Below are 115,265 nucleotides of genomic sequence, written 5' to 3' on the forward strand. Positions count from 1 at the left end.
GGTGATTATCCCGGGGATTTTCCTGGGGGATTTTCCCGGGGATTCCGGGGGATTTTCTCGGGGATTCCGGGTTGATTTTCCCGGGGAATTCCGAGGGATTTTCTCGGGGATTCCGGGGGAATCTTCCAGGGGATTCGGGGCGGATTTTCTCGGGGATTCCGGGGAGATTATCCCGGGGATTCCGGGGAGATTTTCTGGGGGATTCCTGGGGGATTTTCTCGGGGATAGCGGACGGATTATCACGGGGATTCCGGGATGAGTTTCTCGGGGAATTCAGGGGGATTTTCCAGGGGATTCCGGGGGGATTTTTCCCGGGGAATTCCGGGGGATTTTCTCGGGGATTCCGGGGGGTTTTTCCCGGGGATTCCCGGGGATTTTCTCTCGATTTTTTCCCCAATTTTTCAAGCATTTTTCCCGCAGTTTTCCTGGATTTTTCCCAAATTTTCCCCATTTCTCACTGATTATTTTCCCCATTTCTCAATGATTTTTGCCCCAATTTATCAAAGATTTTTTTTCCCCATTTCTCACTGATGTTTTTCCCCATTTTCCCCCCATTTCTCACTGATTTTTATCCCCCATTTTTCAATAATTTTTCCCCATTTCTCTCTGATTTTTGCCCCATTTCACCATGATGTTTTCCCATTTCTCACTGATTTTTCCGTTGATTTTTCATGGATTTTTCCACCCATTTTTCGTGGATTTTTTCCCCATTTTTCCCCATTTCTCACTGATTTTTTCCCCCATTTATCACTCCTTTTTCCCCATTTTTCCCCATTTCTCACTGATTTTTTCCGCCATTTTTCATGGATGTTTCCCCCAATTTTCATGGATATTTCCTGATTTTCCCCCCCATTTCTCACTGATATTTGCCCCCAATTTCTCTCTGAATTATTCCCCCCATTTTTCATGCATTTTCCCGCCCATTAATCACTGATTTTTTCCCCATTTCTCACCGACTTTTCCCCCCATTTCTCACTGATTTTATCCCCCACTTCTGACTGATTTTTCCCAATTTTTCGTTGATCTTTTTCCCCATTCCTCACCGATTTTTCCCCCATTTCTCTCTGATTTTTCCATCATTTTTCATGGTTTTTCCCCCCCATTTCTCACTGATTTTACCCCCTTTCTCACTGATTTTATTAATGTTTGTATTTCTATTTCTATTTATATTTATATTTATTATTATTGTTTTGCATGTTTATGTTTATGTTTATGTTTATGTTTATGTTTACGTTTATGTTTATGTTTATGTTTATGTTTATGTTTATGTTTATGTTTATATCTATGCAGGTTAACGTTTGTGCATGTTTATGTCTATGTTTATATTTATGCATATTTATTTTTATGCCGGCGAACGCGGGCAGGCGTTTTATGTAAACGCCTATCCGCCGGGGTCCTAGAGAGGCCGCCATCTTGAGCGTGTCGGGACTCTCAAAATGGCGCCTCGGGCGGCACCCCGGCTGACCTGCCAAAAATGGCGGCAGAAAGGGCGGGAAAAAATCAGGACCCCGGTGTGTAGGCATAAGATGCCTGATTAAATCGCCGACGCCGATCCGCTCGCCGACAATTTTCCCGGATGTTTCAGAGCGTGCCGACAACGGCCGCGCGGTCCCCCGGTGCCGCGGGCGTGAGGGCGCCGGCGGGCGCGGGCAGGCGTTTTATGTAAACGCCTATCCGCCGGGGGTCCTAGAGAGGCCGCCATCTTGAGTGTGTCCGCACTCTCAAAATTGGCGGCTCGGGCGGCACCCCGGCTGACCTGCCAAAAATGGCGGCAGAAAGGGGCGGGAAAAAATCAGGACCCCGGTGTGTAGGCATAAGATGCCTGATTACATCGCCGACGCCGATCCGCTCGCCGACAATTTTCCCGGACGTGTCAGAGCGTGCCGACAACGGCCCGCGCGGTCCCCGGTGCCGCGGGCGTGAGGGCGCGGCGCGGCGGGCGCGAACAGGCGTTTTATGTAAACGCCTATCCGCCGGGGTCCTAGAGAGGCCGCCATCTTGAGTGTGTCCGCACTCTCACAAAGAATATGGCGGCCTCGGGAGGGCACCCCGGCTGACCTGCCAAAAATGGCGGCAGAAAGGGCGGGAAAAAATCAGGACCCCGGTGTGTAGGCATAAGATGCCTGATTAAATCGCCGACGCCGATCCGCTCGCCGACAATTTTCCCGGATGTTTCAGAGCGTGCCGACAACGGCCCGCGCGGTCCGCGGTGCCGCGGGCGTGAGGGCGCCGGCGGGCGCGGGCAGGCGTTTTATGTAAACGCCTATCCGCCGGGGTCCTAGAGAGGCCGCCATCTTGAGCGCTGCCGCACGGCTGGGTCCCGGCCCGCGGGCCCTTCCGCCATCCTGAGAGGGGCACGGTGCAGTACCCGCCCGTGTCCACACGGCGGCAGCACTGCCGCCCAACTCAGCCCCGGCACTGCCGCCCTGTCAGGGACAGACAGAGAAGGGAGAGAGTTCCAAGCACCAGAGTCCCCACCCGTCATAAAATCCTCTCAATGAACGCCCCAAAAAAACCCCGACCCAAACTAAAAATGCCCTGCCTCTGACCAAATGAAAAAAAAACCTTTTATATATAATAAATCATCTATTTTTTAATATTTAATTTCTAGTCATAATCTAGACATATTTCATATATTCAATTTAATTGCTATTCTATTTATCATATATACAATATTATTTTATTATTCATTATATACATAGATTTATATTACTAATGTTATTTCTATTTTATCTATATCCATCTATATTTGGAGGTTCATAGTTTTTAATATTATTTCTTTAAAAGCTCTGCCTCTAACCAAATAGAAACAAAAAACTCGATTATTTTAAATTCTATTTGAATATATTTTTCTATTTAGTTTTCATATTTATATCTGTAGATTTATATGTCTATATTGTGTATTCTATATTTATATACTATTTAATGTAGTTTTACTAGTATATTAATATACTAGATGCTATTTACATTCTATTATAACATACTATTTAATATAACATATTAAAATCGATAAATTATTTCTATTACATACTACATACATGTATTTTATATTTATATTTATTTCTATAGATTTATACTTACATATATATATGCATATATAGTTATAATAATTTTATGTCAGTATCTATTTTTGCATATTTGTATATTTTTGCCTGTATTATTTTCAAAAAACCCTCCTCTAACCAAATAAAAACCAATAAAACATTCCTTTTAAAGTCTGAATATTTATATATTTCTATTTTCATAACATAATATAATGTAATGTAATATATTTATATATTGGTTTCTTATATTTGCTTCTATATTTTTATTCTTTATCTTTTCTATTTACAGTATCTATAAAAAAACCCTACCTCTATCCAAACACAAGCCAATAAAACATTCCTTTTAGACTATATTTAGCTATTTTTTAAGGTTCTGTTTTTCATGCATTCTACACCCACCCCTCCCTCTCAATGTTCTGGCACCCACCATGACCCCCCCCCCCATGCCCGACTCACCTGCTCCTCCAGCGCAGCCCGGCTCCCTCTCCCAGGGATCTGGGGTGCCCCAAACCACGTCGGAGCCCCCCTCAGCCTTTTTTCCTCACCCCAAAGAAGGCACAGAACGACTCCTTTAATGAAGTTGTTTTAACAATTGTAAGGCTAGAGCTTTTGGTATCCACTGCTTGCCATCCCTTGTAAACCAATTTTTTTCTTCTTTCTTCTGCAGCTTAATAAACCTCTTTTTTTCCCCATAGTTTTCCAAATGCATGTATTACCGCATATGCATATTTAGAATCAGTAAATATATTTAATGTCTTGTCCCTGCTATAATTCACAGGCTCTCACAAGCGTGTGCAGCTCTGCTGTCTGAGCTGACCAGGTGGCTGGTAACCTCCCCCCTTCCTTTAATTGCTTTCCATTCACGATAGAGTATCCTGTAAATCATGAGAATGGGGGGGGGGAAGAATCAGTGAGAAATGGGGAAAAAAATCCCTGAAGAATGGGGGGAAAAATCAGTGAGAAATGGGGAAAAGTGGGGGAAAAAATCCGTTAGAAATGGGGTGGGGAAATTCCATGAAAAATGGCGAAAGAAATCAGTGAGAATGGGGAAATTGGGTAATCAGGTGAGAAATGGGGGGGGGGGGGGGGGGGGGGGGGGAAATCAGAGGGGGTGAGAGAATCGGGGGAAAAATAAGTGTTGAAACGTGGGGGAGTGAAATGGGATAAATTGGGGAAAATCAGTGGGAATGGGGAATTGGAAATCTTGAAAGGGGGAAAATATCAGTGAGAAATGGGGGAAAATGGGGGAAAAGTGATTGGGGTTGGGGGGTTTTTGGGTTTTGTGATACGGGGGCAAACTCCATGAAGAATGGGAAAAAAATCAGTGAGAAATGGGAAAAAATCCCTGAAAAATGGGGGGAAAAATATCAGTGAGAAATGGGAAAAAATGGGGAAAAAAATCATTGATAAATCGGGGGAAAAATCAGTGTGTAAAGGGGGGGAAAAATCGGGATCAGGGGACGTGGACCGGGACTGGGTTGGGGACCGGGACGGGGAAATGGGACAGGGGACCGGGATCGGGACGGGGACCTGGGACAGGGACCGGACGGAACCGGGGATCGGGGACGGTGGACTGGAGACAGGGACCGGGACCGGGATTGGGGGACTGGGACCAGGACCGTGATCGGGTTCCGGGACGGGGAACTGGGACTGGTGACCAGGATCGGGGACCGGAACCGGGGACTGGGGACCGGGACCAGGACTGGGGGACGGGGACTGGGGACAGTGACCGGGACTGCAATCGGCACCGCCCCCCGAACCGCTCCCGGAACCGCTCCCCGGGCTACCCCGGCACGGCGACCGGGGAACGCCCCCGGCACCGCCCCGGCACCCGCCCCCCGGTGCCGGCCCCCGGCACTGCCCCCGGCACCGCCCCGGGTAGCGCCCCCGGCACCGCCCCCGGGGCGGGCCGCCGAACGCACGCGATGACGCGCGGGGGGGGGCGGGACGGCGCGGGGCGGTGACGCGCTTCATGCCAGGAGCAGGGCCCGGGTGCGACGAAGACGGGGAGCGGGCCGACCCGATACCGGCGCGGGGGCCGCGGGCCCGGCGGAGCCCGGCCCGCTGGGTAGGGGCCGCCAATGGCACCGGGGCTTCTGCTTCGGCTTCTGTCCGTGTCGGCGGGGGAGGCCCCAGCCAGCGGTGCCCCTCTCCCTCGGCGACACGGGCGTGGAACTCGGCATCGGGCGCCTGCATCGCCGCGGACAGCAGGGGGGGCGCACGGGTACCCGATACTGCCATGGGGGCCCGGCGCTGCTCTCCTGCTCCGCCGCCAGGCGGCGCTGCGCTGCCGTCCTGCCGCGCCTCCGGGCACGCTCGGTTTCCTCGGGGACCCCGGGCCCCGCCTGTCCCGCCGCTGCGGAGGCGGGGGATGCTTTATGGGACTGCCCGAGCTGGCAGTGCCGGGGTCTGGGGCGTTGGGGCGCGCCTTGGGGGGCTGCGGGTGCGCTCGTTTCCTCTTCTGCATGGCCTTCTGTGTGAGCATCTCTCGTTGCGACTGCTCTTGGAGAGTCAAACCCCTCCTCCTAAGTGGTCTCAGGAGCCTGGCAGGGTGAGTTTTGTTTCACAGGGGAAAGGGCCACTGGTCGTGTCCAGAGACCTGTGCACCCAGCCAGGTTTCTGCCTGATAAAATTCCAAATGGATGAGGATTTCTCCCAGCCCCAAGCTGCCCCCACCTGTAACCCTGGCTGCCTTTGGGGTGCCCAAAGCCTCCTCTGTGCAGATCTCAGGAACCTGGGAGGGGTGAGCAATGTTGCACAGGGAAAAACCCCACAGATTTTATCTCCGGGCCTGGGGCCAGGAGCAGGCATTTGCGTGCTATAATTCCAGAAGGAGCACGGTGTCTCCCAGACCCAAGCCGCATCCAGCTGTGACCCAGCTGCTCTTGGAGTGCCAAAAGCCTCCTCGTAGCTGATCTCAGGAACCCTGGAAGGGGTGAGTTTGGTTTCACAGGGAAAAGGCCTCAGTTTGTGTCCAGAGATCAAATAAGGGACTCTGCTTTTCCTCTAGTTCTCCTTCCTGTTTTCACCTGGGCTACAAGGATGGGCATGGCCTGTATTTCTCATATCAAAGTGATGTTACTAAATTTGTCCAGAAGTTCTGATTGTTATTTTTATTAGTAGTAGTAATTTTTCTGATAGAAAACACTCTCATTTTGCCTTTCCCACGTTGTTTCCAGGTGCTGCCCAGGAGGGACATCTGTGGTCTCAGACAGTGATTCCCGAGGAGCAAGGAAAGCCTTTTCCTCACCTGCACAGTTCAGGTGATGGGGACAGAATTGGTGTGGCCTGACAAGGCAGGAAAAGCTGTCTGTGTTCTGGAGTGCCTTGAAAGCTTTCTCCGTCAGGTTTGGAAGGGGTTTCTCTTTGGGATTTCTTGTGATGCAGCACCACGGGTATCCCTTTGTGCCAAGTCCAGTGCTAAAGGATTGAAGAACTGACAAGTGGGGTCTGGGATGAAAATGCCTCTAATAAAATTAAGCAAAGAATACAATAAGAGAAATGAGCATCCTTTTAATAGTTAGGAATAAAAATGCTGGAAAAGGGCACTCTGAATTGGTGTCACTTGTCATGGATAAAACCCCAGAGTGAGGAATCAGAGCAGAAGTTGAGAGCTGGAATCCTTCTGCAGTCGACTTAATTTTCTTTTCCTCCTCTCTTTCAGGACAGGAAGAATCACGACTCTCCTGGCATCTTTGCCAAGAGCTGTGGTGTTTGATCAGCCAAAGCCCAGAGGCTTCAGCACCAGAGGTCTGAGCCTGGAGGGCTCCTGGTGCTGCCCGTGCTGTGGGCTATGTCAGAGGATGCAGGGTTCCTCTTTGCCTCCCTGCTGGGATTAACTGCCATGGGAATGTGGGATCTGGGTGAAACTCCAGCTCTCCTGGTGTTCAGGGGAGCAAGGTCTGAGGGACTCCTCTCTGGGGATGTGCGGTGAAGGACTGAATAGTGTGGAAGGAGAGTATTTATAAACTGTATCACTGTTTCTCCCAAAATTGGGGTGGAGCACTGATGGGGGCGGTTGGGTTTGGTCTGGGCCTGTTATTCTTTGTGCAATTTTTAAATTCTCTTGTATGATTTACTGTCCGGTATCTTTCTAACAAAAGCTGACATAAATTTAGATTAAGGATTAGAACTTGGGTCCATTCATTGCAAACATTTGACAAGGCTGGAGGACTGGGGTGGTGACTGCTCTCAGGAAAGGTTACTTATTAATACTGTGTCAGATTTCCCGCAGTGACTGTCAGGCCTGCATGGCTGTGAGTTCGTGCTCTTCTCACTGGGGAAATAAGTTCAGCAAAATTAGAAATGTTAGAAAAATCCAGCCAAAAATTCCACCTCTGTACCCCCTAAGTTTTCCCAGTTTTTCCCAGCTAGGAGCTGCACAGAAGTCAGGCAGGGGAAGTGACAACAGGGAACAGCTGAAAAATTCAAAGGCACAAAGAGGAAAGGGGAAAGGTTTCAGAAAACAATTCTATGGTCTAAGAATAATTTCTGATTCCCTACTGAGAAGAACACGAACTCACAGCCATTCAGGCCTGACAGTCCCCTGCAGTGAGAGCTCAGCACACATCCACAGAGGCAAGTCCAGCATCTTAAATGAAAAAATAAAAATAAAAACCAGGAGAAAAAGGTGATTTCTTTTGCTTCAGAGTTATTTCAAGTTCTTAAAGCCCAAGCAACATTTGCTCTTGATTTTGGTTGGGTGAATCATGAGCAGTGGGCACGGGTCATGCCATTCATTGAGCAGAAAACCCGGGGTCATTTAGAGGGGACACAAGAACTGTTTGTGTAGCGACCTCGGGCTGCAGAGGGGCAGGAGAAAGGCCAAGGGAGCTCCCTGGGGCCACCAGGGCCTGTGGGGAACAGAATGGACGCTTGGATGACCAGTGGAGGTGAGGAGTGGATCTGAGTTCATCTACAGGGAAATAAGGAGGGGATACTCTGGAGTGAAAAGCTGAGGTGATGAGTTCACCCACCTGGGCACGAGTTGTGTTTGCACAAAGTGGGACCAGAGGTGAAGGTCAATCCAAAGTCGATCCTGCTTGACCTCTGAATTCCAGGATAAGTTTTACAAGCTGCCAAATGAGGGAGTAAAAATACACAAAAATGAAACCGAGAGCATTCATGAGGTTCCTGGGAGTCCATTACACTGTTGTCATAGAATTCTTAATGAGTTTTGAGCTTTTAATGACAACAATTCAGTACTTTCTTTGGATTATTCACTGTGTAGGATTTGGGGTTTATCTGGATTTTAAAGGCGTCGTGGTGGCCCTGACACTGCTCAGGAGCTGGTAGGAAAAGCAGGGTCAGAGCTCCTGGCAGGCACAGGGTGTTTTTCCCAGAGTGGACTGTGGAGGAATTGTTTGGGCCTTGGATTGTCCCTCTGGGTGATGCCAGTTGCTGTGATTTGTGTAATTCCATACATTTAACTCCCAATACTTGCCAGCCCAGGAGCTGAGCTGACAGGGCAGCACACAGATTGTTCTCTGTGCTGTGCCCCGATTTGGGGTTGGCTGTCAGCTTTGCTAGCTCCCGTGAATTATGCCCATAGCCCCGAATTCCCTGCTCAATTCCCACTGCCATAACCTCACAGCGCCGTCATGGAGTGGGGATATACTGTGGCAGGAAGCTCAGCAGCATCGGCACAGGGACAGGTGTATATTCCAAAGAATTTGCTGTTTCAAACCCTCATCCCCCAGCCCCGCCGATGTCCCTGGGGGGCACTTGACAGAGTTACCTGGATTTCAGCTGATTTCACCCCCCCGAGCTCGGGCTCCAGGTGATCTTTTCAAGCAGGAGAAGGCAGGGGCCGGAGGCGCTCGTGGCCCGTGCCGAGGCAGTCCCTGGGGCCACGAGAGGACATCTCTCCCTGCAGAATTTCAGTTCTTTCCAGAGCCTCAGCAGTGACAGAGGACAAAGAGGAAGATGAGGAGGAGGAAGAAGGGGGAGAGGGTTTGAGAGGAGGGGAAGCCCAAATCCGTGCTGTGTGCGGAGCTCCGACAGCACGCTGCAGCCCGCAGCTCAGTGTGAGCACGGGGCAGAGGAGGCGATTTCTGGGCATTCAATCACCCTGAGGCGGGCCCGGCACCGCCCCTGCAGCACCGTCCCCAGCACAGCTCGGTACCGGCTCCGGGATCACCCGGCCCCGCCCCCGGTGCCGCCCGGGACCACTGGGGACCGCCCCTAAAGCACCGCCCCGGCCCCCGGCCCCGGGTCCCGTCCCCCGGGACCTCCGTGCCCCGCCTCGCCAAGCCCCGGGCTCCGCCCCGAGCCTGCCCGGGCTGCGCCGGGACCATCGCTGGCGGCCCCGCCCCTCTCCCCCCGGGCCGAAGCGGGCTGAAGGAGATGTCCGCACGATTGGAAACAGCCGCCGAAAATCGCACCCGTGGGATCTGGTGTCGGCGTCGTGCGCAGGCATCCCACTAGAGCGAGCGGGCTCCTTGCTGTGCCCCCCTCCTTTTGCAGCCAGAGTTAGAAGGTCGGGGAGCGACACCCGAGCCGCCATCTTGGGAGAGGCAGGCGCGCAGTACCGGCGCTCTGCCCACAGGTGGTGGCGCTTGGAGACAGGCAAGGGATGGAATCAAGGAGTGTCCCAATCCTTGAGGAAATCCCCCTGAATGAACGCCCCAAAAAACCCCGACCAGAACTGAGAAACCTCCTGCATCTGTATGAGTGCAAAGGGGTGTGCAAGGAGTGTGCAAATAGTGTGCATTAGCAATCGATCGGCAGGCATTGGAAAGCGATCGCCGATCTAATCGATCGGCAGGCGCGATCAATCGATCGCCGATCTAATCGATCGGCAGGCATTAGCAATCGATCGCCGAGCTAATCGATCGGCAGGCCGCGATCAATCGATCGCCGATCTAATCGATCGGTAGTCGTGATCAATCGATCGCCGATCTAATCGATCGGCAGGCATTAGCAATCGATCGCCGATCTAATCGATCGGCAGTCGCGATCAATCGATCGCCGATCTAATCGATCGGCAGGCATTAGCAATCGATCGCCGATCTAATCGATCGGCAGGCGCGATCAATCGATCGCCGATCTAATCGATCGGCAGGCATTAGCAATCGGATCGCCCGATCTAATCGATCGGCAGGCATTAGCAATCGAGTCGCCGATCTAATCGATCGGCAGGGCATTAGCAATCGATCGCCGATCTAATCGATCGGCAGGCATTAGCAATCGATCGCCGATCTAATCGATCGGCAGGCGCGATCAATCGATCGCCGATCTAATCGATCGGCAGGCATTAGCAATCGATCGCCCGATCTAATCGATCGGCAGGCATTACCAATCGATCGCCGATCTAATCGATCGGCAGGCATTAGCAATCGATCGCCGATATAATCGATCGGCAGGCATTAGCAATCGATCGCCGATATAATCGATCGGCACGCATTAGCTATCGATCGCCGATCTGATTTTTCCCGCCATTTTTCATGGATTTTTTCCCCCATTTCTTACTGATTTTTCCCCCAATTTTTCATGCATTTTTTCCCGCAATTTTCGTGGATTTTTTCCCATATTTTCCCCATTTCTCACTGATTTTTTCCCCCCATTTCTCAATGATTTGTTTCCCCAATTTATCAAAGATTTTTTTTCCCCATTTCTCACTGATTTTTTCCCCCATTTCTCACTGATTTTTTCCCCCCATTTTTCCATGGATATTTCCCGATTTTCCCCCCCATTGCTCACTGATTTTTGCCCCCATTTCTCTCTGAATTTTCCCCCCATTTTCCATGCATTTTTCCCCCCATTAATCACTGATTTTTTTTCCCCATTTATCACTGATATTTGCCCCCATTTCTCTCTGAATTTTTCCTTCCATTTTTCATGCATTTTTCCGCCCATTAATCACTGATTTTCTCCCCATTTATCACTGATTATTGCCCCCATTTTTCACTTATTTTTTCCCCACAGCATCGGCCACCACAGCACGAGCAACAACAGCTCGCTCTGTTCCCGCCATTGCCCATGGATTGTTTGCCTGTTTTCCATGGATTTTTTCCCCATTTCTCACTGATTTCCCGCCCCCCCATTTCTCACTGAATATTCCCCCATTTTTCATCGACTTTTCCCCCATTTACCACTGATTTTTCCCCCATTTCTCGCTGATTTTGTCCCAAATTTTCCCCCCATTTCTCATTGATTTTTTTCCCTGTTTCTCACTGATTTTTCTCCCCCATTTCTTAATGACTTTTCCCGCCATTCGTCACGGATTTTTTCCCCCATTTCTCAATTATTTTTTCCCCCACTTTTCCCCCGTTTCTCACTGATTTATTCCCCCATTTTTCATGGATTTTTTTTCCCCCCATTTCTCACTGATTTTTTTCCCCCATTTTTCAAAGATTCCCCCCCCGTTTTTCACTGATTTTTCTCCATTTCTCACTGATTTTCCCACCATTTTTCATGTGGTTTTTTTCCATTTCTCACTGATGTTTTACCCCATTCTTATTCCCATTCTCATAGCTCTATTTTATATTTATACATATTCTTATATTTGCATTATTTCTGTTATACACTAGATTTTTCATAGATATTTGCTACTTATATTTCATTATATTTTACATGTATACCAATCTATTTCTATTCTTTATATTTTATTTTTATATTAGCTATAAAAACCGTGCCTCTACCCAAATAAAAAGCATTTAAACATTCCTTTTAGACTATATTTAGGTATTTTTTATGGTTCTGTTTTTCATGCATTCTACACCCACCCCTCCCTCTCAATGTTCTGGCACCCAGCATGACCCCCCCCCCCCCATGCCCGACTCACCTGCTCCTCCAGCGCAGCCCGGCTCCCTTTCTCAGGGACCTTGGGGTGCCCCAAACCACGTCGGAGCCCCCAGTCTCCACACCCTCCCCCTCCGTAGGGAACGGGAATGGGATGGGGAGCACACAGGACAAGAAAGGAACACAAAAGACACACTGGACAGAGAGAAGAAAAGGGCTGGAAGCTGGATATGAGGATGAAAGTGGAGCAGCAACAAACCTCAGGACTCTTGACTAGAGAGTGTGGCTGCTGAACGTCTCAAAAAAAACCCCCAGCTCCAACACAACATGCTGTGCTCACGGCTCGGCCTGGGACTCGTCAGTGAACATCTCTCTCTTGCCAGGGCCATAAAGCCCCCGAGAAAACACGAGGTGAGGTTGATGTGCTCCGGCTTTGCTCCTGCTCAGCCCTAACCCCAGCCCCTGCTGCCAGTGAGCACCCTGATCTCTGAACCTCTTCTCAGCTTGTTTGTACGCTTCCAAATTCCTTCCTCTTTCTTCAAGCTTCATCTGTTTCCTGGCATTGGGAGAATGACAAGTGTTTAGCACAGCGCAATGAATACAACAGTCTCATTTTCAGAAGACACAACTGAACGAGAACCGACAGCAGCACTGCTTCGAGACAATCTGGGCACACGTTTCCCTTCCAGCAATCTGAGCGTTCTTTTGTGTCACGCCTGAAATTCTGAAAATGGTTTTTTGAGAAAAATTATCCATAACTAGAAAACAATCAAACCAAATAAATAGAACCCCTATGATATAATAACAGCCCATATACTACAACACTCCAATTCTAATATTAATAAGAAAACAGAAATTAGCTACACAGCATTACCTCAAACAAACACTACATACTGGCAAGAATCAAAGCCACCACAAAATAATTCAAAAACTACCCTATGCCTTATGCTACAGGCTAGAACGCCATCGGCAAACCTTATCAAGGTATCCTTTAAAAACAACGCCCCACCAAAAACAAAAACAACACAAAACGCCATTCAAGAACTCCCTTATCAACACCTGAATGAAAAAACATGGCATTAGATAAATAGACCATAGCCCTTATCATACACCATCTACAAACAAAATAAAGCTATACCATACATCCTCGAAAACCACCTTCAAAGCACGACATTAGAAAAAAAAACTTTCCAGAATTAAAAGCTGTATCTAACAAAAGCCGTCTGATAAAATTAACAACCAAGCCCCCACCATCAGAGCTGCCCCTACTAAACTCCCCATCGTACATATGAAAAATCAGTTTTAAAAACCTACTTCAATTCATTCTGCCTCAAATACAAAGCCATCCAGAAAGTTACCTTCACTCAAAAACAAAAGCGCACGTAGTAAATAACATTAAAAAATAAATCAGCACACTACACACCACAAGCATAAAATATTGAATTAAAACCAAAAATACCCCTATTCATTAAAGAGCCCAGCCGCAAGCTATATTTAACTATAACTTCGTGCAAACGTACACATATCATTAAAATATATTTCTTTCAGAATACAACTGATGATCTAAAATAGTAAAATGTCCGAGAACGATATTATAATAGGATATCCTCGATCATCCTCCCGCAAATTCTCTCCACTGTATTGTCCGACACACACCGGAAAAAAAATCCAGTTTTTACTTTTTTCAGCTAACTTCTCATTTATTAGCTGAGAGGAATGTTGAATTTGTCTTTACAAATGAGCTGTGGATCAGCCTGTAGATAAGGCTAGCACTGAGAGATAAAAGAAACAATGGGATGGATTCCACTGATTGATGAATGGAAAGAGATAGTTGCCTTTACAAACAAACTGCAGGGCTGCTGATAAATGAAATTGGATATCGAAAGATGAAAGAAGCAACGCGGGGAAGCTATGAATTCTATAAGAATTAAAAATTAAAAGGGAGGGTTATACATTAGAGGGGAATTTCAGGTATCAGGCGTTCCGGGAAGTCTGTGCCTCTCAAGTACCTCAGCCAATGGGAAAAGAGAGAGGGAAATGCGGCCGGGAAAATAGGATAAAAAGGAGGCTGCGTCCTCCAAAAATTTGAGAGATCCCAGGGGAATGTCCCATGGCCTCTCCCTTTATTCGAATAAAGCAAAAAGGACTCCTCCGTTTCCTTTTTGGACATAAACCGCTGGTGTTTGTGGATTAATTTTCCTGACATTTAGCAACATATTGTTAAAAAAAAAAAAAAAAAAAAGTGATCCAGAAGAGGGCAACATTGACAGCCATTCCAAGACAGGATGAACAAATGCTTTCACATTGACAGAGGATGCTGCGATGTTCTGAGAACAGAAGATAGAATAAAATATAGGAAGGTGATGTTACAAGACAGAAAAGGGTAAAATAAAAGGAGTACCTGAGACTGGGGGGCGGGGGGGGAAGAAAATGGGGAAATATTAATTGCTACACACTAGGTACAAATGCTTTTTACAAGTAATTTATGAGAAGCAAGCTAAAAGCGTCTTACTGCTGCTAGTGATATCATGCTCCAAGCTTTGCTAATAATTCCTATTTCTAGCAATAGTTAAATTGAACTCACTACATTCCAACTATTTTTCTGCTTGTTTAGATGGCAGATCCGTTTGGAACACACCTTAGTATAGCAAATTCTATGCCCAGGTAGGGACCTCTCAGTTCTTCCATAAAACATTTTCTTCTGCATTATGGCAAGCCTTTGTTTTAGCTTGACAGCTTTCTTGAAACTTAAATTTACGCATGTATCCAAAGACATTTGCAATTCCAGAAATTGGTAGGCACATCATATGGAAAGTAAATAACATTCTCGAGAGGGAGTTGCTTTGTTACTGAGGGGATGAAAAGCAAGGCTAGAGGTAGTAGAACTACCCAAGAAATTGGACTTAACGCAGCTTTTACAAGGCTCAAAGTAGCCATACCGAGATGTTTGAGCTAAAAGCCCCAGTTACCAGACTTACAGGCCTAATAGTTATCACCACACCACATTCCCTGGTTGCAGTATTTTTAACAGCAGTGCAGAACGCTACTGAAAATTATTTTTAGGTTGAATTGTTCTCTCCCCTCACTGCCTGTGTAGCTGTTAGAGGCTTCCAGGAGGCTGGGGAAGCAGACTGCTGGTTTCACTTCCAGACACGTCACTTCCATGGTCTGCTGGAGGGCACTTTGAAGCCCGTGGCCTTTTCTTGCTCTATTGTATCTGACAACTTTCCTCCCCCACGTCTGTTTTTTAGCGGGCAGCATTTTTGGAGGGCCAGTCAAAGACCTCAGGCTCCGAGAGAATTCGTCTGCTTTGCTCTGTTTATGTGTGCAACAGATGGGAGCAGCAACTAAGTCAAGTAGTAACTTCTGAGCTGCCCAGTTATCAGTAAACCAAAATATTCTTTTGTGACTCTCGCCAGACGAACATATCATCCTATCCGAGTCACACACTGCCCCTCTGGCATTTTCCAGTCAGACAAAGAATTCCTGGCCCCTTCCTTGCATGAACCTCAGCTCTCCACCTTGTTCCAGAAAGAGTTCTAGATCCAAGGCCCAGTGAGCCAGCTACCCTTTGCTGCCCTGAGCAGTATGGAAACAGCCAAGCCCCAGCCCTGCAGCCCTGCCTAACTCGCCTTTGCCTCCCAAACCTGAACCTTTTCCTTGGCTGTGGCATCCTCACTCATGCAATCCTGAAGACAAAAATCTGATTTGGCAGGTGAGGCCGTTTCTAACGCAAAAGCTTCACCAAGGTTTCTCTTCCAACTTCAGCCTTAAACAGTCCTGTCCTCCTCAGACAGCCCCCACCTCCAGCCTTTAGCTGTAAATACTTACTGTTTTATAGCTAATGCTTGCCACCCCTCAAAATTAAGTCTTTTGATATGCATTTACATCCCTCCCTAACCATGTCCTCATCACCCTTCCCAAACTCAGCCTCATCTCCAGGCCTAGAACCTCTCCCTAGGTGAGGGACTGTCCTCGGGTAGGAGTGCTGACAGACCTGTGCATGAGCCCAGCTGCATAGCCCGTGCTAATCCCAGCCCAGCTCTAGCCTTTAAACCCACTGGGGCTTTGGTACTGGAGGCCCAGTTACAGTAACCCCTGTGGCCGTTCCGCTTCCAGGCCATCTGTGAGTTGTGATCCCCCACCCTACACCACTTTGGTGAGAAATGCATTCCTTTCTTACAATAAAGTTTTCATTTTATGTCTAAATTCAAGCATTCCGAGAAAACGTGTAGCAATTCTATCAAGACAGACATGACAGGCACCAACATTAGTCTTTCATTACACACTTTTCATGCCTTCTCTCCACAGATTTCTTTGAGGCAACTCTGACTCCTTTTCTCACAGGCAGCTCCACACAGCACCGACTCCTCCTCTCCTCTGTACGACTGGCTAAACCCCGGCCTGTCCCTTCCCCAGCCACCTGAGCCTGTCTGTCCCACACACAGCATCCTCTCACCTTGTCCATCCCTTGCACGGCCACGTGTCCCTTCCTCCTCGCAGCACAGCCAGCAGGCTCCAGCCCACACTGCAGCAGGCTCTGCACCTCCAGCTGGAGCTGTGCTTAGTGAAACTGGCAGCCAGCTGACCCACGCTTTTATAACAACCAGCCTCACTGGGCAGGCAAGGCTGTTTCCACTCCTTGCTAATCAGTACAGCTGTAACTCGTTGGCAACTAGTGCCTTCTGCACTATCCTTACAAACTATTCTCCTACAGAAATGGACCGGAATTCTGCGGGGATTTTCCGGGGATTCCGGGGGGATTTTCTCGCGAATTCCGGGGGGATTTTCTGGGGATTCCGGGAGGATTTTGTCGGGAATTCCGGGGGGAATTTCTGGGGGATTCCGGGGGGATTTTATCGGGGATTCCTGGGGGATATTCCCGGGGATTCCGGGGGGATTTTATCGGGGATTCTGGGCATATTTTCTCGCGGATTCCGGGGGGATTTTCTCAGGGATTCCGGGGAGATTTTATCGGGGATTCCGGGGGGATTTTCTCAGGGATTCCGGGGAGATTTTATCGGGGATTCCGGGGGGATTTTTCCCGGGAAATGCGGGGGGCTTTTTCCCCGCGATTCCAGGGGGATTTTCCAGGGGATTCCAGGGGGATTTTATCGGGGATACCTGGGGGATTTTCCAGGGGATTCCTGGGGGATTTTCCCGGGGATTCCGGGGGGATTTTCACGGGGATTCCGGGGGGATTTTCACTGGGATTCCGGGGCGATTTTCTCAGGGAATTCCGGGGGATTTTCTCGGGAATTCCGGGAGGATTTTCCCGAGTATTCCGGGGGGATTTTCCCGAGTATTCCGGGGGGATTTTTTCGGGGAGTCCGGGGGGATTTTCCCGGGGATTCCGAGGGGATATTCCCGGGGAATTCCGGGGGGATTTTCTCCGGGATTCCGGGGGGATTTTCCAGGGGTTTCAGCGAGGAATTTCCCGGGGAATTCCCGGTGGATTTTCCAGGGGATTCCGGGTGGATTTTCTCGGGGATTCCGGGGGGATTTTCCCGAGTATTCCGGGGGGAATTTTTCGGGGAGTCCGGAGGGATTTTCCCGGGGTATCCGGGGTGATTTTACGAGGAATTCCGGGGGGATTTTCCCGAGTGTTCCGGGGGGATTTCCTCGGGGATTACGGGATGATTTTCTCGGGCAATTCCGGGGGATGTTCTCGGGTATTCCGGGGCCATTATCTCGGTGATTCCGGGGAGATTTTCTCGGGGATTCCGAGATTATTTTCCCGGGGAATTCATGGGGATTTTCCCGGGGATTCCGGGGGGATATTCGCGGAGATTCCGGGGGGATTTTCATGGGGATTCCGGGGTATTTTCTCCTGGATTCCGGGGAATTTTCCGTGGATTCCTGGGGGATTTTGCCGAGTATTTCGGGAGAATTTTCTCGGGGATTCCGGGGTGATTTTCCCGGGAAATTCCGGGGGATTTTCTCGGGGATTCCGGGGGATTTTCCCGAGTATTCCGGGGGATTTTTTCGGGGAGTCCGGAGGGATTTTCCCGGGGATTCCGGGGGGATTTTACGAGGAATTCCGGGGGGGTTTTCTCGGCGATACCGGGGGGATATTCTCGGGGATTCCGGGATGATTTTCCCGGGGAATTCCAGGGGATTATTCCGGCGATTCCGGGGGGATTTTCTCGGGGATTCCGGGGGGATTTTCCCGGGGAATTCCGGGGGGATTTTCTCGGGGAGTCCGGGGAGATTTGCCCGGGGATTCCGAGGGATTTTCAGGGGAATCCGGGGGGATTTTCTCGGGGATTCAGGGGGGTTTTTCTCGGGGATTCAGGGGGGATTTTCCAGGGGATTCCGGGGGGATTTTCTCGCGTATTCCCGGGGCATTTTCCTGGAGATTCCAGGGGGATTTTATCGGGGATTCCGGGGGGATTATCCAGGGGATTCCGGGGGGTTTTTCCAGGGGATTCCGGGCATATTTTCCCGAGTATTACGGGCGAATTTTCTCGGGGATTCCGGGGAGATTTTCTTGGGGATTCCGGGGGGGCTTTCACAGGGATTTCTGGGGGATTTTCGCGTGGATTCCGGGGGGATTTTCTCGCGGATTCCGGGGGCTATTTTCCCGGGGATTCCGGGGGAAATTTCTCGGGGAGTCCGGGGGGATTTTCTAGGGGAATTCCGGGGGATTTTCTCGGGGATTCTGGGGGGATTTTCCCGGCGATTCCGGGTTGATTTTCCCGGGGACTCCGGGGGATTTTCTCGGGGATTTCTGGAGGATTTTCCCGGGGATTCCGGGCGGATTTTCTCGTGGATTCCGGGAGGATTTTCTCTTGGATTCCGGGAGGATTTTCCCGGGGAATTCCGAGGGATTTTCAGGGGAATCCGGGGGGATTTTCTCGGGGATTCCGGGGGGATTTTCTCGGGGATTCAGGGGGGATTTTCCACGGGATTCCGGGGGGATTTTCTCGGGGATTCCGGGGAGATTTTCTCACGTATTCCCGGGGCATTTTCCTGGAGATTCCAGGGGGATTTTATCGGGGATTCCGGGGGGATTATCCAGGGGATTCCGGGGGGATATTGCAGAGTATTCCGGGGGGATTTTCTGGGGGATTCCGGGGGGATTTTCCCGGCGAATTCCGGGGGGATTTTCTCGGGGATTCCTAGGGGATTTTCCAGGGGATTCCGGGGTGATTATCCCGGGGATTTTCCTGGGGGATTTTCCCGGGGATTCCGGGGGATTTTCTCGGGGATTCCGGGTTGATTTTCCCGGGGAATTCCGAGGGATTTTCTCGGGGATTCCGGGGGAATCTTCCAGGGGATTCGGGGCGGATTTTCTCGGGGATTCCGGGGAGATTATCCCGGGGATTCCGGGGAGATTTTCTGGGGGATTCCTGGGGGATTTTCTCGGGGATAGCGGACGGATTATCACGGGGATTCCGGGATGAGTTTCTCGGGGAATTCAGGGGGATTTTCCAGGGGATTCCGGGGGGATTTTCCCGGGGAATTCCGGGGGATTTTCTCGGGGATTCCGGGGGGTTTTTCCCGGGGATTCCCGGGGATTTTCTCTCGGATTTTTTCCCCAATTTTTCAAGCATTTTTCCCGCAGTTTTCCTGGATTTTTCCCAAATTTTCCCCATTTCTCACTGATTATTTTCCCCATTTCTCAATGATTTTTGCCCCAATTTATCAAAGATTTTTTTTCCCCATTTCTCACTGATGTTTTTCCCCATTTTCCCCCCATTTCTCACTGATTTTTATCCCCCATTTTTCAATAATTTTTCCCCATTTCTCTCTGATTTTTGCCCCATTTCACCATGATGTTTTCCCCATTTCTCACTGATTTTTCCGTTGATTTTTCATGGATTTTTCCACCCATTTTTCGTGGATTTTTTCCCCATTTTTCCCCATTTCTCACTGATTTTTTCCCCCATTTATCACTCCTTTTTCCCCATTTTTCCCCATTTCTCACTGATTTTTTCCGCCATTTTTCATGGATGTTTCCCCCAATTTTCATGGATATTTCCTGATTTTCCCCCCCATTTCTCACTGATATTTGCCCCCATTTCTCTCTGAATTATTCCCCCCATTTTTCATGCATTTTCCCGCCCATTAATCACTGATTTTTTCCCCATTTCTCACCGACTTTTCCCCCCATTTCTCACTGATTTTTATCCCCCACTTCTGACTGATTTTTCCCAATTTTTCGTTGATCTTTTTCCCCATTCCTCACCGATTTTTCCCCCATTTCTCTCTGATTTTTCCATCATTTTTCATGGTTTTTCCCCCCCATTTCTCACTGATTTTACCCCCTTTCTCACTGATTTTATTAATGTTTGTATTTCTATTTCTATTTATATTTATATTTATTATTATTGTTTTGCATGTTTATGTTTATGTTTATGTTTATGTTTATGTTTATGTTTATGTTTATGTTTATGTTTATGTTTATATCTATGCAGGTTAACGTTTGTGCATGTTTATGTCTATGTTTATATTTATGCATATTTATTTTTATGCCGGCGAACGCGGGCAGGCGTTTTATGTAAACGCCTATCCGCCGGGGTCCTAGAGAGGCCGCCATCTTGAGCGTGTCGGGACTCTCAAAATGGCGGCTCGGGCGGCACCCCGGCTGACCTGCCAAAAATGGCGGCAGAAAGGGCGGGAAAAAATCAGGACCCCGGTGTGTAGGCATAAGATGCCTGATTAAATCGCCGACGCCGATCCGCTCGCCGACAATTTTCCCGGATGTTTCAGAGCGTGCCGACAACGGCCGCGCGGTCCCCGGTGCCGCGGGCGTGAGGGCGCCGGCGGGCGCGGGCAGGCGTTTTATGTAAACGCCTATCCGCCGGGGTCCTAGAGAGGCCGCCATCTTGAGTGTGTCCGCACTCTCAAAATGGCGGCTCGGGCGGCACCCCGGCTGACCTGCCAAAAATGGCGGCAGAAAGGGCGGGAAAAAATCAGGACCCCGGTGTGTAGGCATAAGATGCCTGATTACATCGCCGACGCCGATCCGCTCGCCGACAATTTTCCCGGACGTGTCAGAGCGTGCCGACAACGGCCGCGCGGTCCCCGGTGCCGCGGGCGTGAGGGCGCCGGCGGGCGCGGACAGGCGTTTTATGTAAACGCCTATCCGCCGGGGTCCTAGAGAGGCCGCCATCTTGAGTGTGTCCGCACTCTCAAAATGGCGGCTCGGGAGGCACCCCGGCTGACCTGCCAAAAATGGCGGCAGAAAGGGCGGGAAAAAATCAGGACCCCGGTGTGTAGGCATAAGATGCCTGATTAAATCGCCGACGCCGATCCGCTCGCCGACAATTTTCCCGGATGTTTCAGAGCGTGCCGACAACGGCCGCGCGGTCCGCGGTGCCGCGGGCGTGAGGGCGCCGGCGGGCGCGGGCAGGCGTTTTATGTAGACGCCTATCCGCCGGGGTCCTAGAGAGGCCGCCATCTTGAGCGCTGCCGCACGGCTGGGTCCCGGCCCGCGGGCCCTTCCGCCATCCTGAGAGGGGCACGGTGCAGTACCCGCCCGTGTCCACACGGCGGCAGCACTGCCGCCCAACTCAGCCCGGCACTGCCGCCCTGTCAGGGACAGACAGAGAAGGGAGAGAGTTCCAAGCACCAGAGTCCCCACCCGTCATAAAATCCTCTCAATGAACGCCCCAAAAAAACCCCGACCCAAACTAAAAATGCCCTGCCTCTGACCAAATGAAAAAAAAACCTTTTATATATATAAATCATCTATTTTTTAATATTTAATTTCTAGTCATAATCTAGACATATTTCATATATTCAATTTAATTGCTATTCTATTTATCATATATACAATATTATTTTATTATTCATTATATACATAGATTTATATTACTAATGTTATTTCTATTTTATCTATATCCATCTATATTTGGAGGTTCATAGTTTTTAATATTATTTCTTTAAAAGCTCTGCCTCTAACCAAATAGAAACAAAAAACTCGATTATTTTAAATTCTATTTGAATATATTTTTCTATTTAGTTTTCATATTTATATCTGTAGATTTATATGTCTATATTGTGTATTCTATATTTATATACTATTTAATGTAGTTTTTACTAGTATATTAATATACTAGATGCTATTTACATTCTATTATAACATACTATTTAATAGAACATATTAAAATCGATAAATTATTTATATTACATACTACATACATGTATTTTATATTTATATTTATTTCTATATATTTATACTTACATATATATATGCATATATAGTTATAATAATTTTATGTCAGTATCTATTTTTGCATATTTGTATATTTTTGCCTGTATTATTTTCAAAAAACCCTCCTCTAACCAAATAAAAACCAATAAAACATTCCTTTTAAAGTCTGAATATTTATATATTTCTATTTTCATAACATAATATAATGTAATGTAATATATTTATATATTGGTTTCTTATATTTGCTTCTATATTTTTATTCTTTATCTTTTCTATTTACAGTATCTATAAAAAAACCCTACCTCTATCCAAACACAAGCCAATAAAACATTCCTTTTAGACTATATTTAGCTATTTTTTAAGGTTCTGTTTTTCATGCATTCTACACCCACCCCTCCCTCTCAATGTTCTGGCACCCACCATGACCCCCCCCCATGCCCGACTCACCTGCTCCTCCAGCGCAGCCCGGCTCCCTCTCCCAGGGACCTTGGGGTGCCCCAAACCACGTCGGAGCCCCCCTCAGCCTTTTTTCCTCACCCCAAAGAAGGCACAGAACGACTCCTTTAATGAAGTTGTTTTAACAATTGTAAGGCTAGAGCTTTTGGCATCCACTGCTTGCCATCCCTTGTAAACCAATTTTTTTCTTCTTTCTTCTGCAGCTTAATAAACCTCTTTTTTTCCCCATAGTTTTCCAAATGCATGTATTACCGCATATGCATATTTAGAATCAGTAAATATATTTAATGTCTTGTCCTGCTATAATTCACAGGCTCTCACAAGCGTGTGCAGCTCTGCTGTCTGAGCTGACCAGGTGGCTGGTAACCTCCCCCCTTCCTTTAATTGCTTTCCATTCACGATAGAGTATCCTGTAAATCATGAAGAATGGGGGGAAAAATCAGTGAGAAATGGGGAAAAAAATCCCTGAAGAATGGGGGGAAAAATCAGTGAGAAATGGGGAAAAGTGGGGAAAAAATCCGTTAGAAATGGGTGGGGAAATTCCATGAAAAATGGCGAAAGAAATCAGTGAGAAATGGGGAAAAATGGGTAAAAAATCAGTGCGAAATGGGGGGGGGGGGGAATCAATGAGAAATCGGGGAAAAACATAAGTAAGAAACGGGGGGGAAAAGTCCATGAAAAATGGGGAAAAATCAGTGGGAAATGGGGATAAAACTGGAAAAAATCCATGAAAAATGGGGGGAAAATATCAGTGAGAAATGGGGGAAAATGGGGAAAAAGTCAGTGAGAAATGGGGGAAAATGGGGAAAAAGTCAGTGAGAAATGGGGAAAAATCAGTGAAAAACGGGGGCAAAACTCCATGAAGAATGGGGAAAAAAATCAGTGAGAAATGGGGAAAAAAATCCCTGAAAAATGGGGGAAAATATCAGTGAGAAATGGGAAAAAATGGGGAAAAAAATCATTGATAAATCGGGGGAAAAATCAGTGTGAAAGGGGGGGAAAAATCGGGATCGGGGACGTGGACCGGGACTGGGATCGGGGACCGGGACGGGGAAATGGGACAGGGACCGGGATCGCGGACGGGGACCTGGGACAGGGACCGGAACCGGGATCGGGGACGGGGACTGGAGACAGGGACCGGGACCGGGATTGGGGACTGGGACCAGGACCGTGATCGGGTTCCGGGACGGGGAACTGGGACTGGGACCAGGATCGGGGACCGGAACCGGGGACTGGGACCGGGACCAGGACTGGGGACGGGGACTGGGGACAGTGACCGGGACTGCAATCGGCACCGCCCCCCGAACCGCTCCCGGAACCGCTCCCCGGGCTACCCCGGCACGGCGACCGGGAACGCCCCCGGCACCGCCCCGGCACCGCCCCCGGTGCCGCCCCCGGCACTGCCCCGGCACCGCCCCGGGTAGCGCCCCCGGCACCGCCCCCGGGGCGGGCCGCCGAACGCACGCGATGACGCGCGGGGGGCGGGACGGCGCGGGGCGGTGACGCGCTTCATGCCAGGAGCAGGGCCCGGGTGCGACGAAGACGGGAGCGGGACGACCCGATACCGCGCGGGGCCGCGGGCCCGGCGGAGCCCGGCCCGCTGGGTAGGGGCCGCCAATGGCACCGGGGCTTCTGCTTCGGCTTCTGTCCGTGTCGGCGGGGAGGCCCCAGCCAGCGGTGCCCCTCTCCCTCGGCGACACGGGCGTGGAACTCGGCATCGGGCGCTGCATCGCCGCGGACAGCAGGGGGCGCACGGGTACCGATACTGCCATGGGGCCCGGCGCTGCTCTCCTGCTCCGCCGCCAGGCGGCGCTGCGCTGCCGTCCTGCCGCGCCTCCGGGCACGCTCGGTTTCCTCGGGACCCCGGGCCCCGCCTGTCCCGCCGCTGCGGAGGCGGGGGATGCTTTATGGGACTGCCCGAGCTGGCAGTGCCGGGTCTGGGGCGTTGGGGCGCGCCTTGGGGGGCTGCGGGTGCGCTCGTTTCCTCTTCTGCATGGCCTTCTGTGTGAGCATCTCTCGTTGCGACTGCTCTTGGAGAGTCAAACCCCTCCTCCTAAGTGGTCTCAGGAGCCTGGCAGGGTGAGTTTTGTTTCACAGGGGAAAGGGCCACTGGTCGTGTCCAGAGACCTGTGCACCCAGCCAGGTTTCTGCCTGATAAAATTCCAAATGGATGAGGATTTCTCCCAGCCCCAAGCTGCCCCCACCTGTAACCCTGGCTGCCTTTGGGGTGCCCAAAGCCTCCTCTGTGCAGATCTCAGGAACCTGGGAGGGGTGAACAATGTTGCACAGGGAAAAACCCCACAGATTTTATCTCCGGGCCTGGGGCCAGGAGCAGGCATTTGCGTGCTATAATTCCAGAAGGAGCACGGTGTCTCCCAGACCCAAGCCGCATCCAGCTGTGACCCAGCTGCTCTTGGAGTGCCAAAAGCCTCCTCGTAGCTGATCTCAGGAACCCTGGAAGGGTGAGTTTGGTTTCACAGGGAAAAGGCCTCAGTTTGTGTCCAGAGATCAAATAAGGGACTCTGCTTTTCCTCTAGTTCTCCTTCCTGTTTTCACCTGGGCTACAAGGATGGGCATGGCCTGTATTTCTCATATCAAAGTGATGTTACTAAATTTGTCCAGAAGTTCTGATTGTTATTTTTATTAGTAGTAGTAATTTTCTGATAGAAAACACTCTCATTTTGCCTTTCCCACGTTGTTTCCAGGTGCTGCCCAGGATGGACATCTGTGGTCTCAGACAGTGATTCCCGAGGAGCAAGGAAAGCCTTTTCCTCACCTGCACAGTTCAGGTGGATGGGACAGAATTGGTGTGGCCTGACAAGGCAGGAAAAGCTGTCTGTGTTCTGGAGTGCCTTGAAAGCTTTCTCCGTCAGGTTTGGAAGGGGTTTCTCTTTGGGATTTCTTGTGATGCAGCACCACGGGTATCCCTTTGTGCCAAGTCCAGTGCTAAAGGATTGAAGAACTGACAAGTGGGGTCTGGGATGAAAATGCCTCTAATAAAATTAAGCAAAGAATACAATAAGAGAAATGAGCATCCTTTTAATGTCTGAAATAGTTAGGAATAAAAATGCTGGAAAAGGGCACTCTGAATTGGTGTCACTTGTCATGGATAAAACCCCAGAGTGAGGAATCAGAGCAGAAGTTGAGAGCTGGAATCCTTCTGCAGTCGACTTAATTTTCTTTTCCTCCTCTCTTTCAGGACAGGAAGAATCACGACTCTCCTGGCATCTTTGCCAAGAGCTGTGGTGTTTGATCAGCCAAAGCCCAGAGGCTTCAGCACCAGAGGTCTGAGCCTGGAGGGCTCCTGGTGCTGCCCGTGCTGTGGGCTATGTCAGAGGATGCAGGGTTCCTCTTTGCCTCCCTGCTGGGATTAACTGCCATGGGAATGTGGGATCTGGGTGAAACTCCAGCTCTCCTGGTGTTCAGGGGAGCAAGGTCTGAGGGACTCCTCTCTGGGGATGTGCGGTGAAGGACTGAATAGTGTGGAAGGAGAGTATTTATAAACTGTATCACTGTTTCTCCCAAAATTGGGGTGGAGCGGTGATGGGGGCGGTTGGGTTTGGTCTGGGCCTGTTATTCTTTGTGCAATTTTTAAATTCTCTTGTATGATTTACTGTCCGGTATCTTTCTAACAAAAGCTGACATAAATTTAGATTAAGGATTAGAACTTGGGTCCATTCATTGCAAACATTTGACAAGGCTGGAGGACTGGGGTGGTGACTGCTCTCAGGAAAGGTTACTTATTAATACTGTGTCAGATTTCCCGCAGTGACTGTCAGGCCTGCATGGCTGTGAGTTCGTGCTCTTCTCACTGGGGAAATAAGTTCAGCAAAATTAGAAATGTTAGAAAAATCCAGCCAAAAATTCCACCTCTGTACCCCCTAAGTTTTCCCAGTTTTTCCCAGCTAGGAGCTGCACAGAAGTCAGGCAGGGGAAGTGACAACAGGGAACAGCTGAAAAATTCAAAGGCACAAAGAGGAAAGGGGAAAGGTTTCAGAAAACAATTCTATGGTCTAAGAATAATTTCTGATTCCCTACTGAGAAGAACACGAACTCACAGCCATTCAGGCCTGACAGTCCCCTGCAGTGAGAGCTCAGCACACATCCACAGAGGCAAGTCCAGCATCTTAAATGAAAAAATAAAAATAAAAACCAGGAGAAAAAGGTGATTTCTTTTGCTTCAGAGTTATTTCAAGTTCTTAAAGCCCAAGCAACATTTGCTCTTGATTTTGGTTGGGTGAATCATGAGCAGTGGGCACGGGTCATGCCATTCATTGAGCAGAAAACCCGGGGTCATTTAGAGGGGACACAAGAACTGTTTGTGTAGCGACCTCGGGCTGCAGAGGGGCAGGAGAAAGGCCAAGGGAGCTCCCTGGGGCCACCAGGGCCTGTGGGGAACAGAATGGACGCTTGGATGACCAGTGGAGGTGAGGAGTGGATCTGAGTTCATCTACAGGGAAATAAGGAGGGGATACTCTGGAGTGAAAAGCTGAGGTGATGAGTTCACCCACCTGGGCACGAGTTGTGTTTGCACAAAGTGGGACCAGAGGTGAAGGTCAATCCAAAGTCGATCCTGCTTGACCTCTGAATTCCAGGATAAGTTTTACAAGCTGCCAAATGAGGGAGTAAAAATACACAAAAATGAAACCGAGAGCATTCATGAGGTTCCTGGGAGTCCATTACACTGTTGTCATAGAATTCTTAATGAGTTTTGAGCTTTTAATGACAACAATTCAGTACTTTCTTTGGATTATTCACTGTGTAGGATTTGGGGTTTATCTGGATTTTAAAGGCGTCGTGGTGGCCCTGACACTGCTCAGGAGCTGGTAGGAAAAGCAGGGTCAGAGCTCCTGGCAGGCACAGGGTGTTTTTCCCAGAGTGGACTGTGGAGGAATTGTTTGGGCCTTGGATTGTCCCTCTGGGTGATGCCAGTTGCTGTGATTTGTGTAATTCCATACATTTAACTCCCAATACTTGCCAGCCCAGGAGCTTGAGCTGACAGGGCAGCACACAGATTGTTCTCTGTGCTGTGCCCCGATTTGGGGTTGGCTGTCAGCTTTGCTAGCTCCCGTGAATTATGCCCATAGCCCCGAATTCCCTGCTCAATTCCCACTGCCATAACCTCACAGCGCCTCATGGAGTGGGGATATACTGTGGCAGGAAGCTCAGCAGCATCGGCACAGGGACAGGTGTATATTCCAAAGAATTTGCTGTTTCAAACCCTCATCCCCCAGCCCCGCCGATGTCCCTGGGGGGCACTTGACAGAGTTACCTGGATTTCAGCTGATTTCACCCCCCCGAGCTCGGGCTCCAGGTGATCTTTTCAAGCAGGAGAAGGCAGGGGCCGGAGGCGCTCGTGGCCCGTGCCGAGGCAGTCCCTGGGGCCACGAGAGGACATCTCTCCCTGCAGAATTTCAGTTCTTTCCAGAGCCTCAGCAGTGACAGAGGACAAAGAGGAAGATGAGGAGGAGGAAGAAGGGGGAGAGGGTTTGAGAGGAGGGGAAGCCCAAATCCGTGCTGTGTGCGGAGCTCCGACAGCACGCTGCAGCCCGCAGCTCAGTGTGAGCACGGGGCAGAGGAGGCGATTTCTGGGCATTCAATCACCCTGAGGCGGGCCCGGCACCGCCCCTGCAGCACCGTCCCCAGCACAGCTCGGTACCGCTCCGGGATCACCCGGCCCCGCCCCCGGTGCCGCCCGGGACCACTGGGGACCGCCCCTAAAGCACCGCCCCGGCCCCGCCCGGTCCCGTCCCCGGGACCTCCGTGCCCCGCCTCGCCAAGCCCCGGCTCCGCCCCGAGCCTGCCCGGGCTGCGCCGGGACCATCGCTGGCGGCCCCGCCCCTCTCCCCCGGGCCGAAGCGGGCTGAAGGAGATGTCCGCACGATTGGAAACGCCGCCGAAAATCGCACCCGTGGGATCGGTGTCGGCGTCGTGCGCAGGCATCCCACTAGAGCGAGCGGGCTCCTTGCTGTGCCACCCTCCTTTTGCAGCCAGAGTTAGAAGGTCGGGGAGCGACACCCGAGCCGCCATCTTGGGAGAGGCAGGCGCGCAGTACCGCGCTCTGCCCACAGGGTGGCGCTTGGGAGACAGGCAAGGGATGGAATCAAGGAGTGTCCCAATCCTTGAGAAAATCCCCCTGAATGAACGCCCCAAGAAACCCCGACCAGAACTGAGAAACCTCCTGCCTCTGTATGAGTGCAAAGGGTGTGCAAGGAGTGTGCAAATAGTGTGCATTAGCAATCGATCGGCAGGCATTGGAAAGCGATCGCCGATCTAATCGATCGGCAGGCGCGATCGATCGATCGCCGATCTAATCGATCGGCAGGCGCGATCAATCGATCGCCGATCTAATCGTTCGGCAGGCATTAGCAATCGATCGCCGATCTAATCGATCGGCAGGCATTAGCAATCGATCGCCGATCTAATCGATCGGCAGGCGCGATCAAGCGATCGCCGATCTAATCGATCGGCAGGCATTAGCAATCGATCGCCGATCTAATCGATCGGCAGGCGCGATCAATCGATCGCCGATCTAATCGATCGGCAGGCATTAGCAATCGATCGCCGATCTAATCGATCGGCAGGCGCGATCAATCGATCGCCGATCTAATCGATCGGCAGGCATTAGCAATCGATCGCCGATCTAATCGATCGGCAGGCATTAGCAATCGATTGCCGATGTAGTCGATCGGCAGGCACGAACAATCGATCGCCGATCTAATCGATCGGCAGGCGCGAACAATCGATCGGTAGTCGTGATCAATCGATCGCCAATCTAATCCATAGGCACGCATTAGCTATCGATCGCCGATCTGATTTTTCCCGCCTTTTTTCATGGATTTTTTTCCCCATTTCTCTCTGATTTTTGCTCCCATTTTTCAAGCATTTTCCCCCATTTCTCACTGATTTTTTCCCCAATTTTTCATGCTTTTTTTCCCTGCAATTTTCGTGGACTTTTTCCCAAATTTTCCCCATTTCTCACTGATTTTTTCCACATTTCTCAATGATTTTTTTCCACATTTCTCAATGATTTTTACGACCCATTTCTCCCTGATTTTTTCCCCATTTCACCATGATTTTTTCCCCATTTTGCACTGATTTATTTCCCATTTTTCTCCCAGTTCTCACCGATTTTTCCCCCATTTCTCACTGAGTTTTTCAACACATTTCTGACTGATTTTTCCCCATTTCTCCCTGATTTTTTCCCCATTTCACCATGATGTTTTCCCCATTTCTCACTGATTTTTTCCACCCATTTCTCATGGATTTTTCCCCATTTTTCCCCCATTACTCACTGATTTTTTCCCCCCATTTCTCACTGAATATTTCCCCATTTCTCATCGACTTTTCCCCCATTTACCACTGATTTTTCACCCATTTCTCGCTGATTTTGTCCCAATTTTCCCCCCATTTCTCATTGATTTTTTTCCCTGTTTCTCACTGATTATTTCCCTCATTTTTCGTTAATTTTTTCCCCATTTTTCCCCATTTCTCACTGATGATTTCCCCCATTTTCCCCCATTTCTCACTGATTTTTCCCCCCCATTTATCACTGATTTTTGCCCCCATTTCTCACTGATTATTCCCCATTTTTCATGCATTTTTCCCCCCAATAATCACTGATTTTTTTCCCCATTTCTCAGTGATTCTGCCCCCATTTCTCTCTGATTTTTCCCCCCATTTTTCATGGATATTTCCCGATTTCCCCCCCATTTCTCACTGATTTTTTCCCCATTTATCACTGATTTTTGCCCCCATTTCTCACTGATTATTCCCCATTTTTCATGCATTTTTCCCCCCAATAATCACTGATTTTTTCCCCATTTCTCAGTGATTTTGCCCCCATTTCTCTCTGAATTTTTCCCCCCATTTTTCATGCATTTTCCCCCCAATTTTCATGGATATTTCCCTATTTTCCCCCCCATTTATCACTGATTGTTGCCCCCATTTCTCACTGATTTTTTCCCACAGCATCGGCCACCACAGCACGAGCGAAAACAGCTCGCTCTGTTCCCGCCATTGCCCATGTATTGTTTGTCTGTTTTCCTTGGATTTTTCCCCATTTCTCACTGATTTTTTCCACCCATTTCTCATGGATTTTTTTCCCCATTTTTCCCCCATTACTCACTGATTTTTTTCCCTCCATTTCTCACTGAATATTTCCCCATTTCTCATCGACTTTTCCCCCATTTACCACTGATTTTTCACCCATTTCGGCAGGCGCGATCAATCGATTGTCGATATAATCGATCGGCAGTCGCGATCAATCGATCAGCGCGCTAATCGATCGGCACGCATTAGCCATCAATCGCCGAACTAATCGATTGCCGATCTAATCGATCAACAGGCATTAGCCATCGATCGCTGATATAGTCGATCGGCAGGCACGATCAATCGATCGCCGAGCTGATCGATCGGTAGGCATTGGCAATTGAGCGCCGAGCTAATCGATCAGCAGGAATTAGGAATCGCGCGCCGAGCAATCAATCAGACTCATTGCACAGATCTTGCACTCATTGTACACGTCTTACACACTTCTTGCACACTCCTTGCCCACTCTTTACACACTTCTTGTGCACTTATTGCACCCTCCTTGAACACAACTTGCACACTCCGTGCATACTTATTCACACTCATTGCACATCCCTTACAAACATCTTGCACACTCCTTTCACGCTCCTTTCACACTCCTTGAACAGTCCTTGCACACTCGCTGCACACTCCTTGCAGTACTGCCATGGCACCGGCTTGCAGGATGGCTGCTTTGTGCACAGTCAAGGGATGGCAAAAAGGAGAATCCCAATCCTTCAAAAAATCCTCCTAAATGAATGCCCCAAAAAACCCGGACCAAAATTTTAAAACTCCTGCCTCTAACCAAATGAAAACAATTAAAAAAACCCTTTAGATATATATATATATATATATAAAAAAGAATATTTAATTTATATTCATATTCATAATCTATACATATTTCATATATTCAATTTAATTTCTATTATAGTATACCACATATACAACATTATTATTCAATATATATATCTTTATATTAGTATTTCTTTTTATTCCATGCATAATTTTTTAGATATATATTTTTGTTTTTATATTTTATTATTATTTAAAAGTCCTATTTCTAACCAAATAAACAAAAACTCCCTTTATTTTTAATTATATTTAAATATATTTTTCTATTTAGTTTTCATATTGATATCTGTACTTTATATTCATATATCTATATTATGTATATTATATATTAAAATGCACTATAATATATAATAATATTTAAATTAAATACTATATATATACCGATATTTATTTACATTATATATATATTTATACTTTCATATATTTAGATATGCATATATATTTATAATATTATGTCTGTATATATTTATTGTATATTTGTATATTTTTGTTTATATTATTTATAAAAAAACCCAGCCTCCAACCAAATAAAAAGCAATAAAACATTTATTTTAAACTATACTATTTTCATATTTCTATTTTCATATTTATAATTTATATTTATATATTATTCTATTTGCATTATTTATATTATATACTATATATTTAATATAGATAAGATTTACCTGTTTAAATTTTATATTTATACAAATATATTTTTATTTTTATTTTTCTATTCTTTATATGTTTTCCCTGAACACAGAATTATTTTCTCCTAATAAGGCAGGAAACCTCCCAGAAACAACTGCCACCACTTAGAAACCTTGCTGCAGTCTGAATGCCAAAAGCCTCCTCCAAACTGATCTCAGGAACCTGGGAGTGTGAGTTTGGTTTTCCCAGGGAAAAGGGCCACAGTTTATGTCGGGAGACCTGTGCACCCATCCGGGCTTCTGCCTGCTGAAAGTCCACATGGACAGGGATTGCTGGCGAACGACAGCTGCAACCACGTGGAATCCAGGCTTCTCCGGAAGTGCCAAACACCTCCTCCTAGCTGGTCGCAGGAGCCAGATGTTATAAATGAGAGACAAAAGTCTCGATATTCAGCAAAATTTAGATTGCTTTATTTGATATAGAAAGAGCAAGCAGCGCACTGGGGAACGCAAGGGGTCACCGCCCACTCCAGGCTCCACCCAACCTCGGTTTGCAGCCTCTTCTTATACTGTGGGTTCTCATTGCAATCAATAATTTTTGGGTTTTTTGTTGTCATAAGCAGTGGTGGTTGAATAAACATCCTTACACAAATTCATAAAGCCTTTGGGTGATAATCAGTCACAGATAGCCATTTGGTCCTTGTAGATAACCACCAGAAAAGTTCCAGGAGTCTCGTCCTTGACATAGGCAGCATTGATCAGACAAAGGCAGGAAGGGCTATTGGGAAGTCTGATTTTGCAAGCTGGTAGCCGATACAACTTATTTGGAAAACATAACATAATATAATGTAACATAATACAACATAATATAACATAACAAGGTGATTTTAAACAGAATGATTTTATCATATAATTTCCTTTATCTAGTGTCCATGCTTCACTTCAGAGCTTAGTATTCTGGTTTATACAAACCCCAATGCTTTTGTGATTAACACAAATCTTTTATCAATTATCACACAGACAAGGTGAGTTTTGGTTCACAGGTAAAAGACGCACTGGTCATGTCAAGGGACCTGTGCCCCGATCCAGGCTTGTGCCTGCTAAAATTCCAAATGGACAGGGATTCCTCCTGTACCACAGCTGCCCCCACCTTGTACCCTGGCTGCCATTGGGGTGTCAAAAGCCTCCTGCTAACTGATCTCAGGAACCTGGCAGGGTGAGTTTTATTTCACAGGGAAAATGGCCAGAGTTGGTGTCCAGGGACCTGTGCCCCCAACCAGGCCGCTGCCTGCTAAAATTCCAAATATGGGATTGCCCCCATACATCAGCTGGAATCACCTGGAATCCTGGCTTCTCTTGGAGTTCCAAAAGCCTCCTCCTAACTGTCTCAGCGAGACCTGGCAGGGTGACTTTTGTTTCTCAGGGGAAAGGGCCTGAGTTTGTGTCCAGAGCCCTGTGCGCCCTTCCAGGCTTGTGCCTGCTAAAATTCCAAATGGACCGGGATTGCTCCTGTACCACTCACCTGCTCCTCTAGCGCAGCTTGGCTCCCACTCCGAGGGACCTTGGGGCGCCCCAAATGACATTGGAGCCCCCAGGTCTCCATCCCCTCCTCCTCAGCCTTTTTTCCTCATCCTAAAGAAGGCACAGAATGACTCCAACTGCCCTGGACAGCAGCAGGGCACTTGATTGGAACCCTTTCTATGTGTACATCCCCACAAAAAGGGACTCTGCTGACATAAGAAAGGGGGACCAGCCCCCAGAAGGGTTGAAGTTCCTCCCCAGCCCTGCACACAGGCAAAAAGGGGCAGAAAGAAGGAGTGGCAGCAGAGAGGACACAAGAAAAAAACCAAGATCAGGGTGTAGGATGAAATGGATAAAAAGTGAAAAAACCAAAAAAACCTGAGATACTGGATGGGCAGCACACAGAGGGAGATTAAAAAAAACAGACATTCATACACACTCGGGCACACTCAGGCCCCCATATAATAAGTGACATATCTCATGCCCCTCATATAATAAGTGACATATCGCAAGCCCTATATCTAATAAGCAACATATCTCATGCCCCTCATGTAAGTGATGTATCACATTATATGTTATATTATATATCATATATGATACATGACACACAAGATACATGACACACAAGATACACGATTCACATTTACAGGCACATACAGTATAGGCCCATGCAATATAGGCCCATGATGATGAAATGTAACTCCTTACAAGAAGCTACTGCCAAAGCTGTTAAAAGGATTCACAAGAAGCTCCATGGGCCTAGAGAAGGAAGCAATGACTACCAGCACTGGCAATAGCTCCAGGCCGGAAGGCGGGCTCACAGGGCAAAAAGATTCAGTCTGACTTCAAGAATGCTGATGACATAAAGTAGGCGAGAACGCGGAGATGGGTCTGCCCGGAGAAGGCTCTAGTGAGGCTGAGGAGAAATCCCCTCCATTACTTCCAAGGGGCCCATCCCACTACAGCCCTCTCCTCTAAGCTAGCTTCAAATTGCCTCCTGTGATTGTAAAGGTTTTCCCCCTTCTCCCAGCCACTGGCCCCAACACTTAGCTTTAGGAAGACAAACAGATAAAATCCATCCTCAATGGAAAAGAATGCGTCGGCACTGTGGACATTGAGGTGTTCTCTGCATCTGCTTTGGTGCTGCTGTTCTTCAGCTCCACTCCTCCTCAGGGTACCAAAGACAACAAAACAGAAAATGTGATTATTGCCCTCCAGAAGAATAATCCCCGGGACTCTTCTGCACTGCTGGCCTAGCTCACCTCAAATTTTCATTCAACTCCAGAGGCTGCCCAGAGGATACCTGCAAAATGAAAAGGTCCGTGCTTAGCATGCTGCGGCACACTGCTCGCCTATGAGTCGCCCTGCCTAAATGACGACTCACCTGCTCACCTCTGTTCCATGGCATGCCTAGGGCAGCGGCAGCACCTGCAAATAAACAAAGCCAGAAAGCATGCTGAGATACTGTCAAATGGCAACCTCTCCCATCACACTGAAGTATGCCACACCTATACCTTAAGCTGGCACCCACCTGGCCTCTGGCATCCTGGACTGGGAAATCTTGCAAGTGGACCACCTAAAATAAAAAAACAACAGTGGATGCTTAGAGTTGCACGAGAAATTGAGAACTGAGCAAAAACAACTGCTTTAGTCCACAGGTCATGGCTCACCTTGCCCACTTCACCTTGACTGCTGATATCCAGCTTTATTTCCTAAAATTAAAGAACAGCGCTGTAACACAGTCACTATTTACACTTCCCCTGCAAAGACAATGACCGACCTTCTCAGGGGAGCCCCCTCACCTGGGATGGGGCGCTCTGCCATGTATTTGATCCATCTGCATCTGAAAGGAAGTTAGGACAAAAGTCAGAGCACTGCAAGAATCTTAACAGCTCCAGACATCTTGGGTCAATCCACAGATATCATCTAGAGTCCCAACGACACCCTGTATTACAAATTTCAAGTCCCCGGGACTTGTCCTATCACACCTACACCCAGACTATGCAGCAGGGCAGAGCAGCTCCCGGCCAAATACGTGCAGGCACCCGTGACACAGGGCATGACAAACAAGGAGGTGACACAGGGAGGAAAAAACTCTAGGCCGGAAGAATGACCACAAGGACTGAGAGAATGCAAAATGAGATGACTGAGCTGAGACTGATGGCGAGCTGACAAGGCTGGAAGAAGATGCTAGTAGAATGATTTATTCTGAGAACCACAAAGATGGATGCCTGAGAATCCTCTGGTCAGAATCCTCTCCCTATCTTCACATCCAAGTCCTAATCCACTGTAATGGAGCCTTGTGGTGTCAATACAGCTCAGAACAAGACCTTAAAAGACATCAGACCGGATGCTTCTAAACAAAGATGAGATTCTGATGCCTGTCTGAGCTCTTGGGTCAAAGGTTCAATGGCGTTGGCACCAGGCGAGGAATGCAGAGATCAGAGATGCTAAGAATGATGCCGGGGTTTCTGATATGCACCATGAAGGGCCAAGGCAAAAGACAAGATGCCCAAAAGACACAGAACGCACGATAGACAAGTGACACTACACCCACTGTGACTGCTCTGCCCTGTGCACCTCAGCATTGTGATCAATTTGAGATTTTCCCTTTATGTGGCCTAAGGGGCCACTTCTTGGACATCCCTGTCTCCAAAGCTCACTCAAAAATCCCTCCTGACAAGTCCAGACCCAGCACCCCACTCTCATCCCCTCTGTGGGTCATAGCCCTCAACTTATCTCTCAGATTCGAATCAATGTTTGGTGTAAAAGAAGGGCACATTGCCGCCTGGGAAATTCCTGCCATCACCAGGCTGCTGTCTCTTAGTCAGCTACAATAAAGAAAATCAAACATCAATGCGGCACATTCTGCAAGAGTCTTGATCATATTGGAGCTGCAGACCACCTGTAAAACACAAAAAAACCAAAGGCTGCTTATAGCTTCATCACTAATACAACAACTGTGATAGCATCCAGCTTTGTGCTGGAATCAATACTCATCTCGATCACCGGTACTCATCCAGTCACTCTGGTGCCAATATCCAGCCATGCCAAATGCGTCACCATCTTCAAAATGAAATGAAAATCTGAACAATGAGGTAAACGTAGAGAAGAAAGTGAGGCCATAGCTCAGACTTTGGGTGTCAACGTGTCTTATCGCCATACTCCTCTGGCCTCCCACGTTCATATTTGGTCTGCAAAAGATTATTTGTCAAAGTCACTCAGACACACAGGGAAAGCTTCACCTTTGCAAAGTTCTCATTTCTCAAAATCATCTCCTAGGATCTGACAACAGTGTGCATTAAGACAAATGATTAGAAAACTGTGAGCTGGCGCTTTACCGCTCCGGCTGTCTCTGCCCAGCTCTGTACAGACCGGCCACAATTGCTCTGAGGTATAGCTCTGATGGCTAAGTAAAGCAAAATGTTACCTGTAAAGTCTTCTTTCTACTCTGCCTACCCTCCAATCTATTCCACAGGGCAGAGCAATTCCACGCTAAACACAAACTACATATTGCACTACAAACAGCATGACACAAAGATGATTTAAAAAGTTCCTGGCAAGAAGAATAATGGCAAGGACTGAAATGACACCAAAAGAGATGACCAATGGTATGGCGATGGTGGACGGAGGACCCTCTAAGGAGCAGAAGAGAAGACTGAAACAGAGTGACCTGTTAAAAGAACTGTTGGTCATGATGATCAAGATGGCTGTGAGACAATGCCACATTTAGAATGCTCCTCATATCCATACGATCTTACAAGCCCCAGAACATTACAACTCACAGCTGGAAAGGATGGAGAGCGATACAGCCAGGAACAAGGCCTCAAAAGATGTCTGATTCGATGCGACTCCGCGGTGCTGCCCAGTCCACCGATAAAAGAAAACTGATATCAGCATTGTGCTGAGAAGCTTGAATGTTCAAGAATCTAGAGATGATGGCTGATGCTTGTGATAAGGCCCTCAAGGAGAAAAGGCAGAAATATCTGATCTCAAGGATCCTAAAGACATGTCAGACAACACAAGACATCAGACAACACAAGACAGACTGGAACTGCTCTGTGCTGCACGCCCTAGAGTTGGAGTCAAAAGTAGAGCTGCTCCCTTTAGCCATCCTAAGAGGCCTCTGAAAGAACATCCCTTTCCCCTCTGCTAATTTTTAAACCTGTCCCAGGAATTTCCAACCTGCTGTTCTCCTGTCATCCCATCCCTAGGCCATGGCCCCCGACTTATCCTTTGGATGACCAGTGACATGAATCCACGCCGGACCTGTCTCAGAAGGCCCCGTGATCACCAGTTAGCCTGAGTTTAGTGTTATGTGGGCCAAATCCCAACAAGTCAGCTACTCACCCTCTCCTTAGTGTGCCTGGGTCCTTGAGTCTCCAGCTTTAGCCTGAGTCTAAAGCTATGGCTGCTATTATGATTGACACCTGGGTTAGGGAGAGGCAAAATTTCACAGCATTTCTGTGAGTGAGGTGGAGGTGCTCATGTGCTGTAAGACATGTGAATGCATCTGCTGCACTTGTGGAAAAGCCTTAGGGGACTCTATGCTGCCTTCAAAATCCCCCCACAGTAACTCCTAATCAGGCTCCCGGCTCACAGTCCTTGACTTACCCATCAGAAGCCTTGATCTCAGACATCATCTTTGACATGTGGAAGGTCCCTTTTGCAGCAATGAATGTGCTGAAAAAATGTGAAGTTTTTTATTTTTAATGCAACCCAGAAATTGCAACGTTCCCAAAAAAAATTAAAAAAAAAATGAAGTCACAAAAGCACCTTATTCAAAACGATGAGCTTAAATACTCCCTGTTTTCAATGCTATCTTCCTCATGGTGTCTGCAAAGCCTCTGTTGCTTTAGATGCCAAAAGCATCTGCTGAAAAAATCTCTGTGATAAGCTGAAAGGTCCCCTCCATTGGAATAAGAGGAGAGCTCTTATCCCAGTGGCTCCCAGGGAGAGAACGAGTTTTTTTTCAGAGGCCTGAGGTTAATATACCCCTGGCCAGGCCCACCTCCCATTTTCCACAGTGCCCAGTAGAAGGTAGGAGGCAAATTCTAGCTCTCAGAGGAGCTGCAGCTGTTTGGCTCCTCTAACTTAAACTCAAGGTGAGTAAAGGGCTTGATACAGAAGAAAATTCTTCAGGGAAATGACAATATTTCCTTTTTTGATCCAACTACTTCAAGCAAAAGGGCGGAAAACTGGTAAGAAATAAAACTGTGTGTTCTGGCAGCATAACTAGATAAGTTGGATAATTTGTTGTTGACTTACATAATTATTCCTTAGTGATTATTAGGTAGTACTCCACATGTGACTAAGTAGGGTGAAGAAGAACAGTAATGATATGAATGGTATAAGTCTCATTGGAACCTCTAATTAGGGCTATCTACATTATAAATAAAAAATAAAAAATGGATAAAAACATAAACTCTCGAGCAGTTACGTACATGCTGGGCTCACTCCCGTCCTAGATATTTGATACCGAGGTAGAAGTGCCCTGACATGCAGTTTTAAACTCTTAAAATGCTGAAAAAGGCAGAGCTTCCTTCAAGTGAACCCCTTAAAATGAGGAAATGGGGCAGTTAACTCCACGTAAATCAATACAGTGACAAATAAATGGCTTCTCCCCCTTGATTTAATCCACTAAAATATTGGGAAAAGAGGGGTTTTCCACACTTTAAATCTCTTCAGTGATGGAAAAAGGGGGGGTTTCCCCTCAATTCAAACCCTTAAAAAAGAGGGACAACTGGGCTTTCCCCTGAATTTAAGCCTCAGGATGATGAGAAGGGGGGAGTTACCCTTAATTCAAACCCATAAAAAAGCATCATCAAGGTTTTCTCCTTCCCTGGAAAATAATGGAAAATGGGGATTCCCTGTCAATTAATATACCCCTAACAGCATGGAAAAGGCAGGGTTTCCTTCGATTAAGACCATTAAAGTCTGCAGGGGAAGCAGATCCTCCCACAATTTGAACACAGACAATTATGGAAAAGGAAGCTTTTCCCCCTCAATTTAAATCCATTTCTCCTAATTAACCCCTTTCCTTTCTGGGGGCACTGTGGAGGGACTGAGGGCTCTGGGGAAGGACTGGCAGGATAAAAGGGGAAAGTTGAAAGCTCCCACCTGGGACCCCACATGCTGCCGAGCCTGCTCAGGTACTGCGCGTTGGCACAAGGGCTTTTCCCTTGGCATTTTCTTGGAGTGAAGCTCCCATGCCCAGGTGCACCCAACTGCTCCCCAGCCCCTGCTGGGATGTTCCAATTGTCCTGCCTGGAGGGACACTCGGGATGCCCCCGCTGGCCCCTCTGGACTAGCAGCTCCCTGCACAGGTGTGTCCAGGTAGCCCTCTGAAGGCAGCTGATCACACCTGGAGCTGCTGCACCTTGGAGTGGGGGGGAGGTGGGGAGAAAGGTCTTGCTGGTAGTTCCCTCCCCTGCACAGCCTTTCATCTGCCCCTGAAACACCCGGATGCCGGGCTTTCCATTCTGTGGAAGAGGAATATCCTTCTTCTCTGGATGCCCATGGCCAAAATTAGCATTCTGCATCCAATATTCTCCATGTCCTAGGTTTGTAATTACCAAGGAAATTCCCCCCAGATCATAAGTGATTAGCAGTAATTTTCCTCTGTAGTCATTACTGAATTGTGTTTCTGTTCAAGTGTTTGACACATCCCTTGAGGAGTCAGGGGTTTGGCTGGGTTGTTTATGGTTAATCCTGACAGGCCCAGACAAAATAGCAGAGGGAAACTCGAGGAGACCCCCTTTTTCTGTCAGGATGCAACTGTGCACTTTTTCTGCCTTTTCTGCTGTGCCACAGAGGGCTTTGTGTTATAGCTGGCACCAGGGCCACTGGAGCAGCCGTGGGTCCTGCAGTGACACTGTCTGCTGCCATGTGTCCCTGAGAAGCTGGCCCCAGCAGGGCAGCAAAAGAGCTTTGTGCAGGAGCTTTGCAGAAGCAGGGCAGAGAAGGAGAGTGTGTGCCAGCAGCCTCTGCCCACTGATGCCCCTTGACAACAGCAGATTCGAGGACCCTGGCTTGACATCTAATCCAAGTTCTCACCATTTTCAAGGACTCTCAGATGCCCAAATCATACCACAGAAAATTGATAGGGAGGAATAAACCCAAACAGGAGCATCCTAATGCAGTGCTTCATCTTGGCTTCTGCTAATCCAAGCTCCTGTCAGAAGCATCAAAAAGAGTTTGAGCTGACTGTGCAGCATCTTCCCTGCTCCAGCCCATCCTCTGCAGCACAGCCAGGTATGGCAGAGTTACAAACAAATGCAATACATCTTGATTCCTCCTAAAACATAAGCCAACCCCACACAGGAATTCTAAGACTGGGAGTTTGTGTGCACAGATTAGTGTAGGGCAGTGGTTGCAACTGCATCTAATTTGGCTGCACTGCTCCTCATCCAGAGGTGATGCTGCTAAGAGCCTCAGCAGCCAGAAACTTGCTGCAGGTGAAAGGCTTGATCTAGCACAGGACGGGGAGATCTCTGTGTAGGTGGCCAAAGTTTATTAGAGAAATTGGTAAATTACAATGACTTGTATACAAAGATAAACTGCAGTGCCTTCTGAAAGGCAAAGGTGTTTCTGACCCATAGAAACTGATACAGGTTACCCAGACACCAGTGACTACACCAGGCTTGATAGTAAAATAATTATCACCTTGCAGTTAATCTTAGTGGAGTCAGTTTCTTCTACCTAGTACATCCAATGGGATGTGTACATTGTGTCAGCACATAACTACTACCTCCTGCCAGATACCTTTCTGTCACTGTCTATCTCAGCAGCATCTCTTTTGTGTCCACTCCATCCCAGGAGCTCTCTCCTCCCTTGTTTGTTGTGTGTAAACATCCAGAGCAATAAATCTCTACGGAGCATTTCTAAATTCAACATGAGGCCGCTCTCATCTTTAACTGGATGGGGAAATAAGAAGGTGCAGAACTCAACTCTGTTATTAGACCTTTAAACTAAAATGAAAAAGAAAGAAAACCCCAAAACAAAATCACTGTTCATTTCTCATGGAGAATTCAAACCCTTCACTGGCATGTTCCTAGGAATGTTGGTTTTTTTTTTTCTGCTTCCAACAGTTAGCAATCATGGACCTGTATGCTGGAGTACCATGGTGTTGTCCTGCCAGCGAGATGAGCTGTCATAGGGCTGCACAGACCGGTGCTGCTGTCCACACAGCCAGCACGAGGCTGGCTGTCAGTCTGGGTATGAGGTGAGGGTGCAGGGATGGGGTGCCCGAGGTGCAGGAGCAGACCTCGTAGCCATTCTTCGAGCGGCTCTCATTGTGCTGCCCCGGCCTGGAGCGTGCCCCAGTCCTGCTGCTCTCGGCTGCCTCTGGGGCGTCGGCCTGCATGTCACTGCACACCAGCCAGTCCCTGGCGATGGACTGTGGATACCCGGGCTGCACCTCCAGCTCACTGTCCAGCACCTTCCAGTACTCCTTGCCCTTGAAGAAGTAGCTTGCACCTGCAAAGAGACCAAAACCCAAGTACAAGGTGAGTGGCGGTAGGTGCTGTCTCAGAGGAAGAACAAAGGAGCGCTTGGAGCAGCAGAGGAGCATTCCCACCACAGCTGAGCCCTGGGGAGTGGAGGCACGTAAGATATCATCGCTTGTTTTCAATATCCCCTCTCGCTGCAGGAGGGATGCTCCAGAGGTTAAGGTCATGCTATGCCTGGCCAGGATTTCTCACATCAGCCAGGAGCCACCAGCAGCTGGAGGCAGATGGTGAGGTGTTGCCTCTTCTGTGCTGAGTCCTACAGCAGATGTACCTCCTGTACCGTGGGTGTGTAGGGTCAAGGCCCTGTGAACCCACTGCTGGACACACCATACACAACTCTCCTTCTTGTAATAAGGTGTGGTAAAGCTGGACACCCTGCTATCCATTAATGACCTGGAGTGCGTGCTGCTGACCCTGGGCTCAGAAAAATAACCTGAGCCTGCCGGGGCCCTCCCTGCGAACCTTCTACTCTCAGGTCCATGTTTTCCACTCTGAACTGGGAAGTTGTAAATTGTCTAAGCAGGCCCCATGCTCAAAAGGATTCCTACCTCTGGGAATGTCACTCTCAATAGCTTAAGAAATCCAGCTTGAAAAGTCTCTGCAAGCCTTCCCCTCTCCCTGGTTTAATGATTGCTATTACGCTCTTAGGTCACCAGTAAATAAACCCCGGAAGTGCCACTTTGTTGTGAGTGAATAGCTGGCTGTAAATATCTCCTGTGACAAATTTCTTGTGGTCTTTTCAGGGGGAAGAAACCATTGAGAAATCTCATCTTCAGAATATAAGCTGTAACTCTGGGAAAATATCTTTAGAAGTATTTTCTGTCAGCATCCTCATATATCCAGCTAAAAATCCAATGACAACAAAACCAGCTAGGCGCAAATCAGCCCATACTAGGATAAAAATCACTGCAAAACGGCATCAACTGTGGTCTTATGCTAAAGTGCAATGATTATCCCCCCACTATATTTTTGTTGCCTGTTTAAAATTACAGTGCCTTCTAGCGAGCAGTGTGGAGAGGTCTGGCTGGAATCACACCTCTCTCTTCAGCTTCCAATCACTAGGAACATCCCATCAGGGGCTCAGTGTTTGTGCTGGCAAGCAGGGTAGAAGCAGCTACAGCTCAACAGAGCACTGATTTTCTTTGCTGTGCTTCTTTAAACTGCCATATGGACTCACCATCTGACCACCTCATGGCATCATCTAAAGGGCTGGGTATTCCCTTCCACAGGATGGCCTCTGAAGGATACCCAGGATCCATCCTCCGCTCATGGTCATCATAGCGCCAGTAGAGATTGTCCTTAAAGAAATAAGTTTTGTCATTGTGAGCCCAGGAGAAAGCAGCGTCGATTCCTCCCAGGGGCAGGCCAAAGTCCAAAATAGGCCGTGGGTACCCTTCCTCCACGTTGTTGTCTTTGAAGACCCAGTATCTGTCTCCTGTGAAAAGGAAATAATTATCTGTCTCCTGTGGAAAGCAGTGAATAAAATCACATTTGTTTCACAGCCTAAACCAGTTTTTTCCCGCAGACGAGCTGAGCTAATGTTTTGTTATCTACTGTGGTGGCAAAGCCTCAGGGCTGAGCTCTGGGCATTTAAGGATGGGAATAGGAAAGGGTCAGCCCATGGGGGAACCTCTGCTTTGAATAGCTGCTTTTTTCTGTCAGATTGTCCATGGACATAGCCCTGCTTTGCTGCTGAAAGCATGACTGTCCCAGAACATGAACACACTGACAGTGTCAGTACAGCTGTCACTTCTATGTATTTGATGGAGGTGTTTGGTTTCCTGCCCCTTGGGTTTCTGCCGGGTAGCCAAAGAAACAAAGTTATGGGCAGATTCTGCGGGCAAACTGGGCACTTTCAGTGGGCTATTTGGCTTCTGAGAAGTCAAGTGTGGTCCACTTTGGAAGAGAAATCACCGCTTTCTAGAGCCTGATGGGCCAAAAGACCTGTGAATTATAAAGATGCACAGGGACTGGATAAACCCCATACAAACAGCTCACTGCTCTTCAAGGGTCTTACACAGCCACCTCCTCAGCCTGACCTGGGGCAGGAGAGAACCACCAATATGGGTTTTTTTCCCAATAAAAATGAAGAAGGCAAGACTGGGCCCTGGTCTGTGTGAGAACAAGCAAATGAACCCAGATGACTCAATTTCTTCATAATTCTCTAACCACTGGGACAGTCTTTCTTCATTTACAATATCTATTTGAGAACCTGCAGTGTCCTTTTAGGTATTGCATAGGCTATTTTAAGGATCAGACTTTTTCCTCCCTTGGTTTTCTAGAATATCTGAAGAAGCATGAATGCATGTATCAGCAGCAGGACCTTAGAGGTCAAGGCAGTTTGTGTTCTTTGGTTTCTGTGCAGAGATTAATGAAACAGTGCTGGAGGGAGAGAATGAGTCATATATTATAGCTGGAAAGAAAATTCTGACTTTACGCAGGGAGCTAGGCAGGACTAAAACACACAGAGAATGAATGCATGTCTTGGAACAAGATGACAGCTGTAGCATATAAGGAATTCCAGTCTCCTGAGCAGCTGGGAGGAGCCCCCTGACCTGAGCTCCTGGTTGGGTGTCTGTTCATCCCCATCAGGGACAGAAAGGAGGAAGGGAAGGAAATGAATGAGGGCTGCTGTGGTCTGCAGACCTGACTGGGAGGGTCTAGAGCCAGGCATAAGGGGTGGCATGCTCCAACTGGCCCCATTCCCTCTGGGAAAGCAGAGCAGGGCAGGCTGACTGAGGCACACATGGCAGAGCCTTCCATATGCTGTTCCATGGGGAGATGCAGGGCTTGGCGTGGCTCTGGGGGGCTCAGTGTGCTGGTGGCCCGGGAGGGCTTTGGCTGCACGTGGAAAGGCCTTCTGCAAGTGTAGGGGCTTGTGTGGGACATGAGCCGTCTCTCTGGCCCGCCTGAGGGATCTGAAACCAAATTATTGCTTCCAGAAGTGCTAGGTTCAGCACTTCTGAAACCCATAATTGCACCATGTTTTAAGCAGAACGGTCAGGAGACAAAAAGCAATTTCCAAAGAGGAAGAATGGAGGGCTGGGATGTGTTTAGCACTTCAAGTGCACAACCTTGGTGAAACAAGAGTCAGTGCTTGCTAGGATCTTGGGTGACATTGAGTGCATGACTGGCATCTAACCACCCCAGAGTGAATGGTCTGCGGGGGACTCGGGCATTCATATAGAAACCAAGAGCTAAACTCCCACTTATTTTAAGAAAAAAGTAACAGAAATATAATTATTAGAACTGAAGTTCTTTATTTCCTCTCTGACTTCTTTTCTCAACAGCAAATACAAAGAGAAAAGTCAAAGGAGGAACACACCACCTGTGAGTATGTCTAGGGATGGTTCCTGCTTGTGTTTCATTCTTGAAAAGCTCAGATTTTAGTTACATTTGGCTGAACTTTTTCTTCAATGATATTTCCTTCATTTTCTGGGGAACATGACCATTACCTTTTGCTTGCTCTTCCTGCCAGCTCATTTCTCCTGGCTTTGCTCATGGATAACAGGTTTCTGATTGGCCCTCGAGATGATTAACATGTGGCACTGGTGTCTCCTGCCTACCACCACATTCTATAACTCCAGCACTATGTTTGCTCTCACCTTTGAAGAAGACAATCTTGTGGTCGCTGGTTCTCTCATAGACTGCATCCAGGCTGTCCAGGTTGAGTGGCAAACCCCGCCAGAAACGGTGAATCTGAGCTGGCTGGAGGGAGACCAAGTGCTTATTGCGAGTCAGTCTCCAGAAGTACTTGCCTGGAGGGACAGACTGGATATTACTGAACCACACTCAACTCACCTTCGCTGGGGGGTGAGTGCTGGGTGGGTGGAGGCAGCAGGAAGCAAAGCATGTGAGATGCGAGCCATGATGTTGGGCCATTCTGCTCTCCAGCAGCAGCTTCAACTGTTTTCTATTTCTGACAGTCATAGAAGAAATCCCTTTTTTGGTTTGGATTAAAATAATCCTCTGGACATTGCAATGGAGTTGTTACCTTACTGGCCACAGTGTGACGCTGTGCCACTGAGCTGGGGCAGGAAAGAGGACCCTTTCATCTCCTCCCTCCCTCTCTGCATGGGACCTCCTGCAAGCTGGTGGGACCAGGCACCAACAGCCTTAAGCAGGAGCATCCAAAAAACCATCCCTGTTCCTCCTCTCCTGGAGCAGCCACAGCTTCCTGCACGCAGGAGGTTCAGCTGCTTTCAAGTTTGGAAATGTCTAAGATGTTACAATGAAACACAGAAATACCAGAGGGGTTGTTTTGTAATGAAGAATAGGAGTGAGAAAATAAAGGAGGAGGAAACCATCTGAGTAGATCTGGAAGGGTTGAGGTGGGGAAGGAGGCACAGTTAAGGACTTTGGCACCATCTAGAGGTGCAGGATACTAAGCAGAGACTGCAGTCTTGTGGAGCTTCCAGGATGATTGTACTCGTGGCGCTAGCTAACACACTTAAACACCTGCAGCAGCACTGGCCCAGCTAGGAAAACATATTTTGGAGATTTCGGAGATATTTTGGATAATGCAAAAGGAAAAAGATTTGTCCTTTGTGGGAAGGATGAAAAACTTTTTCCTGCCAAAACAGACTGATACGGGATTCCTGAGGAATCTGAGGTCTTCAGAGGCAACTCCAAATACAACTCTGTGTTGGCTTTGGGATTCTCAGCCTTTTTGCAGCACATTTCATGCTATGTTTTCTCCAGAGAACTCCACAGAGTGATGTGATCCAGAGCAAGATGTTTCGGAGGCAAGTCTCAACTTTGTCTTGTATTTGCTATTGCCTTTAGAAATTATTTCATGTTTTTTGCATCTGGTCTTGCATGAATTTCTGAGGGAAGATAAACAATGGACACCAAAGATGCATCTTCAGATTTGTATTCCACACACACTCAGCTCTTTCTCCAGACTTGGCAGGTTGTGACACCAGCTTTTATAATTTTATGGAAAGCAGGGATTCCAAAAAGCAGAGAACCCACCGTTGCCTTCAAAACAACAAGCCTGTGAGGTCTGGGGAGCTCCAGTCCAGGTGCCTTCACAGTAGCTTCTTTCCATCTAGGGAACCAGCAGGACCAGCTCAGAACAAAATGCCTATTGAAGGACAAAGCTCAGCCTTAGAGATCATTTAAATCCTGCCCCAAAAGTGACATCCCTGCTCCTTGGTGCACAGGATGGTTTGAGGGCAACAATGTGGGCTGCGAGGAAAGTGATGGGGTCTGGAGGCAGACATGCCACTGGCATCCACTGGCCCGGTGCTCTTAACATCTGCTTTTTGGCCTGCAATAAATATATCCAAAAATAGACACCAGGATGGATTTCTCTTCACTTCATCCATTCTTCCCCTCCGAGAGACAGACAGCCACTTATCCTAACACCAGTTCAAGTCTCTGACTTTCCTTTCTTCACTGTGGCTTTTTGGATCTGACATTTGAACAAATAATGTTGTTGAATAGTCTCCATATTGTGCTTCCCTCAGGGCAGAGGCAACACCAAATTCTCTGGAGCCCTTTTGGTCTTCTTGCCTGTGACCCACACACACTGTGATACCCAGATACCGGGACACTGCTGGTCATCCTTGGGGCAAATGCTTCCACTTCCCTGGAGGATGGCTTTGAGGTGGCCAAATGGTTGCCAGGGATGCAAAGAAATGCCCATGGGCATTTTTGCATCTTGGAAAGATGAGAAAGAAAGCCCAGAGAGTCCAGCCTAGACACGCTTTGCTCAGCTGAGAAGACACCAATAGGATCCTCATCAACAGCTCAGCAGCCCCAGAACATACTGCCAGCAAGTGTTTGCTGGCAAAAAACCAGATGGTCCTCACTTGTGTGCACACTGTCTTTGACAGATACATGGCAAGCAGCATTAGGGAAGGTGAAGCATGGGAGGAAAGGAAGGCTGGAGTTATCCAGGAAAAAAGCAGTGGACTGTTGCTGCTCTGCTCATCCTTGGTTCAACCTCAATTTTGACTTTGGTAGCACAAATATTGGATTTTAGTTCTTCACGTGGGCAGTCCATTGCAATGGATCAGAGTAAAAACTGCTGTGCTGGATTGTTACCAGTCCAGCCACACACTCAGGTATGTGAGATGCCTCCCTAGGTCTGTGGGAGCAGCCCACAAACCCCAGCCAGCTCATCCTCACCACCCACCCCAGCTCATCCCACACTGCACTGCCTCTGGTGCTGCCACACCAAAGCCACCACAGGATGACACAGGCACAGACCCCTAGCGCTCACCTTTGAAGAAGAAAGCCTCTCCCCGGATCTGGGCCACTGCATCGAACTCCGTGTTACACCTGTTGGGCACATCCCGCCTGAACCTGTGGAGAGATGCCCAGGTGAGCAGGACCCAGGCAGGCAGTGAGGGACTGTGTTCCCCTAATGCCTCCTATCCCACGGACTGAATCACTCCTGCTCCTGGAGAAGACTACAGGCTGTGCCCATCTGTCACTCCTCATGCTCAAGCCCAGCCACGAACACGGGGATTTCCAAGGCGAGCTCAGGCAAATATCAGCCTGAAAACAGATTGGGCTGACAACCCTGAGCCACCAGATGCCACTGCTGGGAGTCAAGCGAGGACACTATCTACACATCCACCAGCTCGTGTAGCTGGTGAGGGCGGAGCTGGCTTCCCACTCCCAGTGGCACAGCTACCAGGCCAGCTACCCCAGGGAAGCAGGACACGGAAAGCAGACAAACAGCCTCTCGCTCCAGCTGCTCCAGGGCTAAGCTCCAAAGTGGCAGTGAGAGGTGACAGAGCTGCAAAGCAGAAAGCAGCTGAGCCTAAACAGAGGAACCCAGAGGAGCCAGGTGATATCCAGTGAAAGATACCTGGCAAGTGGTAGCTGGGATACAGAGCTGCTTTAACAAGGTGGGTGATGAAGAAGTATGAAGAGTATGAAGAGTATGAAGCACCGAGAGAGCCACAAAGCTCACATAAGAAATGATGACTGATGGAGGAACAAGGAAAGGATGCTGGGAACCTGCACAGAAAAGCTGCTGTGGGTGACAGGGAAGCATAAATCTATTCTGCTGATAGAAAAATTGTGCTGGGCTGCCAGCAGCAGCTTCACTGCCCTCTTTCGCCACAAAATGACAGATGTGGAGGCAAACCCCATCCACCCTCTCAGCATACAAGGTAGGAACGAGGGTATGGCATTAGCAGGCTTGCTGCTGCTCCTGCTGCTGGGGTGAGATGGTGGCTTCCCACAACAGCAGAGAGAGGGCTCTCATATTCCTAGTTGCAAACATGGCCATAAGGATCATGGTGGGCAAGTGCCTTTAGAAGCTATCCACAGAGAAAGGTAACTAATGGCATTTGGTATGTTGAAACAAAAGGAATGTGAGGTGAAGGTGACCTATTCCATCTCTGCCACTCTCACTTGAGGCACTCTTGGTGTCTGGCAAAAATGTGTGTGACCATCACCTCCTGCCTTTTTGTTCAGTGTCCCTTCTTCTCTTAAGTGTCCTGCTGTCCTGGTCAACATTTATTAATGAGCCCTTAATGAGGCCATACCGGTTCCTTGATGACACTCAGTGTAAGCAGTCCTTTGCCAATGCTAACCTGCGCTGGAGTCAGGCTACCAGTCCACTTGTTCCAAGATTCACTCCCTCAGGTACATTAGGCAGTTGCTCACTATGGAATGATATAGGTAAGTTATGCTTGTGCAATTCAGGAGACTGCTGAGGAAGTTTGATTAAAATTCCAGCAAGGATGAATTTACCTAAGGATGATGGTGACAACTTTACACTAATATGAGTAAAAAATTTGAGTTTTACCAAAATACACAGAGATCCAGAGAGAAATAACTAAGCCAGAGTGAGCAGGCAAGATACTGATGAAGCAGAGCTTCACTACTACACATCCTTTGCAGGAAGGGAAGAAATTTGACTTACGGCACAGTGGAGCGATTCTCTGGCAGCTCTGGCAGGACTGGATGGTCATCTGTTTTGCTCACTTCAGGCTTGGCTGTGAGGGACACAGATTCCCTGACTCCTGTGTAGAAAAGAAGCAGTAGTGGGGAACACAATCCTCCCCGCAGATCACCCCAGAAAACAGCTATTCCAGTGTGCCCTGCCATGGCAGGAACAGACCATAGCCACATGAGGGATGCAAACTTACCATAGAGTTGCCAGATCCGGACTTTGTCCTCATAAGGCAGGTCGTACTTCAGAGGATCTCCCACTGGACCTTGGTAGTAGGGTCTCATGATAGACTCTATGGCAGAGATGTGGGTCAAGCCAATGGCATGGCCAAACTCATGGACAGCTACAGCAAATAGGTCCATCCCATGAGTGTCTGGAGATAAGGGCAAAATTGAAATAAAAGTCACTAAATGCTGATAGTAATTGGGGGATTTCGATGGGCTGCAAGGGCTGTAAAAGAAAGTGTAGGTTTATGTTGGATAAACCAGAAAGAGCTTTGGAATAGGTAAAGTTTGAAAAAACAATTTCTTTTCCAGTTGGAGACTAGAGTGTATTATATGAAAATGGAAAGTAAACCAGTCTTCAGCCTACACCAGCCTGGGTATCACCACCCTTATTTCCAGATCACTGTTGGCACCTGAGAAAAAGCTGGACAAAGGCCTGAGACAGCAACCACATCACAATCATCTGCTGAGTGGCACTGCAGAAGCTGGGCCAGAGCAGTCATTCCCTGCACCTCATCATGCCTGCTGCAGCTGCTGACACAGCCTTTGCATTGCCCAGAATACCAGATTTCTGCAGCCACCAGCCAGAAGCCGGTCACATCCTGTGACAATGAGCCAAGCCATGTGCCCACCTGCCCCTGGTGCTCTGCGGGGCTTTCCCTGCTGGGCCTCGCATGCTGCTGCCCCGGCCAAATCCATCCCTCAGCCTTCCTATATGCACACAAACACATGAATTTTCATCTGTTTATCAGCCACCGACCTGCTCATCTCACTGCTGCCCTGACACAAGTAGGTGACCATATCCAGCTTGTTTGTACAGGATTTACCATCTTCTCCTGTTACACACCTTGTGCTGACAGGGCTGCAGCTCTTCTGTCTACTGCCTTTGGCAAACACTTTGACCCTCACACACCACAATGGGCCTTAGGGAGACATTGTTGAACGTCAATACCTCCTTTGATGACTTTTTTCCTTCAGCCTGGGCTATCCTCTACTATATTCTCTTTCCTCAAATTTCCTTATTTGCAATCCAACCCCCAGTGCCTCACACCACACCCATATACAGACCAATCCTATCCTCTCCAGAGCCTGAGAGACTCATGTAAAGGATTAATGCTCATTTCCAAACATAAGCCAGTGCTACCAAAGCAAAGGAGGAGCTGCTCCCGGGACTTAGCCTGCTTAGTGCATTCCCACTACTCAGCTCCAGACAGGCTGGGCCACATGTCGGTGCAATTTCTGCCCCTCTCTGCATAGGAATGTCCTGCGGCAGTATCAGCAATGATTTTAAATGTGGTTCTTACAAAGATCAGGATGTCAAGTATTGTAATAAAGAAGCAATGAGCTTGGAAAGATCCCTGGAAGGAGCCCTGGGGAGTGTCACATTCCCTGAGAATGATTGGAGACAAAGGAGTTGGCTTCTTTGACATCTGAGATGGCTACTTTTTTGCACAAAAGTAGCCATGCCTGATCCTGCCCAGTCCTTAGTGCTCCTCACCAGGCGTGGGGTTTTGGAGCAGGGAGAGATCCTTTGCTGAATTTTGCCTTTTCCTTCGTGACTATTATTTACAGTGTCTGTAACCAGGCGAGATTTTTATGACCTTTGCTGTTTTCCCTGGCACTAAGAGAGAACAAGACATATGCTCTCTGACATTTTAATGCTAGGCTGACAACCTTGGGGATATTATTACATCGCCTACCAAGATGTTATTTTTTTATCAGTAGAGAGAACAAAATAAATAAAAGATGAAGCTCGGGTAGCTCCAAGATCTTCAAAATAGAGGGCAGCTTTTCGCTGGCAGGCTCATCCCCTCATCCCTCGGTGATGCTTGGAGGAGCACTCCCTGCAGGACTGCTGGCTCTGAGATCACTCCTTCACAGAAGTTTGCTCCAGAAGGAGCACTCCCAACCCCTAGCTGCAAAACTGACTCCATCGCTAAAACATTCATTGTGGCAAGCTGCTGACCACAGCACTTCCCTCTGCCCTGTATGTCTGCTGATCAAAACTGCTGCTTTTTCTTTTTCCTTCCTGATACGAGCCGTCAGTTGGGGCTGCACATCAGCATGAAACAAGGAGCAGGTGTAATTCTCAAGGATCAGTCTGTCCAGAGCTTTAACCTTCGAGTTCACTTTGAGACCTCCTCCAGCACCTCTGGCAACCACTCCTGACCACGAACATTCAGGGGGATGGACGGAGGTCAACCGGTGGGCAGGAAGAAGGCATTAGCTTCTTTCAGAGAAGACAGGCTTAAACAAACTCATTAAGCTGAGGCAGCAGGATCCCACTAGGAGGCTAGTGCAGGAGGTGGCATGACAAGTACATTAGCAGCTGGTGGCTGCAAAAAAGACATTCTGTCAAAATGCCTGATGTGAAGGCTGGGGACCTGATCCCCACATAAGGTTTTGCAGCTGATGAACACTTCTGATACAGCTTCTGATACTTCCTCTCTTATTAAAACTCTGCTTTAGCCAGATGAGATGAAGATAGAAAAGAATAGAAGTGCAGCTTGTAACCATCCTAATGTCTGGTAATAGACAGGAGATGGCAGGAAAAAACTAGACCTTTTTCCCAGAACAACAGAACCCTTTATATGTAGGTCAGCTAATACTGTACTTTAAAAATAGGAAACTGGGACTTGTGGCAGTGAAGGCACCCAAAAGATGTTGAAGTCAGAGAATGCAGTCCCCATCCAAGAGCTCCAGCAGCTTCATACTCAACCTGCAATCTTTCCAGGTCTCAGAAGAGATGGGGACTGCAGTTGGGTGATGGGGAGCTCGGCAATTGCTAGCAGGATAAGGAGAAACATGGAGATGCCATTGAGGCTTCCAGGAACATAAGACTGTCCTCAACACTGCCTGGGTTGATTTTGCTAGCAAGGCTGAGAGAGGAATCAGAAGAAGACGACTTCAGGGATCCTGAAGCCTGGGGTGAAGGTGTGACAGAGGCTAAACCACTCCAGCCACAGAGCAGAAAAGGGAAATTGAGAGTCTTTGTGCTTGGCTGCAGCTCTCCCACCCTGACCTACCTGATGATCGGAAAGTCCAATATTCATCATCGTCAAAATGAGTGTCCCCTGCTGCGTGATGGTCTCCAGGGAAGAAAGCATGAGCCACCGTCCCACCAGGCCCATCAAAGGGATAGCCATCATTGTGATCTGCCTTGGAGAAGTCTATCTGGATGTCAGCATTGTTTCCTGCCACTTCATGGAAATTCAGCGGGGTGATGTCACTCCAGACCTTCAGGGCATAGTACATCAGGGCTCGGACAGTGTCGTGGCCCAGGTGGGACTCTTTTGGGAAGGTGCGAACTCTGAAATAAAGAGGGCAAAAAAGAGGATGGGTCAGTAGCATGAAAGATCTCCAAGAACCATCAGAACTCGCTCTGCAGGTGCCTGGTGCATCAGAGACAGAGTGAGGCCTTCACAGATTTTGGTGTTTTTGGGCTGAGCTGGAATGGAAGAAAAGTCAATGTTTCCTGTATAAACCAACTTTGAAAAAGAATTCCTAATTTTGTTGATTTAATAGAGGAGTTGAAAAGGCAAAGATGCAACAAGGCACCTTGGCTTCTAAAGGAGTATATTTAGATAATCTTTTGTTGACAGTTCTGACAAAAATGTACACGCTTTCCAAGCAAATGTACTGTTGACTGAGTAATTATTGACAAAAGCCTGTTCTGATGGATAATTTCTGGCCAGCTCTACCCCAGTCATAACAGATACTTTATTTTTTGTGCACCAGCACACCAGCCAAAGTGTTGTCATGGTTTGACAGATTTTTAAAGGCTGAAGCTATAATTATGATCACATCACTTACCCTCCTGCCCAATATGTACCAGCATCACTAATGTGACAGCATTACTTGGTACCACACCACTTCCCATCACCAAGGGGCAGTGATGACCTGACTAAACTTCAAGAGGTAATTACAGGCGTCAGAAGGGGATGTCACATCACTCAAGCTCTTCCCAAGTAGCTATTGGAGTGCTGGGAGGCACCATGGGTGTGAAAAGGGGAGTAGGAACAACTTGCTTGCTGAGTTTGGGAACACATCCCACATCCTCAAGAGACAGGCAGCCTAAAGGAGGCACCAGCTTTGGGCCAGGGCAAAACTGGTAAGGGTTAAGTCTCAGATAGAGCAAAAAAGGACTCATGAGAATAAGCAGAAATCTCACTAACAGTTCCTCTGAACCACTTGGAAAGCTCATCCTAGAGACGGTGGGAACGAGTGGATGAATCAGGCAAAATACATCACAGCTAAATGAGCAAAAATCGTTCATATATTCGCCTTTGCTATCCCTTGACTCTTTGGGCAAAGAAAAACCCTATTGTTTAATCTAAATGAGTTACATACATGTAACATACAGATGATTGTAGGACTTCAAAGAAAACATATGTGTAAAGGAGACAGCACAGAGGTACAAACATTATGAGTATGGGGTTAGAAAAGACAATTTGCAGGCAATTTTTAGTTTATAGAAGAGACTATGTCTGGATCTAATTCTCTAGAGTAGAGAAAAAGGCGACCTGAGTTCCAGATATTCATCAGCTAGCTGTCTTCATCTTTCATAACACTCCTCGGGACTTAGGTAAACCCTTTGCTGCTTTAATTTCTACTGAATAAATACATGTAACACACACTATGTTTAGCCCAGGAATTATGACCTTTCTCCAGGATCATGGTGCCTAAGGCACAGAGTCACATTTGGGGGCACTATCTGCTCTTTCCTCCTCAAGCCCTGCTTGTCACATGAGCTGTTTTCCTTTCCTTTTCTTTCCAGCTCTAAAATGAGGATAATAAATCAGATCTCTCATGTACAAGGATGGTGGATGAAGAGCCCTGTCTAGAGAAACAAATATTATTAACATTCGTCCCCAGATCTGACTCCAGAAGCATTAGATTAAGGCAGAAACAGTATCAATATCTATTTTACTTCTAATAAAAAGTACTACACCTCTGAGCTGACCCACAGTTTATTAAATATGCTGCACGTGTAAGTGAAAATCCCTTATCCTTTATTCATTATCACTGTAATTTTTCAAGAGAATCCTATCAGAGTTTTTTCAATTCAGCATCTGATTTGATTGCTGGAGCTCTCCTAATTGTTTTCCATGAGATTAGGAAAGGACTATTATGCTGATAGGATGTTTGTTGGCCTTGCATCACCCAATTCCACTGAAAAGGAGGCACATTTCTAACAGCATGCAGATAAATAAGCTTCTTCCTACCTTAATTCATTATTATTATTATTATTAGTGGTAGTAGTAGTAAATGGTGCTTAGGTTTCAGTGGAGAGAAGCACGCCTTCTTCTTGAATGTAAATCCCTTCTGAGACTCCTCTTACAGAACTGGGATCTTGAGCAAAAGCCTGATGTGATTAATTGGAGAGAAAGCTCTCTGCTCCAGACAGCCTGTGCTAGCCAGAGAGAGCATGATGAGGACTGGGCAGCTCAGTCCCTCCAGCCAGCCCACCAACATTTCCCTAAGCTGTAGGGTCACTCACATCCCTCTGGAAATCACACTCTGGGACATCTTGAGGAGTATCCATCCCTGTGGCGGATGGGGCTATAGGAGAGAGCATCAGCCACAACACTGGAACTTGCAGCTGCTGAACAAGATGTAGTGTTGAGGGGCACAACTAGATGCCAAGGAGAAAAATCTCCCCTCTGCATTTAGAGCTCAGCCAGGCAGCAGCATTGCCATGCAGACAAATCAATGCTGACTCTCACACAGCTCTGCCGGTCCTTAGTGAGGACCCTGAGTCACCTCCTTTGCTTGACCCATCCCAAACAGACTTTGTATCTGGGATGGTTAATAAGTAGAGACTGGAGAGGACTGATCTGCCTCTGTTTGCCATTGAGGGGCACCCACACCTATTTTGATTGCTGGCTTCCTTATTGGTTTTTGTCCTTCCAAAGACAAAAATGGGAGAGTATCAGAGATGGTTGAGAAATCAATAGCTTGTTAATGAAAGCACTCTTTCCTTGTCCTGAAACCACAGACAAATAAAATAAATGCAGAGAACTAGCAAACACAGAAGGCTAAGGACAGCTTGATAAACCCACCCTGATTTTTCTTGGAAGGGGAAGGAAGAGGGGATACTTGAAAGGGTAGACGCTTGCTGCCTTGGCAAAGGTGCTTTTCCAGCTGCCAGAGCCATCTATGGAACAGCAGTTCTGATCCAATGCTATCCTGGCAGTTCTGCAACACTGCCATTGTGTGCAGGAGGAAAGCAGTGGGTGTTTGAACCCTCCATCACCCCTCTCCCAGCACTTAGACTATCACCCAAAAATGTTCAGTTTTTCGTTCTCCTGCACTTTATCACACAGAGAATGCCAGTCACCCTCAAGTCACTGTGTCTCCACACACCTGCCTGCTTTCTGCTTCAGCTGCTGGGGATTTTCCTATGAGGATCCCAGTTGACTGTGACAGGGGCATTACAGCGACCTAAGGCAGCTTGACATCGAGAGGTGACAGTCTGCCACCCTTGGGCACCTACGGGACAAAGCAGCCTAGGCTTTGGATGGGAGGTCTCCATGGCAAGATGCCACTGATTAAAGGGGAAAAGCAGGAGGGCAAGGCCCTTCTGGGGATGTGAATGCAGAACTGGGGGTTGCACACCCTTCTTGACTGCCACACCTCCATGCCTGAGTAAATCCTCACCTGGGCTCAGGCAGTGGCACCTCGGACACTCACAGCAATGGTGGGCACTGACTGGTGTCACTGTTCCCCTGCCAGCGGGGTCTGCTCCCACGCCGGCAGCCCCATGGCCTGAGCATCAGTGTCAAAGGCTGCAGCTCTGATGACTTGGCACAAGGAAGTAGTCCTTAACTACAGACAGATGAAAGCCAGCTCAGTTCAGCACTGAAAGAAGAAAACTGGGAAATTTTAAAAGCTGAACTTCCACGGCTCCCCCTGCCCCAGGGAGCGCAGAGTACAAAGATAGGGCTTGGCCCTGCTGCTGCACTTCCCAGGACTGTGGGGAGACAGCAAACACTGGGAAGAAATGGAGATGCCAGCTATGAACTCCCCTTCTGTGGGGCGTTACCAGAAGCAATAAAGCAAAATCAGCAAGTGAAAAATAAGGCTGCAAACATGAGGGGAAAGTGACTGTGGGCAGCTGCAGCACTGATGCCAACAGAGGGCATCCACAGCACACCACTGTCTCAGCAGCTGCCTTGGCACCTGGGGAGAGCACAGGGAAAACAAAATAATAACAAAAACAATCCTGTGAAAAGAAAATTTATATGCTGTAATAACCTGGAAACTCTACAGAGAGATGAGGCACAGAAAACCATCTTTCTGATGCTGTAATGGGATGCTACAAGGCTGTACCAAGATATTATGAGGCTCTACTGTGAGCTGTGCAGGATGCAGTCTGTATTGTTTTTCTCCCTGAGCCCTTCAGTTCCACAGGTTGGTTGTACTCAAAGGTAAAAACAACAAACCTGAATGACCTGTGTACCTATTAAAATTTTGTTTGCCCAAAACTGCAGTGCATGTGCCAAAACATGAGTGCATGTGCCTGTTCCAAGGCCCTCCTTTCCTACAGCCCTGCTTACCTGTTTATTCAGCCTTGCAATTGTTCATGTTTTTCTTCAACTTTTAAATCCATGTCAGAGTAGCATTTAGTTTTGTTTTCCTCTTTTAAAATCTTCAAGCAGTGTGTAAAAGGTAAGCAAATAAAACTTTTATGTCTCCATTGGTCGATTTTCATGGCAGTTTCTGAAAAGCCAGTTTAAGCTCAAGACCTGGAAGTAAATACTACACTGGAGTTTCTGTAATGCTAGAATGTTCTTCTGGCTGCAACCTGCAGTTGTAAAATACAGCCCTTTCTTGGACAAAAGCCAAGATTTTGTAAATGATCAAAGAATAAAAAGCAGAAATTACTTTGTCAGGAGATGGATTTTTTTTTTATCCCTTACATATAATATTGTCTCAGACTTAAACCCCTTTTTATGGCAATCCTTGCTGCAGCATCACAGTTCCCAAGAGGGTGGGAGGTGGGGGATATCCCAGGGCTGCATCCACCAGAACAACTGGGCTCCATTTCACCTCCACATTCCTTTCCAGCCTGGACTTGAGGATACTGTGTCAGCACATCCAAAGTCCTGATGGCACCTGCAGTGCCAGTCCCCCGCATGTGCTGCCCAGCTGTCACACCTGCCCTGCCTTGGGATATCACTCAGGTTTGTCAGGAGCTTCTGGGCTCAGGCTGTGCACAAGCCATGTCCCTGCACTGGCACTCGCAGCTCCCAGAACACCAGGGCAGGTTTTCTTTTTACCTCCAAAGGATTTTCTCCTTCCTGAAATGTGAAGTTTATTCCTCTTTTCCCATCAAGTCAAGGCTGGGCAACAGGGAGACGGGCTGAGTTTTTATAACACGGGTCACTTCACAACATGAAGCCATCTATGAACCAAAATTCTTTCTTCCTGAAGCTGAATTATGTTTATCTTTTCTCAAAATAAAGTCTCAAAGGAATCTGCTGGAACATAGACCAAATCTCTGCTAAGGCCATAGCTTCAACATGTGTCGAGAGCAACAGCCAAGCTGAGATTTGTTACTGCAGTGGGAAGAGGAACTCTCTCTAAGGGCAACGCCAGGATCAAAGAGAAACTTATTATTAATAAGGAGAATTTTCCATAGGATCCACATGTATTATCAGGACAGTACAAGCACCTCATTCTGCACATTATTCTTAGAGGAAAAATCACTGCAGCACATGGTACTTGAGGGGGGAAAAATGAGTCCCAAAAAGCACAAATCTCGGTGGGACAGAGATCAGTTTGCTTGTCAACCCTGATCTGCAGCATATTTCTGAAAGCTGCACCCAAACTTCTGTGTATCACAGATGCAGAGGGACCTACACGTGTCACTCCCTGACACTGAGGGAAAAATACTCGCCTGTGGCAAGGATTAGGAGAAAAAAGTGACTTTGTTACCCAGAAAATGCTCCTATGCTTGGACTTGGGTGGGGCAAGAGAAGAAGCTCCAGGCTTGGCAGTTGCCTGAAAAAGCACAAGAGTCCTAATAACCTCAAGAAGAAAGATGCTCTAACAACCATTGCAACGTAGCGAAAAGCTCCTAGCTAATTCACCAGCCCAAACTGCACCATTCCCAGGCATTGCCAAGTGGGTCCAAGAAGTCACTGCTGAGACTGTCAGGAGAAGAGTTAAAATAAATAATCTATGGGGTCCTGGGAGCCCAGAGGGACATGTTTTAATCATCACCCTAAAACTCACTCTAAGGCCATATTTAACAAAGGTGACTGTGGAATTGGTCTTTTGCTGCAAGATTTCAGCAGGGATAGATGAATTCCTACCTCCAGGACAAGTTCCTTTTGCTCCACTTGGTGACAGCCTGGGCAAATCGTTTCCTCCTGGTCTCTTCAATGGTGAGGTCAGGCAGAGAGCAGCGAGGGGTCTTCATCAGCTCCAGGGTGGCTTCATCTATGGTTAAATGAAAAACAAGAAATCATAGGAATGGTGAGTTAAGAAATCCCAAGGGGGCAAAGAGAAGGGAAATGAAGTGCTAAGAATGAACCAAAAGAGCAAAAATCGATGCTCAAGACCCCACTGGGGCATGGCACCAGGCCCAGCATGTCATGGTGACACCCACGAACACTGAGCCCCCCACCTTCCACTGCTGCTCCCACCACTGGACAGCAGTTCCTGCTGGAAGCCCACCGGTGGCCAGCTTTGATTATGTTAAAACATATTTCTTTAAGTATTCTGTTTTGTTCTCTCTTGATTAATTTCCCAGTATTCTTCTGTCAAGGAGAAACATTCACATGTAAATAAACTCCATCTCTGTTAAGCTAGGAGCTCATTTGAAGAATGTCCATGGTTCTTCTTATTAATTATTTTTAATGAATGAAAGCTTGAAGTGTCTATTCTCACCAGCTGAAATGTAAAAAAGTTGTTTCATTCACTCATTTCGCTGCTGGCTTGACCTCTTAAGCTCTGCTTTTATGAACAAACCCACAGCTGTGATCTGCCCAGGGCAGCCATCCCTTCCACCCCAGCCCGTTTTGAACACCCCCTCTGAAAATGCAATTTGAATGGCCACTCCTGTTCCAGGGTCTCCTGCAGCTTGTGATGCAGTGGAAGATAAATTATTGCACGTGCTCAATTAAGACCAGAGAAAGGAATGCAGAGTGTTGGGATCCAGCCGCAGCTTCAGGGGACCAGCAGAGGGATGCTGGGGTGTTGAGATGAATAGAGACCCACCTGCTAATTAGTTGCTTCTCCTTAATTGTGTCCCGAGCAGCAGAAGCACACTGACCCCATGATGGGAGGGCCACGGAGGGGAGGAGAGCAGAGAGGCACCCTTCTGCAGGCTGGGATAATGATGGCTTTGTCTTTCCCTCAATGAAGGCACTGAGAGAAATGACCCCGGCCACGCTGGTGAACCCGTGCTGCTTCAGCCTGCCCTTGGACTGCTTCGTCCCAGGCAGATGTGCCTGCCACACACACTCCACTGCCTGCCCCTGTGGCCAATGGAGCTGCTGGAGCAGATGATGGGCTCCCAAGCTGGCTGGGCATTACTGGGGAGTACCTGGAGCTGCTGTGGCTCAGTGAGATCCCAGGAGACCCCTATGCACTGTGGGCAGGAGCAAACACAGTTGGGGTGATGCAATACCATCCTTCTCCCTTCCCTGCCTGTGCCCCAGCAGCAAAGAACCCAAAATATCTATGTATACAAATTGGGAGGCTTAATCAGGATTTCTGGTCAATTCAATTTGATGCTGCAAGTAAGGCTTTGAACAGAACAACTTTCTCCCTTTTTTCCCCCTTGTCTTTTTAAATTCTTTTTTTGTTTTACTTTTTTTTTTGAACACACCAAGAGCTATTTATAAGCACACTAAGAACCCCAAGTGTCTGTGGGTCTGTTGAAATAATTGCTTGCCTCAGGTTCTTGAAAACACAAGGAAACAGAGCACCTGAGCCATGTAATTACTCTTACAGCTGCAAGTTGGGCCACGTGAGCTTTCTGTGGGGCTTTTCCTGATGCTGCTCCAGAACACAATACCAAGTCCCTTCTCCCCCATGGACCTGCAAGAAACCATCCCTGCCTTGCTCTGCACCAAGGAGAGGAGGGGTCATGAGCCACTGACCTAGGACTCCTGTGGCCTCAAGCCCCCCGAACCTCTGCATGGCAGTGATGGCCTTGGTGAGCTCCTCCTGCGTCTGCAGCTGCCCCGTGACAGGGTCCGGAGGAGGCAGATACCCAAATTTTGTCAGCCAGTCCTGTGAAACAAGGCGAAGGGGAAATGAGAAAAGGAAAGGAAGGAAATACAGACACAGGGAGAGATGCTCTGAAGGTCCTCTCTCTTCAATGCATCCTGATCTTGATGATCTCAAGGGTCTTTTCTAACCTAAATGATTTTGTGGGGGTGGCTTATTTTACCTTGACCTTCACAACACTAGGATTTATTTGGCAATAAACTCAGCCATGAAGTCTACGAGCCCACTTTGTGCCACACAGTCATCCAAGACCTGTGGCAGATGACCTCAGCATTGACACAAAACTGAGCCCTCCTCTCCACCGTTTCCACACTCCCTGGTTTAATCTTCCTGCCAGTTGCCCTGAAGTATTTACAGCCAGGTGTGGGTCTCTCTTCCACCAGCAGAAAGCAGCAGGGACCTGTGGAACCCCTGGATGACCCTCTTTCCAAAAGCCTAGGCAACCACGGCCTCGTGCCAGTGATCCCCTTGCCACAGGCATCTCATTAAACCCAAACCCACTGTTAAATCAGAATTTGTCTCTCAAAGGACAATATATCTTTAGGAAGATTTTTCTTTCTCTCTTCAGGCTAAAATTGATGGAAAAAAAACGCTATAAATCTCCTTCTTACAACTGCTTTTTAAATGTCTCATGAATTACCTTTCTAAATCCTTTCTTACCTTCCTTCTCTCTCCCTCGCTTCCCTTGGCAGAAGGATGAGCAAGGAATAATAATAATACTGCATGCAGAGGATGCCATAAACACTTGTCCTCTATTTTCTTTATCTGTATCAAACATTGATCTGGTGAGCCTCTTGAAGACTGATATTGATCCAGACTTCCACTGCAGTCAATACATCACAAATTTATGGCAGCCAGATTAGTGCCAGAAGCCAGTACCTGCTTATTGCTACATTCAGAATGTCTCATAGTTTGGTGTCACCTGCAGCTGCCACCCTGAATGCCACAGAACTCCCAGCTCCTCTCTGCAAAGTCCAATTAAATAGAGTCACACTTACAGGGCTTTATGACATCTCCTCAGGCTTGGTGTGACTCTCCATTGGGGAGCATGGCTTGCTGTGCTGGGTTTGTCACCAGCAATTCACTTCCCTCCCCACCCTCCTTCAGAGTTGTCTTATTTCATTGGGATGGTGTGCTCAGTAAACAGCTTATCTGACCATTTCTTGTTGCTTAATGCAACTCCATTAGCCACCACCTTGCTGGGAATGTGTGAGCATCATCACAGCCCTTCCTTGCCATCGGGCTGATGGCCAAGCCCAGCGCCGTCCCCTCTTCTCCCCTGCTACTAGTCGTCCCTTTGCAAAGCCAAGCAATTTCTGACAGAAATTAGAGATACAATTAATCTTTGATTCTTCGTGAGAGATCAGATGTGACATGGGGGTCAGCAGCTGGCCCATCAGTTACTGAGGATGGTGGAGTTTAATTTGGTTTCTTCCCGGGCTATGGAGACAGTGTCATTTATCCTCTAATGACAGTGGAGACACTACAATATCTGAGACAGACACTAACAAGGCTGTTCTTGGGGGCTCCTGGGGATGGAGGTAAAAGGCTGGATGGGGAAAGCAACAGCAGAGTGATATCAAAAAGTTGTACAAGTCTTCTTTCCTTCCTAAACCCAAAGGACAGAGAAAGCACAAACACAAACAGACCCCCCAAAGCAAATCAGGGGCTCTCTACATACTAGATGGAATGAGTGGTCAGAGATCACAAATCCTTCACCTGATCTACCTTGCAAGCATTGATGTCCCTTCATGTGATTTTCCATCTAGACCATCAAGTTTATCCTGCTTTACTCAGATCCTCTTCAGTTGTATAGACCTTTGTGATACTACTCTCATTCAGTTCTTTCCTGTGTAGGGGTTCTGGATGATTTCCTCTCTCCATGTAAGAAAAGCTGATTCATAACATTGAACTTTAACATTTCACCTTTGCTGTGGCAGAAAATTTCATGAGACCGAAGCTGGCTTGAAGATGAGAAAGAACAGGAGAAATTGTCTGGCTAATTATCTGTGTGCCCCATGAAAGCTTCTTAGATATTTTCTTGTCCTTAACAATGACAAAGGCAAAACTTGCATACTTCCATAAATAAGAATATGAAAACATTTTCCATTGAGACGACTTCAACACATTCCCTTCTTATTTCCACCTTAATAAAAAAGCACTTTTTTGCCAATTCTCATTAGCTTAAAATGTTTAAATGAAATAGTAATTCCAGCTGAATGCTAAAATTCTGTGAACATATTTCTTGCCTGAGTTGGCATGATAAAAACTTTTCCTTAAAAGTGTACTGTGCTAAATGAATTGAACTACTCCCAAGAAAATATTCAGCTTCAACAACTATTTCAAAAGTAAAAACATTGCCTAATCAAAAAAAAATCAGATTAACCCAATGTCTAACCATATTCTGGCTCTAAGAGAAGCTGGGAACAAGCGGGGCTGCACTACATGACTCATTCCATGCCCCAGCGTAGGTACCCTGGTCTGGGGCTCCCATGATCCTGTATCAATTTTTTGGAATCACCACCAGCAAAGATGGGTCTGGGAGCCAAGTCCAGAAGGAATCTTCTGATTCAACTCCACCATTGAACAATACAGAATGAAAGGCTTTGCAGTGGCTCAGGTCCAGGAAAAACGTAAACAAAAAAGCAAAAAGGAAGAACTGCATGCCTGGCAGAAAGGTCCAAAAGCACCCACCCATCTTTCCCTCCTCTCCACCAGCTAAGCACAGCTGCCAGCAAGAGCCCTGGTGTTGCTCAGCCCAGAGCAGCAGCACACACATCGCCTACAAACCACAGCTGGGATGCTTAACACACAAAGCAGTGTCCCTTCCGGGGGCCAGAGGCCCTCTTGCCCCATTCCAGATGGTGGGACTTGCACCATGTCCCCAACAGTGGGAAAGAGCCATTGGAACTGTCTCGGGACAGTGGCATTAGGAAAAGTGGAAAAAAAAAATTTTTTTTTTCATTTCCCCCTGCCTCTACAATCTTCAAATGGTTTCATTTTACCATCCTACCGTGGGTGGTACCCAATAAAAGATTTACAAAGTCTTAAACCGACTGCTCCAAAGCAGAGCTTGCCTTTGCAAAGGGACCGTCGGAGCGGTCACGCGGCCGGGGCAATGCCAGTGTTGCTCCTTCACAGAGCATCTCCACTCGTGTTTGGAGACTGATTACTCATTTGGCTGGCTAAAAAGAAACTGTATTTATTTTTCTCATCCCCCATCCATAATGGGGGAAAGCCTGCTTCTTGCCTTAAAAAAATGTTTAATGGAATCCACAGATCTACAAACCTACAGATACTTTTCACTTCTTTTTTTTTTCCATTTGGAGAAGCACAAAGTTAAGAAAAATGGTAATGCAGTCATCCCCTCTGCAAACAAGCTCTGCTTCAATTTTGGACCTTTTTTTTCTCCTAAAGCCACTTGAATGGAATACCAGGGAGCAGTCAGGGACTTGACCCTGGAGCTTTCCAGGGTCAAGCGATCACCCAGAGCAAAGCATTGGTCCCACAGTAGTGAGGCCTCTGGTATTACTTATGTGGAGACAATTTTCAGATTAAAATGGCAGTTTCATTTCTTTCATCTCTCTACTTCCTTTGTATCAATATCCTTTTGTTCTAGTACCTACTTACCTGCTTCATTTTAAAATAGACATAGATATTGTCCCTATTTTATTGAAGATTTAGGAGCGCTGTAGGTCTGCTTTTACAAATATTAATATTATGTAAGATGATGGGCTTATTCAATTGCCACAGGCAAAGGAAAGACTCGGGCAGCAAGTTTTCTTCCTGTTTTTTTTTTTTTTAAAGAGTGGTGGGTTGGCATTTCCAAGAAGACAAACTAATTCGGGATAACAAGGAGAGGATAAACAGGATAAACAGAAAAACAGAAATCAGGATAAGCAGGAAAATTATACTCAAGCCGGCTCCACAATTCTGCGTGCTCTTGTAGTATTAAAACGGCCATCTATCTAAAGCTTAGGCCCAAACAATCAGGATTTTTTCACTTGGAGAAAAACACCCTTAATATGGTTGTAACATTCCCTTTGCTCGCGGATAGAGACTGTTATCCTCAATGTACCCAGCCTTTTGCCAAACAGAGAGAAGAGCAGAGCTTTACCACAGTCCCTGGCTCCTTGGCAGATTCATGGACCAGACCCCGAGCTTTGCACCACTATCCCAGACTGTGTCCGTACCCATCCCATCAAAACTGAATGAAGAAACTGGGGTTAAATTGAGGACACTGCTGGCAGTGCTCTGCCTGAGGGTGTTGGTGGCGATACCCATGGGCTCTGCTCCCTGGTCCCTGTCATGCCCACCAACATTTCTCCAGGCACCTCTTTGCAGCCAGTGACTAACACACCTCCAGAGATAATCTGGATGTGCAACATGCACTGAGAGGATCCTAGTATGTCTCCATGTCCAAATCTTTGGGGTAATCCAAGGCTTGAACAGAAGCAAGTTGTTTTCCATTGAAAAGATCCCTTTTATTAATAGTCTTTGAAAAGCTTTACTAAATTGCACCTTTTCTCATTAATCAAGTGACAAGTTAGCTTTATTTATTTAAAAAGGATGCTGTCATAGCTGGGAGGTTAAACTGTTGCTCTGACCTGACCCTGGCCCTTGGCTTTCTGGGCAGGAGCATCCCAGTCCCTACCCACTGTGCTCCATACCCTGGGCTGCAGCAGGAGCACAAATCACCCCACCACTCTTCTCCATGGCTCATCTCCTGCCTTCCATGCTGGATAACCACAGTGAAGCAGGCTTTGTTTCAGTGGGGTCGCCCAGGGGTGAGAGGATTTTGAAAGCTTCCTTTCCTGCCAGAAGTCCCTGCAGCCATGCTTCACACATGCAAGGGAAGAAAATCCAAACATACTATTCAACAAAAGTAATGACCTAGATTAGTAAAATAAAGCTACAACTCAAACATCTGGAACTAATTTCCAAACTACACTTTGCTTTCTCTCTGCAGCTACCATTAAATAGAGTGGAAGCTTTTAAAATAATAATAATTTTTTTAAATCCCCAACACCACAAACTAGATTAAAGGAAATTGCTTTGAGCTATTTGAGGTTTTATTCCAAGTTATCGAAGGTTTACAGTATTAAAAATTTTACAGTCATTTTCCTAAGATCAAAAGACCCCAGGAACAACACCCGTTAATTAGACCAACACGTGGTGCTGCAATACTCAGAGGAGCAGATTCCTGCAAGGGAACAACCTCTGGGCCCCACAGAGCCAGCACTTCCCTTCCAAAGGTTGCCACACACCTCTCTAATGAGCTATCGCATGCACGCAATCAGCTGATTAATTCATTAGGAGAAAAAAACTGCAGTTTGGATTACAACCAGGATTTTGGCTGATGCCACTGCTGAACTGCAGGACCAGTTTCATTAGCTGCCATCAGAGGAGTTGCTTGAATTCAAATAGCTCTTTAATTTGAGCAAACGTTGTGCACAGAATCCAGGGTGGAAGCTAATGCAGGTGCTGATGACTTCTGCTTCCTAGCCCTTGCTTTAAATGTTCTGTTAGTGCAAAAGCCAGCAACTGGATGCTAACTTGGCTGCCTGTGGGTGCTGTCAGATGTGGTCAGGTCTAGAATGTAACTTAATGATCATTTGAACAGCTCTGCTCATGTTACCTCTCCTGGGTATTAGGGGGAGGATGTCCTTCACCTGGCAAGGTGGGCACAAAAGAAGGTTCTGGTCATTTGGAGACAAGGTTCATCCACCATGCAAGAAGTGTTACACAAGGTGTAAGCATCTCTTTGGTTGGATGGATACCCAGAGCTTTCCCAGAAACACAGACTTAATCAAGAGATGTTGTAGAAGCAGAAGGAAATTCTCTGCAGACCACAGAAACAGCCTTATCAACCCCTTTGAACTGAAGATCAGAGAACCAATTCCCACCCATTGAAGGCAGAGCACTGCAGCACAGCACAATGTTTACTACAGATGGCTTAGATTTCTTTTCAGAGTATCAAAGTGTTACAAAACATATAAAATAAATATAGTTTATGCTGCATTTTCAACATAAATGTGTATTTTTTTTGGTGGAGATTTAATACACATGGGCTTTAGGGAGTCCTTCAATTACTGGATGTTTCGCAGCACATCCTAAAAATTTTCCCTCAAAGTCAGTGAACAATGCAAAAATAAAACCAAAAATAAAACTGTGTGTAACTGAAATTCCTCATCAAAAATCAGTTTCAACAGTAACAGTTTCCTGTTTCTACATCAGTCCTAGTTTTCCACTATGCTGCCTGTCGTGGTGAAGCATCCTTTGTCAACACTGAGTTATCTAGGAAGGAAGAGAAAAATTGCCTAGTGTATAATGGCCTCTTGAACCGTGATAGGAAATTAGGTAAATGATTGAATTAGCATCCTTTTATCTTGCTATGGAAATAGCTCTAAACCACGTAACTCGTGGCTGTGTTTATGAAAATAGCCCTGCTACACTGTGCAGGTGCAGTTGGAGGCTGCTTGTGTGCACAGAAGGCTCTCACCTGGCAGTGCCATGTCTCAGTGATGGATGCCTGCAGTCAGATCCTGTGCTGAACAGCAACCTTGGGACCTTGGCTCTCCTCAAGTACCCTCAGCACCACTCACTGCCAAGGAAAATGCCAGAACTTGCATGGAAAATAAAAACACAATGAGTTCTAGTCCTCTAGTGGGTACAGAGGCCTGTAACATCCCTGAAGGGGAGCTAAACAAACCCTGTGCTCTATTCCATTGAGAAGCACAATATGTAACTACCATTGCAACATATGGCTCATAAATACTGGCATCAGTTTGAATGTGCTTTCAAACCCACTTTAGAGGATGTGTGCCCTAAAGCAACCTAGGTAACCCAGGCTGTGCCTGGCTTTGCATCCTTCTGTGTGGTAGCTGTTGGATCAGTTCACAGCTCCATTTACACAGGATGAACCAATAGTATGGTCTTGATTGACAAATCCAGGTAGGATGGACAATGTCTAAGCAGAGTAAAGGAAAACTCAATTCCATGTTAAGAGATGGAACAACAGGAATCCACAAGGCGCCACTCTTGAAATGGCTGCAGATGATGTTCCCAGCTCACACAAAACCCCAGGACAGGCAGTTCTGGACGCTGGCTCCCTCTGGGGACCAGCAGCCACCCATGTGCCCAGACCCGGGACATCCTTTCCCCTGGCATCTCCTCCTCTCTACCAGCATCACCCACTGTTGTGCTCTGAGCAGGTATGACAGGATCTAATCTAACCTCAGATCTGCTGTGACAGGGCTGAATTAAATGTTACCAGATCCAGTTCTGACAGCATTTGTAAGCCCAGAACTCCTCTTCCCGTGTGCCCAGCTGCAATCCACATGCAGCCAGGGAAGAGGTTTCCCAGCCTGACACGGCACAATAAATCACAGTGAGTGATTGCTTCATCCATGAGGCAATCCTCTCTGTATGACAAAAAGTGAAAGCCAAGACTTTGTAAATTGGGAGTTTTCTGGGCACAGGACGGGACTACCCGTGGTTTCCTGGAAAATTTTGTCCAAGGGTCATCAGAGTCCAAAGCTGCCTGAGGGCTGCTGTGAGCAGAGCCAGCTGGACAGTGCTCCTCAGGAAACATCTGCTGGAGATGGACTGAGGGAACAGAATGTGCCTTGACCTTCCTCTCCCCATGCTCCTCTACCCTGTCCCCTCCATACAGCAGGGAGGGCAGCTTCTGTGGCCCCTGTCTAAGGGAATTCCAGCTTCAGGAGGCTCCCTGAGTCCTCTCAATCACTGGAGTAAGGACACCTGCCCTGCACGCAGTGGGGAGGCTCTGTCAGCACATAGATGTTTGTGGACTTTCACTTAAAATCTCCAAGCCTCTCAAGTATCTAACATAGGGCTATTGACATCACCCAAAAAGACTGTGCAGAGAACTTGCAAACACTCCTATCTTCCTGCTGGATTGAGACCAAGATGAGCAAGAGAATGATGAATTCTTTTAAAAGAAGTATAAATTGTGCTTTACCAAAATGAGAATGCACATGGTTTTTTTAAGGGGTGACAGGAGAGGTTATGATTTTGCTTAATGAGTTTAATGAGGCCCATCTCACCAGACCTGAACAGCACGTGGCTTATGGTATGTAGGGAAAGTGAGTGTTACAAAGAGAGCACAATTGCAGTTAAATCTATACTCTCACCCAGTCTCACAGAGATGAGCTCCAACTCCTTCCGTTCCAGTCATTAAACAAAGCACATCTGGCAGCAAACAGAACAGGCTGCTATACATCCAAACAAATCCTTGCTAACTCCATTTATCAGATCCCTTTTTAGGACAGTGTCTTCTCCAGGATAGACTCCAGACCCGTCTCCCTGCAGCACGACCAGGAACAGCAGTTTGCCTCGTCCTATTCACATCCTTGTTCAGAGCTCTCAGTCTCCATCCCAGCCCTTAGAGTTGAACCTCCTAACTGATTCTCCATTTACAGCAGTCAAAAACATTTTACCTCGATTAATCAGCTCAGCTGCACATCTTTCTTCCCCTCAGTTCGCAGATCAGTGTCTTCCTTTCTTCCCCTCATAGCATCACACTTCTCTTCAGCCAGCTAGGCTTGGTAGCCCAGCCCAAGATAATATCAGGACACAGGCTGCCTGTTTAAATTTGCTTGCAGCATGGCTCAATATCCCTTTCAAGAGATTTTAGAAATTCTACAGTCCTCTGCAAACTGGGAATTCAAATGCTATTATCACCACGCTCAGTGCTAGGACTGATCCAAGGACTCGTAACAGCAGGAAGTGTCCCTGTGTTTACCTCAGGCTTTTAGATCAGGACTGAGCTGCATCTTCCCATTGAGTTTTTAGTAATGAAAATATTCTGATGTTAAGAAATCCATAAATCAGAAGCTCTGCTGGGATGTGAAATAGCACATCCATTTGGGAGAGAATTAAACTCTATGTCTCCTGTCCCCAGATCTACATGACTACAGGAACAACACATTTTCTTTCAGGTTGGCTTTGTTGCTTTCCCCAGTCTCTTTAAAGCAGTGGTATTACAATGAGCTTTTCTTGTTTACAGGTTCTTTCTAGTAGCTGTACGAGTGTCTCAAACAGTTATTGATGCCGTGGGCAACTGGTGAACAGAACAAAAAAGAGCCTTCTGGCTTCACAAGCAAGGCTACTAAACCAGAGGAAGCAATAATATCACAATTCTCAGGTGACCAGCCCTCAGGTGAAAGTACCAGGAACTCTGCAGAAGTACTTCAGGACCACCCCACAGGCTGCATGAGCTGGAAGAAATTACCCACAGATAGAAAAAAGCCCTGCATCACCACATAGTGTTGGACGTTTTCAAAATGTGGCAGAAAAAAAGAATAATTATTAAAACAAAACAACTAAAATTAATAATTAACTGGTCCCGTTATGACCAGTCCAGAGCATTTTCCTGTGGCTACCAGATGATTCTGCTTTCAGTGGGAATCGGTGTTGATCGTAACCAGAAAACAACCAGAACAAAGCAGAGACCAAGAAAATCCTCAGATTACACTCATCTCCAGAGGGATTCAAACTATACTGTGCCTGACTTTGGCAAATGAGTTGACACATTCAATATAGAACTTGCTTTAACTGGAACTTCCCTCACCCCAAATGCTAATTTAAGGAATAATAAATCTGCCCATCTCTAAACAGTCTTATTTTATTAGATATTACAAGTCATGCTGAACTATGCAGCACCAGCCATGTAGGTACCAGACCACCATATCTGGGCAAACAGCAATAGCCACCCCAGCACAGAACAAGAGTTAGAGCCAAGGACAGAAGTCCCAGCCCCTCTCCTCACCAAGGACCTGGGAATCCCTCCAGTCATGTAAGTCCCTGTTCTGGAAGCCAGGTAAAAGGCTAACTGCCCCAGCACTGCTCATCTCCCAAACCCATCCCTAGCTTGGTTTGACTTTTGCATCATAACCCCTATAGCATAAACAGTAAAGGAAGATAAATGTTTTTATCTTGCTGGATCTTTGCTAAAAGTACATTTCCCCTCTGTATATGTTGACAGGACAAAGCAGATGGCTGTAGTTATGGCCAGCCACTACTCTGTGCTTGCGAGATTTATGCCAAACTTCAACCTCTGGTCCCTTCTCAAGATCCATTCCAGCAGGAGCAATTCTAGACTATTTTTTGATACCAATCAAACTCATTACATGGAAAGAACTTATATTCCTACATAAGCAGAATATGAAATACAGAGAAACTCCTGGAAGAGAGCATCCTGCATAGCAGAGCAGAAATCCATCTGGTAAATTGGACACACTTAATCACATCAGGTTTGCCGTGCCCTTCTTTTTTTTTTTAAAAAAAGGACCATATATTTTTACTCCTAGAGCTTCATGACACAAGGTCTGTCAAGACATTTGATTGAAAGTGCCAAAAGTGGCCATCTGTATCACATCACAAGCAGACTCCTTCTCCTTGTGACACCAGGACAGCTCTTCATCAGGAGCAGAGACATGCCCTGGCATGTTGAGTGGACCACTGCTCTCTTCAGCTGTATCTATCAAGTACCATTTGTTAACTATATGGGAGCCAACCGTGCAGACCTGCTGTCTCCTGCCCTAAATACCACAAGAGCATTTTCATCTCCTACTAAACCTTGTTCAGAAATGCAGTCTGCATCACCCTGCCACTGCAGAGTCCATAGGTACTTCCAGTTGGACTACACAAACTGCCTGCAATTTGCTGACATACCTATTTCCAAAGCTGGGAAAGACACAGGGGTGAGGACCCACGTGTGGCCATGGCTGCAGCACCCTGAGGGCTCAAGGACTTGAAATGGTGAGACTACAACAGAAAGATCAGCAAAATCTGCTGAAAAGGTTAAGGACAACAGAATGCACATGTCCTTGGAGGCACCAAGACAAAGAACCAGGTTCTGCTGACTGCATGGCATAGGGTTTTGCCTTGACCACCAATGACCTTCTTCAGAAATGCAGGTAATAAGTTTCTTCCCCCTAAAGAGCATGTTGATTCCTTTTGATTGCAAAAGGAAGGATGCTGCTGTGCTCAAATGGCAGCTGTCACAGGAGAGCCATAAAAATATCAGTGCATGTTACTCCCCTCTTTAGCACAGGAATGAGACAATTTGGTATTTCCAGGCACCTGACACTTTCTGCAGCTCCAGCTCTGCCTTTTAGAAAGTGTTTTGGGGTACATCCAGCAAGGGTACTGCAGAGAGCTTTCGAACAGCATTAAGCAGGTTAGATAATGAGACCCGTCTAGCTGTGATAGTCAATTAGCTTTGTTTGGTTCAGTGTTTGTTATTTTGGAGGTTTTTTCCCTACATGCCCCAGCCACCGGTGTAGACATTATCCTTTATTTTCTTCCATAGCAAGGGCACCTTGGTGTGAGCAGATCTGCTGATGCTGCGGTGCAATTAATCTACTTTGGCAGACAGCTGTACCCAACCAGGGCCATAACAGCAGCCACCAAGGTAGGACAAGACCCCTTCCTCAAAGGGATACAACTTTCAAAGCTTAATTAGGACAAGTTCAGTGATCAAGCCATTAAACCAAGTTAACATTGTTCTTGGTAAAATAACCAATAAAATAAAAACATACACCCTTAAGTTAATGTAAATTTAGGCTTTCACATTGTCCATCCCATATTTGTCATTGCTAATCTAGCAGCACCAAAACAAACATTCTTCTGGCAACAGGAAAAATAATATGCCTTGATGAGCAATGGTATCACTGGCTTTAAGACTGCTGCTCCACAGGGTACACGGATCCTCTCTTTCCTCCAGGATCTCGCCATGTCAGGAACAGAAATTGTGGCTTTGCATACTGCAGCGAGGTTTAAAGCTGCAATCTGAAACCCAGCCAGCCTGTAAGCAGGCAGGTACCTGGGTGACAATCCCAGCCCATCTATTGGACCTTAAGTGCAGATGTATCATTGGCCAAGGAAATGGTGACTGAGATTGTAACCCATCACATGTGTGTGCCTGAGAAACTCAATCTCCCAATTTCAGGGCACTCACAAAGAATAAAGTGCTTAGTCTTGTTAAAAGAACCACGAATGCTGAGTCTAAAGAACAAAACGTGAGTTGAAATCTATCAGACAGACTGGAGGAGGAGCACTGCACTGAGAGGTGATGGAGCCAGAGGGATGGAGCTGAGTGCCCGCCCCCACCTGTCTCTGCAGAGAGGGAGCTGAAGATCAAGTCCTTGTCATGGCAAAAAGGAAAAAGGCTAGATGATTATATTTTGCTCTCAGTTCTATGGCTATAAAGTGTCTTTCTCTGGAAGGCTAGCACTGAACACAATCCAGCACTTCCACTGCACAATCTTCACTCCACTCTAGGAGGTTTTGGGAGGAACAGGGCAGACAAAGAAAGGGTTCCTCTGAGACCAGTGCAAAACTCCCCCTGGGCATCAGATACTGTCACATAGGCACGTGGCTTCTTGCTCCCTTGCCTTTGAACCCACCACAGCCATCCTCTTGCCCGTGCCCAGAACATTAGACATGATCCCTGCCAACTTAAGCACCGTGAGCAAAGCATTTCCAACAATAAATCTGCCACTATAGCAAATTGAAACTATTAGGGGAAAGCAAGCAAGGTCTTTGGACAAAAAAGTTCAAACAATTTTAGGCAGAGTAAATTCAAGACGTATTTGATCTGAACAGCAATAAAAATCATTTAAGTGTGTGGCTTCAGCCTCCTTTTGCTGCTGGAGGCTCCACTTGTTCCTTGCACACAGTCTGAACAGGACTGAGCACCCTTCTGGCCAATGCAGGCAGGATCTGTCATCACAACATCAGGGACCCGAGGACAGGAGAGGTAAAGACAAAATTCCTTACTACTTGGGCAGGTGAAGCCATGGGGAATGAGGCTTCATGGTAAACGGGGAGGATCCAGGGACAGGAGCCCTCCCCAGAGCCCTAGTGAGTAAGTGCATTTTAATGTTACATAAGGGTGGACTTTACAGCAAGGCTCCCTTAGGCACACATCTTGTAAGGAAAAGATAAAGCTTAAATTATTCTCTGTGAACGTGGAGGTTCACAAGTCTTTTATGTAGCTTGAAGTACTGGAAGCCAGAAGTGCAGCCCCATGTGGGGTCTGGCACTGGCAGGACTCTGAGCTTTTGAGGGAAAATAGAAAGTTTGCAGTAAATGATACTTCTTTGTATTTGCACACTTACCACACTGCCGGCTCTAGATGGGACCAGCTAGAGAAATGGTGAAACCACATTTTTTTAATTAAAGAGCTGGCTGACCATGCTGTTATTCAAGCTCATTTTGTGGCTTTTCCAGCCATGAATCTCCAAGGCACCCCAGGACAAATAAAAGCAGCATTCTCAGGCACTGTCCTTCCATGTCCCCTTGGTTTGTTGAGATGGACTGAGCAGGTCCCACTGGCAGTGTGGCCAGACACTCCCTAGGGCTCTGTACCCAAGGAAGGTACCTGTGGGGCCATGATCCCTCCCTCACCACTCACAGAAAACTTGCCCCACAGGAGCAGGACATTGCATTTTCCATTACAGGTACAGGATGTTCCAGAGTATTAAGGAGGTTTTTGGTCCAGCTTCTTTCAACAGCCACTGCCCATCAACTACATGCCTGCAGGGAGAGCTCCCTATCCTAAGAAAATTACTCCCAGTCTAGCCTCCTGCAGTTCAGTGTCTGAGCTCTACATCGTGCCAAGAAATAGACAAGGAGAAAACATTTACTGCTTCTTGTAAGGGGATGTCTGAACTGCTTAGTGCACCCTCGGAAGGCTCTGAGCATCATGACACCTGAAGCAGGAATGCACTGATGAAGAGATGTGATAAAAAAAGCTTATTGAGCAAATTGAAAACTTTGTTTTCTGCCTTGTCATATGATGTCCCACCCTCCAAGCCCAGAAACTGGGGAAAAGGGGGAAGACGGGACCACTGTCCCCAAGGGACCACCCAGGGCCCTACTCAGGGCAGCTCTGCAACATCTTTAGCAGGAGCAGGAGTCAAACTCGGACACAGGGAGGATTCAGGGGCTGATTACTCAGCCTAATAAGTTAGTTGACATTGCTGAAGCAGCTACATAAAGAAGATACAGTTATGTATCATTTTAATTATGCATATAATGGCTTTATCTTTTTGTTACCTTATTTCATTATTGAAAACTTTTTCTCACGTATACATTTTAATTCTCAAACACAGTCATCAACAGAACAATTTATAAATATTTAATGCACAACAAGGCACCAGTTCTTCTAAAAGCAGCAGTTCTGGAATGAGGCCACTGAAAACTCTCTCAGCATCTGATATTTTAATGTCATACCACCAGTATTGCACCCAGAGGGTAGCAATATACAGTTCCTCCAAGCTATGCAGGCTCATTTACAAGCTGCAGCTGAGGAGCTTGCACAAGAAAAACATCTCTCGATCATCAAAATACAAGAGGAGTCTTTGGCATGCACCATGGCAAGGAAAGCCTGCCACTGAGTTTGTAACCAGCTTCTGAGATGCACAGAGAGAAAAAGGAAAGAAAACTCCAGCTCAGAGTCCTGTCTGCCCTGGAGACCCATAACCAGCTACACAGATTGGGCTGGGCAGGAACATTCTCCTGTCAAAGCCGTTTGGCACCACAACACAGTATTTAGGATGGAGAAGTTGTTACAGCACATCAAACGACACCAACCAAAGAAGTTCTCGCATGCTGAGAGCAGCTGCTGAGTACCAGCATCCCTGCAAAATAAACCCAGGAGAGCTGAAGTGAGACCTCTCAGCTGCTCCTGGAAGAAACACTGCTAGTTATCCTCACCCACAATCAGTGCTTGCTTAACAGACAAATTTTTCTAATTATGTTTGTCAGCTTTGCTAATTACACAAGATATGAAGCACAACACCTTAATTTTTCGTGTATCTGCCTCCTTTTTTTCCCTTCCAATAGAATGAAACCTTTTAAAAATTCATGCACACAGCCTCTACCCCAGTGGAAGTCAGACTTCCACCACAGGTATCACCACTCAGCCGGGCTTTTACGTTTTAGTTTTAATTTTAATTTTCATTTTCATTTAATTTTCATTTATTCCCCCAGTGAAGTCGTATTAAAAATGTATCGGTTAAAACAACAGATACATGGAGATGGAAGTCTGTGCTGTGTTTTGTTGGGTTATTTTTCTCTGTGTTGGTCCTGCTACAGTGAGCATTTGTGTCTAAAGCCCGGTGAGACCAATGAGAATAATCAGGTGCATAAATTATATGCATGCGAATAAATTAGCTGTTATCAAAGAGAGTGCATATTTTACTGATTGCTGAATCAGTGCTTTTCAAGCTACCAAATTGAATCAGCCCAATTGCCATCACAGAGAACCTTTTTGCTTCTCCATCACTGAGGCAAGACCTCCTTAAACTAATAATTTTTGCATTACTTAGTGGAAGGGGAGAGATGTGGAAAGCTTCTCTGAGCCCCTGCTTCCACCAGCCCTTCCCCTAGCCTCCTGTGCTCTGTCTTGGGCTTAGGTAAGGGCCAAATGTAAAAGAAACTGCTGAGACATCTCTGTAGCAGTTCAAAGGGGAGGTGAGTGCATCCACCTGCTGTGGGATCACTCTGGATCTGTTGCTTTTCCGTTTGTGTGGTGCAAGGAGCATGGGCAAGCCTTCTGCTCTGCAGTAAGAGGGGGAATTAGGACATACTCCAAAGTACCAATGCTAATGAAACCACAGCTGGCATTAAACAGTGCAGAAATAGTCTAAACTGGTACTGCAACATGGTAACAAAACATTTAATAATAGCTAATAATAATAGCTAATAGTGTCAAATGAACTGCAGGCAAAACTTCACCTGAATGACCACCTGGATGATGAGTTTCCTCCAAATCCCTCCCAAAGACAAACCCAGAGCATTTGCTAATGTGGGTAAGGGGGAATGCTCTGGGATCACCCTGGCACTGCCTGTGCCAGCCTTCTCCGTGGTGGCCCAATTCTGCATTCTGCAGGCAGGATCCTGCTCTAGGTGCTGTGGGCAGGCTCTGCATCTACCTGCTGAATACTTCTCTCCACCCCAAAAAGCAAAGGGCTGGCTAGTTTTGCGAAAGCTATCCCAAATCAAAGCCTCCATCTTTCCAGCCCCATTTATATATAACTAGGAGGTGTTGCTGCAGGCTGGGTTAACTCCTGGGTTTGGAATCCTCAGGACTTTCAGGCAAAGGTCCCATGGCTATGGCAGGCATCACTCTCTGCTCCTCTCCCGGCTTTTATCTGGTGTGGGAGCAAACAGGAACAGCCTCTGCAAAGGGGCTTTATCTTTGCTGGCACTAAACCGTGAAGGTTAGAAGGCAGCAAGGGAAATTTGTGCTGTTAAAATCAAAGCCGCAGTAATTAAACAGGCGTTTCTTCTGTCCCAGGGAGGTGGTTGGCAAAGCAGGAGTTACAAGCAGGGACTGCACATGTACAACAGGAAATCTCCTCCTCCTCCACAGCACACCCTCCCAGCCCCAGGGCTGTGGCTGGTGCCAAGAGCAGGGTCACGGGCTGCTGTGCTCTGTCCCACTCCCACATACCACTGCAGTCTGAGGACTCTCACCTTACTATTCAAAGTTCATCTTCACCCTGCAACTCAAAACTCACCCTTTCTTTCTTCAAACCTAAGAAAATCTCACAGAAAGAAGTGGGAGAAGAAAAGGAACAGCTTTCCCACTGCCTGGACCGATGCTGCTCTGCACTGGCATCTGCTCGCCAGATTTCTATTTGTTCCAGTGATGGGTTGCCAGGGTGTTAAAGTCAAATCATTCACATTGCTCACAGAGTGAAAGATACTCAAGATTCAAAATTACACCTTGACCCGGTTGGGTCATTTTGCAGCAATTATCACCAATTTCTATGGTGGAAGATTGCAAGAATTCAGAGGAGGGGGGAAAAAAAGTCTCGTCCTTTCTTCACCTTGCATAAAAATGAAAAACAAAAGTGATCTTCTTGCTCTTGACATAACCATGCTTTAAAGAGCTTCACAAGCATCTATTTCCTCATTTGAGCTCATGCAGAAGACATATTATCTTTTAAATATGACTTCTCCTTGGCAGTGCACAGCCTGTTCTCTATCTGTAACACTTCAAGAAGCCAACAAGTGGTTATTTACAAAACCGAATGTAGGAGATGGATACAATCTATTTTAAACCTCAGCAAAATTGGCCAGTTTTATGAGCTTTGAACATATAGCCGAATTAATCAAGTAGCACAGATTATGAAATGTGAAATACAGTCCCCCCACTCTCTCCACCTGCATGGTAATGGTTTGGAAAATGCCAAACCAAATCAAGGAACAGAGAGGAGAGAAAATAATAATAATAAAGCTAACAGTTTCCAATGCACCAGGATTTCCCAAGCAGTGATGGTCCCTATCAGACCTTCTCTGAGGTGAGTTCTACCTCAGCTTGGCTTTCTATCATTGCCACTCTCTGCTCTTCCAGTAACAAAGCTCAAGGAAATTGAGAGTGATGTCTTCGGGCTTTGGACCCACTCACTTCTGCCTCTTTTGAACCACCAACCCTCTGGATCCAACCCTTTCTTCCCAGATGCTTTGGCTACCTTCTGCCTTTCCCTGCTGCCTTCTGCCTTCTGCACAGGTACTGGCATCACAGCTTCCACTCTGCAGGAAAGCAGGCCCTGTGCTGTTTGGAAACAACTTCATCCTTCACCCTTTACAGGAGAAATAAATCCAGGAAAAGGCATTTCCTTCAACATCAAAATTACAGATTCCTCCGACTCACTTGATCTTGTTTGTGAGGTCCTGCTATTCGGTCATTTGAAGACTGTTTATTGCCTCATTTTTCCCTTTTTTTTTAAACAATTTTTAAATGGCTGAAATCTGTTTCAACTGACAATGAGGAAAAATTATCCATTCCTAGGCAAAACTGCCTGGAGCTGACTGTGGCTTCCATCTTTTGCTAAAGATAGGGCATCACACACTGAATGGGCCTTCCAGTGTAGATCACTGGGTTGGGTCAGGGACATCAGCAGAGCAAGGCCACGTTGTGCTGGTGTTATTGAGGGAGCTGCTCACTGCATCTGAATGCATTGTTTTTGAGGGTGCAGACAGCAACCTCTCCCTTGTGGACACCTTCTCTCAGGTGTCTGCACTCAGAGGGGATTTTCAACAGTGACAAATACAGAACACACGGAACTGGATTGAGCATTTTCTTGCTTCTGGGCCAGGCAGCATCTGCCAGGTGCCACTGGCTGTGCAAATCCAGGGAAGGCTGGATGTGGCAGGAATGCAAACAGGCTGAGGATAAGAAGACAAATGGTTCTGGGGGAAGTACGATGACTTCCCCAGCAGTGTCAGGAAACATTTCTCAAATGGAAGAAGCCATTTGCTGTTTCTCCGCTCGCCTGTTGGGAACATCACCTGCCTGATGACAGCTGCTTCATGCAGACCTGACGGGGCTGCTTCTACTCGGGTTAAGGTCAGCCCCCTACACTGGGTGGCAACAGCCACCTTTTCCTGACACAGGCTTAGCCACTGGTCCAGGCACCCCTGACTCTGCCCTTGCCTTGCTGATGGGCACAGCAAATCGAGCCATGCCAGGAAAAAACACCTGGCTCCTGAGATAACCCCCAGTGCTCATTCCTCTATAAAATCATAAGATTTTGCTAAAGATGGAAAGCTACTGCAAGCCTGTTTCAATGGGTGGAAAGCCGAAGACCTGAGCAGGGAAAGGACTTTCTTAAACTCCATGAATAGTCAATGCATGTGCATGGGTTTACACAAATACTTAAATATACATTCACTCAATGCAATTTAATACATTCTACCACATCTCAACCAGGGCACCAAATATTTTCCAGTGCTGCTAGCAGCTCCCCAAAGTCCTGAATTAGCAGCTCCAGCATAGAGGGCATGTCCCAGAAGAGTGTTAGGGCCCACTCATACTGCAGCCAAGCAGTCTAGTGAGAGGCTTTTGGCTTGCAGTTGCCTTAGAATAAGGGGAAAGGAATTCAAATACGTGCACCAGTCCATACTCAGGGCTCCCCACCAGCCCAGCTTCATCACCCACAGATGGCAGTGAGACCCTGCACCCTTCCCCAGGTTGTCCAAGCCAACACATTACTCCCAGCTTCTACCCAGCAACTTCCAGTTCTTTGGAGCATCCCAATGTGATGTGCTGGGGATGTGTCTGGCAGCCAATTAGTTTGCTCTTTAGCATTCAAGGCTACCCTGGGGAAGGGGAGCGTGCCATATCGATTTTCTCTGGTTGCTGTTCTTGCAACCATCCAGGTAAACATTTGTTATTCTGTAACAGATTCGTGTGGAGGCCCTTCAAGCATCCTACTCATTGCACAGAAGAGCTGGCAATTTTGCCAGAAACATTGCTTTGAAGGGGTTTGCAATGTTAATTAAATTTCTGCAGTTGTATCTCTTGGCTCTGAATTACCTCTGAGCCCCTCTGAGCATGTGTGCTCAGCTCCTTGTCCCAGTTCAAGCCTGGCTCTGAATAAATCTGGCTTCCAACACTTAATTCCCCTCATTACAACATCAGAAATATATTATTGTTCCTCCATAAAAGGAAATGAATTCAGGACTGTCAGGGTTCAGACACAGTATTGGTCTCGATAACCTACAGGCTGAAAGATGACTGCAGAGCTACAAAAGAAAAAGCAGATATCTTTTGCCCAAAGAACTGATTCCTCTAAACACGCAAGCAAAACCTACTATCTGTGATCACACAGACAGGCACGATGCAGGAGGGACAGCAAGTCACTGCAGAGACTCTGGATGAATTCCACACAAAGTTCCCAGAACTCTGGCTCTTTCACCTCTGATGATGTTCAGCCCCTTCCTGGGCTGGCACTGGTGACCTCCCCTACAGAGATGGGCTTTTGTAGCCACTGCTTTCCAGGAACGCATGGAAGGGAGAGGGGCTGCCAAGTCTGAAAAATGCAGGAGACAAATCGGTTTTGACAGCTAAAAGTCTTCAGACATTTAAAAGCAGCTTTTAAAATAGATTAATAAATTAAATAGGAGAGAAACATGGAGAAAATAAGGAGAACTTGAACTCAGGAGAGCTGTGCATGGAATGGGGCTCCTGGGCAGCAGAGCCAGATCTACTGTCAGGGCTGTTCTGCAGCAGCAATGGGACATGGGCACGTGGCTCACCAGTGTCCCACAGGGCTGGGAAACCAGAACAGAGGGTGGAAAACAGACTAACAATGCTGGGCTGGCCTTTCCTATGCAGCATAGCACCATTTCTGCCAGCTCTTACAAAAAAACTTGGGAGAAAGGTGGGTGGCAGAGTCAGAAGCCACTTGGCACCTGCAGGTTTGCTCCAGAGCCAGTACTCATCACCACCCTTTGCAGGCAGAGCTGCTGCAAATGACTCAGGACTGGAGTCTGTGAAGACCAGAGCCAGCACATTGGCCCTGTGGTCCCCTGGGTACATTCACACACTGACATTTTTGGAATGCGACCGAAGCAGTGTGATGTCTTCTCAAGAAAAGCGGCAGAGCTGCTGCAGCTGGCCAACAGTGGGTCTGTGCCTGTTTCACAGCTGCAGGGAACACCTGGCAGGCTCATGCTTGTTCAAGAAGAAAGTTCATACCTCTGTTGATAAAGGTCTTTGCTATGGGGAAAATGGGAATTACTGCAGGAAAACAGCAAGGAGGTGCAGAGGCACAAAGGTGTGCACAAGGTGCAGGATTTGAGACCTGGGAGCCTCTGCCCCCAGGCTCAGTTAATAGCATCTCCCACAGTGTCAATACCATTGACAGCAACAACAAAGGCTCTCGGGCTGCAGATGGAGGGGACACGGTGCAGCCCCAGGGGAGCACCCAGCACTTCTCCCTGCTCCCACGCGTGGGCTTCTAACCACCGCTCCCAGCCCAGCACCAGCATATTTTCTCGGACATTTTTCCAGTTTCCACAAGAGGGCATCGGCACAACACCGACGAGACGGGGCCGGGGTCGCGCCCAGGGCTTTGTCTGCCCAGGGAAAGTTGATGCACAACTCCCAGGAGATCTCGACTCTGGAGCCGTGACTCACCACGACGTTTGCTATTGCAGAAATAAACTCCCTTTGCTCAAAAAAAGCGATTTTCTGGAACAGCTCTGCCAAAGCCAAGGAGGAGCTGCAGGGAGGGGAACGGGCGTTCCTCGGCGATTCGGGAGGAGCTCCCACTGGCACCTGCTTCCTCCAACCTCCACATCCCCGTGCACACACCAGGCAGGGAGCATGAACCCTCGGGAGCTGCTCCTCTGGAGAAAGAGCTTTGTCTGAAGGGTGTGCTGAGCTCCTGGCAAACCATGGAAAGATTTTGCTGGGAAGACATAAACCAGTGAGCATAACCCCCTGTTCCCTCCCCCCCAGTAACAAAAATCTGAATGAGAAACACACAAAAGCTTCCTAACTCCACTCTGGACAGGATATCCTTCACAAGGGAAGCTTCTGAGACGTGGAGCTCAGACCTCAGGCCGCCTTTCAGGGAGTGATGAGGCTGCTTGGTCAGGAACTGCACCTCGTGCCACAGAACCTGGCAGATCAGGCACTTGATGCTGTGGTTTTAGGCAGAGAAAGAAAATTTCAGTTTCTTCTTGGGTGAGTTTTTAACCCAGGTGAGCGTGTAGAACACTGCTCAAATCAATCTTCACTGCCCTTACCAGGAACCTGGAGCATGACAGTAGATTTCCTCTAAATTATCTTGATCTTTCTGGACACTGAGTGTGTACCAAAGCACAAGGTGTATCAGAAACGCCAAAACAGCAACAGATTGTCTGACAGGCCTGTCATTCTGTCATGAAATGTGACATGCATCCCACCTGGAAGGAAGGACTGGATTGCTGTACACTTCAGTGCCAGCTGAGGCCAGGCAAGATTCTTTATTTTGGAGTCTCACTGATCCAACCTGGAGAATATATTGCTGCAGCATAAAAAAAAATGTGGCAAAAATCCCAAACCACCTACCTCTCTTTAGCTGTGCCTTTATATAAAGCATGTTGCCATTTCACAGGTGTGTCTATGAGGAATTTCCCTTCTGTGAATCCAATTTCCTCTCACTTTTGAAAGAAAATGCATCTCTGACATGAAAGATGCAAAGGTAGAGATAGCATGGCTTGGTACATAGCAATGGGGAATTTTCCAAGCACCGTCAAAATGGAGAACAAGAAAAACAAAAGCCAGCTTAATGCAGAGAGTTTATCAAAGGACAAAAATGTTTCTTGAGCATCATCACAGATTGTCCTGCCGTGGCAGATGTGCCAGAAGGATTCTGTGAGCATGACAGAGGGACAGAAATGACAAAGTAAACACAAGGAAAAAGATGGGAACAAGCCTAAGGGCTGGTGGGGGCTCCCATGCTCCCCACCACAAGCCTTGTCAAAGACACAGCCTTGACCAAGTACCAGCCAGGACATGACTAATGTGGAATGGATGTAGTATCTCCAGAGGAGATAGCATGTGGTGGACTCAGGAAAAATATGAGACTGCTGGTTTTTTCTTGCTTAGTGGTGAGATCTGACACCCTTTCCCAAAGACCAAATACATCAGCTCCAGTGCTGCAGGTAATTAGATCTGGAGTCATGGTGGAATTGTCTCTAGCAGCCATCATTTTGCTTCTTGTGCTTTCATTGGGATCCTGTAACTAAACTTCCCAGTAGCTACAGAAAGACTAAAGGAGCATTTTCTTGTGTTACACCTTTAGTGTCAGCAGTCATCCAGGTTTTTGATAATTATAGCTGTGGAGGAGCCCAGCAGAGTCACCCAGCAGCTCGCCGAAGTCATGGCTTCCATTCTGAGGAAAACAGGAGAATCTGTCTCCTGATATGTACTTCAGCCATAATACACTACCAGGAGTAGCACTTCTGCATGACAGCATCTCACTATCAGAGAAAAGCAAATATTTGTGAAGGGTTGACTGATATGTAGACAGTTAAGAGCAAGCACCATAGCCTAGAACTTGCAGCATTTTGGAAAGTCTACAGCTGCCAATTGAGTGGATGCTTCCTCAGAAGAGTGTTTCCAAGTTTTCCTCTCAAAGGAGATCCTGTGGGAACCCTTTCCTCACACACTGGTCTTTTTCATTTTTTGATCCCATTTAGGTGCCCTCCAGGGTTCAGCAGCTCCCTTGGTCCCAACAGCATCCTCAGATCTGCTTCCTCAGCCCTTGGATGGACAGTGAAATCCCCGAAGTCTGCAAACAGCTCCTGAAGTTTCCTTTTGATCTCTTGGTAGTCTACCATCTCCAGCCAAAAGCATTTGTGGGAAAGTGAAAAAATCCCGAGCCAGGTGGTTTTGGATGAGAGCCCTAGGGAAGTTGTGTGGGGGTTAAATGCCCCCACCATGCTGCATGACAGGTAATCTCCACAAACCTGTGGGTAAAGCAGTCCACTTATCTCCCACTTCTGTTTTGGATGAGGAACACTTCTGTCCTGTATCCTTAGAGAAGGATGTGTGTATTAGGCTGCATAGAACACACTTGGATTTCAGAGCAAACCCAGGATGTAACAGCAACACCGGCACTGCTGGATGACCTGCTGGGAGCTGAACCAGGTATGCCAGTCGGGGTTTGCTAAATGACAAGACAATATAATTTAAACATGTATGTCACCTTCAAGCAAGGGCCCTGTGACACAGGTAAAATTGCTTTCGTTCACTCGAAAGATCAATATTGTCAGGATGAAATAATTACGTGAGCCAGTGTGAAGAACTCTGCTTGACCACTGACCGTCAGAAACAGGCAGAAACTCCCTCTTGTCAAAACAATATATAAAAGAATACTGAATATACTGCCACTTCCCAAGTCACTGTATTTGGACTGTTGTCACTAGGAGCTGTAGGTCATCTCTAGAGTTTTAGAAGAATAATTTTCTGCATGCATGGAAGTTCCTCAGATTTAATCGGGTTATTTTCCATTAAATCATCATGGCTAATTAAATAGAATCCCATCTGAAGACCACACTCCTTGGTGAATGTTGGCATTTACTCCATGTCAGACCTTCCCCCAGAGCAAACCCATTATGAAAGGCATTTCTCATTCCCATCTGAAACACTCTGGTCCTTCAGCAGCTCCTTCCCCTCATCCCTGCATGTCTGCTTTGTTTTGCACTGGATTTAACTTTGCATATGTGGTTTGGTGTGGGTTTTTTAATATAACATCAAATCTCTTAATTCTCTGACCCAGAAAACAGACACAATCCTCATAAAAATCTGGGACAAAGAAGATGCAGCTGGCACGTGTGCAGCAGCAAGAGATTCCAGAACTCCCAAATCTACCCATTTAAAGTGATTTTGATTGAAGAAAGAATTTTGAGAACTGTTGCTGTCAGATCTCAGGTTATTTGGAAAGCAAATCCTAAGCTTTCAAGTGGTGCTCTAGTAGGAGCAAGACCCTTGTAAAGACCAAGTGGTGGCCAGTGTTTATCAGCTGAGATGCAACAGCTTTTCCCTTTCATGTTGTCACTTCCCCAGGGCCAGCCAGGACCTAAGATCCACACAGGGTACACAGCTGCTCCCATAGCATCCAGAAATAAAGGTTCCCTCAACCACAGCATGATCCTTCACAGAGCCACAGAGCCCCATTCCTGCAGCAGTTTTGCCAATGAGTAAATAATAAGAAATTAGTGCATGGCCCAGAAAATGAGTCACAGTGAGCAGCCACTGGCAATTATGAGCCTGTCAGGACAAACAGGGTGTCACAGACACCCAAGTCCTCCAGTCTCATGACTACATCACCCGTGTCACCCCTTGTCCTATGCAGAGCCAGCTCACACAGTCCCACATACCCAACACCAAACCAGCAGCACCCCAGCTGATGCCAGACAGGGATGAGAACACATTGCATTTGGTGTTACCTCTTTGCACTTTCAATTTAATGAGGAAGAATAACAAAATATCCAGACTGAGTCATGCAGGCAGCAATCTGCCTTCACCCTAGGAGATTTTACGGGCAAAAGGAGAGGATGGAGGTACAGTCCCACTACATGCTGCCCCCAGGGAACGGGGGGCCTGTTAGCCAGGAACTTCTACCCCCAACACAGCAGCAAGGAAGAAGAGTGAGGCCAGTGCAGGAGCTCACTGCTCCATCCCCAGCACCAACTGTGGGGAAGTCCCTGGCGACAGCAGGGTTTCACCCACTGGCTCTGAACACTTCCCAAAGACAGGATTTCATTAAAGCGGGTAATTTGGCTTGACTACCCTGCCTAGTTCCCACGGCTGGGACCACAATAGCAGCCAAGCCCAGGAGGAAATTGCATTACTGTACATGGAGGCCTCAAATCTGGAGAGGAAGGAGCAGTTCACACGAATCAGGGCTTTAATACCAGATTAAATGATTCCACAGCAGCCTGGCTGTTTGAAAGCTTCCTGATAGCCTTTTGTCAATTTAGTTTGAATTTTTCTTTGGCTTCAAGAAGTACTTTAAAATGTAACCAACTTTATTTTATTTTTTTTTTTTAATATGGTAGCTTCGCTTTCTTGAAGGGAATTATTGGACTTGGGATGGGCACTGCTCCATATGGGAAGGCATGAAGTGCTTTAATGGCAGGGGGGCCAAGCAAAGCTCCTCTCTCCAAGGCCGTTTAGAGAGTCTATTAAGCATTCTGTCCTTATAGACTCGCCATTTTAGAAGGCTGAATGAAGCTCCACCTGGAATTATGAATTTTTAATTTCCCCATTAGCAGAAACAGAAGAAGTACGGTACTTTCTCCTGGTACAGGGAACAGCCTACATTCGTACAAGGATTTTACTTTAAGAGGCTGATTACACCAAGCCTTGAATCAGGAGCTAAGACATGTCTCAGGGACATGTGCTGCTGGCTACTTAAAAGCAGAAGTTTAGGGAGCTCTTGGCTGACTCTGACCGCGTGGGAGCAGGAGGGCAGCTGGACCAGGATGTGGAACATGGGCAGCCAGCAGCGATGGCAGCAGGATGGCCCTACCCTACTCAGGGCTGGGAAAGCACAGAAACAGCAAGGATGAGTCTTGGGCTGGCTTCTACTCTGAAACTTAGCACTTGGGAGATGCAGGGCACACTCATAGGAAACCGCTGTTCCTCCTGTCCCTCTGCTCCCTGATGTGAGGGCACAGAGGAACCTCTGTCTTTCCCCTGGCCCACCACAGCCAGCCGGGAGGAAGGGAGGAAGAGAGGGGCGGGAGGAAGGGAGGGGCGGTGGGGAAGGGGGGCACAGCCTCGGAGGGCTCTGTGCCACCTCGCTCTGCTCACAAATGCATCCTTGTCATTCAAATGAGAAGTGGCCACAAAGACAAGAGCCACTTGGGATATGGGGTCCCTGGTCTCCACCGATGAATGCAAATGCCTTCAACCCTTGAGAGCAACTTCTCTGGGAACAACACAAACAGGGCTTTGTAAGCAGGAGGCTGTGCATACGCAAGCCCCCAGGAATGCCCAGCAATCCTCAGCTGGAGAAATGCCTTGAGGCATACATAGACCTTCCCTCTCACCCCCACCACAAAGTCAAAAAAAAGCTACTCACAGTCTTCTTTTTTTCACCCACACTCTTCTAACCAAACTAAAACTTTCCTGGCACTCCTACATCCCTCAGCCAGACACCAGAGCCCATGTCCACACAGGATGATGTCAGTGATGCCGCCGCCACCACACTCCACTGTCGACTCCTGTCTGGCAACCTCTGTGCCAGGGAAAGCAACTCCCTAAGGCAAAGCATCTCCCTTGGGGCCAAGCTTGCCCAGCCTCAGGCATCAGTCTATGAGGAACTGCTTGAGTCCCCACACAGGGCATCATTCAACAGTGGCAGCTTGGCTGAGGAGCCCCTTTCTCAGTCGCTCACCATTTCAAAGACTCTCTAGAAAATCTCCCCTGACTAATAACGGTAGGCCCAGCAGTTCATTGTCTTATCACTCTCATAACTTTCCTCTGTACCCTTCCCACGGGCAGCCCCACAGAGCATTGACTCCTTCTCTCCTCCTTCTGTCTCACTCTTCCTTCTGCATGACTGGCTAACTCCATTCTGTCCCTTACATGACTGCCTAGCCCTGTTGGTCCCTCGCATGGCATCTTACCTTGTCTGTCCCTTGCACGACTCTTCCTCCTCACAGCACGGCCAGCAGACTCCGACTAACTCTTGACCACCTAGCCCAGTCTTTTACAACACCCATCCTCATGGGGCAGGCAAGACTATTTCCACTCTTTGGCTATTCGTACAGCTGTACATCGGGGGAGATTGCCTTCAGCCCTATCCTTACATACCGTCCTCCACATCAGTCCATTCCCAAGCCACAGGTTTTGCCCTACATAGCCATGTCCCCACAACAGCAGCAATATAGCCCAGTGGGCAGGAGCTACCTGCCAGAACAGCTGGCTGCCTTACAAACCAGTCTCCAGGTCAACACCTTTGGTGTTCAGGCTCAATAGGCCAGGTATTCTGAAAAGCACAGCTTGAAGGTAGATCTCCCCTCGGACCTGGTACAAAGCCCAGTGAAGTGAGAGCTCTCATTACCAAGTTACTACTAGAGTATAGGAAGTTTTTGCTGACTGCACCCCTGAGATGCCCGAGCTCAACAGCGGTAAAAAGAAGCAATTTCTGAATCCTGTGGTGAGGAGGGGTTAGGGGTTTACTGTAAAGGCAGCAGGGCAAAATGCAAAGTCATAAATCTCAAAAGTGGCATACTAAAACTCAATTGAATCACTCAAGCTTTGTCCCACCTGCTATTTTATGTTCTTTTTGTCAGGGCAGCTAATGGAGAACAATAAAAACATTAATAATCAAGTTAGATTTATAAACTGGGCAGGATATTCCACTAGTAATGAAATATGGAGAATCATTCCATGTTATATTGCTTTGGGCAGCATGCTAACAAGAACTCCCTTTGAATTATAGCTCTCTTTCATTTTGCTGAACTTTAATTTGGCCCAGCACCACTGTTTCATTTAAAACAAACTTCAAGCAGGAGTGGAGCAGAGGACAGAGCTCAGAGGCACAGTCCAACTCAGCACTGAAAACCTCTAGGTTGCAAGGAGTGAGTATTTGGGGTATAAAGCTCTGTGCTCTGTTTACTGCAGAGAACTGCTGGGTATTATTTTCCAAGGTTAGGAGAGCTTTCTATTGCCATGGTGTCATGCTTCCTAGATTTAAAATATTTGATTGAAGTGCCTCACAGATCTTTAATTTCATAGTTGCTTTGTAAAGTGGGTGGCAAATAATTCTTGAGGCTCTCAGTTCCCAGAGAGTGGTCGTTTTCTAACAAAACCTCTGAAAATATCTGGCTTCTGTGCTCCCTGCTGCTTAGTAGAGGGCGTAAGCATAAACCTGATTTACATTCAACCCCTCTGGAAACCCACCAATGCTGTCTCAAACTGGAGAGTTTCTTTGCCCCAGCAAGCACATCCACAGGAGGGACACAGCACCCTGACACCAATCATACATCCTAGATGTCAGATTCCCAGCCTAAATAAGTCCTGGTTTAATGTAAACCCCTTCTCCTGCAGTTCACTTCTGCTCTATTACCAACATCCCCAGCGCCTTCTGCTTTGCCAGACAGCCTCAGCTCTTCAGCACGGTTTGGAGAGAGTGCTCAAATCTACTCCAGGACAAAAAAGGTACCTTAATGCCTGAAAGATCTCATCAGTAACTAATAAGCCTCTCGAATATTAACACTTACCCTGTAAAATCTGAGTGCAGCATATTTGGTAGCAAGGGTAAAAGCAGGTCAAAAACAAAGTTTGAGTTAAATTGATTGGGGTAGAACACATCAAATCGTGTGCTGTTTGCATGAAATATTAATTCCAGCTTTAACATCTGGTTACAGAGGAAAGTGAATGCACCATAATGATGCAGGTGTACTTTATATTCACCACCTTTTCTATTCTCCTAGGAACAGATGGAGAACGATAGGCTTTGTCCTCCCTGGCAGGTGTCTGAGCCGGAGCCTGTGAGCCGAAGCACATGCTTGAAGCCGGAGCCTGGGCGGCGGAGGCAGCGTCCTGGCGCACTGCTCTGAGCGAGCCCTGCTCATTAGACAACCCTGCCGTGCTGCAAACCCTTCCTCCCTTCCTCCCGCCTTCACAACACTGCACTGGTAGCATTTTGAAATTCACTGAATTTCAGAGAATTTCTCCAAACTGGCAGGTCCAGCCCCAGGACTGCGCGTCCACACCCAGCCACAGCTGTGGCTTTCTGACACCCAGATTGGATATAATCACGGGGTGTCTCTGAGCTACAACTGGTATTAAGCTACAACAAACTTTTCCTCCTCCAGGAGAAAACCCTTAATTTCTTCCCTCTCAGAGGAGTGCAGCTGTATAGACCTGCTGGCACCGTGACCTGGCAAAGACGTGACCTAAGCTCTCCATGGCTGCTAAAACCTGTTATATCCCTGACGACTAAGCAGGTACCACAAGGATGCCTGCGCTGTGCAGACCCCCGCAATGAAGCCAACCCTCCACCTGCTGCCGGCACAGAGCAGCCCATAACACATCCCCGAGGCACGCCTCAGTCCTAGGGGATCGCTCTATCTCCAAACGAGCCGTTTTACCCTGCTTGCTGCTGGAGCTTGTGTGGCTCCACGGCAGGCAGGGAGCCCTCGAGACAGGCCAGCCCTTTCCCAGCGCCGGAGAAATAACCATCCATGTGTGAAAGCTGGTGAGGCTATCGCCCCACGATGCTGGGCTGGGGGGAAGCTGGGTCACCGGGCTCGGGTGCAGCAGGAGAGGCACCATGCACTAGGTGCGATGGGATGCACTGGGTGCTAGGGAAGGGGACTCTGCTTTCCAAAGGGCTCGGTGCAGAGGGTACGGGGTGGGGGGCATTGGGTGCGGGGGGTATAAACAGATCCTTCCGTCTGCGTGCGGTGGCACCAGTTGGAATGTAGATACTGCTGGAGGGGACATCGAGTGTAAAAGGGTCCGATTAGCGGGAGCGGGATGGAGGGCACTGGTGGCAAAGGGGGTACCGAGAGTGGGGCGCGCCACGGAGCGTTTCCAGCTGCCGAAGCTCGCCCAGCGCCGCGTGGGCTGGCGATGCCCGAAGGTGGGGGAGTACCCGGAGAGGCGGGTGGCGGGGGAGGGAGGAACCGAGAGGAGCGGGGGACCGCGGGTAACTCACAACTCCCCGGGTGATGTCCTCCGCCGCGGGGGTCGGCGCCGCGGGCGCTTCTTGCCACGCCAGCCACAGAGCGAGCACGAGGAGCATCTCCCGGAGGCGGGCGCGGTGCCGGGCGGCGGGGCTCAGCATCCCCCCGCTCTTCGCGGCGCCCGGCCCCGGCCCCGCGATGGGCTCCGCCGGGCTCCGCGCCGCATCCGCGCTCCCGCCTCGGGCTGCGGCCGCCGCCGGGGATGGAAGGAGGCAGGGAAGGAGGAAGAGAGGCGGGAGGATTCCACTCCGTTCCGCGCTGCTCCGCCGAGGATGGAAGGGGGGGGGCTCCGCTCCGCCTCACCGGGGAGGGAGGCTGGGGGGACTCCGCTTCGCGCTGCCGGGGAGGCTCCGCCGCCGGGTGCGCCGTCACATCGCCCCGCTTTCGCAGCCTGCGGAGCGGCAAAGCCGCTGCGGGCGCTGGCACGGAGCAGAGCGCGGCTCGGCAGCGGCAGCTGCTGCTGCTGCCGGGAGCCACCGCGGCTTCAGCGCCGCTGCCATGCACCCCTCTGCGGCCGGCCGGCGGCGGAGGAGGAGGAGGAGGAGGAGGAGGAGGAAGGGATGCTAATGAGGCAGGCGGTGCCAGGGCTCCGCCGGCGTGGGGGGGCTCGCAAGCGCGGTCTGGCCGCGGCGCAGCGCCGAGCACCGATAGCGATCCCGGCCCGCTCCCCCTGCGCCGCAGGGGCTCAATGCCCTCCCGTTTTGGTATCTGTGTTTGGCTGAAATCCCTCAGGGTTCCGACACGATTTTTTTCTAAGCATCAACATTTCTGTAAGTACCAGCTTCATCTCCGAGTTTTTAAGGGGCTATGGAAAAGACCGCGTGGTTGTAGCATCCTCGACTGACATCCCGTCTCAGCGAGATAAATGTCTGGCTTGTCCTCATAAACAGCATAATAGGATCCTATGGACTCTACGGCGTGTCCTCCCTCGAGTGCTCTTAATCTGCCACATGCTCCGACAGGCCAGATGATTTTTTTATATATAAAATTGGAGTTTCTGTTTTAAGATAAATACTAAGTGGAGATAATGAAGAATGGACAGAGATGAAAAATTGCTTCTAGGTGATGCTCAGGCAAAACTGTAGTAGTCACTTATATGACATTTTCTGCACAAATAGATTAATATAGCAATGAGCTGTAGCTGCCTCTGGAGATAACCAGTGGATAAGGGAAAAAGAAATCTTTGTCCAAAGGAATTGATTAAAGAGAATTGGCAGGGAAACCTCACTTCATGTGGGTGAGTTTGCTCTACCCTGTGTCCCCGTGAGTTGGGCTGAAGTTACTGCTCCAGCACCAGAGAAATTAGAGGGGAAACGCCTGAATTACAGGGCCCAGAGCCTCACCAACAGCTACCTGTTGTAGCTGTTGTAACCAAGAGCCGTTATCTCGATAGCTTTGCACCATACTAAAACAAAGTACAGCTTCTTAAACAGACCAGCAAAGCCCAGCCTCTGATTCCACAGATGCAGAGAGAGGGTTTCCAAACGGCAGGGCTGACAGCTCCCGTTCACCATGTCACCAAAACTGTGGGAAAAACAAAAACTCTCCAGCAACATTTTTAGTGTTAGAGAATTAAGGTGTTACTTTAGTCTGGCCAGGATGTACAACAGAAATAATTTCATTCATACATTTCCCGGGTTGTGAAGAGAAAACCATTCCATCACACGTGATCTTTACTAGTTTTTTCACATACTTATACAGTCAAAACCCAGAGAAATTAATTGATTCTATGTTAATTGTTCTCAAGTTACATAGTTTTTTGTATTTGGTTTTCTACTGATTATTGATCACTTTACCTTCGATGCTAATTAGGTTCTCCTTCTTCCTTCTCTTACCTCTCTTTTCCCAGAGCCAGTGTCTCCGACTATGCCAGGGGTGATGTTTGGAGTTGAGGTTCGTTAATGGTCGTCATCTTATGTGCATCTTCTGTGCTATTCCCAGTCTTGTTGAGATGTTAATGTTAAGGTCATCAGGCCTCGACTGGTGAAACAGTCCTTTGAAAAGAAGCTTCAATTCCTTTTCCCCGGGCAAAGGTAAAAAAAACCCTGACTAAAGTTATGTAAAAAAGTGTTAAACTTGGTATCACTTCCAACATCCATTTAAATTTACCGTGGGAGGATGTTCGTGGCCACTTTGCCACAAAGCCCGTGTCTCTGGGGAATGGTTCTCCGTTTCTTTACATCCTCCTCCAGTCTGCAGGACAACCTGTGCATCGCTTGCTGCCTCCTCCTTTCATTCCGCAGCTGCCGCTGCTCTCGAGGGAGAGCTTTTTCTCACTTTCAACGATCGTCACGCTAGCCCCGACAGTACAAGGACTGTTGTTTGCTCCTCTGCTCTGAGCAGAAAGCAGCACCCTCGATCACCCCTCAACTTTTCCGGGGTTTTCCAACAGAGAAGCGGTTTTCCAGGCAGTCAAGCCAGTCTGAGATTGCTTATCAACATCACATGTAGTAATTTCCTGCTAAGCAGCTCTGGAATCTCTTTTTGTTAGGAATCATTTCTTTCGACAGTTGATATCACTGTGGGCAGATCAGAGCCATCCTCGGGAGGAAGGCAGAGGGAGCATAGCAGGGCAGGGTTGGGAGGAGTGCACAGCAGCGTGTCAGAATCCCCGAGTTTGGGACAAACCTGCAGCCCTCCCCTGGGGATGAGCAGTTTCTGTGCTGGCACTCTTGGCAGGGTGAAAACTGACAAGTTTGCTGACGTGTCAGGGGCTTGGGGCAAAGGCTTCAGCAATGCCTTAAAATGCTTTCCAGGGCGTTTGGGTCCTCTGAGAACCGCTCAGCACAAACTCAGCACGCTCTGCCCCTCTGCAGGGCACAGTTTGTCTGGCAGACAGGCCCTTGTGCTGGGCAGCCTGGAGCTCCAGGGCTTGGCCCTATCCCACATCCACAGTGTTCCCTCTCCCGTGCTGGCCACATCAGGCTGTAGCAGCAAGGTTACCTCAGCTGCCTCCCTTGCAGTTCTGAAAGATGCTTCACGATCCACACTGACCTTTCATCCTATTTTTTAAAAAATGGGCAATGGAAGAATAAACGTTCATCATGGGCAGCCACTGAACTGATGGACAAAAGGTAAAGACTTGAGCCCACTCCAGCGGGAAGAGTTTTGCTCTTAGCTTCTAGAGGTCAAGGTTTTAGGGCACATGCTACCATTTTATATTCCCCTCCTAGGTCATCCTCTCCCAGCAGCACACCAGGGACAAAAATCTTCACAGTGTCTGTCAGAGCAGGTGTTTTAAGCAGTTTGACAGCAGGCCAGACGGAAGATGCTGGTCCTTGTCAAATGTGTTTTAATCTTTTTAGATTCTTTCCTGTGGCATTAAATGCAAGAACATACCCATTTTCACCAAATGTAGAATGTACTAAATTTCCATATTGAAAGGGAATATTATTTCCAGTTGTTTCTCACCCCACAAAAGGCTCAGAGTTTTTAGGGGGCCAAATATCACTGAATTTCCCAACCTCTAACCTCTGTCGATCTCAATGCCCTGTTTCCCTATCTGCTCAGGTATTAATTATTAGCACCTGTGCTGCATCAGCATCTCAATCTGTCTTGCACCACAAGAACCTGCAATGTGAATGATTATTTATGAATCCATTACTAGATGAATACTTGCTTTGTCCATACTCTGTTGAAAGTAATTCCCAACGTTTATATATATAAACATTTTTAGTAAGCCCTTACAAGAGACAAGATGGCAGATTTCTGTCATAAATTACAAGACCAAAAGAGTCCACAGCCATGCCAGGTGCCAAGAGCTGAGAGAGAATCTTTGATAGTTTAATTTTATTGCACTAGTCTTCCTCCTTTAATAAAACACTGCTAGACCATTAAGGCCCAAAGAAATATCAGAGAGACTCTAAACTCTGTATTTGAATATGTATCTTCAATATATATACTCAAATTTAAGCATATGAGTGATCACACTAACTTCACTTCACCGTAATGAATGTCATAGAAGAGCAGCTCTCCCTAGGAAAGCTGAAGCTCTGCTCAAAGTGATGAAGCAGATTGTGTGGATGCCACCAGCTCCTTAGAGCTGCAGAGAGCAGAGCCGGGCAATAAAAAGGACTTGGTTATAACAAACAGAAGTGTGACTATTTTTCCTCTTTCCTTTTCAGTAAACAAAAACCACTTCAGTGGCACAGGTTTAACTCTGTGCTCATGTCATAAGAACTATATGAGGGTAGATGGCGTTTTCAGGCCATTCATTACCCAGGTCAGCTACTGAATAGAATTTATTTAAGGAAGGAACAGGGTGATGATTTTAATTCTGTTAAGCATAGTTTCCAAAATGCATTCTTTATACTTCACTTATTGCAAATGAATGACTCAGTTAAAATAGCATTTCAACACATTTTAGCGAAAATATTTGCTTTGCATAATAATAAAATAGAGATAACTGCAAGCAGCTGTAAGAGCAAGCAAATAGACACCCAGAACAGAGAGCTATTTGTGGTGATGCCTATGGTCTGTTTTAGCACAAAACTTTCGTGCTGAACAAGAAATGCTAGTAAAGCTACTTTGCAAGTTCACATTTCCCTGATCTGCCCATTATTGTCAGTATTTGGAAAAACCTGGAAACAAGTACAAAATTTGTTTTCCTTCCACATACATTCCAGCCAAATGCACATACTTAAAAGATTTTCACCTTTGTGCACCAAGACGACAAGTATGAATCTAAAATGTCATTATCTTCTAGCTATACATGCCATGTGGAAGATGAAGATTTTTTTTCCTCAGTGTCTTTAGCGTAATTAGCATGTATGACAACATTCAGACAGTTTAATTTCCCAATTACACAGCTATACAGAAAATATCCTTTGCATTAAATATGCAGGAGTTCTTACCAGAACATAATATGCAACTTTTTCTGCCCTTTTACATCACTGCAGATGCTCATATTTTGGCAGGTTGAGAAATGTGAATTTTCTGCTCTGTCAACCAGGAAGACCAAAACTGCTGTGCAGAGTGGGGGCCAGGCTGCTGCCATTGTCCCTCTCAGTGAGCAGCTGCTCCAACAGCACTCACGGAATTCCCAAGGGGCAGCAAGGACTTCCTCCCGAGTCCAAGTGGTGAATCTCAGACCCTGCAAGTCTGAGAATAAGGACATTTGTGATATTATCCAGCAATTTTCTAGAAGCTTTGGTAGCCATAGGATAAAACAGTTGCTGGAGTATAATTTGCTTGCTTGTAATTAATATCATCCTGAAACTATTTATTTGTGTTCCTACTTTTAAGACTGATGTGACCAGTAAAATTGGAAAGGCAATTATTTTTCCAAGACCAGTGTTAGACACCTAATGGCAAGTATGTTAAGTACTACTCATGGGAAGTTTAGAAATTTTTCTTTTCCCTGGGTAAAGCCAAAGTGAATTAGGGCATTTACAGGTGGCTTGGGAATATACACTTTTTTTTGCTTCTTTGTCCTCTGATTGAAAAATCAACCTGACATTTTTTCATAGCTTATACTAAAGGAGGGAAACCAAAGCTGGAAGGAGCCTGGAAACCAGTATTTTCCTGCAGGCCAGGACTCTGGAGTGGAGAGATGCTGCAGAGATGCTCACAGTGCTCTTGGCTGCAGAACTTTCGTTCTCTTCATAATGACACACTGGCACAAAGAACCTCCAGCATCTCATAGATGTCCATCTGCCAGTTCCAGCTTCACAGGCTGAGACAGCACTGACCATTATTCCACCAGGTGCACTATCAGCACAGCTTAGTTCTCTCTAACTCACCCTAATGTCTAAACCTTGCATATTTCTCTCACGTAAAAGTGAGAGCTGAAAGATGCAGACTTCCTGGCTTCCCCTGAAGCTTCAGCTCTTCCCATCCTGCTTCTCCTCTGCTGGAAAACCCTTTTACCTTCCTGCCAGCCACATTCCTGCAGGTACCCAGAGCAAATCCTGTTTCAGAGGTCTTTTTCCAGGTCTAACACTCTGATCTGGTTAGCACCATTCTCCAGCAGCTGTCTGTGGAATTCTTTATATCAGATAAAATAAACTGCTCCTCTTTATTTCAAAGATTTTCACAGACAACTCTGCTTTGTCTTTTATTGCTCATTTAACACTAAGAAATCAGCCCCTTTGTCCACCTGGCCATGAAATCTACCTCTTCCTTCCTTTGCTCAAACATTCATGTTCACATTCTTCCATGCTGCCCCTTCTGCATGGGTGTATTTCTTCCTATGCAAGCCCGAGGCAGCCATGCTATTCCCCCCTTTGCCTCTTATAAATACACTGGAACACCAGGACACCACCACTCAATGCCATATATTTTTTCCAGTACAACCGTACTCTAAGAATTTAAACTATATTTTTCTGCAATTTCCTCTATCTCCCTTACTTGCAGGCATCTCTTGTTTTCCATCTTCTTCTCTTTATTCCAGGTTTGTGATGCACCCAACACAAGGTCATCTCAGTCTGCTGCTGGAATCCCTTGGCACTACAGGAACATTGGTGGCAACCCAACAACACCCACAGACAGCTCAAGGCCAGGTTGCTGCTGAGCAGACATCAGCACAGACCATCTGGAACAACAGTGGCCACTTCTGCCTCCCTGCTGCATCATGTTCTTCTCACAGAACAGTGTTCAAGGCACTAACACCCATGAATAATAAAACATTACAAAAGAAGCTTATGTTCTGCAGGCTTAGCTTTGCTGCAGTGTCCCCACTACAGAAAAGTCTCCATCAGGATCTTGTAATAATGAGCCAGGCAGAAGGATGGGTCAGAACTGCCATGTTAACGCAAAACAAAGTGTAATTTTCTCTTCACTAGCAGCATTCCTATCCTTGTTCCCATTGCTTTTTAATAACAGTCCATGAAAGGGTGTTGATGTCTTGTTTAAGCAATGACGAGAAGTTCAGAGGTTAATTAATGAGAAGTGGAACACAGTCACTTTAGTGACAAAAAGTCCAAGAAAAAAAAACAAACAAAAATTTTTAAAGCTATAAGGTATCATTAGACTGCCTTTTCCAGTGGAAAATAATACTGATTTTAATACTACTTAGACACTACAGACTATCCTTTGGCCAGGGAGAACAGCAAGTCCTCTGACCTGTTTTTTATAATGCTTTAATACATGTTTGTGCTTTCTGTCAGGAAGACACCAAATGACGTGACCTACATCAGAAGCCAGCAATCTGTTATATGCACACGTACTCTGTACCCTACAGAGGGAAATACCCACTTTAGCAATTTTAGAACAGCTCATCAATTAAATCTGGCCATAGATCTTCTTCCGGCTTGTGACATGTTGATTGACAACCTATCTGGAGGCCTGGCTCAGACAACTGGAGGATTTTGGTAGCAAGGTCAGGAAAGCTTCTCCTGCAATGCCATTTCCATCATGGAGAACCCAGGGGACACATTAACAGACTTCACCTGCTCTCTGTGATGTGGGACCCTCCTGCAAGCCCCCGGCCTTGGCTCCTTGCTCTGCTGTTCCTGCTTTACCTCCAAAATCTTCCTCTGCCCAGCCCTTCTTATACTTATCCTGCCAGTTCTTTGGAGTCCCTCTTAAGTGGCTTTTGACCATACCCTACTCCCCACTGAGTTCAGTTTTTTGGGAAGGCAACAACACTTTAGGGTACTGAGAGCCCTGGATTTCAACTCTGGATAAATTCTGGTGTCCTTCACCTTAAAGTTCTGTGAATCTGTCTGAGGCAAGGATTACTTGGTGCTAACAGAGAGCAGCAAAAAGCATTCAGACATTTTATGGGAAAGAACTTCAGATTGACCATACCCAGCTTTCTTAGGGAAAATGTTACCAGAAAAGGGGCAGAAATAAGTAATGAAGATGGGAAGCAGCAAGGAGATTAAAACAGATGTGAGATAAATGTTATGGAAAGCCGTAAAAATAGTAAAGTATTTAACCAAATTGCCTGGAAGGGCTGTGGGATCCCCACCACCTGAGAGGCTCTCAGGACCAGCTTGGGGAAATCTGGTGCAGGAGGATAGAGAACAGTCTCCTCACGGCCTTCCTAATCTTGTTTTACTTTTAATTTCTTCTGTTCCTCATCTGACCTGGATCTTCTTGCCTTTAAGATCTTCATGAAGAAGTTCAAAAGGTAAGGAAAATCAGCAATTAGCCTAAAGCCATTGCTGCGCTCATATGTCCAAGCTGCTTCTCCCCTATAATGGGATTTTGGTGCCTGAGTTTACAAATTCAACTTTTTCTTCAGTAAGCAAACAACTTTTAAGATATGTTTGAGCCACAGGACTGGATTCAGAGCTAAATTCTTACTAAATTACACGTCCAGGTGTTTTTCCCAGACCGGTTGCTTACAAAGCCCAGTTAGCAATTATGGAACCTGTTTTGAAACATCAGCAAAACCCAGAGCTAGTGTTGCAAATTTTCTTGCTACAGACAATTCATGTATTGGAAATAGAGTGCCCACAAAGTTAATGTGGCCCTTAGCAGAGCTAAGCACAGCCTAAGGACGGCTGCCAGTGCTGCTCAGCTTCCCTGCTAATGCCCTAAAGGGAAAACCCTGCATTTCTCGAGCAAAGATATTTCAATGCATCAAATCCAGACAACTCATTACCTGCAAGACTTCTTGCTCCACAACTTTTTCTAGAAATTCTCAGCAAAGCTACAACCAAAGGAAAGTTTCACACCCTTGGTCAGCCCTCCCTGCTTGAAGCCTGAAGGAAGAACATCAGTTAAATAAGACAAATCCTTACTATGAAAACTGTTCTTGGTGGCAAAACTCATTTTGCCTTTGCAGCTATTCTCATCCATGACAGTTTCCACTAAGCCTGAAAGTTAAGTGGATTCTCTTGGAAGAGGAAGGATTCACTACTGCAAATTCGAGACCGAGTCCTGGGAGGAACATAAGTCCCTTGCTTTCCTCTCCCCTGGACTAATGAGTGTGAGGAACAAAAGCTCCATTTGGACTGGAAGGATTATGCTTCTGTATGTCAAAGTCATGTGAAATAAACAGCATAATTTGTGAAGCAGCCATGGGAACTTAATTATTTCTCAGAATACAACTTTAATGACTCCTCTCTAATCCGTGGATCTTAAGCAGCTACTGGTGTCGTGTTGCATAGGAAGCTGAAGCTGCAGGAGTCAGAATGGCACCACTACAAGAGAAAAAATAAACCTCTGAATGGTTTTCCCAAGAACAAACATGCAGTAGCATAGTGCTTTGGAAGTAAATTGCTCATGAACCTTCTGTCTTGAAGCTACCAGTAAATATCCCTGTTTGCAATGGTGGCCAGTTATATACAGCACAAAATCTCACTGCTCTATTAAAGGTCTTACTGAAAAGTTTCCCTGTTTTACAGAAAAGCTCTTATTTGCCCTTTGTGTCCTAAGAATAACAGATTACCACAGCTCCTGTCACTCACAGCACAGCTCAGCTCTGTGTCTACACCACAGACTAAATTGCATCATATACATTAAAAGCTGTTACATAAACCGAGCTTTTATTATGGTGGTAGACACGAGGTGTCTAAAAGGATGATTCATATACAGTCTCTCTCTTAATCAAAGCATAATCAAATGCCATTTTTAAGATTAAAACTTCACTAGAGAAATGTTTTATTATTTTAAAGTAATCCAATACTTTTCGACCAATTCCTTCTGTTATTAAAGCTTGAACAAGGCGACTAGGGTCTAGCTCCTGCAAATCCTCAGTCAATTGAGTTTGGGGTTTCTAAAGCCTCAGTGCCGAGTGATCCAGACCTGAACTTATCTCATCTGAACAGCCAGAAGAGAGCTGCCAGTGGGCAGGAGGCTCAAATCTGCCCTGCTCTGCTCATTATTGTCCCTATTTTTTCCTGGGAATGGGCAGCTACATGATTTGGGAGCAGGATGGAGAAGGTGGGTGAGCAGGTGGCACTTTAGCCTGGAGATGTCATGTGAGATTGGGCACAACCAGCAGTGCCCAGTCACCCAGTGTGACAGCAGCATAGAGTCTCCAAGGGGCTCCCTGAGGAAGATACAGGACAGAGCTTGAGATGTTTGGTTAAGCTGGTCCTGTGGCTGTGGGAAGGAAGGAGGCACCTAGAGCAAAGGTCTGGGGTCCCATATCCACTGTCTTTCAGGAAACACCCTAGAATTGACCACGCTGGTGGATGATGATACTCTGCTCAGCTGGCCTGGGTGTGAGAGCAGCCAGAGTGTGCATGGTCAGGGGTGTGGGGGTCAGTGAGGGCTGTGCTCTTTGCCACCATCTCAACACACTGTCCCACATAGCAACCCCTCACCCTGCCAGAGCCATGCCTCAGCAGCTCTCAGCGAGCACAAGTCCTCACCCAGGGGACAGGAGCAACTTTCCCCAGCCAGGACAAGCAGACTGTCTCCTGACAGTGAGCCATACTAATTGCTGTCCGGTACAATTAGGCTTATTCCTACCAGTAATGCAATTTATGTGGGAATGCTGGCTCAGCACAGGAATTCACGTGCATTTGTGGCTCCTTCCACGTGTGGCACTTTGTAGTCACTGAGATAATGGCAGTGACAGGGTTCTGCCTCATCCCTACTGCAACAAAGCTCTGAGGGCACCAGGAACCTGGACATGCCCAGCCCTGTCCTGGGGGGATCTGCTCAGGGCACTGGGGCAAGGCAGGACATTTGGGATAAGCCAGCTCTGCCATAACCCTGCATGGAGTCACAGGTCACAGGCAGGAGCTCTCAAGGGCAGAGGTAAGGCCAGGTAGAGATGGATGGCAAGGGAGACTGGAGAAAAGTCAAAGGAATAAAAAAAACCCAGGAAAAGCTGCCAAAAGAAGCTTGACATGGACAATACTGTGGCAACCAGCCCAGGGGCCCCTTCCCAGGAAGTTTGCTGGCCCACAAGACTCTTTATATGTCTTGTGGGATGAGGAGCACCTTAAGTACCAGTTCTTGACTAAATAAGATCTGCTGGCATCTATCTTTCACATCCTTTGCTCTGCACACAGACACCATTACTCTCATAAGCTTTTCATATGGAAAAAATTACATTATTTCCTTAGGCTTCCAAATAAAACCCACCCCAAACTATTTGCAAAATAGGAGACCTGTGGAGGGCTGATTTGAAATTCAACACACCATCATGCCTCCTGATCCAGAGACATGCCTAAAGACAGATACTTCAGAATATACAAAAATATTCTGAAACTTAGTCATGTCCTGCCTGTTTTACTCTGATGTTTGCTTCAAGAGCAAAGGATCACAGGGGAATCTGCAGATACTTTAAAGGTAAAAAAGACCCCTCTGGTGCCTAGATGCAAGTGGTCCCTTGAAGGGAGAAAGGCACAGCAGCTACAGAGAATAAGACCGTGTTTTATTTGTAGAAACTAGCAAAAATAACCCCAAACATGCCTCCATCCACAGTAGAGAAATTAAAATAATAAATTATATTTCCCCTTCATTTATCGTACCAAAACAAGACACTTTTCTTTCATTCTGATTCTTAAAGGACAGCCATGAAGATTTAACTGATTTACAATAGACCCATTTATTTCAAAAGGTTGTAGTAAAAACCTATATTGTTGTTATATTGTTCGATCTGTAATTTCATCGGTGTGGACAGTGGGAAGAGCTGCTGAATGTGCTATCAGCTGAGAGACTGAGGAGAGGTTAAAGGGGAGAGCTAGAAGGAGGCATTCACCTTCCCAAATGGGCCATAAACTGAAGTGGCTGACTGCAGCCAACTAAAAAGCAAGAGTATTTTCCTTGTGTAGCAAAACAAGAAGCAGAAGGCTCACTGGAGCCCTAAAGATGCTTTGGAGGAACAGAAAACTTGCAGTGCTGTTTTACAGCAAAGCAGCACAGTTACCACACACGACAGTCACGCTGATTAGCCCCACACTGGAAGCTGACTAGCACAAGCTTTGGCCTCCTTAGGCAGTGCTGGGTGGGTAAATTTACATTTCCAGCACCAAAACCCAATCGATGCAGGGCTGTGCCAGCTCTTTCCTGGGGTAATGGCTCCCAGTGAGAGTCCCAATCTGGGGTGAACCTGCTGGCTCTGATTCTGACACTGACAGGTTGAATTAAATCTTGTGTTTAGAGCTGGAGTGCATAAAAGGTGAGGAAAATGAACCATGGGAGTAAGTGATAAGGTGAGAAATCTGCTCAGCAAAACCAACTGCTGCGGGGCCTCCTTCACATGAAAGGATTTGAGATGGTGCCATAGCGATGGAGAAACTGTGGATTCCAGGAGAAATCCCAGAGAAACCTTGTTTAAACTTAGACTACTTATAAAAGCAATAGGAAAAGTGGTGCAGAGAGCTTTGTGCCCTGGGCCTGCTGCCGTTCTTGCATATCCCAGTTCCCTCCCGGATTCCTGCTGCTCCCCTGGCAGTTGTGTGTGTAAACATGTGCATGGCCTGTGCTGGGACTAGGCTGCTGTGACCTCTAAAAATGCTCAGGAACTGTTTGAAAGCTCCTGCCTCCATTCTACCTGCAGTTGTGTGGTGGGTGCCTGTCACTGCTGGGTTACAAAGTTTAAATGCACCTGTGCAAACCCAGGTGTGTGCCAGTTTTGGTGCAGTTCTGTTAGAGGAGACATCTAGGCTGTTCTTCCCACTGCTGTCTGCAGCATCCCCAGGCTGGTGGCAAGGCTGGGACCTGGGCTGTAGAAAAGCAGCCAGTCTGGTGGCTGTGGGAAGGGGCCACCATCCCTCTGGCTGGGCTGGCCCAGTTCTCCTACCTGCTGAGCGTGGGCTATGCACGTCTTTGCCAGGTACACAGTCAGTGATACCAATGCACCCAGCTGCTCTTTGGGTTTCCCACAGGATGCAAGGTAAGTGCTGCTGTTCACAGTCAGGGATGGCACAATAATCTGAGCAAGAGGCGTTCAGAGCTCTTGGAAATGTCAGCCTTGTACAGCTAAGGCATGCTGGGGCTGCAGTTTCCTGTCTGCAGAGCAGGTAGGGAGTTAAATGTCAGTACTTGTAAGTCTCTCTTAGCAAGCATCCAGACCTTTCAGTGCATGGATACCCACCTGTTCATCCCCAAAACTGGACACTGCAGCCCTCATGCTTAGGAAGAAGGAGGCGACCTGAAGTTTTCCAGGATGCTGGAGATACCTGGACAGTCACTCTAGGCTTCTTGGCTCTGTAAGCAGCTCAAATCTAGCTGGATGTGCCTGAGTGTTTAGTAGAGGTCTGTCCTGCAAGGGATGTGCTTTGAGAAGCAAACCCCTGCCATAGGACAGGCAGATCCAAGGAAGTGAGGGATGGCAGGCACATCATGCTGGTACTCGGCTCCTCACCTCCCACACAGTATCCCACTGTGTCCCACTGAAACCAGTCCCCAGCTGCCCTGACCATCACTGTAAGTCTGGCCTCGCTGCCAGAGGTTCACGAGGATGGGAACAACCCTTCATGGAGCATGGGATGCCAAAACCTGGAGGGTATCACAGCAAATGTCCCAACCTCCAGTCGACGGCAGCACTTCCCCCCCAGTCCGGGGCTGTGCAGAGCTCAGCATGTTCCAAGAAGCCTCAAGTTTGTGTCCCATACCGGGCTAGAGGTCTGAGGATTGCGTGTTCCACAGCTCATCCTCCTGCAGGCTGGACAGGGTGCGAGCACAATGAAAGGCGCCTGATCCCCGTTATAATGCTAATCTCCTCCAACTCCAGTAGAAGCCGAGTAGCAACCTGTTAATGAAATTATAACCATGGCTCACACGGTGCATTTCTGCTGAACACATCTCAAATCTCTTTCCCTCAGAGGCTACATAACCAACGCCTGGGAGTTATCTTGCTGCTGTTATAGAAGCAACACGATTAGAGTGCTGAAGCTAATTTAAATCCTGTTGAATGCTATTGTAATGCAGTGAGTAAAGCTGGTATGTGACATGCTGTTGAGACATCCTTAGAGTGGGCACATCCCAAAAGTTTAAGGGCTACATTCGGAGACCTCAACATAAATCGGAAATCCTTCGTGAGCAATGAGACTTTCAGGTGCTTAAGGTACAAGTCTCATTTAATTGTGTGATGACTCCAGGACTCTTAGCTGGCCCCATACTGAAGTATCTTCTCTCTTAAGTTATCCTGAGCATCTTCCAGGTACTGCAACATCTCTGCTCGCAATGTGAGCAACGCGTGTGGAGCTGTGGGAAACCACTGTGCTAAACTTGAGCACTGGCAATGAGGCGAAAGTGGAGCTTAACTGTATAGGTCAGTTGTGTTGGGGGTTCTTCCGGTCTTACTTTGTGAGCTTATTAGGGATTTGGGGCAGCTGAGTTTTTAAGAGGTGGGTTTTGTACCTCTGAAAAAAAAAGCCTCAGCCTCTGCCCTGTCAAAGAGCAATGCACAGCCTGGACATCACCCCGGGAATTACAGAGAGGCTCCCGTGCTGCAGGGCAGCCCTGGCAGTGACAAACAAACCAAACACAGGGCTGAGAGATTTCCTCTTAACCTTTACAAGCTGCACCAACATCCCAGAGCTCCAGCAATTGCCCCCTTGCAGAGCCTAAGCAAACAACTCTCCAGAGTAGCAGAGTGTGGAATCAGTCCCTATCCCAGCATCACAGCAGACTGCAGCATCCAACTGCTCTCCTGAGCCTGGCACTGGGAGAAGTGTTCCTGCAGGCGTTTTATCATTGTTTCAGTGATATGGAGCAGGGTTAAACTGTGCCTTTTCTCCTGTCTTCTTCAGCACACCTGAGAGCAGATTAGGATGCAGTGGAGTAGAGGGTTCCTGATTTTACCACCCCCTAGACAGTCACAGAGCATTTTGTCCCAGTTCAAGTCAGCCCATCTCTGTCTCTCGGCCATGCCTGTCATGGATTTCACACCCCACCCCATTCTCTCCCCTCACCTGATGCTGTCAGGATGTTCCCATAAGGCCAGCAGGCAGCATCACACAGGTTCCAGCCCTTTGTGAGAGCTTTGTCCTGATGTTGCCACCTCTGGCCGTGCCACATCATGATTTTCTTCTCCACAATTTAGCATCCTACCCCACAAAAATAAGTGTGGGGAGGGGAAGAGGAAAGAGAAATGTCTACAAGGAGCAACAAGGAAGGGATCCCATACTCTGTGAGGAGATCATGTGTCACCTGTCTTTATGACAGCAGAAGAACAAGCTACATCTTTACCAGGGTAAAGCAGCTCAGCTCTTTGCCCCGCACAGGTGCCCTGTAGCCGCTGCAGCCCCAGAATTGTCTTGGCTGCCCACACAGCAGGGTCAGCTCTGGGAGTCTCTGTGCTCCCCGAGCCAGATGTTCCCTGCCTGGGGCCATTGCCTGCTGAGCACCAGACTCCTCCGAACTGAGGAATCAGCCCAGGGCTTTGTGGCAGAGCTGGAAACTGAGTTCTCCTCATCTTTAGAGCCTCTCCATTGCTCTTCATCTTGCTTTTCAACATCACCCAGCTCTCTGAGGCTTGTTAGGGCCAAGTGTACCTGCTGTGACTAGAAACAGGTAGTGAAGTATTTTAGGAGGGGAGGTAACATCCCCAAAATGAACTCATCCTTTCAGTTCATGTGCTAGCAGCACAGGCTGTCACAGCTTTATTTTTAAATGGGCTTTCCCTTTATCACCAGAAAAATTTCTTCCAATTGACCTGAACAGCACCAGCAAAGTCAAGTGGAATATTCTTTCCTACCCACTGAACATGGTCATTGTTAATCTGGGCATGTTAAAACCAGAAGAGACAAGATGTGGAAGGTGTTTAACGCTAACTTGATGGGAGAAAAAGGGAAGGGGTGAAGACCAACCTTGCTGAAGGTAGAATTAGATGCTGAAAATGGAAGTAAAGTGAGTACCTGCCTTAGATATGTGGTGCCTGCCTCCATCTCCCAGAATACAACTGAGACACGCAGAGTCTTGACTGAGAGCACACAGACAGAAACTGGTCCCGTGGAGTTAAGAGCAGCCTGGGAAACACGGCGACATGTTCACATGGGTAAAACTGGGAAGTTCAGAGTAAAAAACTAGCAAAACCAGCTTGCACAGTACTGTCAGGTCACTGGGAAAACTCTTTGTAGCCAGTTTGAAAACCATGAGCCAAGACAACAGTCACTCAGGGACACTTAGCCTCTTTTTAAGTTAGACTTCAAGGACAAATTCAAGGCCGGGGAAGGCAATGCAGTTTTAATAAACAATGACTTATTTTGGTCAGGTTAACATCAATAAATAGCCATTAGCTATGCAAAGGAGGATTTGCATAAGCAACATTGGAGGGTCAGGCTATGGCAGGACTGTCTCAAAGGAAGATGAAGGGAGGACCAGCCCTGCATGCAGAAGTTTTCAGCCTGGTACTGATGCCAAGGTACCTGAGACAAACAAAATCACCTGAAGCCCCTGCTCTGAAGTGTTGCAGCAGACCTCTTGTTAGGGGTAGAAATGAGCCAAGACAGAGACTCTTATTCAACATCATGAAAAAGGTCCTGGTTTATTCTTCTTTACAGCTTAGGCATCCTGACTCCGACTACAGCAAGCTCCTATTGTGGGATCCCACTGCAGACTCTGACTGCTGGCTATTTCCTGCTGCACTATGATCACAAGTATTGGTTTGCACACTCTGACCACAGGCTTTCACCCAGCTCAGCTGTGACTGCAGGCTCCAACAGCAGGCTCTGACTCCATTAGACCCAGACTGACCTCACAGCAGAGGTTTTACAGCAGCAACTCTCTTCTTTGTTTCCTTCTTCTTTATCTTTCTCCGGATTATTCCTTCTCCCTCAGGGCTCCTCTACCTCCTCAAGGTTCTCTTTCTCCAGGCCCTCTGCCTCCAAGATCCTCCTGACCAGCCAACCAGCCCCTTTTATCACACTTACCTTTATTTGTCACAGCTGTGACCCATTAAGGCCAAGACTATGCTTCTTCTTTGGTAATTTGTACAGTTGTGATTTGTCAGGGGCAGGGTTGCCTGTAATGTCTTCTATACCTACACTGAAATTTGCTGGAAATGATGCTACCATGTCCTACATCCTGGAAACAATTCTATAAACTTTAGTAGCTCTCCCTTTCCCAGGAGAGGGGGAAGAAAAGCCCAGAGGAAGAGTTGGGGCATGTAGCAGAGACAAGAGTGTTTGAGTAGCTGAGAGAGGACAAGCACACTGTTCTCTCCAGCCTGAGCATTTTATAGGGATGAAATATATCTGTAGAATGCACCCAAGGCTGGACAGCACTTACAGCAGTCTGTGGTAAAGTCCAGGGGGAGAAGGAGCAGTAGGAACCTACAGAGCAGAAAGCATTGAACCCTTTGCAGGACCCAGAAGGCAGGCAAGTCTTCCCCAAAATCAGTCACCACCAGTCTCCTCCTTTTGGTCTTTACGTGGAAAAATTCAAAAAGTGGGGGCTAAGGTCGTGCCTTGGAATGATTTCTCACAGCAAATCCCAGTTTTAACAGTGAACTTCATCTATGGGGTAGATGGCCTAGTAAGTGCCAAATCACGCCAATCCATCAGTCAAAATTGTCTTTTCTGGTACAAATCTGTCTTTCTAATTTGACACGATGGTAGAGATTTAGAGCAGAACAGAAAATCTCCCGTGGAGCTGTTGTGGGTTTTTTTTTAATAGTATTTTAACTATACCACAAAATGTGAGTCTAATTAATCCCTGAAATTGATGACATTACACTTGAGATGAGCCTGCCTGCTAAGCCTGGAGAGGTGGGAAAGCAAAGAATAAAAATATCCATATGCTTCAATTTGATTCCAATTCAGCCAAAGACCCAGCAAACACAGTTACTTATTAGAGATAAGTCTTCATTTAAAAGTTAATTATAACAGTACTGAAAAACGTAGGGGCTGAAGATGGTAAAGGTGAACTTTAATGAAGGCTTAATCACTAGATTGACTCTGAAATTCTTTGTCTGCATGGTCCCTGCAGCAGCAGGGACATCTCTGCACCTCTGGTACCACCCAATACATTGGGAAGAGAGATGAACGTGACAAGGAACATCCAAGTTTGGAAGTCCCAGGAGAAAAATCCACCCATAATGCAGAATGGAACCAGCTGTGTTTCACACATGGGATGATCGTTCCTCTGTTGCTAATGGGTTTTTTTTAACACAGAAAGCCAAAACATCCCCATTTCTGACAGCCATGAGCCAAAGTCCACTCAGCCTGTAATGGTAGTTGGGTACATCAGTGCCTGCACCTTGTCTTTAAAAATGTGTGTTATTGTGCTACAACAAATTTCCATAAAGAAAAAAAAAATATTTTAATGAAAATATTCAGTATTTCATTAGTAAGAAAAAAAAATATTTTTCCCAGGCCCGTCACTGGAGCAGTCTCTCTGGCTTTGTGATTCCTGCCCCATCAGCTCTGTTTCACCAGCAAATGTCTCTGTCCCCCATTCAGCTGGCTCAGCCTTATCCCCTGCCCAAGAGCAGACAGGCTCAGGCTTGTGCAGAACTTGGGGTCCTTCTGGGATGAGTGCAGAATGCCACAGGACTGCTGCCACTTCCCAGACCCACAGCCAACCCCCTGTCTGACACTAAGTCTGACCCTGACCCTGCCTCTTGCTCCCAGAGAGGGTTCCTTTCCCTTTGGGCACTGCTCTTCCAGATGGAGACTGGGAGGTGTTTTAGTGCATTTTCCATCTGCCACCCCAAAACAGAGCATTTCTTTCAGAGTCCATTTCTTCAAGGATTTCAGCTTATCCCACACCAGTTATGCAGAGAGCAGCAGCCAGCTGGGCCCCTGTGCCTTCACAGTCCTCTGCTTGTGGATGCTGCCCAGCCCCACAGCTCCAGACACAGCTCCAGACACAGCTAAGTCCAGGAGACACCTACCTACCTGCTCTGCCAGCTAAGCTGCCTTTGACAGTCACTACCCCTAATCAGGTATCCCTAATTATTTGAATAACATGATTATATGATAGCAAGAAAAAGCAATAACCCAAACCCTGATGTAAGCTGTTTTTGTCACAATCTTCAGACTCCTGCTTGCAGCAGATGCCTTATTAGCCATTTAATTCTCAGCTTCATGGCAAGGCACTGAAATGAGAGGAAATATAAAATCAACAAGGCAGCTGCAAACTAGCTTCATGTTCTCTCTCAAATTTAATAGAGATTCATGAGGCTTTACACTAATGTGCTGAGAGAAAAGGATTACAGGCTTCTTGCAGCTCGCTTGGGTCTAAGGGAGGCGAATATCAGCAATCAGCACGCAGACGATAAATATCTGGTAGAGGTTATTCCAAGACCCAACTGTGTTAATATCAAACAAAGCACTTCAGCTCATGTGGTGTGTCCAGTTCCAGCCAAGCTGTCTCAAAACGATGAGCCTAGAGGTAAAGGAGCAGATCCATAACAGTGGTATCTGCTCTCTCTGGACCACGCAGGACCCACGTTGGTTCTTGTTCCACCATGAGGCTTTCAGCCCTTGGGCACTGGTGTCTCTATGCTTTGAAGCCACTGTGCTGGCAGGCTGTGCCTGTCCCACTCCCTCCCTGTCCCCTGCACGTCAGCACAGGGCAGTGTCCCCAGGGGCTTGATCAGACCCGTGTTTCTTCCCCTTCCCTTTCCTCAGCACCCAGCTGATGGCTCCAGTTGTGCCCAAAAAACACTGACACAACTGATTTCACTGAGCCACTACCACTCACCCACAGTCACCACTCGGTTCCCTTAACTCCCATCTCTTGGGCATTTCATGCAAGACAAAAAAAAGCAGCTGAGCATTAATCCTGTGGCTGCTGGACTGTGATACTGAGCACTGCACCTTCCATGTGTCCTCCTCCTCGTCTGCCCTTCTCTCCAAATGTGTCTTCCCGTGGGGGTCCCAGGCTCCCATCCAGGCCCTGCCTGTGACACTCACAGCAGGAGATGAGAGAGCCCCCTCATGCTACAGAACACACCTTCTCTGGGAGGTGAAGCCTCTGGAACAGGGTCCCCAGGTAAGTGGTCAAAGCACAAAGCCTGAGTTCAAGAAGCATTAAGACAACGCTCTCAGGCACATGGTGGGATTTTTGGGGTGTGCTGTGTAAGTCCAGGAGTAGGACTCAATGATCCTGATGGGTCCCTTCTAACTCAGATATTCTCTGATTCTCTGTGCTTTCCAATAAGGAAAATTGGCAACCTTTTTACTTCAAAATGCAGTGCACTCTGATGAAAATGAATGTACCTTAAGAAAGACATGCCACCTTGTATTCTATCCGTAGCCTCAGTAAGTCATAAAACCTGCTGCTATATATTTTCTTTACCAGGCAGGGAGCCTTGGCTGCCATTCAGGAATGTGACTGGGATATAAGGGGCCATTCAGCCCCAAACCAACCTGGACTGTACTCACTGGTACAAAAACAGCCCTGAAAGGGCTTGACTGAGACCAGACTGTACCGTAGCAGTTACAGGACAGCTACTAAGAGAGAATCCTGACCTTAAAAACCTTAATCAGGCAGCAGGCAGGAGACAGGAGTTATTTTTGCTCCGGTTTATTGATGTGGAAGCTGCTTGACAAAGGATGACATCAATTGCACAAACCTTGGGCTGAGCCAGGAGAGGAGAGGAGCTGATTTACGGCCGTGCCTGCCACTCTCCCGCCGCGGTGTGAGCAGGTCAGGGCTCCTGCTGCAGGTGGGGACACTTGTTAAACGTGGGGACACTTGTTAAACGTGGGGACACTTGTTAAACGTGGGGACACTTGTTAAACGTGGGGACATGCTACAGGAGCACACACCCAGAGCTGCTTGAATAAAGCAGGGCATTACACAGGACTTAATCCAGCGCTGTTTTGCTGATCGTGCCAAAGATACCAACCTGTTTATGCTCTGCACATCTCTTATTGAAAATAATGGAGCAGATTTCACCTCAGCAGCGTGCCTCCACAGAGCCAGCCTCTGTGGCCTCAGTGAATGATAATAGCTGCTGTGCCATTGTCATTCCCATGTAGTAAAGCAGGTTGGAAGCTGTTCCCTCCTGTTTGCTCTCAACATGGATCATTGCTCCTTCCAGTGCTGCAGGAGCCAGACCAAAAGAAAAGTCAGTGGTTTCCCAGCAGAGGTGTTTAATAAATTTACCACTCTGCCATAAGGAGATGCAGGCACAAACTGGCATGGAAGGCTCTCAAAGGCTCCAGGGCTTCCCGTTGCTGGTGCAGAACAGATCCTCAGCAGGAAGAGACCACCCCAATTAGCAATAGTGAAGTACAGAACGCTGGGCATGTTCAGTGCCAGCCAGGGCTGAGGGCACAATAAAAGCTTCACTTCACTTACTTCTCTGATTTATCAGAGAAAGAAGGGCTGCATTGTTGGTTTAGTACATCTGAGGTACTGTCAGCCTTAAGCCAACAAGATATAATGCAAGAACTACTTTGAGCAATTCAAGGTTAGTTTTTGTTGCTTTTTGTTTAACTTTCCAGCAGCAATCAATTTTCATTTTGCACATGGACACATTCAATAGCACAGGCACTGAGTGCTCTTAGGCAAAGCACAGGCAAGATTTCAGATAAAGCAAAAAAATAAATTAAAAAATCTGGGTTTTTGTCCAGTCCTTCAATTAACTTTGTTGGCAATCTGTAACAAAGAATTCATAAAAATCTTGAGGCACTTTTTACAAGCAAGAATGGAAAGTGGGTTTTTTTTCCATCTTGCAGGAAATTTCCTTTCTTTCTCTGAAGCAAAAGAAAGCACATCAATAAAGAATGAATTTCCAGAAACTTTCTTTGACTCACAGGCAACCTGAAATTATACAGCCTAATTCACTTCAAGCAGTCCTGGCTCAGCCATGCAAGTGTGTCATTCCCAGGGGCAATTTCTGAAGGACAATCCATTAGGCACTACCAGAGCTCCCCTCCCTGCCTTCACACACTGGGCTGGACTGTGCATCCACTCAGTGTCCTTGCCCCCTTGCCATGCCAAGTCCCTCAGCTCAGCTCTGACTGCTGGCACGAGCAGCAGAGTCACCTGTGAGCATCACCATCTCTTGGTGTCTCTCCTACACAGCCAAAAATCTCATAATGCAGAAAGAAACCCAACTGTTCCTGCTGCAAACTGCCTGCAGAAAAAGAGCTGAGAACTTTGCTCCCTCCCTGCCTGCCCTCCATCAGTGTCTCTCTCTGGGCCTCAACACAAACGTTGTGATGGATGTTACTGGGGAGCCCAGCAGGGACTGCAGCCACACCATCACCAGCTTCCACTCTCCAAGCATTTCAGCCTCATGAAAACCTTCCAGCAATTTCAGTGAATCCCTGGAGTTCTGGAGGGGATTTTGCTACTGAGAAAGAGTCAGATGTCATGTCCTTTAGAAGAAAAGGAAGGGTCATAAAAAGGCCCTTTAACTGCTCAGGTTGCCTCCAGCAGCCCGGAATGTGCCAGGTCACAGCAAGCACCGAGAGGGGCACTGGTTTTGTCTTGGGCTTTGCTCAGACAGAAGCATTTGGAGAATGCTTAAACCACTGAATCAGGCTCCAGTCCTGGCACACTGCTCTCAGTTCATCAGCCTATGTGAATTTACCAGCAGCTATAGAAGTATTTGTACAGGGGAGTGGGTGGATTTCTCCATCGAGTCACTCATCTGTTATCTCTCCCATAAAAATTGTGTATGTTGCTTCAGTTCTAGAGAGACACATTGAAAGAAGACGTGAGGGTCACCAGATCTGCTGTTAATACCACACAGGTGCAGATGAAGGTGGCAGCCGTTTGTCACTCACTGAAGGCTGTCAGGAATGTGACAGAACAATGGGGTCCTGAGAACATCAGATTCTGAACACTGGCACCTACTGATAGCTTTTCTGAGGGAGGAGTGGGGAAAAACAAAGCTTTGCTTTGGACCTGATATATGGATGTCCCTGGAGTGTTCCAGTAAGATCTGCAAGAGTAAAATAAGCACAGACTCTTGGACTTACATGAATTATGTATATAAAGAGCTTTGTCAGAAAACAGTTAACTTCCAGAAGAGTAAGAAGAGGCAGGCAGTAAACTTTTGAGTGTTGTAAGAATGGTATAAAGTGCTATGGGGATAGTCATAACTGCCTTTATTTTCCTGTTTATACATATCCACTCTTGCCTCCATGAAAATTTATACAGGCTTTTCCCTAGCAATGCTTTTTTCTTCTTGGGTTTTTCAAGTTTCCCTATTCCTGATCCCACTGTCCCTGTAACTTTTCCTCATGGCTGCACCCCTCTGTGTTCCCTGTAACAAATTCTTCTCTCCTTTCGATCTCTTCCCCTGTCTACTCTGGGCTATCTCGGCACATGTAGGGTTTTCCCTTCAAGATTATAGAACTGGTACCTTCTTAGTGCTACTTGATCAACAAAATTCAAACTGAGTAGCCAAGAATAGAGCTGGGACACTCAAAGTCATTGCTCAAAGGGTGTCTCAAGCACAGCACCACATCCTTCTATCACCACTTAGGGCCAGCACCTCCCAGTATCAGCTTTCTGGATGTTAACAGGCTTCTTAGGACTCAAGAGTCTGCAAAGGCCGGGCACTGCTGCTCGTGCTGACTTTCCTGGTGGCCCTGCAGCGTGGGGTACAAGCAGAGATAATAGTGCTGATGTTTATAATAATGGCTACACACTGAGCCATAGCCCAACAAGCTCCACCACCAGCACTAACCAGTTTACTGCCAAGGAAATGGAGATTCCATCACACCATCCATATCTGGCTGTGTGTCTCCAGAGAAAGCCCTGGAAAAGGCTGTCGTGTTCCCAAGTGAGTAGCTCAGAATAAAAAGAAAACTGCATGTTTAAAACCCAGCACGCTGATTATCAAATTCATTGCTGGTTTGAGAGAACACAAGTTGAACAGAATTAATGAATTGTGCCAGCTGCAAAACTTCTGGCAGATGGAGTAAAAAACAGAAGCCCGGGATGCTGGGAAGGATCTTTATCTCTTTTGAGGGAGATGTTTCTATAATGAATATATTTAGATGACAAAAAAAAACCTTGTGCAAAAATGATCTTGCTTTTTCTTCCATCTTTCTTTGAAATAATTATTTCAAACACAACAGCTCTTCAGAAGATCAAGAGGCAG

The 115,265-nt window shown here is 47.3% G+C and overlaps 2 protein-coding genes and 5 long non-coding RNA genes across 17 annotated transcripts; 3 read left to right on the forward strand and 4 right to left on the reverse strand.

Annotated features, from left to right (window-relative positions):
• The first annotated feature begins 5,460 nt into the window (after positions 1 to 5,460).
• Positions 5,461 to 7,678, forward strand: LOC148221603 (uncharacterized). The gene is made up of 2 exons (XR_015807721.1): positions 5,461 to 6,391; positions 6,709 to 7,678. It is a non-coding gene; the product is annotated as an uncharacterized LOC148221603 (long non-coding RNA).
• LOC148221604 (uncharacterized) lies at positions 6,255 to 9,175 on the reverse strand. The gene is made up of 3 exons (XR_015807720.1): positions 8,782 to 9,175; positions 8,021 to 8,119; positions 6,255 to 6,511 (listed from the first exon to the last, which is right to left on the reverse strand). It is a non-coding gene; the product is annotated as an uncharacterized LOC148221604 (long non-coding RNA).
• Positions 9,176 to 23,888: 14,713 nt separating this feature from the next.
• On the forward strand, positions 23,889 to 26,573 carry LOC148221605 (uncharacterized). The gene is made up of 3 exons (XR_015807722.1): positions 23,889 to 24,008; positions 25,110 to 25,277; positions 25,604 to 26,573. It is a non-coding gene; the product is annotated as an uncharacterized LOC148221605 (long non-coding RNA).
• LOC148221606 (uncharacterized) lies at positions 25,181 to 28,121 on the reverse strand. The gene is made up of 3 exons (XR_015807723.1): positions 27,677 to 28,121; positions 26,916 to 27,014; positions 25,181 to 25,397 (listed from the first exon to the last, which is right to left on the reverse strand). It is a non-coding gene; the product is annotated as an uncharacterized LOC148221606 (long non-coding RNA).
• A 4,283-nt stretch (positions 28,122 to 32,404) lies between these two features.
• On the reverse strand, positions 32,405 to 40,826 carry LOC148221607 (uncharacterized). Of its 10 annotated transcripts, none has more exons than XR_015807611.1 (7): positions 37,262 to 40,826; positions 35,279 to 35,319; positions 35,147 to 35,188; positions 35,008 to 35,052; positions 34,861 to 34,904; positions 34,739 to 34,779; positions 32,405 to 34,641 (listed from the first exon to the last, which is right to left on the reverse strand). XR_015807611.1 is itself a non-coding variant. In XM_088175788.1 (7 exons), the coding sequence occupies exons 1-7, from the start codon at positions 38,092 to 38,094 to the stop codon at positions 34,413 to 34,415; spliced, it is 477 nt and encodes a 158-aa protein (XP_088031914.1). In that variant the 5' UTR covers positions 38,095 to 40,826; the 3' UTR covers positions 32,405 to 34,412. The 10 variants fall into 10 exon arrangements, 8 of the variants coding, with proteins under 8 accessions (XP_088031914.1, XP_088031913.1, XP_088031912.1 ...); XR_015807612.1 differs by having other exon boundaries at positions 32,405 to 34,644; XM_088175788.1 differs by having other exon boundaries at positions 32,405 to 34,644; positions 34,861 to 34,932; positions 38,091 to 40,826.
• Positions 40,827 to 40,966: 140 nt separating this feature from the next.
• MMP17 (matrix metallopeptidase 17) lies at positions 40,967 to 91,674 on the reverse strand. 2 transcript variants are annotated; one of them, XM_088175784.1, is made up of 10 exons: positions 91,369 to 91,674; positions 61,243 to 61,375; positions 59,449 to 59,575; positions 53,155 to 53,438; positions 50,101 to 50,277; positions 49,875 to 49,974; positions 48,216 to 48,298; positions 45,592 to 45,744; positions 43,164 to 43,421; positions 40,967 to 41,954 (listed from the first exon to the last, which is right to left on the reverse strand). In XM_088175784.1, exons 1-10 carry the CDS (start codon positions 91,495 to 91,497, stop codon positions 41,629 to 41,631), a joined length of 1,770 nt encoding a protein of 589 aa, XP_088031910.1. In that variant the 5' UTR covers positions 91,498 to 91,674; the 3' UTR covers positions 40,967 to 41,628. The 2 variants fall into 2 exon arrangements, with proteins under 2 accessions (XP_088031910.1, XP_088031911.1); XM_088175785.1 differs by having other exon boundaries at positions 50,101 to 50,196; positions 91,369 to 91,673.
• A 110-nt stretch (positions 91,675 to 91,784) lies between these two features.
• On the forward strand, positions 91,785 to 100,678 carry LOC148221608 (uncharacterized). Its single transcript, XR_015807613.1, has 3 exons — positions 91,785 to 92,166; positions 93,246 to 93,429; positions 97,788 to 100,678. It is a non-coding gene; the product is annotated as an uncharacterized LOC148221608 (long non-coding RNA).
• Positions 100,679 to 115,265: the final 14,587 nt, after the last annotated feature.

This window comes from Sturnus vulgaris, chromosome 19 (genome assembly GCF_052056855.1).
Source record: "Sturnus vulgaris isolate bStuVul1 chromosome 19, bStuVul1.hap1, whole genome shotgun sequence".
In the NCBI taxonomy this organism is placed as follows: Eukaryota; Metazoa; Chordata; class Aves; order Passeriformes; family Sturnidae; genus Sturnus; species Sturnus vulgaris.

What these genes read in the sequence shown, in the direction of transcription:
- LOC148221607 (XM_088175786.1), bottom strand. Translation starts at nt 37,376, where the DNA reads ATGCTGATATCAGTTTTCTTTTATCGGTGGACTGGGCAGCACCGCGGA. An exon ending in GTCAAGGTGAAGTGGGCAAG is followed by an intron (nt 35,053 to 35,146) that starts GTGAGCCATGAC and finishes TTTTTATTTTAG; the next exon opens with GTGGTCCACTTGCAAGATTT. An exon ending in TCCAGGATGCCAGAGGCCAG is followed by an intron (nt 34,933 to 35,007) that starts GTGGGTGCCAGC and finishes ACAGTATCTCAG; the next exon opens with CATGCTTTCTGGCTTTGTTT.
- MMP17 (XM_088175784.1), bottom strand. Translation starts at nt 91,497, where the DNA reads ATGCTGAGCCCCGCCGCCCGGCACCGCGCCCGCCTCCGGGAGATGCTC. An exon ending in AAAAGGAACTTGTCCTGGAG is followed by an intron (nt 53,439 to 59,448) that starts GTAGGAATTCAT and finishes TCTTTATTTCAG; the next exon opens with AGTTCGCACCTTCCCAAAAG. An exon ending in TTGGACTTTCCGATCATCAG is followed by an intron (nt 50,278 to 53,154) that starts GTAGGTCAGGGT and finishes CCTTATCTCCAG; the next exon opens with ACACTCATGGGATGGACCTA.